At 38.4% G+C, this 144,179-nt stretch overlaps 1 protein-coding gene and 1 pseudogene across 1 annotated transcript; one reads left to right on the forward strand and one right to left on the reverse strand.

Moving 5' to 3' along the window:
- Positions 1–25,547: 25,547 nt before the first annotated feature.
- Positions 25,548–99,974, forward strand: LOC123393060 (translation initiation factor IF-2-like). Its single transcript, XM_045083680.1, has 5 exons — positions 25,548–25,766; positions 50,862–51,265; positions 51,348–51,952; positions 54,122–54,193; positions 99,711–99,974. Exons 1-4 carry the CDS (start codon positions 25,548–25,550, stop codon positions 54,184–54,186), a joined length of 1,293 nt encoding a protein of 430 aa, XP_044939615.1. The 3' UTR covers positions 54,187–54,193; positions 99,711–99,974.
- Positions 77,681–78,177, reverse strand: LOC123393061 (annotated as a pseudogene).
- Positions 99,975–144,179: the final 44,205 nt, after the last annotated feature.

A 144,179-nucleotide genomic window follows, 5' to 3' on the forward strand; every position in this document is an offset into this window, starting at 1 on the left:
TTCAGCAGGAACAGAGATCCCATGCATACTCTAAAAAGGTATCAGCCAAAAGAAATGAACAGAGTGCACCGTGATATCCAAATTAATGATTTTATTCCATTATTTTTTTTTCTTTTAGAACACATTTTTCTAAGGTTGGATTCAGCAAACAATGATTTATTGACCTTGCTAAGTGTTATCATGGCCTGAGAAATGATCTTCCCCTCTTCCACCCTACTCCTGCTCCGGGCACTTTGAACTTTCCTGATGAAAACTCACAACAAACAAAGCCTTCAGATACAAAATTTTCAAAAGCCTTTGGATATAAAATTGTCAACTTGGCAGTTTAATAAGACCCACCCTGTACATGGCAAAGGCTGAAAGTCTAGGATAAGTGAAGGCCTATAGCAATCACTTAACGGAATTAGCCCCACTGCCCTGTTCACATTACATTGCATTTGTCAAGCTCGATAATGATCTCTCTCTTCTTGGATAAACTAACTTCTTTTTTTTTTTTTAAGTTGATTTTGGTTTTCTGAGCCATGCTAACATTCCAGCCACATGAGAAAGCCTGAACATATTTAAAAGCCCACTTTAAAAGTACTGTCTGTACTACAAATATGTTCCAGTTGTCAGTGAACAGTTCACAAACATATTGGGGAGTGGGGTTTGGAAATTGGATGGACATTAATTTTGGGGGTTAGCTTCCAGGGGCAATGCTATATTTCAGAAGGTCTAGCTATCCAAACTACAATAGCCTTCTCAATGGTGTAGTTCAAGTCATTATGGGACAAAGGTTTGTTGATGCTAATTACAGCTGCTCAGCTAGATAATTAAATCAAACTTTAACAATTGGGGAAAGGAAAGACTCTGGCTGGAGTCCCTTAAAAGAGCTAACTCTTTCATAGCAAAGCTCTTCAGCTAACAATCCAACAATTAAGAGGGCCCAGGAACATTTATATATATAAAAGTGGTTATAACCACTCTATAGTGTGGCTCATTTTAAGGAAATAAACTGGAGAAATTCCTCACATATTTTATTCAACAAATGTTCTGTAAAATCCTTGCTGCAATCAGTCCCTTTAAAATATCCTTTTAGATACAGATGTCATGAAAAGAAGAGCCATCTGTACCGCAATGTTTATAGCAGCAATGGCCATGGTCGCCAAACTGTGGAAATAACCAAGATGCCCTTCAACAGATGAATGGATAAGGAAGATGTGGTCCATATACACTATGGAGTATTATGCCTCCATCAGAAAAGATGAATACCCAACTTTTGTAGCAACATGGCAGGACAGGAAGAGATTATGCTGAGCGAAATAAGTCAAGCAGAGAGAGTCAATTATCATATGGCTTCACTTATTTGTGGAGCATAACAAATAGCATGGAGGACAAGGGGAGTTAGAGTGAAGGGAGTTGGGGTAAATTGGAAGGGGAGGTGAACCATGAGAGACTATGGACTCTGAAAAACAATCTGAGGGGTTTGAAGTGGTGGGGGGTGGGAGGTTGGGGTACCAGGTGGTGGGTATTATAGAGAGCATGGATTGCATGGAGAACTGGGTGTGGTGCAAAAATAATGAATACTGTTATGCTGAAAATTTTTAAAAAATGAATAATTTTAAATAATTTAAAAAATAATTTAAAAAAATTAAAATATCCTTTTAGAACGTGGGTCAATAAATTGAGCATTTTAAAAGAAAATTACTATTTTATATGATTTGTGGTTTACATTGTGGATATCTTAATATTGTCAATAAAACTTAAATTTTCAAATGTTTAAAATAATTTTATTTTATTTTCTGCTTAATTTGAGTGATACCATTAAGTAAATTTGTAACTGCTAAGGAAATGAAACCATACTTTATTTTCTTTGTTCCAGAAGGTATATAAGACACCTCTCCAAGGGCTTCTAAATCCATTGGCTCCACTATAATTTTGAGTGGGAAATGACTTTTCAGAGTGTGGCTAAATTGTTGACTAGAATTTTGAAGGGCAAAATGTCCATTAAAAGGGAAAAGAGAATGTGATATTCCACAAGATAGAATAACTCTGTTCTTTGCTGTTGTTTTTCTAAATTCCCTTTTTCTGTTATCCCAATATTTGTGTTTATGTCACTTTTTGGTCCTCCAGATTATACTGCTAGTGTAAGCTACTAATATCATGCTCTAAAGAAGTAGACAGTACAAATAACCAGGATAAACTACTAATAAATGTTCCCATCACCAAACAGACATAGGACAAAGTCTTGCAATATTTTCTGACTTGCAAACAAAATACAACATTAAACATTTTTTTTAAGTAGTCTCTGTACCCAGCATGGAGCCCAATATGGGGCTTGAACTCTGACCCTTAGATCAAGACCAGAGCTGAGATCAAGAGTCAGATGCTTAACCCACCAAGCCACCCAGATGCCCCAGCAAAATACTACATTATCCTTTAATTGGAATGTATTTGGTTTTATATTAAAATTTTATTGAAGACTGAATCACCACTGTATTCTAATAGTAAAAAATGTCAGGTCTGTGGATTTATCATTAGCAATTGGTGGAGTGATGGTGAAAGAAGCTGTTGTCTGAAAGGAGCTGGGAGGGAAATTCTACTTGATGACACAACACTAGATCTGTGAGGTTCAGCCCTGTCAGATGGGCTGCTGGGGGGATGGGAGGATAAGGCCCCAGAGAGTGTCCATGTAAGCTGCTTCAAGTTGACCAGAACACTTGGGTGTAAAATCTTAATGGGACTGATCCCAGTGTCCTGGCCTGAGACTTGGTGTAAGGGCCTTGGGTCTCACCTCTGAATCTGAGTGTCTATATACCCTTCAGATGGAGGACCCATGTCCCAGAAGCTTCCTCTCCACTTTCCTGCCATTGGAAGGGCCTGTCTTCATTGAAGCCCCTATCCCCAACTTGGGGATGCAGGAAGTGCAGAGGTGTAGGCAACCTTGCTCTGAGCCACCTCCTTCTGCTCCTGTGGGTAGAGGATGTTGTCTTTGGAAATGGCTTCCATCAAGTGTTTGTGGAGAGTAGGCTCTGTGAGGTCTGAGACATTTAAAAATAGTGCCTCAAATCATTGGTGAAAACAGTTGTGTTCCTTAACATGATATACCTATTGAGTCAAGGATCTGATTTTTAAATTTTTATTTATTTTTAAAGATTGTATTTTTTTATTTGACAGAGAGAGATCACAAGTAGGCAGAGAGGCAGGCAGAGAGGGGGAAGCAGGCTCCCCACTGAGCAGAGAGCCCAAGGTGGGCCTCAATCCCAAGACCCTGAGACCATGACCTGAGCTGAAGGGAGAAGCTTAACCCACGGAGCCACCCAGGCACCCCAAGGACCTGATTGGTTAAAGAAATCATTTGAAAATATAGATGGAGAGCTGAAGGAATATGGGATAAATCCTCCACTAACTAGGAGTTCCATAAGCCAAAAAACTGCACAACTATTCTATGTATTTGGTTTTTATTTTTTTATTGTGATTAAATAAAAGAAGTTAAATATCTTCATACATAAAGTATGTAAAAATACTTGTAAACACATGAATGGCATAGATTTAAGTGAGCATCATTTTTTAAAGGTGATACACTAGATGGCTGTTATTCAGTTTAGAGGCACATTTTGACTCTGCAACACAAAAGACTTTGTGTATCCTTATATCCTGTGTCCCTGAAAATACCTATCTAGTTTTACTTGAGGCTTTTTTTTACCCTATTATTTGTTGACTCCTTCTTGAACAACTAACTACCAGAGCTTCAAAAATTCCCGTTTCTTCAAATAGTCTCTAACTGAACACAACTAAAACATTAATGACTGATTATAGATAACCCGTAGTTCTAAGGCTTGGAAGTGGTAAGGGAGTGGCAGATAGGGAGGAACATTTAAGATAAAACAAATATAGTGATCGTTCAAAACAGCATTTAAATCAGTAAGAACAGTGCCCTGTTATTCTGCTCCATTTGGCATTAAGAAATGGATCTCAATGCCTTTCTCTGTGGTCCGATCCCCTTCTTTCTATGAACAATCCAACATGATTTGTGAAGGATAGGAAAACAGTAATTCTTCACCTCAATATGGTGGTGAGATCAGTGGTGAAACAAGCTGATACTGCCAGGTCTTTACACCAAACCCCTGGGCTGTAATGAAGATTTACTGTTGTGACTCTTTCCCCACACAAATGGCTAGTGATGGAAGGGGTGACTGAGGAATTTCATTGCTCTCTGCCCCTGTCATAAGCCCATCCTTCACTCCATCTGAAATCTATTAACGGGTATTTGGTACAATTACTAATCTTAATAAGATCCCTTATTTCCCTTAAGGACTCCTGCAAGGTATGTATTTCTCAAAAATGAATACTTAGGAAATAAGTCATTTTAAACTTATGTTTTTCTTTTTTTTTAAGATTTTATTTATTTATATCAGGGACAGAGATCACAAGTAGGCAGAGAGGCAGGCAGAGACAGAGAGAGGGGGAAGCGGGCTCCCTGCTGAGCAGAGAGCCCGATGAGGGGCTTGATCCCAGGACCCTGGGATCATGACCTGAGCCAAAGGCAGAGGATTTAACCCACTGAGTCACCCAGGAACCCCATGTTCTTCTTTTTTTGAAAAAGATTTTATTTATTTATTTATTTAGAGAGGAAGCATGTGAGTGAGGGGGAGGGGCAGGGGAAAAGGGAGAGAGAGAATCTTTAAGCCGACTCTGCACTGAGAGGACTCAACCTCAGGACCCTAAGCTGAAATCCAGAACAGATGCTTAATTGACTAAGTCACCCAGGCACCCCTAGGCTTATGTTTTTCAGTTGAAATCTAGATTTAATAAGTATCTAAACATTACTCCCAAACAAGAAAGGTATGCTTTCACTTTTCTTCCTTATTGATTAACTCCATACCTGTCATGTTGAAGTTGTTTGTGATTTTGGTTATAAATGATTATTAAAAAGTTTTTTAAAAATGATTATTAAATCTAAAAAACACATCAATAACTTTTGGAATAGCTACTGTTCTCTTTTATGTTCTACAATTTATTGTGTTCTACATCTTCTTTCTTTTATTTAATTTTTAATTTTAGGGAGAGTATATCCCTTGAAAAGTTATTGCATGAAGGGTGAAAAAATAAGTTTTTTGAGTCCCTGTGTTTCCCCTTGAAATTTGGTTGGCATAGGATTCAAGGTTCATGGTACTTACTTTTAGAATTTTGAGTATGGTACTCCAGCATCTTCTCAAGTTTAGTGTTGAAATGACAGATAGTACTCTAACTGCCATTCCTCAGTTGATAATCTTTCTCCTTCTCTGAACGTATTTAGAATTTTTTTTTATTATTATTGGATTTTTGAGGTTTCGTGTGGTTGTGACTTACTGTGGTTCTCTTATTCATCCTGATGCACACTTGATGGGTTATCAAATGAAAAGACTCAAGTGTTTTTAATCTCTGGGGGAAGTTTCTTCAACAACTTCTGTGTTATCTCTGTTTTCACCCTGGGATACCAATGAGACAGATATTGAAACTCTTGGATTTGTTCTCCTTGTCTTCTAGCTCCTCCTTCATGCTTTCTATCACATTTTTCTTTTGTGCAACATTTTGAAAGAATTGCTTAGTTTGCTCTTCCAGTTCACCAATTCATCCTTCAGCTGTATCTGTTCTATTTAAGTAATGTAAAAAAATGAACACAACAATAATATTTTAAATTTCTAAGCTCTTTAGTTTGGGTTGTTGCTTTAGTGTGTGAGGGCTGCCATAGAAAAACCATAGAATAGACCTGGGGGCTTCAACAAAAGAAACTTATTTTCTCACAGTTCTGGAGGCTGGAAGTCCAAAATCAAGGTGCTGATAAGTTGTATTCCTCCGAGGCCTCTCTCCTTGGCATGCAGACAGCTGCTTTTTCATGTGATCTTCCCTCTGTGCATGTTCATAGTGGGTGTCGCATTTAGGTTCTAAGCTTCTCCCTTTCTTATTAGGACACGAGTCAGATTGGATTAGGGCCCATCTTGATGACCTCATTTAATTTACTTACCTCTTTAAAAGCACCATCTCCAAATACAATCACATTCTAAGGTATTGGGATTTAGGGCTTCAACATAGGAATTTTAAGGGGACACTATTCAGCCTATATCAACTCTATATAGATTTACTCCAAGTTCTTATCCTTGTGATTGCTCTATTATGCTGTCTCAGCCGTTAGTTACTTGGTTGATTGGATTTGGATTCATTGATGGTGTTGCTTTTACTCAAATATTTGGTAACTTTTGGTAGTTTTACCATCTTTGTCCTTGTCCCGTGCATGAGAATGCTGATTGTGGTAACTGTATCTCACTTTTAATGATTGTGTAGGAGGAATGGAATGCTTAGCTGGCTGAGAGGGGCTGTGTAAGAAGCTTCTCCTCCTGGGGTCAGTTTCTGCCACCTTGGTCTTGGACCCTGACATCACGGCTTATTTTGTTAATCCCTTTCCTGGCAGATGTTTAGCAGAATATGGGAATGACTGATCAGCTTTGCATCTTCAAAGCTATCTTCAGACCCTTCCCTATTAGTTTCTTTATTGACTCTGGAACTTTCTGAATTGCATGTAGCCTTCTCCTGTATGTGTTTCACACTGAGGCTCTCCTCAGCTTTGTGACTCTAGAGATATGATTCTGTCTGCTTACCACCTTTTGGACAGTCCTCAAAATGTCTTCAGATAGTACGCTTCCATTTCTTCTAACATGACGGTGGTGAATTTATCTTCATTTGTGTCTTTTTATTGATTTATTTTTTGGCTTTCATGAAATTTGGGATAGAAGTGATAAAATTTCAATTGTTCCTAAAATTTATTTTTTTAAAAGATTGTATTTATATATTTATTCATGAGAGACAGAGAGAGATAGAGAGGCAGAGGGAGAGGCAGATTCCCCATGGAGCAAGGAGCCTGATGCAGGACTTGATGCCAGGACCCTGGGCTCAACTAACTGAGTCACCCAGGCACCCTGTTCCTAAAATTTTATATCATGGTGGGAATGCCATTATTTAATAGCCATAGGTATCAAGATACTTTAAAAATGCCATCAGTACCTCTGGATAGATCACAGTTAGTTATTGCCCAATGTTCAATAATCTTCATTTTTGTCTTCCTGGAAAGTTTGTTCTCTATTTTTGTTGTTCCCACATCTCTTAAGTGTCTTTAGTAGCTACATGGATCGATAAGACGTCTTGATCTGAGGGGTTTATCCATTAAAAAAATCACTATTAACTTGTTGAGAGAAGAAAGATTTAAGTAATAAATGGATTTTATTTTGGATATCCTATGTTTGAAGTGACTAGATGATTATACACAGGAATGTTGAACAGCCAGTTGGAGATATGGTAGAAAACTTTTCAAGCTCCACCTTAGCATTCCATTTATTCATGGAAATCCTGCCATGTAGTTGACATCATATTAAGCACCAGAGATACAAAGATGAGCAAACCATGATACTCACACTCAAGTAGCTCACAACCCAGGGAGAAAGTCAGATACATGAGAGACACACATACCGAATTACTATAAAAGATACTTGCGTGCAGTGCCTGGGTGGCCCATTCGGTTAAGTGTTGGACTCTTAACTTTTGCTCAGGTCATGATTTCTGGGTTGTGAGATCCAGCCCTGTGTGGGGCTCTGTGCAAGGAGGCTGCTTAAGATTCTCATTGTTCCTCTCTCTCTGCCCCGACCCACTGCCTCCCACTCACCTGCCTATGTTCTTTCTTTAAAAAATAAAAAGGAAATGTGTGCAGTGGGTATTGAGGGTGAGTGGAATAATGAGGATCAGACACACCAAATCTCTGCCTACTCTGGATTGTTTTTAGGTTGGAATATCCCAAACTAAAGTACACACTTTTTGATTTTTCTTGTATGTACTTGGCTGATGAACTGGGTGATGTTCAGTAGGTTTTGCACAACATATTTTCTTCTTGTGAGGGTCTTCATCTTGGGTTTAGTGAAAGCCTCTCTACGCTATTCCTCCTCTACCTCTCCAAACATGATAGCCCACACCCTGTGTTATCTGAACTCTGGAAAAATTACTCTTTGGAAAATGAAATATAGTTTCCGTAGGAAAGTAGATATGGTTACAGAGGACTGGAAGAAAACAGCATAGGGAAGGAGGAACACTGAACTACATCTCTGAAGGAAAGTCACAATGAGAATACTATGAGGGAATGAGTCTTGATTTCCTGGGAATGGTTTTAGCTATGGAAGTCAAGAAGAAAAGGTGTGCTGGATATTGGTTGTCGGCAATATCCTTGTCTTTCTAAGCCCCTTGATGCATTGCAGGGCTGGGATGCTAAAAATTACATTTCTCAGTTTATCTTGTCAGCAGGTTCCAGTTTAGATTCCCTCAGTGTGAGGAATGTGTGTGAGTTTGAGAAAGCAGAAAATATATTTCAGATTTGAAAAATAAATATTTTAATTATACTTAACAATCATCTTGCTTTTTTCACCTTGAGTAAAATTTTTTTCCCCTCCTTGGTGTAGAGTTCTATGGATTTTAACACGTTTAGATTCATGTCAGCACCATCATAATCAGTTACAGAACAGTTGACTCACCCCCTAAAAATGGAACACCCCCTAAAAATAGTTCCCTGGAGCTATCATATATTTAAGTTAAGATCATCATACATTTATTAGTCCCTAGCAATCACTGATTGCTTCTGTATCTCAGTAGATATGACTTTTCAAGTGTGCTATAATATTAGAATCACACCTTTTAACACTGACTTCTTTTATACAGTGTTAACAATTTGAGATTCATTCCAAATCTTGCATACTTCAAAAGTTTACTTCTTTTTCTTGTTGAATAGTATTCCACTGCATGGATAAACAAACCATAACTGATCCATTCCTTGAAGGACATTTGGGTTGTTGATAGTTTCTGTCAATTATCGATAAAGCCACTATGATATTTGTGTTCAAGTTAATGCATAAGCATACATTTTCATGTCTCTAGAATAGACACTCAGGCATGAGATTGCTGGAGGCTAAGTTGATTAAACCTTGATTTTGGCTCAGGTCCTGATCTTAGGGTCCTAAGATTGAGAGTGTGGAACTCTTCCCAGGACATGGAGCCTGCTTGAGATTGAGATTCTCTTTCTCCATTTTTCTCTGCTCCTCCTCCTGCTTACATGTGCCTGAGTCACATGCACATACTCTCTCTCACCAAAAAAAAAAAAAAAAAAAAAAAAAAAAAAGTGGTGGGGGGAGTGGGATTGTTGGGTCACAAGTAAGTTTATGTTTACCATTCTACCAAACATTTTGCAAAAAGGCTGTGCTATTGTGTATTCCTGCCAGCAATGTTGTGGAAGTTCCAGTTGCTGTGCATACTGTCACTTTGTGAACATTCAAACACATACATAGAAACACACGTGCGCACACTCACACACACACACACACACACATACATACTTACAAATTTAAGTCATCTAATAGTTGTGTAGTAGCATCTCAGCATGGTTTCATTTTGCATTTCCTTAGTGGCTATCAATGTTGACTATCCTCTTTGTTAATCCTTATCTCTTTGGTGAAGTGGGTATTCATGTTTTTTGCTAATTTTTAAACTGGAAATGTGTTTCCTTATTTTTGAGTTTTGAGCTTCCTTTATGTATACTCTGTACACCAGTTATTTGTGGGCATGTGATATATTTTCTTTCATTCTGTGGCTAAACATGTGAATCTCTTAACAATGTCTTTTATGGTGTTTTGGTTTTTTCTTTTCCTTTTTTTTATTATGTCTAAACCTAATATACAGATTTTTTCCATTATCTTTTCTAAAAGTTTTAGATATTTTACATTTATATATATGATTCATTTTGAGCAATTTCAGTATAATATATTAAATTTAGAACAAGGTTCATTTCTTTTGCTTATGAATCTCTAGTTGTCCCAACACGATTTGTGGAAAAGTCTAGCCTTTATTCCTACAATTGTTTTTGCACCTTTGCCAAAAATCAATTGGAAATATTTATTGGGATCTATTTCTGGAATCTCAGTTCTGTTCTTCTTATTTATATGTCTATCCTTTCACCAATACCATACTAACTTAATTACTATAGTTTTACAGTAAGTCTTAAAATTGCTAGTGTAACTCCTCCAACTTTATTCTTTTTTTTAATTAAGATTTATTTATTTATTTATTCAACTGAGAGAAACACAGCCAGAGAGGGAACACAAGCAGGTGGAGTGGGAGGGAGAAGCAGTCCTCCCGCTGAGCAGGAAACCCAATGTGGGGCTTGATGCCAGGACCTTGGGACCATGACCTGACCTGAAGGCAAACGCCCAATGACTGAGCCACCCAGGCACCCCCCCTTCCAACTTTATTCTTGTCTTTCATTTATTTTGGTCATTCTAGTTCCTTTGTTTTTCTTTATAAATTTTAGAACTGGTTGCTTTATATCTGGGGGAAAAAAGTCCTGTTTGGATTTTGATAGAAACTGCATTCAATCTACAGAATAATTTGGAGAGAATTAGCATCTTTAATGAGTTACTGATTAATGAACATGATAAGGCTCATTTATTTCTTTTATCACTTTTTTAAAGTTTTCAGCATATAGAATTTATGCATGTTTTATTTATATATATACATATATATGTGTATATATATGTGTACATACACACATTCAGTTTTTAAAAAGATTTATTTATTTTAGAGATAGAGAGTAGGGTAGGTGAGGGGCAGAGGAAGAGGGAAAGCAGGCTACACGCTGAGTACAGAGCCTGATGCAGGGCTCGGTCCAATGACCCCAAGATCATGACCAAGTGGGAGCCTAGATTTTTACTATTATCCCACTGTAATATGATTCTTCTCCTCCCTTCAAGACAATTACAAAGGACCCAGTGGAAAAGAAAAACTTTCATCCCAGTCTGGAGGTGAGAAACCCTCCTCTGCTCCAAACCCACAGACACAAGGGCATCAGTGGAGATCATGTGGAAACAATAATAAGGTGCTCTTCCTAGCCAGGGTAATGCAACCAGAGGCCTCATGGGGATCCTGAACTTCCACCTCTGCATCTTTCCCCCAAGAGACTAAAAGGAGACTAAGTGAGGAAACTGGATCTCTTTTCCACCTTTCCCTTTATTGTACTATCAGGAGGTGTCTGCTAAACAAAAGACTGAAATAGAAGGCAGAGTCTCAGATCACAATACCCAAGTCCTTTAGGATACAGTCTCCTGACATATTAGTGGGTAAACAAACTGTAGTTCATCCATACAAGGGGATATAATCAGCAATGCAAAGGAATGGACTATTGATAAATGCAGCAATCTGGATGGATCTCTGGGCATTATGCTGAGAAAAAAAAAAGAGTTAACTTCTAAAGCCCACATATGATGGGAAATAGAAAATATCTTGAAGTCAAAGATAATAGAAACTACTCAAAATTTTTGAGCAGTTAAAGCAATACACAGAGAAACCTGCAGCCTAAAATGTATACTAAAGAGAAGAATGGTTAAAAAATGATTAGCAGAGAATTTGTCTCAGGACCTTAGAAAAAGTTGAGCAAAATAAATCCACAAGAGAGTTGAGAAAAGAAACATAGAGTAAGAAAAGGATATAAACTGTATATGGTCACCTGTGTGCCCAGAATTCTATTTTACCAAAACTTACACAGATGATTCTGATACATGCGAAACTTTGAGAACTACAGATCTAGACCTGTGAAGTCTCATGTGCATGAAGATGCATGAACAAGAACGTTTATGGCAGCATTGTTTGTCATCTCCGACTGGAAGCCACTAGATGCCAGTCGACAGTACATTTTGGTGTACTATAAAATGGTAGGCTGTAAAACAATAAAAATGAACAAATGGCAGGTATGTACAACAATATAAATGAATTTGAAATATTATTCAATGAATAGAGGAAAACAAAATAATGGATTCAGTTTATTCCTTTTTATGTAAAAGTTCCAAAAGAGGAAAAACTAGGCTGTATTGCTTAAAGATGCACAAGTAGTTGATAGAAGGAAAACAACAAACAAAACTCATAACACACACGCACACACACACACACACAAAACCAAATGAAGGACATGAGGTTCTTTTTTCAACCATTTCTATCTGTTAATTTTTAACAATAAAAATGTCTAGAAAGTAAAGCTAAGAATATGGAAGGTAGATAAGGAAATTATAATGCTTATTCAAGAGCCATTCTGAAGTCTTACCTTGTTCTTTTGTTTGAAACACGTTCCAGCTTCTTCATTTTACTTGGCTCTGTTGGTTTCCATGCATTAGATGAAACAACCACTTCTCCCAGTCCTGAAGGAATGGCCTTGAGACGAATCTTGTCCTTCATCCCTGCCCCAGCTCTCAGTTGTCTCTCACACTTTTGAGATTGTCCAAGCCATATATTGTATTGTTTTCATAGCTCCAAGCAGTTGAAAGCATGCCAAGACCTGTTAATGCCACAAAAGGGAGGATGTCCAGCACCCAGACTCAGGGTGATTGAACAGACAACAGTTTCTAAAGTATGCAAATCTGGGACATCTGGGTGGCTCCCTCCTTCATTGGCTGCCTACCACTTGGGTCATTACCCTGGGATCCTGGACTAGAGTCCCACACCTCGCTTCTTGCTCAGGGAGGATGGCTGCCTCCCCCTCTGCCTGCCGCCCCCGCCCCTCCCGTTTATGCTCTCTCACCTTTCTGTCTCTGACAAATAAATCTCTAAAAAAAAAAAGTATGCAAATCTATGCATTCCAGTGGGACCACCAGCATCAGTCTTCATAGCCAGCAGAGCTAGGTGCTCTGGACGTGTTTTCTGGATGGCGGTGGCATTTGGTTTGGCGGTGGTCTTCTGGAGGGCTCAGACAAGTGGATATGCTCTTTTAAGGGGATAGGGCAGGATGCTGAAGGATGGCTGTTCCACATTGCTTGAGAGCAGCTCCCCAGACTACGAGCTGTGTGTGCCAAGCCTAAAGCCGTTCCTCAGTCCGAAGCTCCAGGGTGGTCAATCAGGCTCTTTTACAGAGACATGGGTTTGGTTTAGTCTGTGCACTTGGCAGCAGCTTGAGGGTGGTTAAATTGCCAAGAGCTGTCTTGGTGATTGTCATAATCCCGTGGGACCCAAGCCCCTCTCGGTCAACCAGAACCAGGGGAGCAAGGAGGTTCCCCTCGGCAGCAGCCATAAAAATCTGGGCACCAAATGCATGCAGAAAGTTCTCTTCTAGGAACTACAGGGGCTCCAGGGCACAGCCCAGTGAGGGCAGGAAGACGGTGCTCACCGGCTGTGGTGGGAAAGCAAAGATGGCACCTGCCCCGGAAAAGAGAGAGGGAGAGAAAAAAAAAAGGTCTTAAAAAAAATTGGCACTCACCACCTAGATTAAGGCAGAGGAGGAGAGCAAAACTGGAAAATTGGCCCTCACCAGCTTCCTTCCCTGGAGTACTCCTGCAGACCCTGGCCTTTTTGGGGGATTAGGCAACCCCACAGGCCAATGCTTTCCTGTAAGTTAAGGAGCCGGTTTTACAGGAAGTCTGGGTGGGTAAATCTGACTGAGAGGTCCTTTTTTTTTTTCTTTCTTTCTTCCTTAGATTTACTTATTGGAGGGATAGAGAGCAAGATTGGGAGGGGCAGAGTGAGAGGAAGATAATCTTAAGCAAACTGGTCCTAAGGTGTGGCCAAAGCGAGCTCCATCCAGACCTGAGCCAAAACTAAGTCTCCCACTGAACCCACTCCACCGCCAGACCTCCACTCTGCAGAGCTCTTTAAGACCCATTTCTCAGATCACTGCAGTCCTGTGTTCTCTTAGACACAAGCCCCACTGGTTTTCAAAGCTAGATGTTTGGGGCTTTGCCTCTCAGGTGCTGGTTTTAAAAGCTGGGGTGCCCAGTGTGGGGTTCAAACCCCTCACTACTCCGGGAAGTTTGGGTGTTGAGCTCCTTCCTGATCGCAGGTGGCTGCCTGTGGCAGGGCTTAGGGGATTGTGACCCAGCCTCTCCCAGCCTGTTTGATGTGGTTTTCTTCTCATTAGCCTGGTGTGTTGATAATTATTCAGCCAGACCTTAGATTTTCTTTTTTTTTCTTTCTCTCTCTCTCTCTCTTTTTCTTTTTTTTACTTTCCCTTTAAACCCACCTCCCCCGAAATTGTTTCATATATGGACTCAGTGTATGGGGAAGGAGGTGAGTTCAGGATCTTTCAAAGTCACCATCTTGAACCTTAAGATTCACAGAACATACCCCTGAAGCAAATAATACTATATGTTAATTAAATAACTATACATTAATTAAATAATAATAAAATTAAAAGGGAACTCTAAAAGGAGAGAATAAAACAAATTGAAAGAAAAATAAGCAGTAGAGAATACCATAGTACACTAGAATTAAAGAAAAAATTATAGTCAAACTGAAACTAGTCTCTAAGAGTTAAACAGAGTAAAAAATCTGCTTCTCCCTCTCTCACTGACACCCCCAACTTGTGCTCTATTTCTCTCAAAAGAATAAATCAAAAATTTTAAATGAAATAAGATGGAGTTAAGTTCAGCTGCTAATCTAACCTTGTAAAATAACTTCTATGTGAAGTTGAAGAAAGTAGAGGCCATCCATGGTTTAGATAGATGGTTTGCTCTGCGAGACACAGGAAATTAAAATAGAATCAATATAAAAATGTTAGTTCTGCAAAGTCCTGGAGTTAGAACCTTTCTACTGGATCATGATGGATATTTGGTTAAATTACTACAATATATACATATATACACACACATATATGTGTGTGTATATATGTATATATATATTTAGATGATTTATACTGTTTATAAAGTTAAAAAAATTAAAAAGTTAAAAGTTAAAGAACCCTATGAATTAAAATTAAAAGTTAAAAAAAACTATACATAAAAAGTTAAATATTAGGAAAGCATATATGTTTTTATACAAGTATAAAAACCCTATTCTTTGTAGGTTTTTCAGAGAATGCAACTGATTTCTCCCTATACTCTGGCTCCTAAGGCATACAATTCTATATAAAGAATGAAGTAAATTATGAAATAACCTAATTTGTCTATTTTATCAGTTCTCTTGAACATAAGACCCTTTCTGCTGGCCCTTTCTGTGGTTCATTGCTCCATCTTGTAGTTGATAGTGATTACAGTTAGCATTTACTGGTCACTTAAAGTTCTAATCCAGACATAGTGTTAAGTGCTTCAGAAGATTTATAAACCATTTTACAGACAAAGAGACTAGGTCACTACTTATTTAAGAACGTTGTGCAAGAGCACACAGATATTAGTGGACAAGTTCAGATTCAGAGGTTGTGTTGTGAACCACGAAGCTACATTCATCCCTGTTCAGAATATCAGTTGTGTGCTTTTAAAATGTTTAGCAGCAGCTGCCTTTGGGATGGAGGGGGATAAAACAGCTTACATTGCAGCTTTAGTTGATTTCTGTGCTGTAAGTACCTCCACCATGGTCGATTTTAAGGCACCAACTAAAAGCAGTGAAAGAGGTGTTGCAAAGAGATGTTCAGTGGCACATGATTATATAGTGTTTCCCCGGGGCTGGTATAATAATCGACTTAAACCACCTCAAGCACATTGCTAATAGTAAAATGTAGCAAAATAATTTTATGAATTTTTAATTTCTATTACCTTCATTTTTAATATCTTATTCAATTGTAAGCTTCAATTTACTTTTTAATAATATCTATATTTAATAACCAGCTCCCCAAATTTCTGAGAATTTAACAATTATCTCATGTAAGCTGAATTGACTCCAGTGGGCTAAAGGAGTTAATCATGACTGTTTTTGCTCTACCTATAATTTTGAGGTGTAAAATACTCCTAAATTGCCTTTGTTTTTCCAAATACACAGTCCATTGCTTATTTAATTAATTTATTTATTTTTAATTTTGCAAGGTTTGCTGTTTAGCTTTCTTTCTTTCTTTCTTTCTTTCTTTCAATTTCTTGTTTTGAGGTATGCTGGGTTACTTTGCTACTCCTTAAAGCAAGAACCATTGCAGTATATTACACAGTATAGTAAATTAATGATATGTGTTATGTATGATCTCATATACATATGTACATACATTTACATGGAAAGGGCATCTCTGATCTACATATGTGTGGTCATATTGAGACACAGAAAGCAATAAATTTGGAAATTTATTAAATTAAATTAAATTAAAAAATAATACTTCAAAGAGTATTCTTAGAAAGTACTTGAAGGCTTTGCATTTATGATACTGTATGGATTAGAATTAACTAAAGGGTGAAATCTAATTTACTGAATTTTATTTATTTATTTATTTATTTTTTAATATAATTTTTTATTTTTTATAGACATATATTTTTATCCACAGGGGTACAGGTCTGTGAATCACCAGGTTTACACACTTCACAGCACTCACCAAAACACATACCCTCCCCAATGTCCATAATACCACCCCCTTCTCCCAAACCCCCTCCCCTCAACAACCCTCAGTTTGTTTTGTGAGATTAAGAGTCACTTATGGTTTGTCTCCCTCCCAATCCCATATTCTTTCATTTATTCTTCTCGTACCCACTTAAGCCCCCATGTTGCATCACCACTTCCTCATATCAGGGAGATCATATGATAGTTGTCTTTCTCCGCTTGACTTATTTCGCTAAGCATGATACGCTCTAGTTCCATCCATGTTGTCGCAAATGGCAAGATTTCATTTCTTTTGATGGCTGCATAGTATTCCATTGTGTATATATACCACATCTTCTTGATCCATTCATCTGTTGATGGACATCTAGGTTCTTTCCATAGTTTGGCTATTGTGGACATTGCTGCTATAAACATTCGAGTACACGTGCCCCTTTGGATCACTACGTTTGTATCTTTAGGGTAAATACCCAATAGTGCAATTGCTGGGTCATAGGGCAGTTCTATTTTCAACATTTTGAGGAACCTCCATGCTGTTTTCCAGAGAGGTTGCACCAGCTTGCATTCCCACCAACAGTGTAGGAGGATTCCCCTTTCTCCGCATCCTCGCCAGCATCTGTCATTTCCTGACTTGTTGATTTTAGCCATTCTGACTGGTGTGAGGTGATATCTCATTGTGGTTTTGATTTGTATTTCCCTGATGCCGAGTGATATGGAGCACATTTTCATGTGTCTGTTGGCCATCTGGATGTCTTCTTTGCAGAAATGTCTGTTCATGTCCTCTGCCCATTTCTTGATTGGATTATTTGTTCTTTGGGTGTTGAGTTTGCTAAGTTCTTTATAGATTCTGGACACTAGTCCTTTATCTGATATGTCGTTTGCAAATATCTTCTCCCATTCTGTCAGTTGTCTTTTGATTTTGTGAACTGTTTCCTTTGCTGTGCAAAAGCTTTTGATCTTGAAGAAATCCTAATAGTTCATTTTTTCCCTTGCTTCCCTTGCCTTTGTTCCTAGGAAGATGTTGCTGCGGCTGAGGTCAAAGAGGTTGCTGCCTGTGTTCTCCTCAAGGATTTTGATGGATTCCTTTCGCATATTGAGGTCCTTCATCCATTTGGAGTCTATTTTTGTGTGTGGTGTACGGAAATGGTCCAATTTCATTTTTCTGCCTGTGGCTGTCCAATTTTCCCAGCACCATTTATTGAAGAGGCTGTCTTTTTTCCATTGGACATTCTTTCCTGCTTTGTCGAAGATTAGTTGACCATAGAGTTGAGAGTCTATTTCTGGGCTCTCTATTCTGTTCCATTGATCTATGGGTCTGTTTTTGTGCCAGTACCATGCTGTCTTGATGATGACAGCTTTGTAATAGAGCTCGAAGTCCGGGATTGTGATGCCACCAACGTTGGCTTTTTTTTTCAATATCCCTTTAGCTATTCGAGGTCTTTTCTGGTTCCATATAAATTTTAGAAGTATTTGTTCCATTTCTTTGAAAAAGATGGATGGTACTTTGATAGGAATTGCATTAAATGTGTAGATTGCTTTAGGTAGCATAGACATTTTCACAATATTTATTCTTCCAATCCAGGAGCATGGAACATTTTTCCATTTCTTTGTGTCTTCCTCAATTTCTTTCATGAGTACTTTATAGTTTTCTGAGTATAGATTCTGTGTCTCTTTGGTTAGGTTTATTCCTAGGTATCTTATGGTTTTGGGTGCAATTGTAAATGGGATTGACTCCTTAATTTCCCTTTCTTCTGTCTTGCTGTTGGTGTAGAGAAATGCAACTGATTTCTGTGCATTGATTTTATATCCTGACACTTTACTGAATTCCTGTATAAGTTCTAGCAGTTTTGGAGTGGAGTCTTTTGGGTTTTCCACATATAGTATCATATCATCTGCGAAGAGTGATAATTTGACTTCTTCTTTGCCGATTTGGATGCCTTTAATTTCCTTTTGTTGTCTGATTGCTGAGGCTAGGACCTCTAGTACTATGTTGAATAGCAGTGGTGATAATGGACATCCCTGCCGTGTTCCTGACCTTAAGAGAAAAGCTTTCAGTTTTTCTCCATTGAGAATGATATTTGCTGTGGGTTTTTCATAGATGGCTTTGATGATATTGATGTATGTGCCCTCTATCCCTACACTTTGAAGAGTTTTGATCAGGAAGGGATGCTGTACTTTGTCAAATGCTTTTTCAGCATCTATTGAGAGTATCATATGGTTCTTGTTCTTTCTTTTATTGATGTGTTGTATCACATTGACTGATTTGCAGATGTTGAACCAACCTTGCAGCCCTGGAATAAATCCCACTTGGTCGTGGTGAATAATCTTTTTAATGTACTGTTGAATCCTATTGGCTAGTATTTTGTTGAGTATTTTCGCATCTGTGTTCATCAAGGATATTGGTCTATAGCTCTCTTTTTTGGTGGGATCCTTGTCTGGTTTGGGGATCGAGGTGATGCTGGCCTCATAAAATGAGTTTGGAAGTTTTCCTTCCATTTCTATTTTTTGGAACAGTTTCAGGAGAATAGGAATTAGTTCTTCTTTAAATGTTTGGTAGAATTCCCCCGGGAAGCCGTCTGGCCCTGGGCTTTTGTTTGTTTGGAGATTTTTAATGACTGTTTCAATCTCCTTACTGGTTATGGGTCTGTTCAGGCTTTCTATTTCTTCCTGGTTCAGTTGTGGTAGTTTATATGTTTCTAGGAATGCATCCATTTCTTCCAGATTGTCAAATTTATTGGCATAGAGTTTCTCATAGTATGTTCTTATAATAGTTTGTATTTCTTTGGTGTTAGTTGTGATCTCTCCTCTTTCATTCATGATTTTATTTATTTGGGTCCTTTCTCTTTTCTTTTTGATAAGTCGGGCCAGGGGGTTATCAATTTTATTAATTCTTTCAAAGAACCAGCTCCTAGTTTCGTTGATTTGTTCTATTGTTTTTTTGGTTTCTATTTCATTGATTTCTGCTCTGATCTTTATGATTTCTCTTCTCCTGCTAGGCTTAGGGTTTCTTTCTTGTTCTTTCTCCAGCTCCTTTAGGTGTAGGGTTAGATTGTGTACCTGAGACCTTTCTTGTTTCTTGAGAAAGGCTTGTACCGCTATATATTTTCCTCTCAGGACTGCCTTTGTTGTGTCCCACAGGTTTTGAACCGTTGTATTTTTATTATCATTTGTTTCCATGATTTTTTTCAATTCTTCTTTAATTTCCCGGTTGAACCATTCATTCTTTAGAAGGATACTGTTTAGTCTCCATGTATTTGGGTTCTTTTCAAACTTCCTTTTGTGGTTGAGTTCTAGCTTTAGAGCATTGTGGTCTGAAAATATGCAGGGAATGATCCCAATCTTTTGATACCGGTTGAGTCCTGATTTAGGACCCAGGATGTGATCGATTCTGGAGAATGTTCCATGTGCACTAGAGAAGAATGTGTATTCTGTTGCTTTGGGATGAAATGTTCTGAATATATCTGTAATGTCCATCTGGTCCAGTGTGTCGTTTAAGGCCTTTATTTCCTTGCTGATCTTTTGCTTGGATGATCTGTCCATTTCAGTGAGGGGAGTGTTAAAGTCCCCTACTATCATTGTATTATTGTTGATGTGTTTCTTTGATTTTGTTATTAATTGGTTTATATAGTTGGCTGCTCCCACGTTGGGGGCATAGATATTTAAAATTGTTAAATCTTCTTGTTGGACAGACCCTTTGAGTATGATATAGTGTCCTTCCTCATCTCTTATTATAGTCTTTGGCTTAAAATCTAATTGATCTGATATAAGGATTGCCACTCCTGCTTTCTTCTGATGTCCATTAGCATGGTAAATTCTTTTACACCCCCTCACTTTAAATCTGGAGGTTTCTTCGGGCTTAAAATGAGTTTCTTGGAGGCAACATATAGATGGGTTTTGTTTTTTTTATCCATTCTGATACCCTGTGTCTTTTGACAGGGGCATTTAGCCCATTAAGATTCAGGATAACTATTGAGAGATATGAATTTAGTGCCATTGTTTTGCCTGTAAGGTGACTGTTACTGTATATGGTCTCTGTTCCTTTCTGATCTACCACTTGTAGGTTCTCTCTTTGCTTAGAGGACCCCTTTCAAGATTTCCTGTAGAGCTGGTTTGGTGTTTGCAAATTCTTTCAGTTGTTGTTTGTCCTGAAAGCTTTTAATCTCTCCTTCTATTTTCAATGATAGCCTAGCTGGATATAGTATTCTGGGCTGCATGTTTTTCTCATTTAGTGCTCTGAAAATATCATGCCAGCTCTTTCTGGCCTGCCAGGTCTCTGTGGATAAGTCAGCTGCCAATCTAATATTTTTACCATTGTATGTTACAGACTTCTTTTTCCGGGCTGCTTTCAGGATTTTCTCTTTGTCACTGAGACTTGTAAATTTTACTATTAGGTGACAGGGTGTGGGCCTATTCTTATTGATTTTGAGGGGCGTTCTCTGAACCTCCTGAATTTTGATGCTCGTTCCCTTTGCCATATTGGGGAAATTCTCCCCAATAATTCTCTCTAGTATACCTTCTGCTCCCCTCTCTCTTTCTTCTTCTTCTGGAATCCCAATTATTCTAATGTTGTTTCATCTTATGGTGTCACTTATCTCTCGAATTCTCCCCTCGTGGTCCAGTATCTGTTTGTCCCTCTTTTGCTCAGCTTCTTTATTCTCTGTCATTTGGTCTTCTATATCACTAATTCTTTCTTCTGCCTCATTTATCCTAGCAGTGAGAGCCTCCATTTTTGATTGCACCTCATTAATAGCTTTTTTTATTTCAACTTGGTTAGATTTTAGTTCTTTTATTTCTCCAGAAAGGGCTTTTATATCTCTCGAGAGGGTTTCTCTAATATCTTCCATGCCTTTTTCGAGCCCGGCTAGAACCTTGAGAATTGTCATTCTGAAGTCTAGATCTGACATATTACCAATGTCTGTATTGATTAGGTCCCTAGCCTTCGGTACTGCCTCTTGTTCTTTTTTTTGTGTTGAATTTTTCCGTCTTGTCATTTTGTCCAGCGAAGAGTATATGAGGGGGCAAGTAAAATACTAAAAGGGTGGCAACAACCCCAGGAAAATATGCTTTAACCAAATTAGAAGAGATCCCAAATCGTGAGGGGGGAGAAAGGGGATAAAAAGAGGTTCAAAAAGGAAGAAAGAAAAAAAAAAGAAAAAAGAAAAAAAAGAGAAAAGAAAAGAAATAAAAAAAGAAAACACCTAAGAAAAATATAAAAAAGAAAAAATATATGTATTAGATAAACCTGTAAAAAATCGTTAAAAAAGAAAAAGGTAACAGTTAAAAAAAAAGTTTACTCGAAGGCGAGAAAAAAGAACAAAAATTGAAAAAGAAAAAAATTAAATTAACTGCAAGACTAAAAAAAATCAAAAGGGCAAAAGCCATGAGTTCCGTGCTTTGCTTTCTCCTCCTCTAGAATTCTGCTGCTCTCCTTGGTATTGAAACCGCACTCCTTGGTAGGTGAACCTGGTCTCGGCTGGATTTCTTGTTGATCTTCTGGGGGAGGGGCCTGTTGTAGTGATTCTCAAGTGTCTTTGCCCCAGGCGGAATTTCACCGCCCTTACCCAGGGCCGGGGTGAGTAATCCGCTCGGGTTTGCTTTCAGGAGCTTTTGTTCCCTGAGCGCTTTCTGTAGAGTTCCGGAGGACGGGAATACAAATGGCGGCCTCCTGGTCTCCGGCCCGGAGGAGCCGAGAGCCCAGGGCCGCACTCCTCAGTGCGCGCTCAGAGAACCGCGCCCAGTTACTCCCGTCTGCCTGACCTCCGGCCGTGCTCCGAGCTCACCGAGCCTGCGACCAGTTCAAGGTCACCCCGAGCTGCGAGCTTACTGTCGGCTCTGTCTCTGTAGCCGGCTTTCCCGTTCCAATACCCGTAAGCTCTGCGACACTCAGACACCCCCGATCCTTCTGTGACCCTGCGGGACCTAAGGCCACGCTGACCCCGTGTGGGCTTTGCCCCGGGTAGCCTTGGAGCAATGTCCCTCAGCGGAACAGACTTTTAAAAGTCCTGATTTTGTGCTCCGTTGCTCCGCCGCTTGCCGGGAGCCGGCCCCTCCCCCCGGGGTCTATCTTTCCGTCGCTTTGGATTCACTTCTCCGCCGGTCCTACCTTTCAGAAAGTGGTTGTTTTCTGTTTCCAGAATTGCTGTTCTTCTTCTCTTCGATCTGCCGATGGATTTTCAGGTGTTTGCAATCTTTAGATAAGCTATCTAGCTGATCTCCGGCTAGCTGAAGTAGTCTCGGCCTGCTACTTCTCCGCCATCTTGACTCCTCCCCCTCTAATTTACTGAATTTTAAATCTAACTTCTCAAGGATCCATGGAAAGTTTAGCAGTGACTATAGACACAATATGGTCTCTAGTTGGCTCCTCTACTAAGAACACTTCTCTTTCAGACACAGAATTCAAGACAAGGTCATTGATTGTGTTCCATAAACATCCTTTTCTATTATGTATGGCTCCTGCATTTTTGCCTTGAGATGTTTTCCATTCACCCTAGTACTTATTCATCCATCTGTACTTTCTATAGAATATCTTATTTTACCATTGAGCAGTTCAAGATAAATGACTACTTTACTAGAAGGCAAATAAGACTCTTGAATTTTTTTTATATTGAAGAAAGTATTATTTGGTTCAAAACTATTAAAGGTACATGACATTGTAATGCAAGGAAAGAACCTTAGCTATAGCCCCCAACTTTCTTTTTTCTTTTTTAAGATTTTATTTATTTATTTGACAGAGATATCACAAGGAGGCAGAGAGGCAGGCAGAGAGAGAGGGAGGAAGCAGGCTTCCTGCTGAGCAGAGAACCCGATGTGGTAGCCCCAACTTTCTATTGATGCTACTCAGTTATTAAATTATTTGATTTGAATATATATATGTATATATATATATATATATATATATATATGTTCTGACTCTGATCTCTCTCTATATAGAGAGCAAATATATAGATATAGATATATAGTATATAGATATAGATATATAATCATGTATTTCAAGGCTATCATGGAAACTGACAGTTTAAATACATACATATGTGTGTGTGTGTGTGTGTGTGTGTGTGTGTGTGTAAATCATGTATATTTTCTCAGTCTTTCTTCTCAGTCTTGGTTTCAGGCTCTTAAAAGTCCCTTTCGCAGAGCCTGGATTTTATAAGGTTGGTGAATTCCAGCTGATCTGTTCCTTTATATGAATCACACTTTGAGTGTCAAGTCTAAAATCTCTTTGTTTAGCCCCAGAGTCCACATATTTTTTATTAGAATTTTTCCTTTAAAGTTGTATTGTCTTACCTTTTGCCTTTATGTATGTGATCTATTTGGAGTTCGTGTTTGTATAAATTATGGGTAGAATGAGTGCTTTTTAAACAGAGACCCTGGATCTAGACTTCATATTATATTAGAAAGCTGTAGTAACCAAGAAAGTTTGGTTTGGGCACAAAAACAGACACATAGACCAATAGAACAGAATAGAAGACCCAGAAATACACCTACAGCTACATGTTCTGTTAATCTTTGACAGAGGAGGAAAGAACGTCCAAGAGGAAAAAGACAGTCTCTTCAACAAATGGTATTGGGAAAACTGGACTGCTATAGGCAGAAGAATGAAACTGGACAATTTCCATACACCATACACAAAAATAAACTCAAAATGGATTAAAGACCAAAATGTGAGACCTGAGACCATAAAAATACTTTAAGAGAGCACAGGCAGTAACTTCTTTGACATCGGCTATAGGAGCTTCTTTCTAGATATGTCTTCTGAAGCAGGAAAAACAAAAACAAAAGTAGAGCATTGGGACATCATTGGATTGAAAAGCTTCTGCACGAGGAAGGAATTATCAAAACTAAAAGGCAACCTACTGAATGTGAGAAGATATTTGTAAATGACAAATTTGATAAAGGGTTAGCATTCCAACTCTATAAATAACTAATACAAGTCAACATCCCCCCCCAAAAAAAATCCATGAAATGAATTTCTGTTGTTTTAAAGTTACCCAGTCTCTAGTCACTCGTCACAGCTGAATGAGTTGGACTGCTCATAAACCACAACACACACGGATAGTACTGCACTGTATGGACACACCAGAGATTCATCTGGCTCCTCTGAATGGCTATTATTTTTTCCCAACTTTTTGTTCCTGTAACAAGGAATGCTGAAATCAATATTCTTAGTACATCCATATATGCCCGAATGCTTCCCACACCCATTTACTGTCTACTGACTTTCCTTGTAGTTTATGCAAAGGTAAACTGTATTTAGTCATTAGGTGTTAAGTTGATCAATCATTTTTCCTTTATGGATTCTGGACTTATTTTTTATTCCTAAGACCTTGTCCACTCCAACGTCATACACTGAAATGGATCCATCCACGTTTTCAGCCAGTACTTTCATGGTTTCAGTGTCACAGGGCAGGCCCACCGGAACCCCGTGGAATCTTCTCTGTCCATCCTGGAGATCGAGGAGCACTCCTGTCACTCTGTGGGGTAAGGCACAGGGGCTTTTGGCATCTCCAGGAAACTTTGACATTTTCCGCTGGCACAGGAATCGCCAAGAGTTGGCCCCCTTCTCCTTGGCTGTTCCGGTCAGGCAAAGGCGGTTTCAGGAGACCTCTTGGATAAAAAAAAAAAAAGCCCTCTTTCTGCAGTTGGAGTCCCGCGGTGCCAGGCACTGCCCGGATCCTGCTGGCTGTACTCCAAGCGGGGCTATCCTGGTCCATGACCCGTGCCTTCTGCCCTCCTCGCACTGAGAAGTGGGATCCCAGCCAACCTATGGGATCCAACCTGGGGCCTCCACCTGCGCGCCCTGGTGCACCTGTGAGCCTGGAGCAGCGCGCACACTTTTGCGCCTGTCCTGGCGTCGCCCTCATAGTGTTCCTATGGAGGAAGGCATGGGATTCCACTGCAGTCCAAGAAGCAGAGTTCCAGGAGGCCGGCAGCGCTAGCAGGATCTCCTAGCAGGGCCACGGTGTCTGCAGGTCTCCGATCCACTGAGGGTTGTACCAGTAGGTTTGCTGGAGAAGAGGCGGGCCTCGCATTTCCAGCGGGGGCGGGGGGGGGGGGTGTTGTGGGGCCACGCAGATGGGTGGACCAGCACAGGCTGATGTTGCCTGTCTGCCCACGGGAACCGACTGGACAGCTGCGGGCTTACAGGAGGGGGCGTTTTGGACCCAGAGATGGGGATCTGTCAGTAAGGAAAGGGCGCTGTGGGTTCTCAGTGGTTCCATGTGTATCACTGCGGTTGCATGTATCTGCCAAGGCTGACTCACTTCCTTCCCTGCGTTGCCAGATCTCAACAGGGGCAGGGACAGGTTTGGGGAGTAGTAGGAACGACCAAGAAAGGCGATAGGACGCAGCAACTCGTGCAGGGCCCCCTTCCCGGGGAGACATGGGCAATGGGGCCACGAGCAAAGGGGCGGGGGGGCCAAGTGTTGGGGCACCCGCCGAGCATGAGGAAAGAGCAGGTTGGTAGACGTCTTGATGCCTTCTGGAGTCCAGGCTGACCAGCAGGATCTCAGGATTGCTTTTGGATCAATTTGAGGTTTCAGATATGAGAGCCCCCCCCCCCCATTGATTGGAAAATCGGACTTAAAAAATGGCACCAAGATGCCATGGGAATAAACGGACTTGGTCGCTGGTGACAAAATGAGGGCTGGAACACTTTTGTGTCATGGAGGGTAGATCAGGTAGACAGACTGGAACCCCAAATGAAGAGGTTAATCTGTGTTGTTTGTCAGATGGGATAGGGATACGTGTCCTGAGATTCACAGCAATGATACTTTTTATAGAAACAAAGTATTATAAGGACACGGGTGCTAAAATTTTTTTACATACATATAAATTATAATATAAATTTAACTATAGATTTGAGCTACTATAAAGAGTAATTCTAATTTTGTCATTGCTTTAACCATTATTGTAATAATATGGATAATTTTATTATTTATTTTTCTTTTTAAATTTAAATTCAATTATTTAACATATAGTATTTTATTAGTTTCAGAGGTAAAGTTCAGTGATTCATCCATCTTATATAATAACCAGTGTTCATTGCATCACATGCCTCCTCAATGCCCATCACACAGTTACCCCATCCTATCCCCATCCCCTTCAGCAGCTCTCAGTTTGCTTCCTCCGATTAAGTCTCCTAAGGGTTGTCTCCCTCTGATTTCATCTTGTTTCCTTCTCTTCCCCATGCTCCTCTGTTTTGTTCCTTAAATTCCACATATTAGAGAAATCATATGGTAATTGTCTTTCACTGATTGATTTATTTTGCTTAGCAAAATCCCTCTAGTTCCATTCACATCGTTGCAAATGGCAAGATTTTATTTTTTTAAATATCTGAGCAATAGTCCATTGTGTGTGTGTGTGTGTGTGTGTGTGTGTGTTTCTATCCCATATTTTCTTTATCCATTAAACTATCATTGGACATCTGGTTTCTTTCCATAGTTTGGCTATTGTGGACATTGCTGCTATAAACATTAGAAACATTGGGGTTCAGGTGCCCCTTTGGATCACTACATTTTTATCTTTGGGGTAAATACCCAGTAGTGCAATGGCTGGGTGGTAGGGTAGCTCTATTTTCAATTTTTTGAAGAACCTCCATATGGTTTACCAGAGTGACTGCTCCAGCTTGCATTCCCACCAACAGTGGAGGAAGATTCCCCTTTCTCCCCATCCTCTCCAACATCTGTCCTTTCTTGACTGGTTAATTGTAGCCCTTCTTACGGGTGTGAGGTGGTCAGCTCATTTGATTTTTATTTCCCCAATCCTGAGTGATGTATAGCAATTTTTTAATATGTCTGTTGGCCATCTGGATGTCATATTTGATGAAATGTTTGTTGGTGTCTTCTGCCCATTTTTTGATTGGATTATTCTTTGGGAGTTGAGTTAGACGTGTTCTTTATAAATTTTGGATGCTAGCCCTTTATCTGATTTTTCATTTGCACATATCTTCTCCCATTCTGTCCCATTGTCTTTTGGTTTTGTAAGTGGTTTCTTTTGTTGTGCAAAAGCTTTTTTATCTGGATGAAGTCCCAATGGTTCAGGTTTGCCTTTCCTTCCCTGTGTTTGGAGACGTGTCTAGCAAGAAGTTGCTGCAGCCGAGGTCACCGAGGTTGCTGCCTGTGTTCTGCTCCAGAATTTGGATGGATTCCTGTCTCCCATTTAGGGCTTTCATCCCTTTTGAGTCTATTTTTGTTTCTGCTGAAAGAAAATGGTCCAGTTTCATTCCTCTGCATGTGGCTGTCCAATTTTTCCAACACCATTTGTTAGAGAGACCATCTTTCTTTCCATTCAATAATCTTTCCTGCTTTGTTGAAGATTAGTTGACCTATTTATTATTATTATTATTATTTAATATTTTTTTTTATGTATTAGAGAGAGAGAGAACATGAGTGGTGGGAGGGAGAAGCATACTTCCCGCTGAGAAGGGAGCCCAACTCGGGGCACAATCTGGGATCATGCCTGAGCAGAAGGCAGATGCTTAACAGACTGGGCCACCCAGGTGCCCCACTGTTATATTTTTAAAATAGTTTCTTTATCCACAAAGGGTGTCCAATGGACCAAGGACCACAAAGGAAGGATGGGTTTTGTCCACGGATATTTCTGAATTGTACTCATGAGACCTACAGCACTCACACTGGCTGAGAAGAGCCCAGGCAGGGTACCCCTGGTGAAATTTTCAACTTCACTCTGGAGCCCAGACCTGGCCCAGCATGGGCCTGGAGGTGCCTGGGAGAGCCCATCCTTCACCTGACAGATATCCCTGGCCCAGAGTCCAGTGGACAAATTTTCCAAGGCTCTGTCTATGGCTGGGTTTGTATCTTTATGGCTGGTATGGGCAGGTAAGCTCATCAATACACATGAGTAGTTAATGGATAAAGATACAGATGATTCTGGCTTTGTTATCTTGTGAAATCCATGTCAGCTTGCATTTAGCTGGTATAAACTATACTACTTTGGCTGGTAAAATTTTGTATCTATTACCTGAGAAATGCCTTCTTTTATTCATACACTTAAGACTTTTAGGAAAATATACCTATGTTATGTTGTATCTTGATTTTATACAGTAGTCTTCCATTAAAAATATTTGAAAATGATAGAATGGTAATTAGTGATGCCTGCATTGTGCCTACATTTCATCTAATTCCTCTCAACAACTAAAACAATGTCCTTGCTCTTAAGAGTGAGATGAGGCTTCAGATGTCATCAAAGAAACATACATATCGTTTTTTAGTTTTTAAGGATAATTTTACTATGACAGGTTACTTCTTTCTGTTAAAGAGATTAACAAGTTTTTGGTACTTATTTTTTTCCACAATATATAAGTCCAGTATACAAACACACACACACACACACACACACACACACACACACACCCCACACACAATAAAATAAAGTCAGAAATTTAAAAACAGTAATGGCATAGAAAATAAAAAAACGAGTTTAAAAGAGAAATCATTGAAAGCCAGATAAAATACCAGAATCTTGGTACTTGGCAAGAAAGTTCCAACTCAAATATGGTGTCCACAAATGGGGTTAAGCATAGAAAGCACAGGTGTTTAAGGAGATAAATTTCAAAAAAAAAATGCCATGCAGACTGATCATCTGAGTGATGATAAGGAACAGAAATGTGAGTGGAGTCCACATTTTCTTTTTTTTTAATTAAATTTATTTATTTTCAGCATAACAGTATTCATTATTTTTTCACCACACCCAGTGCTCCATGCAATCCGTGCCCTCTATAATACCCACCACCTGGTACCCCAACCTTCTACCCCCCCCACCACTTCAAACCCCTCAGATTGGTGTTCAGAGTCCATAGTTTCTCATGATTCACCTTCCCTTCCGATTTACCCCAACTCCCTTCTCCTCTCTAACACCCCTTGTCCTCCATGATATTTGTTATGCGCCACAAATATGTGAAACCATATGATACTTGACTCTCTCTTCTTGACTTATTTCACTCAGCATAATCTCTTCCAGTCCTGTCCACGTTGCTACAAAAGTTGGGTATTCATCCTTTCTGATGGAGGCATAATACTCCATAGTGTATATGAACCACATTTTCCTTATCCATTCATCCATTGAAGGGCATCTTGGTTCTTCCCATAGTTTGGTGACCATGGCCATTGCTGCTATAAACATTGGAGTACAGATGGTCCTTCTTTTCACTACATCTGTATCTTTGGGGTAAATACCCAGGAGTGCAATTGCAGGGTTATAGGGAAGTTCTATTTTTAATTTCTTGAGGAATCTCCACACTGTTCTTCAAAGAGGCTGCACCAACTTGCATTCCCACCAACAGTGTAAGAGGGTTCCCCTTTCTCCACATCCTCTCCAACACATGTTGTTTCCTGTCTTGCTAATTTTGGCCATTCTAACTGGTTTAAGGTGAGGAGTCCACATTTTCAATGTTATAGGCCTGAATGAAACTGCTGCCCTCAATGATAGAAACAGAGAATAGATAAATATGTGACTATAAGAAAAGAAAGTTTCATCTCACACTATTTGCCTCTACACTGTCACTTGATTTCCAAGTGAAAATACCTTATTGAAAGAATATTATAAGGTTGATCTTAACTAATTATACTTTTATGTAATTTCTACTCATATATTAATTATAATTGCCAGGAAACACCTGAAAATTACTCCCTGGCCAGCAGATAACTACATCTTAAATTCTAAGGAAAATAACCAAAATGACCTTCCAGAGTAGGTTTTGGCAGCAAGTAATTTATTTTTATAAGGTTTTCTTTTTATTATTATAATTAAATTGCCAAGGGGCACCTGGGTGGCTCAGCTGGTCAAGCCTTTGGCTCTTGGTTTAGCCTCAGGTCATGATCTTGGGGTCCTGGGATAGAGGCCAGCATGAGGTCCTGCACACAGCAGGGAGTCTGCTTGAGATTCTCTTTCCCTCTGTTCTTCCCCCTCCCACCACAGCACACACACAGGCATGTGTTTGTGATTATGCTCTCTTTTCCTCTCTCATAAATAAGTAATGAATAAATAAATAAATACATACATACAGTTAAGTTGCCTGGATGAGTTCTTATTCCTGAATGTTTACAAACATATTTCCCTTCCAACTGATTGATGACTGACTAGAAATCCAAAGAAGTGAATTTTATCACAATTATTTAAATGTATGCATTTTAAACAGACATACTGAGCAATTTTAGAGCCTAATATATATACATATGTATTTAATAAAGCTAATCTGAACAGGTATAAAACAATACATTTAAACATAAGGAAAAATAATATAACTATGGCTTATAAGGTTTATACTTGTCTCTAAATATCTGCACACATGTTATTGATTTTTCATGATGTGTTAGGGTCATACTTTCCAGTCCATTTTTCTTATTTTGTTCCATAAGGGGTTATTGCAAGAGCTTCTCAAGTGGTCCTTCTGCTTCCAAAGATTCATCATACAATCCACATTGCAGATAAAATATGTCTTCCTAAAACATCAGTACTTTGCTTCCATTGCCCTAAAGAAAACTATAGCATATAATGTATGGTCCACCTTGGTCTTACATTAATATGTTTCCCAATCATCAATTATTCTTTAAATTCTGTGCGTGAGCCACACAGTGTTTTGCTCACTGAGGACACACCTTGCTTACCTCTGTCTTGGGTCATGAGCTAAAACTGTTTTTCTTTGCTGAAACCTCCTCCTCTCTTCTTATTTAAAGAATTCTTATACTTCTTGATGCAACTCATTTTATACTTATCAGAATTATTTATAAGACATGCCAGCACTATAATAATTAATTCCTCTGATTCAGTCTTGAAATCAGTGTAACTAAGTATCACTTTAACTCTTCCATACACTCCTTTATGTTGTTCATAAGAAAAAAACCACGTGTATGTATTCATTAACACACACCAAATACATACACGTGTGTACAACATAAAGAGGTGTACTCAAACTCCTCTGTGAGTAATATGAAATTGTAGGATTTAAAGTACATGGAGTGATTATTTGTATATTTATCATCTATTATTTCTCTGCCCAAAGGCTTAGCATAGTATTCTTTTCCTCATAAGTTATAAATATAAACTTTTAATTGTGATTCTGTTTTGCAATATGAAATATAAAGCATCCCTTTGTATAAATAACTCTTCAAAAAGCATATATAAATTTAAATTGGTATTTCAAGAAAAAACAAATTTTAAAAAGTCGACAGATACATATTTAGAAATCATCCCATTAGACATCAGTTCCATAACCTCAAAGTTTTTAAAAATAGTCTTAGTAACCAGTTAAAAATGAAAAACACATTTTGTAAGAGGCAGTGTCAATATGGAAGATTAGTACTGTGATAGTAGGCGTTTGTAAACTGGAAACTTTAAAGGAAGATAGAAGGAGAGGGGAGGAGGTTACTTTGGAATGAGAGAGAATGTTTGAGTTAAAGCCCCAAGGGAGAAAAGCATTTGAAATTTTAAGAAATGATTCAAGAGGCTCACTTAGGTAGAACAGAGGTTTAATACAAGTTGCAGCAGGAAAAAACTTCAGAGAGAAGCCTTGATTTATTTTATGACAGGAGTATTGAATTACGAATATTATCTTTACAGGTATGAAAGTGCTGAATTTATTATACAAACATGCAAACAAGAAAGTAAAAGCACACTCTTGTTCCTATTTCCTTTCTGAAAAATAAGACTTTACAACCATTATGACTATTCAATAAATTTACCCTAGTTTATTTAATCATAAATATGAAGGAGAAATCATCATTGAAGAGAATCCTATCAAAGGCAAAATGGACATATCATTGACAAATATCAAAATCTCAAATGCTCTAAAGTAAAGAAGCCTGATTATTACTTTAAAAAAAGATTTTATTTATTTGACAGAGAAATATACACTGAAAGAGAACAGAAGCAGGGGGAGTGGGAGAGAGAGAAGCAGGTTTCCCACCAAAGCAGGGCTCGATCCCAGGGCCCTGGTATCATGACCCTAGCTGAAGGCAGACACTTAATGACTGAGCTACCCAAGTGCCCAAGAAGCCTGATTATTATGATGTAGATATAGAAATATATGAAAACATAGGCTTTGAAGACATGAAAATAACTATTCAATACAAAGGCTGGTTTGGAGGAATGAAAATTAAACTAAAAGAAAAAATTTATGCATGCATCTTTGAGACTACCTTAATAGGAAAAGTACAGCATAATAGTACTGTTTTCAACAAAAATGGATTTTCAAAAAGAATGAAGCTCCTGCATTGTGGTTTACCACACCCAGAATGAAGGAGTATAAAAGTCCAAGCACAGGTGGTGATACTCATTCTCAAGAAAATCATTTCAACACCAAACCAAATCCTAAAGCCCTGACACCATGAGCTACTACTACGGCAATTACTATGGTGGCCTTGGCTATGGCCTTGGTGGCTTTAGTGGTCTGAGCTGTGATTATGGTTCCATCTGTGGCCTTGGAGGCTATGGTGGTTATGGCTGCAGTTACTTTTGTCCCACTTTCTATAGGACATACTGGTCTTCTGGGTTTTTCTAATATTTTTTATTACCCACTTATCACTTTTTAATAATTTTTAATGAATTAGTTATTTTGTTTCCTTGAAAATCAGCAGTGAAATTGTTGAGCAAACAATGAAGAAGATACTGCAATGAAGACTGATATCTTGAGTGGGTGGAGACATATGTTCCTGAATGGGATCTTCATCAGTCAAGCTGGACATTCTCAATCCTATGACATTACTGACATGTAACCTCTTTCTGTAATTATTCTGTGGTAATTTGGCAGCCTAGTCTCTAATGAACATTTTCCAAAAACATAAAAATGGGATCATTTATTTTCATTCTCTCCAACACAATTGATTTCCAAATTTTTCAGTATCTTAATGTTCATATGCAAATCGTCCTGATATCGGAAAATTATTTCTAGAAAGTCGTATCTTTTGTGCCAGTACTCTGGGTGAAGCCACAGAATTTCCATAAATGACAGGAAATGTGTAAAAGTCTTCATTAATCTGGAAATACCATACTTCTCAATCTTCAATCTTTTTTGCAGAAGTTTTCTGTCCTGTCTACAGTCACACCTTGCTTAGTGTTTCCCCTAAATATTTGTTAAAACCACTGCATTTAATAGAGTCTCCTCTCTTCTCTGTTAAAGTTTTACAAATTGTGATGCAGTCTAATCTAAACCTTCCCTAGAATGGATTTTGCAGGACAACTCAGCCTACTCTAGCTTTGCTTTCTCAAAACAAACAAAAAACTTCTCAAGGAATTTTAACTTCCTCTAATTTAGCTTTGCACCTGCACATGCAACACATATACATGTGGAAATACACACACACACACACACACACACACATCCCTCTTGTGACTGTAATGAAAAATGAAAGCATCACTTTAACATACTGTGTAGTGATCGTTTCTTTCTTTTTTATCATCGTGTCTGAAAGTTTGGCAAATTAGCTTTCATATAATAAGGACTCAGTTAGTAGTGTGGTAAGAGTTAGAGTAGTTCAGTAGATGACTATGGCCTGAAATCCTTGAAAGAAACAAAGGAGAATACATTTCACAGGTGTAGGAAATATAAGAACACTCAGTAGAAAGGTGTGAGAATAAACTTAGAATGTAGATACAAATTTTAGAGCAACTGGATGATCTTTCTGATTAGAATAGACGTTTCATGGAAGCTAGTAATGGGAAGTAAGTTGGGTGTGTTGGAACAGGGTCTGAATATAAGCTAACACAATTTTGCCAATACAATTTGGAGGAAGTTAAAATGTTTCACAGAATAGGTGAATGAATGAAAGGTCAAATGTTTGTTGTTTTCTCTAAATAAATTCTGTCTTGTGCTTCAGAATTACATAATCATGCATGACAATTTTATAATTTGTATGCTAGTTCACTGAATTTTAAAAAGAAAGAAAACATGATATCTGGCACAAATTGAACCTTATAGCAGCCAAAGTAAGGAACTATCATTTGACAAACCCAAATTTTCAACCAGTGCCAGGAAGCAACTGCCTGATGCAATGGATTATGATTGTTAACATTTATATATAGAAATATGTATAGTCACATTAGCTTTAAACATAAAGCTCATTTTTCCATATAAATACCAACTCTCTAATTCTTAAACATGGCAAATTCAGATGAAAACTTGGCTTCAGGGATGTTTGGAACTACCCTTAAATAATAAAGATATAGCCTAATGGTATTTTTTTTTAACTACAGATTTATTTTCAAAGAGAATGAAGTTCATGGGTTATGGTTTGCCTCATCTTTCACTGTGAATGTAAAAATGTACTAGTTTCTTTGCAATATTCTTTCCTGGAGCATTCATTTTACTATCAGATTGAATCTTCAATACATGACAGATGAATTATTATGGCAACTACTACAGCGTCCTTAGATTTAATCTTAGTGTCCTGTGTATGTCTCTGGTTCCAGCTATGGCTTTGGAGGCTGTGGTTTCTACCTTCTCTCTCTCAATGGAAGATTCTGTGCCTCGAGGCTCTACTTTTTTTTGGGAGGACCTCCTGAACTCCTAGGACCTCAGAAATTGCCCATGGCCATGGTTTGACTCAATGTCTCTGTTCTTCTGCCTGATAAGTGATATTGTCTTTATCTTCTTTGGCTCGTAGCTAGTTATTTGGGATCCAGGGTCAAAGAAAAATAGAGATGGACAGTGGTTAGAGACTTTACTCAGTATACTTCAGTAGGGGAATGAGACTTCACAAAACTGAGCTCAATTTCATTCTGTGCAGAGGTGACTGGGTGGTGCAGAGGGAGAATGAGAGAGGGAGTAGGGACGGTGAATAAGCAGGGGCTTAAATAGTGTCAGAGTTGTGGAAAATTACCAAAAAGCAGGAAGAGGTGGTTAGGTAATGGGATTAAGCCATCTGGGTTTGCTCATTAGTGCTTTTCCAGAGAAGAAACAAACTTTTCATATTTCAGGACAGAAGGTAATTTTGCAAATTGGAGCAAGACACCCAGTGAAGGTAGGCCCTTACCCTCCCACAGGGACTGGAGGCAACAGAACTTTGGGAGTCTGTGTTTAGAAGAAATGGCTCCCAGACAGTCCTAGGTTGTAGAAGGTACATCTCAAAGGGGCAGAGGAGGGATTTACAGTTGCAATTTCTTTAAGTAAATGCTTCTAAGAAAAGTGAGGTTAGAGCCCCAGAGTCAGGTTTGGGCTGGAACAAACAGTAAATTTTCCTGGCATTTTGAGCCTCCTCAGGCAGTCATTTAAGGGGCAAGGCTGAGAGCTGTGGTTTTTGCAGCCAAGGCTGAGGTCAGTTTGCAAGAGAGCTCAGAGGAGCCTCAATAAAGTTTGGTCAAGGAAAGAATCTGTCACGAGCAAGTCTAATGATGAAGAATGTGTGTTCTCAAATGAGTGCCAGTGCAGAGACTGTCTTAGCAGGAAATTAAGCCTCAGCCATCTTCATTCATTGTGCTGTCAGGAAAATGCATTGCTATGCCCACATTGCCAAAAGGCTCTTAAACACAGGTATCCAATGTGTAGCTTCTGCTCAGTAATAAATAAAAGTCTTTAGTTCATAAATCAAAAAGAAAAAAATGTTTTATTTTTATTCCTTCTTCTAGGTGAAGTTCTTATGATACTGGGTTTTGAATACAATACCATTTTAAAACATTTTTATCAGCTTTATTTTCCTGCATTATATCATTTTTTTATCACTCTTCAATGAATGTGCTAAGTCTAAAGATTAAGGTTAAAATACACTGGGAAAAAATATATTCTTATCTCACACGCCTATTCCTTGAACGCCTCAGTACTTTTTCCTTACTTCATTTTTTCCCCTTAAATAAATTTTCTTTTTTCCAGTGTCTACTGATCTCTTATACATCTCAAAACATAGGTCAATTTCTGATTCCTCAAATACCTCTATTTACTTTGTTATAAGTGGCACCTTCCTCTAGACGTGGGTATATTTTTATTTATACTTTTATCAATAAACATACACATGCTGCCATCTATTAAAATAAATTTTATACTCTACTTTTAATCTCCTCATTCAGAATGAAATGTGTTGAGACTGGATCACCTGTCAGTCATTTTTGTACTCTGTTCAATTTAGTAAACATATTACTTTCTTCTACAACATTCTAGAGACAATTGTAACCACTGGAACATGAAGACGAACAACCTAAAATCCAATTATTTTTTTTTTCTTAACATATAATGTATTATTTGCCCCAGGGGTACAGGTCTGTGAATCATCAGGCTTACACACTAAAATCCATTTCTTTAAGGAGGATTAAATATTATGTCATTTTTGAGGAGAGAAAATACATAGCAGAACTATCAGTTTCAGCATATTAATTTTAAACTCAACATTGGCTAAAGACTTTTCAGAGAAGATGTGAGGCCTCGGTTAAGTATTGAATGATGTATTTTATCCTTGGCAAATAAGAAGATTGAAAAAAAAAAAGAGATACGCTTATAGGCATGAGAAATGATGTCCAGGCATGAACAATGCAAATTACTGTATAAAGTTGTATTCTAAGGAGTCAGATGACCCTCAAGAAAGCTTATTAGAAAATGTCTTTAGCACAAATTAAGGGTGATATATAGGACTTCTTGTTTCAGCTCTGGCATGTAAAAAGCTTGGAAATCTTCACTATGGTCCTTACGGCCAGAGAAGTCTGGGCAAAACTAAGGTCACTAGGCAGACTGCCATCCCCAAACTAGAAAGACCCATACATTGAAAAATACAGAATTTCAAAAATTTGCTTATATGGAGCAGAAGCTGCTTGAATCATAAACTGGTAGGGATATTCAATGCTCATTTTTTCCCCTAAGTTTTTAAAGGCTAAATAAAGGTGAGCATAGGAATGAGAACCTATCAGGGAAACAATGTGAGGCTGTTCCCACACTTCAGTGGGCTGATTTTCCCTGTGAACAACCAAAAAATATGTCCACTTGATTCTGGAAGTAAGAGGGGAAGATTAACTACTGTGAGATATGCCCAGAGTCTTTAGGATAAAAGACCTAATCTCTAGGAGAAAACACAATGCTCCCCTTCATCCCCCCCCCAAAAAAAATCCCAAAGAACAAAACAAAACAAACAAACAAACAAACAAAAAAACCCGAAAAACCATATTCCCAGAGTGTAATTTTGAAACCATACCCGAGCTGAGGAAAGAGAAATTCTCACCGTCCAGCCCCTTCCAGTCTTCTTGTCTCACCTAACATGGGAGAGGTGTACTGACCACAGAAGACAGGGACGTGAGGAAATCCATGAATATTGCTGCAGCCAAGAGATAGAAAAAAGGTGGAAAAAGTTTGTGAAAAATTAATATAAGCGACCATCACTAACATGGACTTAGGAAGCTAGAGAGAGAGTCTGATAAGGAAGACTTACCATTCTATGTAAAATATAGCAAGATTTAGAGTTAGAGATCCCTAACCAAAGAATCTCAACAGGAAAGTATCATCAGGTACATGTCCCAAAGGGAAAGATATACATTGCATTTTCTACAAGACATCAGCCACCCCCTCTCCAACTCTGTGAATGAAAAACCCTCATCACCTGAGGGGAACTCTTGTTTTTCTCAATGGAAAATTGTTCAAAACAACCCCTCCCAACTGCCCCCTTCTCCATAAAATAATGTTCTTCTCCTTTATGTGCTGTACTTGCCATGTGTGCTACTTGTCATAGCTTATTTGACCCAGATAGCAATGCTCTGTTATGCCCAAATAAACCCATTTTTGCTGGTAAAATAACTGGCAGTTTTATTTTAAGGTTAATGAACTGTATAACTGGAGAAAAACTTATGAAGTTCACATTGCCAAGATGCTCCCCCCAAAATAAAACCTGACACTCTCTCTCTCTCTCTCTCTCTCTATATATATATATATATATATATATATATATATATCCAATATTTAATAAGAAGATTATAGAATGGTCCCTTTCCTCAGATCTTATCATCAAACCAATAGAGCTTCAATATAATAAATTCAAGTGAATTCAAACAAGAGGGACTATAAGACACAGACTGACTCTGAGGGGGTGATACATAGAGAAACCAAAGTTCAGAGAAAACAACAAAAACAAAGGGGACACTAGAGGAATTTGAAGACTTTGGCATTTCTTGTACAGTAAATATTTTAAAAAGCCAAAACCCTAACCAGTTTAACACAAATCCATACACTGAAATCCTCTTTCCTTCAATTCAGTTTTTATTAACCAATACATCATGTCCAACTTTGAACAAAAAATTGCAAGGCATGCTCAAGGCAAGAAAAATCAGATTCTGAAAGAAGCAATGATCTAAACCAGACCCAAAGATGGCATAGCTGGAATTAATAGACATGAAATTTAAAATAACAGTGGTTAATATGTGAAGAGCTCTAATGGTGAAATAAGTGCCTTAAAAAATTGTTACATTGAGGGAAGCAGAGAGATGGATACTTTAAGACAGTATCTAAAAAAAAAAAATGCTAGAAATAGGAAAGGTAGCCTCAGAAATGAGGGGTTCATCAGTGGACTCACCACAACTCAGGAAGGAATCAATGAGCTTCAAGATAGATCAAAATAAACTGACAAAAATGAAGTGTAAACATGGAAAAAGAAAAACAGTAACACACCCAAGAACCTGTGGGGCAATATTAAAATGTGTATTATACATGTAACTGTAATGTCAAATGAGAAGAGAGAATAAAATGAAAAAAAAAAGAAATATTTGAAGCAATAATGGCTGAAACGTGCAACATTATTAATATGCCAAATCATAGCTCTAGATTGTTCTAAGAATATCCACCCGAATAAAACAAAACAAAACAAAACAAAACAATCTGTCAAACACCCATACCTAGACATATTACATTCAAACTAGAGAAAATCTAAGACAGGCAGAAATTTCATAGGAGGAAAAGAACCTAAATTCTCAAGGAACAATGGTAAGTATTATGTGGATTTCTCATATAAAATTATGCATGCAAGAAGAGGGTAAGATGGAATACTAGTGTATTGTCAGAAAAGTCCACAACCTTGATTTCTACACCAGAAATCCACCTTTGAAGAAGGATAGTAAATTCTTTCTTTCTTTCTTTTTTTCTTTTTAAAATTTTATTTAGTTACTTGATGGGGAGAGAGAGAGAGAGATCACAAGCTGGCAGAGTAGCAGGTAGAAGGAGAGGGAGAAACAAGCTCCCTGTTGAGCAAGGAGTCTGACATGGGGCTTGATCCTAGGACCCTGGGATCATGACCTAAGCTGAAGGCAGTTGCTTAACCAATTGAGTCACTAATTAAGGGAATCCATCACCAGCAACCTGCTCTGTAAAGAAATACTAAAAGAAATATTTTAAGCATGAAGATGATAAAGAAATGTGGATCTACATAAAGAAAATTGAGACATTTCCAAAAATAAAGTAAGCATTGCTAAGAGTCACTCAGAACCATCACAAAGTTTTTGAGGAATTAGGGTTTATGTGAGTCTCCTGTTTCAATTAACAAAACCCCAAGAACTTCCAATTTTTGTCAATTTCAGCTTTACCTAAAACACATCTTCCAATTTTGGGCTGAAATAGATAATGAAACGCCCATTAGATGAATACCCAATCACATATAGTCAGCTTAAAATCTGCCAGCAGCAATCATAATTCTTACAATACAAACTTATGTAACCTTGTGGGATTCTTTTGCCTTTATAAGCCTGCACTTTCCGCTTGCAAATTGGAGCACACTTTTGATTTCAGATGACTGTCTCCTGGTGTACAATCCTTATAGGCCCAAATAAACACTTTCAGTTGCTTTATAGCCTCATTGTCTTCTTGGAGACAGAATGGAATGGAGAAAGAATCAGACAGGATGAGGTAGAATCTTTTTTTATCCTTAACTGATCTAAGATGTAACTGTGTACTTAAGGTAATAACAGTAACAATGTATTTATTAAAATAGCATAGGGATAAGTAAAGTGTTGTAAGAGGCAGGAGAGCAGAATTTGGAACACTCTGTTACCAGGTATCCACAGTACCTAGAAAGTGGTACTGCTATTTGAAAATGAACTTACATTAGTTTAAATGGGTGCTGTAAACTCCAGGTTAAACATACACACACACACAAAGTATAATTGAAATGCTTTCTAAGAGAGGAGATAAAGTGTAGTCATATAAAATGCTCATTAATAGCAGAGAAAGAAGAAAAACAAGAGAAGAAACAAAGACCAAATGTCTATTGTATACAAATAAAAACTTTTAATGTGAATGATATAAATACGTCAGGGGAAAGATAAAGATTGTCATCATGGATTAAAAACAAACAAGTAAATAAAAATACCACCTAAGGCTCAACTACCATGTTACCTCCAAAGAAAAAAACACTTTAAAGACACACTATAGTAAAGGGATGAAGAAAATATACCATGCAATCATGAATGGAAAGAAAACTAGGGTTTTTACTACAGGTAAAAATACTCCAGAAAAGGGAAAATGAACAAGAACAAAGAAGGCAAAATGATGCTAAACTGTATGCACTTGGCAGAAGAATTTAAAGATAAATGAGACAAACCTGATGAAACTTATGGAAGAAATAGACAAATTCAGGGGTGCCTGGGTGGCTCAATTGGTTCAACATCTGCCTCAGGTCATGATCTCGGGGTCCTGAGGTTGAGACCTGCATGGGGATCCCAGCTCAGCAGTGTCTGTTTCCCTCTCCCCTAGCTTGTGTTCTCTCTCTCTCTCAAATAAATAAATAAAATCTTTAAAAATAAATAGACAAATCCAGCCTTGTAGCTGAAGACTTAACATGTTTTGTCAGTAACTGATAGATTAATCAAGCAAAAAATCAAAAGAGATGACATGAAGATAACATGAAGAATGTCATATAGATGATATGATCAGTTTGACAGAATTCATATCTATAAAGTATTTCATTCAATAAAAGTAGAATACACATTCTTCGAAAGCTTGCTAGAAACATCCACGAGACAGACCACATTCAGGACCATCAAACACATTTTAACAAATTTAAAAGGAAATAGAAAACATACAAGTGTGTTCTTAGACCACAATGAATTTAATCTAGAAATAAATAATGAAAACATAGTTAGAAAATCTCAAATGTTTCAAAAAATAAATAGCACACTCCTAAATGACATATGAATTAAAAATATGTCTCAAAGGAAATTGAAAGGATAATTGAAACTAAATGAAAAAAAAATGAAACAGTGAAATATGTAGGATTCTGCAAAAACAGTACTTAGAGGGATATTTATAGCATTAAATGTCTACATCAGAAAAGAAACAAAGTGCTCTAAAATTTATAAACTTTCTTCTACCTTAAGAAACTAGGGGGAAAAAATGTTAAGCCAAAGGAAGAAAGGAAGCAAAAGAAAAATATAGAATAACACTAGAGAAGAGACCAATCATCTTAAAAACAGAAAAATAGGGGAAATCAACAAATCCAAAAGCTAATTCTTTGAAAAGATGCAATAACTGATAGATTTCTATCATTTCTGGCCCTGGAAAAAAAGATGAGGGGCACATTACTCATATTAGAAATTAAGTAGAGGTCAAGATGACTGATTTCATGGGCCTGAAAAGATAATAAGAAATGTAATAAGAAATATTTCCACACCCATAATTTCATAACTTAGATAAAATGAACAAATACTTTTAAGATATAACCAAAACTCATTTGTGGATAAGTAGATCATCTAAAAAGGCCTATATCTATTAAATCAATTTTAAAACCAAAATAAAAACCTTCCAAAAGAGAAAGCACCTGGACCAGAACATTTCCAATTTCACTGGGACTTTACCAAACATTTAAGGAAAACCTATGACTTCTCCATGATCACTTTTAGAAATAGAGGCTGAGGGAACACTTACTAACTCATTCTATTAGGTCACTATGCTAATATCAAAATCAGATAAGGGCATTGGTAGAAAAGAAAATGAAAGAATAATGTCTCGGGGCGCCCGGGTTGCTCAGTGGGTTAAAGCCTCTGCCTTCAGCTTGGGTCATGGTCCCAAGGTCCTGGGATCGAGCCCCGCATTGGGCTTTCTGCAGAGAGCCGGCTTCCTCCTCTCTCTCTGCCTGCCTCTCTGCCTACTGTGATCTTTGTCTGTCAAATAAATAAAATCTCTTAAAAATAATAAAAAAAGAAGAATGTCTCTCATAAATTTTTTTTGCAAAAATCTTCAACCAATTATTAGTAAATCTCATCTAACAATCTATAAAAAGAATTATATTATGAGGTAAGATTCATTCTAAATATAGAAAGCTGGTTTAACATTTACAAATCAAGTAATATAATATACCTTAAAAAAATCATATGATCATATCACTAGATGCAGGAAAAACCTTAAACACCCAACTCCCTATATTATGTTAAAAACTCTCCTCCAACTAAAAGAGAACTTCCTAGCTTGGTAAACAAACAAACAAAAAAAAACAAACAAAGAACAACAACAACAACAAAATGAGCAAACAAACAAATCAGGCACCAAACAGGTAAGAAAAATCTATTGTTGGGACGCCTGGGTGGCTCAGTTGGTTAAGCAGCTGCCTTCGGCTCAGGTCATGATCCCAGGATCCTGGGATCAAGTCCCACATCAGGCTCCTTGCTCGGCAGGGAGCCTGCTTCTCCCTCTGCCTCTGCCTGCCTCTGTGTCTGCCTGTGCTCGCTCGCTCTCTCTCCCTCTGTCTCTGGCAAATAAATAAATAAAATCTTACAAAAAAAAAGAAAAATCTATTGTTAATCATGAGAAACTAGATTCTTTACCCTATGATTGGGTTGTTTTATACAGGTTAACTCAGCTGTTTTCTCTTTGGGGATAAAATGTTTTCCCACACTGGGTTTGTATATACACATGTCTTTTTTCCATAGAAGTTAACGTAGAAAAAACTTTTGATATGCTTTCCTCTCCAAATTGCCTTTTTTCAAATTAACTTCCTTCATTCTTGATTCTAAATGATAGACTCGTGTTACATTATTAAAGTACTTCTTTTTCCCGTAGGCTTAAGCAAGGAAACATTGTTAGACTTCTTCTAATATCTCAAACAGACTTATTTCTCCGATTCTCCAACTCTCATCTCATTTTTGCACATTTCAAAGGAGTATGGAATAAGTTTAAAAATGGGATGGTGGTTTAGATGGGATAAGTTACTGCTAGGATGGCTCTCAGTCAAAAGAAAAGACAACTAACTAATCCATGTGCTGCTTAAATATCTTGTTAGGTCAATAACCTACTGAAGTATGAGCACCATCTTTGCTAAAATAAAAGGACTGAATAAGATCATTCACATCCCTCCGCTTCCTGGATACCTCTGTGGGCTTTCCCACACCTACAGTAAGAGTCAATGGCAAATAGTAAACATTTTAGGTTTTCTGACCAATTATTCTCTAGTGCAACTACTCAATTCTGTTGTAGTAGTAGTGAAACAGTCACAGACAATACATAAATAAAGACTGTGCTTGTTCAATAAAATTTTATTTACAATCACAAGTACTGGCAGGATTTGACCCCAGGGGCTGCAGTTTGCTGACCTCAGAACTGGAAGATAAAATAAAAACACTTTAATGGGCATATAAGGTTTTTTTTAGAACCTTTTTAGAAGTGTGGACTTCTTTTTGCCTCATTTTACACTAATCCCCTCCTTGCTTTTTTTTTTTTTTAAGGGTTGTATATGCTACATACAAGGCCACTTAAAATTCCTTCAGAATAAGAGGTTATTTTCCCCCTTTTCCCAACCTATTAAGTTTTTATTTACATTTCTGAAAGATCTGATTATATATATATATATATATATATATATATATATATGCATTCATGTCTATAGAGAGTTTTCCAGTTTGACCCTTAGATAGGAATTGGATAGGTGACCAACCATCCTAGCTTACTCATGACTGAGAGTTTTCCTAGTACCTGCACATTAATACCCAAACTGACACAGTCCAGGAAAACCAGGCCAGTAGGCCACTCTGCCATTGTACCTTTGGATCTCTTAAATATTTAAATTTAATATTCCAGATTTTGCAATTTTAGGTTTTACCACAACTATGATAATATCAAATTATAACACATATACTATTTTCTATATATTTTCTATGATAAGTTCTATAACAGTAAGTTATTATTTGTGTTTTATTATCCTTAAATACTGTATAGTTTCTAAATGTTGAGGGAAAATATGTATGTACATATATGACTATATATATATAGATAATACATACATATATAGCATTATAATGCAGTTAAGAGCAAGAGTGGAAAGCATGAAGGAAGGAGGGAGAAAGAAAGGAAGGGATATCTCATACAATTTCCATTTTAATAATCAAGTAAGATTTATAGTAAAAAATATAAAATTGTTTGACCTTGAAAAATGTAAAGAAAGACTCAGGTAGAACTACTAATTATTTCTTATTACTTTTTGTTATAAGGAATTAAAGTAATATTGACAGAACAATATGAAGATATGTTATTTCTTGCTATTATTGGAACACAAATTATAAATATTAAATAGTGGTCTCATTGACTGCCTACTAAAATGCCTAGCTGAAAATCTTCACCTCTCAAATACTCTTGTGTTACCCAAAGATTAAAACATGATCAAGAAATAAATGCTAAAATGTAGCAGGAGAGTGTTTACAAAACTTGAATGGGAAAAAGTTTTAAAAATACATATTTGTTGGAGGAGGAGTCAAGATGGCGGAGAAGTAGCAGGCTGAGACTACTTCAGCTAGCTGGAGATCAGCTAGATAGCTTATCTAAAGATTGCAAACACCTGCAAATCCATCCTCAGATTGAAGAGAAGAAGAACAGCAATTCTGGAAACAGAAAAACAACCACTTTCTGAAAGGTAGGACTGGCGGAGAAGTGAATCCAAAGCAACGGGAAGATAGACCACGGGGGAGGGGCCGGCTCCCGGCAAGCAGCGGAGCAACCGCGCACAAAATCAGGACTTTTAAAAGTCTGTTCCGCTGAGGGACATCGCTCCAGAGGCTAAACCGGGGCGAAGCCCACGCGGGGTCAGCGTGGCCTCAGGTCCCGCAGGGTCACAGAAGGATCGGGGGTGTCTGAGTGTCACAGAGCTTGCGGGTATTGGAACGGGAAAGCCGGCTACAGAGACAGAGCCGACAGTAAGCTCACAGCTCGGTGTTACCTTGAACAGGTCTCAGGCTCGGTGAACTCGGAGCGCGGCCGGAGGTCAGGCAGATGGGAGTTACTGGGTGCTCTTCTCTGAGGGCACACTGAGGAGGGGGCCCTGGGCTCTCAGCTCCTCTGGGCCGGAGACCAGGAGGCCGCCATTTGTATTCCCTTCCTCTGGAACACTACGGAAAGCGCTCAGGGAATAAAAGCTCCTAAAAGCAAACCCAAGCTGATTACTCACCCCGGCCCCTGGTAAGGGCGGTGCAACTCCCCCTGGGGCAAAGACACTTGAGAATCACTACAACAGGCCCCTCCCCCAGAAGATCAACAAGAAATCCAGCCGAGACCAAGTTCACCTACCAAGGAGTATGGTTTCAATACCAAGGAGAGCAGCAGAATTACAGAGGAGGAGAAAGCAAAGCACGGAACTCATGGCTTTTTCCCTGTGATTTTTTTTAGTCTTGCAGTTAATTTAATTTTTTTCTTTTTCATTTTTTGGTTTTTTTTCTAGCCTTCTGGTAAATTTTTTTTAACTTTTACCTTTTTCTTTTTTAACGTTTTTTAACTAGTTTATCTAATATATATATTTTTCTTTTTTATATTTTTCTTATTTGCTTTCTTTTTATTAATTCTTTTCTTTTTCTTTCTTTTTTCTTTTATTTTTCTTTCTTCCTTTTTGAACCTCTTTTTATCCCCTTTCTCCCCCCTCACGATTTGGGATCTCTTCTAATTTGGTTAAAGCATATTTTCCTGAGGTTGTTGCAACCCTTTTAGTACTTTACTTGCTCCTTCATATACTCTTATCTGGACAAAAACACAAGGCGGAAAAACTCACCACAAAAAAAAGAACAAGAGGCAGTACCGAAGGCTAGGGACCTAATCAATACAGACATTGGTAATATGTCAGATCTAGAGTTCGGAGTGACAATTCTCAAGGTTCTAGCCGGGCTCGAAAAAGGCATGGAAGATATTAGAGACTCCCTCTCGAGAGATATAAAAGCCCTTTCTGAAGAAATAAAAGAACTAAAATCTAACCAAGTTGAAATCAAAAAAGCTATTAATGAGGTGCAATCAAAAATGGAGGCTCTCACTGCTAGGATAAATGAGGCAGAAGAAAGAATTAGTGATATAGAAGACCAAATGACAGAGAATAAAGAAGCTGAGCAAAAGAGGGACAAACAGCTACTGGACCACAAGGGGAGAATTCGAGAGATAAGTGACACCATAAGACGAAACAACATTAGAATAATTGGGATTCCAGAAGAAGAAGAAAGAGAGAGGGGAGCAGAAGGTATACTGGAGAGAATTATTGGGGAGAATTTCCCCAATATGGCAAAGGGAATGAGCATCAAAATTCAGGAGGTTCAGAGAACGCCCCTCAAAATCAATAAGAATAGGCCCACACCCCGTCACCTAATAGTAAAATTTACAAGTTTCAGTGACAAAGAGAAAATCCTGAAAGCAGCCCGGGAAAAGAAGTCTGTAACATACAATGGTAAAAATATTAGATTGGCAGCTAACTTATCCGCAGAGACCTGGCAGGCCAGAAAGAGCTGGCATGATATTTTCAGAGCACTAAACGAGAAAAACATGCAGCCAAGAATACTATATCCAGCTAGGCTATCCTTGAAAATAGAAGGAGAGATTAAAAGCTTCCAGGACAAACAAAAACTGAAAGAATTTGCAAACACCAAACCAGCTCTACAGGAAATCTTGAAAGGGGTCCTCTAAGAGAGAGCCTACAAGTGGTAGATCAGAAATGAACAGAGACCATATACAGTAATAGTCACCTTACAGGCAATACAATGGCCCTAAATTCATATCTCTCAATAGTTACCCTGAATGTTAATGGGCTAAATGTAAGCCTTTCTCAAGAAACAAGAAAGGTCTCAGGTACACAACCTAACCCTACACCTAAAGGAGCTGGAGAAAGAACAAGAAAGAAACCCTAAGCCCAGCAGGAGAAGAGAAATCATAAAGATCAGAGCAGAAATCATTGAAATAGAAACCAAAAATCCAATAGAACAAATCAACAAAACTAGGAGCTGTTTCTTTGAAAGAATTAATAAAATTGATTAACCCCTGGCCAGACTTATCAAAAAGAAAAGAGAAAGGACCCAAATAAATAAAATCATGAATGAAAGATGAGCGATCACAACTAACACCAAAGAAATACAAACTATTATAAGAACATACTATGAGAAACTCTATGCCAATAAATTTGACAATCTGGAAGAAATGGATGCATTCCTAGAAACATATAAACTACCACAACTGAACCAGGAAGAAATAGAAAGCCTGAACAGACCCATAACCAGTAAGGAGATTGAAACAGTCATTAAAAATCTCCAAACAAACAAAAGCCCAGGGCCAGACGGCTTCCCGGGGGAATTCTACCAAACATTTAAAGAAGAACTAATTCCTATTCTCCTGAAACTGATCCAAAAAATAGAAATGGAAGGAAAACTTCCAAACTCATTTTATGAGGCCAGCATCACCTTGATCCCAAAACCAGACAAGGATCCCATCAAAAAAGAGAGCTATAGACCAATATCCTTGATGAACACAGATGCGAAAATACTCAACAAAATACTAGCCAATAGGATTCAACAGTACATTAAAAGGATTATTCACCACGACCAAGTGGGATTTATTCCAGGGCTGCAAGGTTGGTTCAACATCCGCAAATCAGTCAATGTGATACAACACATCAATAAAAGAAAGAACAAGAACCATATAATACTCTCAGTAGATGCTGAAAAAGCATTTGACAAAGTACAGCATCCCTTCCTGATCAAAACTCTTCAAAGTGTGGGGATAGAGGGCACATACCTCAATATCATCAAAGCCATCTATGAAAAACCCACCGCAAATATCATTCTCAATGGAGAAAAACTGAAAGCTTTTCTGTTAAGGTCAGGAACACGGCAGGGATGTCCATTATCACCACTGCTATTCAACATAGTACTAGAAGTCCTAGCCTCAGCAATCAGACAACAAAAGGAAATTAAAGGCATCCAAATAGGCAAAGAAGAACTCAAATAATCACTCTTTCCAGATGATATGATACTATATGTGGAAAACCCAAAAGTCTCCACTCCAAAACTGCTAGAACTTGTAGAGGAATTCAGTAAAGTGTCAGGATATAAAATCAATGCACAGAAATCAGTTGCATTTCTCTACACCAACAGCAAGACAGAAGAAAGAGAAATTAAGGAGTCAATCCCATTTACAATTGCACCCAAAACCATAAGATACCTAGGCATAAACCTAACCAAAGAGGCACAGAATCTATACTCAGAAAACTATAAAGTACTCATGAAAGAAATTGAGGAAGACACAAAGAAATGGAAAAATGTTCCATGCTCCTGGACTGGAAGAATAAATATTGTGAAAATGTCTATGCTACCTAAAGCAATCTACACATTTAATGCAATTCCTATCAAAGTACCATCCATCTTTTTCAAAGAAATGGAACAAATAATGCTAAAATTTATATGGAACCAGAAAAGACCTCGAATAGCCAAAGGGATATTGAAAAAGAAAGCCAACGTTGGTGGCATCACAATTCCGGACTTCAAGCTCTATTACAAAGCTGTCATCATCAAGACAGCATGGTACTGGCACAAAAACGACACATAGATCAATGGAACAGAATAGAGAGCCCAGAAATAGACCCTCAACTCTATGGTCAACTAATCTTCGACAAAGCAGGAAAGAATGTCCAATGGAAAAAAGACAGCCTCTTCAATAAATGGTGTTGGGAAAATTGGACAGCCACATGCAGAAAAATGAAATTGGACCATTTCCTTACACCACACACAAAAATAGACTCAAAATGGATGAAGGACCTCAATATGCGAAAGGAATCCATCAAAATCCTTGAGGAGAACACAGGCAGCAACCTATTCAACCTCTGCCGCAGCAACATCTTCCTAGGAACATCGCCAAAGGCAAGGGAAGCAAGGGAAAAAATGAACTATTGGGATTTCATCAAGATCAAAAGCTTTTGCACAGCAAAGGAAACAGTTAACAAAATCAAAAGACAACGGACAGAATGGGAGAAGATATTTGCAAATGTCATATCAGATAAAGGACTAGTGTCCAGAATCTATAAAGAACTTAGCAAACTCAACACCCAAAGAACAAATAATCCAATCAAGAAATGGGCAGAGGACATGAACAGACATTTCTGCAAAGAAGACATCCAGATGGCCAACAGACACATGAAAATGTGCTCCATATCACTCGGCATCAGGGAAATACAAATCAAAACGACAAGGAGATATCACCTCACACCAGTCAGAATGGCTAAAATTAACAAGTCAGGAAATGACAGATGCTGGCAAGGATGCGGAGAAAGGGGTACCCTCCTACACTGTTGGTGGGAATGCATGCTGGTGCAGCCATCTGGAAAACAGCATGGAGGTTCCTCAAAATGTTGAAAATAGAACTGCCCTATGACCCAGCAATTGCACTATTGGGTATTTACCCTAAAGATACAAACATAGTGATCCAAAGAGGCACGTGCACCCGAATGTTTATAGCAGCAATGTCCACAATAGCCAAACTATGGAAAGAACCTCGATGTCCATCAACAGATGAATGGATCAAGAAGATGCGGTATATATACACAATGGAATACTATGCAGCCATCAAAAGAAATGAAATCTTGCCATTTGCGACAACATGGATGGAACTAGAGCGTATCATGCTTAGCGAAATAAGTCAAGCAGAGAAAGACAACTATCATATGATCTCCCTGATATGAGGAAGTGGTGATGCAACATGTGGGCTTAAGTGGGTAGGAGAAGAATCAATGAAACAAGATGGGATTGGGAGGGAGACAAACTATAAGTGACTCTTAATCTCACAAAACAAACTGAGGGTTGCTGGGGGGAGGGGGTTTGGGAGAAGGGGGTAGGATTATGGATATTGGGGAGGGTATGTGCTTTGGTGAGTGCTGTGAAGTGTGTAAACCTGGTGATTCACCGACCTGTACCCCTGGGGATAAAAATATATGTTTATAAAAAAATTAAAAATTAAAAATTAAAAAAATACATATTTGTTGCTACGTGGTTGTCCTTTTGTCATATTCAATTAATTCCAATTTTATATAGTAGTATAACTTCAATCAGCAATAGATCTAACAGGTGTCTTAACAGAGAATAGATAGAAATAATGTATACAATTAAATCTGGTGAGAAATAAGTGGCCAAGGAAATGGACTGAATAAGGAGACACTATTCCAGGTGACATCATCAGAGGGCTGCCTGAAGCCTCCAAGCCTGGCTTGTAGTTAACTTCTTGGAGGATTAAGTCATGGTTGGCTTTGTAAGGCCCATGGACTCTTTTAATTATGGGCAATAGGGTTTTTAGAAAGCAAATTAGGCAGAAAAATCAAATTAAAAATTTAAGCTTCCTTAATTGTGTCTTTTGTTTTTTCACTCCACAGGCGCCCAGGGGGTTCCCACCTGCCCCCCCCCCCCCCGCAAAACACCAAGGGACGCAGGGCACAAGCACACGCACAGCCCGACGGGGCCGCCGGGTAGCCCCCCTCCCCACGGCCGCGCAAAGACCATGGCGTGGCGCAGCAACCCTGGCCCCCGGGGGGTTCGGTGGGTGGTGGAGTCTGGGGGAGAATGGAACCCTCCTCCCCACGGGCCGACCTCCCCACCAGAGGCGGATGGGCGACCCCCAAAGGGTCTTTAAACCTCCGCGCTGGGACGCGCTAGGTACCTGGACAGGGGGTGGGGGAACAGGCGAGGCAGGAGAGGGGACACGAGGCCATCCCGCCTTGAAGCCAATCCCGTCCGAGGCCAACCCCGCGGGGCACGGAAACCCCGACGCTGCTGGCCTGTGACAGAGGAGGCCCCCTGCCCTGCCAGGCAGACACCCGACACCGCCCTCTCCCAACCCCCCCCCCCCCGCCCCCCGCCAGAGCCTCCGGGGGCGAACTGTACCCTCTCCCTTACCAAGCACCCCAAAGCTCGCTTTTACCCACAACCTCGTCCCTCCCCGCACACGCGAACCCAGGCCCCTCTCGCCACAGGAGGCGAGGGGGCTGCAGCGGGAAGCGGGGCACGGGCAGGCAGGGCGCGCGAAGCGGGTGGCGAGAGCACGGGCAGGGAAGGCGAGGAGCCGAACCTGGGCCCGAGGCCTGGGCGTGGAGCCGGAGGGGAGAGACACGGAGCGGGGAACGGCAAGGTCAGAGCAGACGCCCGACAGGACCGAGAGAGAACCGTCCAGGGCGGGCGGCCGGAGGCGGCGCCCCACGAGCGCCCCGCGTGAGCCGAGGCTCTGAGGACCCCAGGGGTGGGGGGCCGGCCCGAACCACCCCCGGAAGGCGCCACGGGGGCCCGCCGCCGCGCCGAGCGTCCGCAGATGCGCCGAGGGCACCGTGCGGGCGCGGTGACCGGGAAGGACCCGCGCCGAGGGCGAAGGCGGCGGCGGCGGCGGCGCGCGCGCGTGCCCCTCTGCAAGCCCTCGACCCGCCCTCTGCGGAGAAGGCGCGGCGCGGGAGGACTGAGACCTGGGACAAGGCAGGTGCGCCAAAGGGGCGGGGCGGGGGGACGCGGCGCCAGCCCTGGGCGGGCAAGACGGGCAGGGGAGCCCAGAGGGGAGATGGGGGGCGGGAAAGGCGCTGCGCCATCCCCCCCCACCCTTCCTCCGGGCGACCCGCCGCCGTTCTGCCGCCGAGGCCGCATCGCGGGGCTCCCACTCGCCTCTGGGCGCTCCTTCCCCCTGACTTCTTGGAGGATTAAGTCGTGGTTGGCTTTGTAAGTCCCATGGACTCTTTTAATTATGGGCAATAGGTTTTTTAGAAAGCAAACTCAGCAGGAAAATAAAATTAAAAATTTAAGCTTCCTTAATTGGGTCTTTTCTAATTAAGAAAAGAATAATTGGATTTCTAGAGTCGAATAGTCTTGGTTTTGAATAAACTTGAAGTAAATCAGCATGTTTTGCCACATGGACTGCTGAGGGAGTATATGAGCCTCTCTGCAGGTGCTAGTTCACACTCCTAGGAGCTTGGACAACCTTCAACCAAACCCACAAGTTCTTATACTATCAGCTGTTATGGCGGCCTGAGCTTTGACCATGGTGGCCTGGATTCTGGTTCTGGTTGTGCTTGTAGAAGCCCCCGTGGTCTGATCTGTGGCTTAGGCTCTAGTTATGGAGGTCTTGGTCCTGACTTTGGTCTAGGAGATGTGGATTTCACTTCTATTGAAAAATCTATTGATGCTTCTGCACTGCAGAAACAGAAAGCTTGACTCCTAGATCCTTTACTCCAAAGCTTTCATAACCCCGTTGGGACATTCCACAAGAACTAGGAGTGACAACAGCAGCACCAGCAAGACTGTGGAATCCATGGTTGAAACCAATCATGGGCTCATCTCTGAACCATTCAGCTACTCATATATCATCATTGCTTCCATTTCTGTAGTAATTTTTCAATAAAGCTTTTAGTGACATCACAAATTCTCCTCTTCTCTCCCCACTTCCAACTGATTAAAAATAAAGAACATATACAATCAGGAAGATAAACTTCCTTTTTGGAGTGGGATTTTGTCCCCTTATGGTGGCTTCCTTATCCGTGACCCACTTAGGTGATTGAGCGAATGTATTCCAAGGAATATTTCTACTTGCTTATCTGATGGTACTTATTTTTTAAAAAGAGCTACAAGTTATGAATATTAACATTTTTTTGTCTTCAGAGAAAAGTCACAGTAATATTGACTTTCTTCCAAATGCATCTTAGGCTTTAGGGGCTTTTTTCACATTCCCTCCAGTGTAAAATAAGGGCAAATGGGAAAATTGTGGCACTAAAAGAATTCAATTTTTGATATGTTCTTAACAGATTCAAGGAAGCTTTCTTCCAGGAATTTTATCTCTAGTAAATTAGTTTGAAGTTTAAAGAGTAGGAAAGAGGAGAGCACCTCAAATTTGGATGAAGACCTGCTATCCTTGCAACGCCAGAGAAAGAAAGTTTGACTTTTCCAAAGTGGGCATGAATGAACTTCTGGTGAAAATCAGAAACCTATTGCTTCTAAGAGTACCAAATACACTATCATGGTGATGGAGATCTGTGAATATAACTGAATCAAATGAAGGTACATTCACTCAATAAGACGTATTGAACACAGAATTTATGTGCTAGGCATTCAAGCAATAAAAAGATAAACTTATATAGAATTAATAGGCCTTATCTGTGCTTACAGATAAGTTGTAGAGGCTGACCTGTCTTTAGATATCTACAGCAAAATATGATATAGTCAATGGTAGAAGAGAGATAGAGACAAAGTTTAAAATGGGTGTTTAAAGGGATCTATAGATAGTTTTCTCCTAAAAACAAAATGATAATATCATTCATGGAGCAAGCACCAAATCTCCCTAATACATAAATTCAGGATTTTTCAGCATCCGGGTACTCTTGCTTGAAGATCTAATAAAAAAAATTTATACTGAAGGTGAATATGTAGTAAACATAATTAAAACCTACTAGTACTAATTGGAAAATATTGACTGATCCAATCCACCAAAGCAAACTTAGTTTTTAGTCAAAGTGAGGCCCCCTATTTTTGTAAGAGAAAGCAGATTACTAAGGTGTTCTTTTATATGTCATTTGGTATAGCTGTTATATAGAGAGTACCTATGACTTGTCATACTTAAATGTCTTTGAACATCAATTCAATAGAATGAACTAACTCTCAACAGGAAGCCTGGATATCAGCTTCCATCATCAGGACTATCACAATGACCTTGGATGTGACAGCTTGTGAAAACAAGGTAAGGCAAATGTGGATATAATGCTGCCATCCAATTTGTTGTGGAAGATGCTGGACACTTGGTTTCTACTAAGTTTTCAGACCTAAAATTATTGGCACAATGATCCAACAGTAAGATTTAACTTCTCAAATGTTTAATTTGATCAAATCTATTTCCAGCTTATATAAGGCAGAGAAGATAAATTGGAGGCTTACCAATTTGTTGGCATAAGATTTAAGATCTGTCTGTGTCTGTGCAGCTGTTCAATAGCAATTCAAAATTATTCTATAAATATAGGATATTTTGCCACAGTCATTATTTCTCCTTTCACTCTCAAGACACTCATTTTTCATCTGAAATCTCTTTAGTGTATTTCACACTGGGAGAGATCTCTATAATCATTTTCTGATAAATGTGTTTAATGTGGCATTACAATATGGTCTTAACTTTAGTCATTTACCTTAATAATTTTTCTTTGTTTTCTGATATTTCAAATGAAGGCAACTGCTTCTTTTCCTGAGGATATCATTTATTTCCATTATTAAATCAGTGAAAAACAAATACAGATTTAGCTTGAGAGGGAGAGGTTGCTGGATTTTTCTGGCTTGGTGTTTTCTGAAGATAGAAAAAAAAAATCAGTCAACTCCTGTCACTTATCCTATCAAATGTCGTATTTTCATAGGTAAGGAATAGAGTTTGGTCATGCCATTAAAGATCTTTGGTTCCTATAACTAAATAACATTTGAAAGTGTTCTATTCTCACATAGGTCAGTACCTTTGCAGCCCAAGGAAGGTGTTACAAAGTTACAAAGAAAAAGCATTATCAGTTTACTTAGAATGAGAAAAAAAAATGTGACATTCCTAGTATAATGTAGTGTATTTTTGTGACCTACAATTTCATGTCGTTTTGATTTATGTCTGAGTGACAGGACAACCTTTGGAATTTACAACAGAAGTTTCCATTAGTGATTTGTAAAGACTATAACTTATCCCAAGTGAAAACAGATTTTCTTCTTTACTACCCATTATCATAGTATTATTTAACATGTATTTCAAAGGAAACGTCCTAAGAGTGAAAGAAAGAAAAAAAATCTACTTTGGGTCCAGCAACTGAACATAAAACAATACTTCTACAAAGAAATATATAGTCTTCATTTTACAATGGATATTTTCATTTTAATAATTTTTCACTTAGAAAAAAAACAAGACAAATATTTTTTCTATGTATTTTATAATACTTTAATATTAATATTTTGCTGCTCATTAACAGTAAAATTGGTCTTGTGTAAAGCTATCACATTTTATCCTTGAAACTATTTTTATCTCTTATTTGACTATTGAGGTTTTTCATTTTTGTTTTTTAGTGCTCTATCTCAGGTGGACACATCTCTTTCAAATCCAAATGAACAAAAACTAGCCATTAATCACTCTCACATGATGTGGCTACGTTATATGGACAAAAGGTGATATCCTTAATCCTGAGTTATATATGGTTACATGTATTTGAAAGGACTTATGAGAATGAAAAATTCAGCTTATCAACTATTTCCAGTTTAGGATGAGAAATAATGAAATAATATTTGGATAAAAGAAACTTGGGATATGTTGTGTTATGACATATCGAACCACATTTTGGTTTTAAAATGGTAGTTTGCTAAGGTGGAGTCAGAGAGTTGCACTGGTTGTTGTAGCCATGAGAGCTAGTATCAGTTTACTTATAATTTCTTCATTAGTTCTATAAACAGTGTTTAATTTCCTACTTGCTGTTCAGGATTAAAACATCTGAGAAATTTATCTTTGTTAAAATAATTGAGAATCTCCTAAAAACTCAACTGTATATTCAAAATCATGTAAGTTAAGGGGCTCCTGGATGGCTCAGTTGGTTGAGTGGCCTACTCTTGATTTTGGCTCAGATCATGATCTCAGGGTCTGGGGATTGAGCCCTGGGTCAGGCTCCACACTCTGTGGAGACTCTGCTTGGAGATTCTCTCTCTTTCCCGTCACTGAAGATAGTTTTTAAAGCCAAAAATATTATAAAAGTTATTATAATTAAAATGCTAAAAATCAGCATTTACCTCTTTTTAAAAATGTTTTCTGAACAGAGGCACTTTCTTCAGTCTTTATCTTGATAAACAAATTTCCTTTTTGAAAAATATTGATTTAACAGCTGTAAATTGAACAAATATCTGTGAATTTAGTTGGAGATGGAATTATCCACTTGGGAGATGACAGAAAGGAGAAAATTTTTAATTATAAAAGGAATGCCATCAAATGTAAATAATATAATATACCTGGTTTAGGGTTTGGAATGTACAAAATTTAAAGAGATAGGCATTTTTTCCCATAAAAGCTAAACAATAGGTTCAAGGACATTCTAAATAAGAAGCTAAGTAAACCAAGGTATTTTTATGGAAACAAGGGCCTCTCTCCGTGTCAAGAGACAGAAGAAACAGAAGAATAATGAGTTAACAACATTACAGATAATATGCAGCATGACACAAAGGAAAAGTATACATGTCATTTATCATATGTTCTGCTCAGGGTACATAAGCATCTCTCTTCCCAAGCTGACATTCACACTCAGGATTTGGACTCAAACAACAAACCAACCTTATCACCCCTGACACCATGAGCTACTACAGCAACTACTATGGAGGCCTGGGTTATGGACTCTGGAGGTTTTGGTGGCCTGAGCTGTGGCCGTGGCTAGGGATGTGGCAGCTTCCACAGATGGGGTTGTGGCTGGGGCTGCGGCTGTGGCTGCAGAGGCTACAGATATGGCTGCTGCCACCCATCTTGCTATGGGAGACATGGATTTTCTGGCTTCTACTGAAATCCTGCTCCGGAAGCCCAAAATTTGAGGCCACAAAAGGATTATCCAAATTTGACTACAATAACCAAACCAAACAAGATTATCCCCAGAGCCAAGCCAAGATCAAAAACATTCTGTATCTAAGACTTTAGGAATATTTATCATTTTATAATGGTCTCTTTCATGTTTCCTGGTGTCCTTTATTTCAGCTTTTATAACTGTGGGATTTCTCTATTCCTTTTGCAATAAATTATCCAAAGTTGAAATAGCATGTATGGTTTTCATTTTTTTTTTTAATGAAACTCAAGATATCAAAATGATTATTTGTAACTGCACCCGGGGTGCCTGGGTGGCTCAGTGGGTTAGGCCACTGCCTTTGGCTCAGGTCATGGTCTCAGGGTCCTGGGATCGAGCCCCGCATCTGGCTCTCTGCTCAGCAGGGAGCCTGCTTCCTCCTCTCTCTCTGTCTGCCTCTCTGCCTGCTTGTCATCTCTCTCTGTCAAGTAAATAAATAAAATCTTAAGAAAAAAAGATCTATTTGTAACTGCACCCAACTGGAAATGAAGAAAATAAATTACTCAATGAATAACCAAAGGCCTAGGAGAGATATAAATATACACCCATATGGCGAGATAGATAAATTCCAATCCATAACACTCAGTTGGAATGAAGTTGTTGTTTTTTTTTTTTTTCAAAGATTTTATTTACTTATTTGACAGGCAGAGATCACAAGTAGGCAGAGAGGCAGGCAGAGGGAGAGAGAGGAAGCAGGCCCCCACTGAGCAGAGAGCCCGATGTAGGGCTCAATCCCAGGACCCTGGGATCATGACCTGAGCCAAAGGCAGAGGCTTTAACCCACTGAGCCACCCAGGCGCCCTTGGAATGAAGTTTTTTTCCTCTGAACACCTTACCAAATTTTATTCAGTGCTTTTAGTTAGATAACACTGGCATATGAATTTGGTACTAAACTACTAACTTTACATATTTTCATATCTCAAGTGAGGCTGACATGTAGAGTAAGTACTTTGATGTTTTGTTCAAAGCTTATTTTTATTTAGACATTTTAATAATAAAAAATGTAGCGATAGAATAAAATATATCTCTAAATGCACAGTGAAAATAAACATTTTATATGATATTTTCTATCATATAAATATATGTATTTTCTATCATATTTTCCCCATGGTCCTCCATGGTGGGACATGGCATCATTCTTCAGTACTATCAGTACACTGAAATATTTTGCCATTCATCATGGAAACTTAAAAATCACTATCATCACTTGTGAAGTAATCTGTATCAAGGCTATTCCTGGCCTGAAGTTTTATGCATTAGAACAAGTGTGTTGTAACACTGACCTTCAAAGAGTGAGCATTTCATGTTAGTACTTCACATAAATATTTGCTTATAAAAAATACAGAATGAAGTATCATCATTTCTCCCTCTCCCCCTGCCCAATTTTATATATTTAGGTAGTAAAACAAAAGTGAATGTTTTTGGGTTAACCGAATTCAGTAAAACCAGTAGAATTATGAAACTGGCAGGGGCCCTGTAAATCTTACTATGATGTCATCTTGGATGGGGAAGGACTCCAGAAAATGAAATGAGTTGCTAAGGATCAAGAATGGCATGAGAAATAGAGCCTGATACTGGAACAGGTCGGGCTGTAGAGAAGGCATCGACTTTACCATGTGTACTGCCACACTGATTGTGTACTTCCCTCCATGAATGCTCTTAAATAAAGCATCTTGCTCTGGTCATGCACCTTTGAAAAGCTTAATTATCACAGCTGATTGACCCTATCCATTTATTTTGATATGCAAATATTCTGATGTAGAATCTTAAACTATTCATTTCTAATTTAGCTGTATCTGAGTAACAACAACTAGTAAGAGGGTTAAATCCAAACTCTACTTTAAAAACTTATTATAATGCATGTGAAAATCTCAGACTTGATTACTGAATGCATGGATGAATGTGCTCAGCCAGCTTGTGTCCTTTCAGTCAATTCAGGAGAATTCATGTTAGTACAATTCAGGAGAATTGACTTGATAGCCCTACTATCAAGCCAGACTCTATCTCATGACCCATGAGATTATAATCCATGAGATCACAACTTGACCCAAAGTGAAAAGCCGACTACTCAACCAACTGAGTCATCATGGTATCCCGTCCCCTCCCCCCTTTTTGAAAAATTATTGATAGGGTCTACAGAAACTGTTGTCAAAATCTAGACAGATGGTTATTTCCAGAAAGTGATATTGACCAGAAAGAAACAAAAGAGACATTTTAGACATTAAGGTATGCTTGGAATAGATATTTCATGCTTATTTGCAAGAATGCATCGAATTTTATGCCTAAAATTATATATAATATAGAATTCATTATTATGCTTGAAAAAAAAAAGAACCAATAAAAATGTATGATGGTAATACATTATTCTAAAGACAGAAAGCCATTTGAGCTCATTCCTCTTTTAAATCCTTATTGTTTAGATGCAGACATATGTTACCCATACCTGGGAGAAACATGGTGCTTATGTTTACAGACCTTACATCATTCATCCTTTCAGCAATTAATTTTTGTGTTTCTATTACATGGTAGATATTAAAGAAAAGTAATTAAATTCAATTGGGAAGTTGTATCCTTGAAAATTACTTCTAGGGGCACCTGGGTGGGTCTGTGGGTTAACGCCTCTGCCTTCAGCTCGGGTCATGAGCCCAGGGTCCTGGGATCTAGCCCCACATTGGACTTTTTGCTCAGCAGGGAGCCTGCTTCCTCCTCTCTCTTTGCCTGTTTCTCTGTGATCTCCATCTGTCAAATAAATTAAAAAAAATCTTTTTTAAAAAGGAAATTACTTGTAAAACAAAGAAAACCTGGAATGTTTGTGTGACTCAGTTGGTTAAATGTCTTTGCTCCACTCAGGTCAAGATCCCAGCATCCTGGGATTGAGTCCTGTGTCTGGCTCCTTCCTTCTCCCTAAGCCTGTTGTTCCCCATGCTTGTGCTCTCTCTCTATCTCTGACACACAAATAAATTACATTAAGTTAAAAAAAATAAAGAAAACCTGAACACTATATTTGAGGTCATATGAGATTCTGAAGAACCTAAAGACTCAAGCCTAAATTCAAGGGCACTACTGGAAGAACCAACCAGTTTGGGTCAGCTTTGATAAGTAACTAACTCCTTAGAGTTAGCTGAGTGAATTTTTTTTTAATTTTTAATTTTTTATAAACATATATTTTTATCCCAGGGATACAGGTCTATGAATCACCAGGTTTACACACTTCACAGCACTCACCAAAGCACATACCCTCCCCAATGTCCATAACCCCACCCCCCTTCACCCACCCACCCTCCCCCCAGCAACCCTCAGTTTGTTTTGTGAGATTAAGAGTCACTTATGGTTTGTCTCCCTCCCAATCCCATCTTGTTTCATTTATTCTTCTCTTATCCACTTAAGCCCCCATGTTGCATCACCACTTCCTCATATCAGGGAGATCATATGATAGTTGTCTTTCTCCGCTTGACTTATTTCGCTAAGCATGATACGCTCTAGTTCCATCCACGTCGTCGCAAATGGCAAGATTTCATTTCTTTTGATGGCTGCATAGTATTCCATTGTGTATATATACCACATCTTCTTGATCCATTCATCTGTTGATGGAGATCAAGGTTCTTTCCATAGTTTGGCTATTGTGGACATTGCTGCTATAAACATTCGGGTGCACGTACCCCTTTGGATCACTACGTTTGTATCTTTAGGGTAAATACCCAGTAGTGCAATTGCTGGGTCATAGGGCAGTTCTATTTTCAACATTTTGAGGAACCTCCATGCTGTTTTCCAGATGGCTGCACCAGCATGCATCCCCACCAACACTGTAGGAGGGTTCCCCTTTCTCCGCATCCTTGCCAGCATCTGTCATTTCCTGACTTGTTGATTTTAGCCATTCTGACTGGTGTGAGGTGATATTTCATTGTGGTTTTGATTTGTATTTCCCTGATGCCGAGTGATATGGAGCACATTTTCATGTGTCTGTTGGCCATCTGGATGTCTTCTTTGCAGAAATGTCTGTTCATGCCCTCTGCCCATTTCTTGATTGGATTATTTGTTCTTTGGGTGTTGAGTTTGCTAAGTTCTTTATAGATTCTGGACACTAGTCCTTTATCTGATATGACATTTGCAAATATCTTCTCCCATTCTGTCCGTTGTCTTTTGATTTTGTTAACTGTTTCCTTTGCTGTGCAAAAGCTTTTGATCTTGATGAAATCCCACTAGTTCATTTTTTCCCTTGCTTCCCTTGCCTTTGGTGATGTTCCTAGGAAGATGTTGCTGTGGCTGAGGTCGAAGAGGTCGCTGCCTGTGTTCTCCTCAAGGATTTTGATGGATTCCTTTCACACATTGAGGTTCTTCATCCATTTTGAGTCTATTTTCGTGTGTGGTGTAATGAAATGGTCCAATTTCATTTTTCTGCATGTGGTCCAATTTTCCCAACACCATTTATTGAAGAGGCTGTCTTTTTTCCATTGGACATTCTTTCCTGCTTTGTCGAAGATTAGTTGACCATAGAGTTGAGGGTCTATTTCTGGGCTCTCTATTCTGTTCCATTGATCTATGTGTCGTTTTTGTGCCAGTACCATGCTGTCTTGATGATGACAGCTTTGTAATAGAGCTTGAAGTCCGGAATTGTGATGCCACCAACGTTGGCTTTCTTTTTCAATATCCCTTTGGCTATTCGAGGTCTTTTCTGGTTCCATATAAATTTTAGCATTATTTGTTCCATTTCTTTGAAAAAGATGGATGGTACTTTGATAGGAATTGCATTAAATGTGTAGATTGCTTTAGGTAGCATAGACATTTTCACAATATTTATTCTTCCAGTCCAGGAGCATGGAACATTTTTCCATTTCTTTGTGTCTTCCTCAATTTCTTTCATGAGTACTTTATAGTTTTCTGAGTATAGATTCTGTGCCTCTTTGGTTAGGTTTATGCCTAGGTATCTTATGGTTTTGGGTGCAATTGTAAATGGGATTGACTCCTTAATTTCTCTTTCTTCTGTCTTGCTGTTGGTGTAGAGAAATGCAACTGATTTCTGTGCATTGATTTTATATCCTGACACTTTACTGAATTCCTCTACAAGTTCTAGCAGTTTTGGAGTGGAGACTTTTGGGTTTTCCACATATAGTATCATATCATCTGGAAAGAGTGATTATTTGAGTTCTTCTTTGCCTATTTGGATGCCTTTAATTTCCTTTTGTTGTCTGATTGCTGAGGCTAGGACTTCTAGTACTATGTTGAATAGCAGTGGTGATAATGGACATCCCTGCCGTGTTCCTGACCTTAACAGAAAAGCTTTCAGTTTTTCTCCATTGAGAATGATATTTGCGGTGGGTTTTTCATAGATGGCTTTGATGATATTGAGGTATGTGCCCTCTATCCCCACACTTTGAAGAGTTTTGATCAGGAAGGGATGCTGTACTTTGTCAAATGCTTTTTTCAGCATCTACTGAGAGTATTATATGGTTCTTGTTCTTTCTTTTATTGATGTGTTGTATCACATTGACTGATTTGCGGATGTTGAACCAACCTTGCAGCCCTGGAATAAATCCCACTTGGTCGTGGTGAATAATCCTTTTAATGTACTGTTGAATCCTATTGGCTAGTATTTTGTTGAGTATTTTCGCATCTGTGTTCATCAAGGATATTGGTCTATAGCTCTCTTTTTTGATGGGATCCTTGTCTGGTTTTGGGATCAAGGTGATGCTGGCCTCATAAAATGAGTTTGGAAGTTTTCCTTCCATTTCTATTTTTTGGAACAGTTTCAGGAGAATAGGAATTAGTTCTTCTTTAAATGTTTGGTAGAATTCCCCCGGGAAGCCGTCTGGCCCTGGGCTTTTGTTTGTTTGGAGATTTTTAATGACTGTTTCAATCTCCTTACTGGTTATGGGTCTGTTCAGGCTTTCTATTTCTTCCTGGTTCAGTTGTGGTAGTTTATATGTTTCTAGGAATGCATCCATTTCTTCCAGATTGTCAAATTTATTGGCATAGAGTTTCTCATAGTATGTTCTTATAATAGTTTGTATTTCTTTGGTGTTAGTTGTGATCGCTCATCTTTCATTCATGATTTTATTTATTTGGGTCCTTTCTCTTTTCTTTTTGATAAGTCTGGCCAGGGGTTAATCAATTTTATTAATTCTTTCAAAGAAACAGCTCCTAGTTTTGTTGATTTGTTCTATTGGATTTTTGGTTTCTATTTCAATGATTTCTGCTCTGATCTTTATGATTTCTCTTCTCCTGCTGGGCTTAGGGTTTCTTTCTTGTTCTTTCTCCAGCTCCTTTAGGTGTAGGGTTAGGTTGTGTACCTGAGACCTTTCTTGTTTCTTGAGAAAGGCTTGTACCGCTATATATTTTCCTCTCAGGACTGCCTTTGTTGTGTCCCACAGATTTTGAACCGTTGTATTTTCATTATCATTTGTTTCCATGATTTTTTTCAATTCTTCTTTAATTTCCCGGTTGATCCATTCATTCTTTAGAAGGATGCTGTTTAGTCTCCATGTATTTGGGTTCCTTCCAGACTTCCTCTTGTGGTTGAGTTCTAGCTTCAGAGCGGTGGTCTGAAAATATGCAGGAATGATTCCAATCTTTTGATACTGGTTGAGTCCTGATTTAGGACCGAGGATATGATCTATTCTGGAGAATGTTCCATGTGCACTAGAGAAGAATGTGTATTCTGTTGCTTTGGGATGAGATGTTCTGAATATATCTGTGATGTCCATCTGGTCCAGTGTGTCGTTTAAGGCCTTTATTTCCTTGCTGATCTTTTGCTTAGATGATCTGTCCATTTCAGTGAGGAGAGTGGCAAAGTCCCCTACTATTATTGTATTATTGTTGATGTGTTTCTTTGATTTTGTTATTAATTGGTTTATATAGTTGGCTGCTCCCACGTTGGGGGCATAGACATTTAAAATTGTTAAATCTTCTTGTTGGACAGACCCTTTGAGTATGATATAGTGTCCTTCCTCATCTCTTATTATAGTTTTTGGCTTAAAATCTAATTGATCTGATATAAGGATTGCCACTCTTGCTTTCCTCTGATGTCTGTTAGCATGGTAAATTCTTTTCCACCCCCTCACTTTAAATCTGGAGGTGTCTTCAGGCTTAAAATGAGTTTCTTGGAGGCAACATATAGATGGGTTTTGTTTTTTTATCCATTCTGATACCCTTGTTTTTTGATTGGGGCATTTAGCCCATTAACATTCAGGGTAACTATTGAGAGATATGAATTTAGTGCCATTGTATTGCCTGTAAGGTGACTGTTACTGTATATGGTCTCTGTTCCTTACTGATCTAGCGCTTGTAGGCTCTCTCTTTGCTTAGAGGACCCCTTTCAATATTTCCTGTAGAGCTGGTTTGGTGTTTGCAAATTTCAGTTTTTGTTTGTCCTGGAAGCTTTTAATCTCTCCTTCTATTTTCAAGGATAGCCTAGCTGGATATAGTATTCTTGGCTTCATGTTTTTCTCGTTTAGTGCTCTGAAAATATCATGCCAGCTCTTTCTGGCCTGCCAGATCTCTGTGGATAAGTCAGCTGCCAATCTAATATTTTTACCATTGTATGTTACAGACTTTTTTTCCCGGGCTGCTTTCAGGATTTTCTCTTTGTCACTGAAACTTGTAAATTTTACTATTAGGTGACGGGGTGTGGGCCTATTCTTATTGATTTTGAGGGGCATTCTCTGAATCTCCTGAATTTTGATGCTCATTACCTTTGCCATATTGGGGAAATTCTCCCCAATAATTCTCTCCAGTATACCTTCTGCTCCCCTCTCTCTTTCTTCTTCTTCTGGAATCCCAATTATTCTAATGTTGTTTCATCTTATGGTGTCACTTATCTCTCGAATTCTCCCCTCGTGGTCCAGTATCTGTTTGTCCCTCTTTTGCTCAGCTTCTTTATTCTCTGTCATTTGGTCTTCTATATCACTAATTCTTTCTTCTGCCTCATTTATCCTAGCAGTGAGAGCCTCCATTTTTGATTGCACCTCATTAATAGCTTTTTTGATTTCAACTTGGTTAGATTTTAGTTCTTTTATTTCTACAGAAAGGGCTTTTATATCTCCCGAGAGGGTTTCTCTAATATCTTCCATGCCTTTTTCGAGCCCGGCTAGAACCTTGAGAATTGTCATTCTGAACTCTAGATCTGACATATTACCGATGTCTGTATTGATTAGGTCCCTAGCCTTCGGTACTGCCTCTTGTTCTTTTTTTTGTGGTGAGTTTTTCCGCCTTGTGTTTTTTCCAGATATGAGTATATGAAGGAGCAAGTAAAATACTAAAAGGGTGGCAACAACCCCAAGAAAACATGCTTTAACCAAATCAGAAGAGATCCCAAATAGTGAGGGGGTAGAAAGGGGATAAAAAGAGGTTCAAAAAGGAAGAAAGAAAAAATAGCAAAAGAAATAAAAGAAAAGAAGTTTTTAAAAGAAAACAAATAAAGAAAAATATAAAAAAGAAAAAATATATATATTAGATAAACTAGTTTAAAAACGTTAACAAAGTAAATTGTAAAAGTTAAAAAAAATTTTAGCAGAAGAAGAGAAATAAAATGAAAAAGAAAAAAATTAAACTAACTGCAAGACTAGAAAAATCACAGGGAGAAAGCCATGAGTTCTGTGCTTTGCTTTCTCCTCTGGAATTCTGCTGCTCTCCTTGGTATTGAAACTGTACTCCTTGGTAGGTGAATTTGGTCTTTGCTGGATTTCTTCTTGATCTTCTGGGGGAGGGGCCTGTTGTAGTGATTCTCAAGTGTCTTTGCCCCAGGGGGAGTTGCACCGCCCTTACCAGGGGCCGGGCTGAGTAATCTGCTCGGGTTTGCTTTCAGAAGCTTTTGTTCCCCGAGCGCTTTCCGTCGAGTTCCGGAGGGCGGGAATACAAATGGTGGCCTCCTGGTCTCTGGCCCGAAGGAGCTGAGAGCCTGAGGCCCCACTCCTCAGTGCCCCCTCAGAGAAGAGCACCCAGTAACTCCCGTCTGCCTGACCTCCGGCTGCGCTCCGAGCTCATCGAGCCTGCGACCGGTTCAGGGTAACACCAAGCGGTGAGCATACTGTCGGCTCTGTCTCTGTAGCCGGTTTTCTTGTTCCAATACCCGCAAGCTATGCGACATTCAGACACCCCCGATCCTTCTGTGACCCTGCGGGACCTGAGGCCACACTGACTCAGCGTGGGCTTCGCCCTGGTTTAGCCTCTGGAGTGATGTCCCTCAGCGGAACAGACTTTTAAAAGTCCTGATTTTGTGCGCGGTTGCTCCACCACTTGCCGGGAGCTGGCCCCTCCCCCCGGGGGTCTATCTTCCCGTCGCTTTGGATTCACTTCTCCGCCGGTCCTACCTTTCAGAAAGTGGTTGTTTTTCTGTTTCCAGAATTGCTGTTCTTCTTCTCTTCGATCTGCTGATGGATTTTCAGGTGTTTGCAAACTTTAGATAAGCTATCTAGCTGATCTCCTGCTAGCTGATGTAGTCCCAGCCTGCTACTTCGCCATCTTGACTCCTCCTCCCAGCTGAGTGAATTTTGCCCTCAATTTTTCCCCACCCTTTATCTTTTAACATTATATCTACATTTCAGAGATTCTGAAGGCATTTACAACAACTAATGGAATTTTACTGAATTCGACAGAGCCTTTGAATTTGGATTATATTTTTGTCACTGAGACCTTAACAACACATATTTGTTATCTTAGTAGAGATTAGGTATTTCATGAGAAGAAAAGGAAAAAAGAAAAAGAGCGCAGACTAGACAAAGGGAATACAAGCGGGAAACTGTTGTTTTAGAAGTGAAGGTACAAGAGGAAGGAAAAAAATGGATTGACTATAGACTGAATGAAAATTGATGGGTGGCAAAGAGAAATTTCACATACTTTACATTTTGATCTACCTGTCATAGCCTATTAATGGTTAATGGAGGACAGAGTCTCAATGATATTCTAAAAGACGTTGTAACATGCCTATTAGAATGGCTGTAACTCCAAACGCTGACAGCAACAAATGCTGACATGGTTGTAGAGGAACAGCAGCTCTCATTTATTGCTGATCAAAAGCACAATGGTACAGCCACTTTGGAAGAAAGTGTGCCGGTTTTGTACAAAACTAAGCATAGTCTTACACATAAGATCCAGCAAGAACTCTCCCTGGTTTAACCCAAATGAGCTAAAAGCTTACATCCACACAAAGACCTGAACACAGACATTTATAGTTTTATTCTTTACTGTCCAAACTTGAAGCAATCAAGTTTCCTTCCATAGGAGAATGAGTAAACAAACTGTGCCAGCTCCAGACAATGGAATATCATCCAGTGATAAAAAGAAGTGAGCTATCAAGCTGAAGAAGATGTAGAGGAATGATGAAAGCTTACTGCTGAGTGAAAGAAGTCAATGTGAAAAAGCTACATACTGTAAAATCCCAACTATGACATTCTGGCAAAGATGAAACAATGAAGAGAGCAAGTTTAGTGGTTGCAAGAGCTTGGGGGAAGGAGGGAAGAATGGGTGGAGTACAGAGGATTTTTCATGGTTTAATGATGATTACATGATATTATGCATTTGTTAGAAACCATAGAATAGTATGACACAAGGAGTGAACCCTCATATAAACTATAAACTTCAACTAATAACAACATATCAAATTGGTTCATTAATTGTAATTAATATACCATACTAATTCAAGATGTTTAATTGTTTAATAATGGGGTAAATGTGTGTGTGTGTGTGTGTGTGTGTGTGTGTGTTTGTGACTAGGGTATAGAGACTCTACTTTTTTCTCAATTTTTCTGAAGCATAAAAGTATACTAAAAATGTTCTGTTAATTAAAAAATAAGAGATTAAATGCAATATTAGATATATGGGTGAAGAAATGAGAGGAAATAGTGAATGTAGAAATAGAGAAGAGATACGATCTGATTTTTTTTTTAGATTTTATTTATTTATTTGACAAAGAGGGGGTAGATCACAAGTAGACAGAGAAGCAGGCAGAGAGAGAAGGGGATGCAGGCTCCCTGCTGAGCAGAGAGCCTGATGTGGGGCTCCATCCCGGTCCCTGAGATCATGACCTGAGCCGAAGGCAGAGGCTTAACCCACTGAGCCACCCACAATCTGCATTTTTAAAAAGAATTATTTATTTGACAGAGAGAGAGAGAGAGAGAGAGAGCTTGATTAAGCACATGCAGAGGGAATAGCAGAGGAAGGGAGAAAAGAAGACTCTCCACCAGAGCAGGAGGCCCAATGTGGGACTTGATCCCAGGACCCTGAGTTCATGACCTGAGCTGAAGGCAGATGCTTAACTGACTGAGCCACTCAGGTGCCCCATGATCTGCATTTTGGGAAGCAACCTGGGTACATCTCATACCAGAGAAGATGGCTAGGATTTGGAAGGATAACTTTTAGTCAGCTTTGAAAGCTACTCTGCAATAAATATTTGATTGCTGTGACTTGCCTTCAGTTTGTGAACAATTTTGTCCCATGCTTGTCAAAGCCCATGGACCAGTACAACACAAAGAATGCAATATAAACTATGGATTTTAGTTAATAATTATATATCAATATTAGTTCATAAATTATAACAAGCAAAAATGGTTTTTATTTTTCAAAGTAATATAAAAAGTAAAAAGTGTATCAGTTATGTGGCCAATGTTCTAAAATTAAAGAAAACATAGATTATTTATGTATTTATTTTCTAAAATTCTTTACTGATATCACAACAGTCAAGCTGATTCTTCTTGGCTCTCAAATGTTTCCATTTCCTTATCTCTGAAAGAGGTAAATAACTCACTTTTTTTAAAATTTATTTTTTATTTATTTTCAGCATAGCAGTATTCATTATTTTTGCACCACACTCAGTGCTCCATGCAATCCGTGCCCTCTATAATACCCACCACCTGGTACCCCGACCTCCCACCCCCCACCCCTTCAAAACCCTCAGATTGATTTTCAGAGTCCATAGTCTCTCATGGTTCACCTCCCCTTCCAATTTCCCCCAACTCCCTTCTCCTTTCTATCTCCCCATGTCCTCCATGCTATTTGTTATGCTTCACAAATAAGTGAAACCATATGATAATTGACTCTCTCTGCTTGACTTATTTTACTCAGCATAATCTCTTCCAGTCCCATCCATGTTGCTACAAAAGTTGGGTATTCGTCCTTTCTGATGGAGGCATAATGTTCCATAACTCACTTTTTAGCCTGAGGAGTAAGATGCTTTAAAAGGATATGATAGATGTTAGAGCTTTGACTTTGACCTATTTCTTTGATTTAACTTGTAAATGAAGCACATCAATCTAGAAACAAAAACAAAAACAAAACAGAGATGAAGAAACATTTCATTGAGAAACACACCACAAGCAGATATGATTGGCATGCCTAGCTATGAAGAATTCTGTTTCGGGTCTGATATGTTCAGCCTTTGAAGATACTTCATTCCTTCTTACAAAGTGATGCAATAACTTTTAGAGGCCACCCTAACTAGGCACCAAAGCAATCTTAAACATTTTAATGAGTGTTAGGGCCTATTCCTGTGTCAGGGGACAATGCATGAGTGAATTGTGTCAAGTATATAATTGAGAAATGACACAAAAGGAGAGTATACATGTGCTTTTTTACATGCTTTAACCAAAGTATATAAACATTTCTTTATACATGCTGACATTCACATTCAAGATCTTGCCTTGAATACAGCAAACCAAATTCAACACGCCTGACACCAATGGGCTACTATGGCGACTACTATGGAGGCCTGGGCTACAGCTGTTGAGGATTTGGTGGCCTGGAATGTGGCCATAGCTGTGGATGTGGCAGTTTCTGCAGGCTGGGCTGGGGCTGGGGAGGTTATGGATGTGGCCGCTTCCACCCTCGGTGGTATGGAGGATATGGATTCTTAACTTCTACTGAAATCCTGCCCTGGAAGTTCAACATCTGAGGCCATAATGTGCTTAACTCAAATTAACCAAAACATGAATGAAGCAATATCAGCTGGGATCAAGCCAAGATGAAAGTATTTTGCCCCTTAGATTCTAGGAAATTGTATCATTTTTTATGTGCCTGCTTCTGGTATCCCCTACATGCACTTTAATAACTGTAGAAATTCTTACTTTGCTTTGCAATAAATTATCCTAATTTAAAATGGAACATGCGGCTTACTTTATTTATTTATTTATTTGTTCATTTTTTAACTGAATTCTGACTTTATCTTTCACAGCGCATTTCTCATTTTGTGTCCTTTCAAAGAAATAGTACTGAAATTCTGGATACATGTTCCTGAAATTATCATAGCAATATAAACACCTAGTAATCACCTAATTTTTGTTAGTGGTATTAGTTTTGATTTAGAATCTTGAAGGTATTATTTCTAGTTTAGCTAGATCTGAAAAAAATAATTAGCAAGCAATGCTAAGATCAAATACTATTTAAAATACTTAAGGTAGATTTGAAAGACTCAGATTTGTTTACCAAACATAAAAATAGTTTTGTTTAGCCAGATAGTAAGGTCTAACCTTTCAGTCAAACTACTCTTAGTTTATTAGCTTTACACTGGCTAGATCAGGGAATGTAATAGCTTGATGACTTCACTGCATGACTATACTATTTAGCTTGACAGAGTAAAACAATAGCTATTCTATTTTCTTAATGGTTAATAACATTTGTCCAGATTTTGGAGAAATGCCTTCTGTAGTTATAAAGAAGAATAATCAATACCATGACTTGGAGCAGATATTTGACATTATATTAATATTATATTATTAGAATTTGAAATGACTGTTTTTATGTTTCTCTGCTATATTTGGAGGAATGCTCCAGCACATCTTTATTTCCAGGGAAAATCTATTGCTTATGTTAAAGAGAACACATCACAGCTGATTCACCAACCCCCAAACCGAGGCATATTTGTCAGAGTCAAATAGGCAGAGTGTGACATAGAGAATGAAACCTGTTTGACTTATTTGTAATTTTATTGCTTCAGCTTGGCTGAATGAGCATGAAATATTCCAATTATCAACTATTTTTATTTTTAGAATGATCAATGAAAATGAAACAATTCTGGAAAAAAGGAGACAAAAATAATTAACTAACATTGTTGTGAGGTCATCAAAAATTTGATTAGAACTGAAAACATTAAACAAAAAAGAAAAAGATGAATAAATTAGATGCTATTATGTTACCGCATTATGTTTATATAGAGAGAGAATTTAAAGTGGAAAAATTCCAAGTAATGTGCTAAGTAAAAATAATTTTAATATATAAATCTGACAAAATGCCAACACCCAAAAATGTAAAGAGTTCCTGCTAATCAATGATAAAATATTGATTAATTGATTAATAGCAAACAAGCCCCCTTAAAAATGGACAAAATACTTGAACAGGCATTTCAAAAGAGAGGATATTTAAGCGGCTTATAATCTTATGTAAAATTCTCAATGTCATCATTGATCAGGAAAGCCAAATTAAAATAATATTCAGATATCACTATGTACCCTAAAGATGATCAGATTAAGATGTCGAAATGGCCAATGTAGATAAGGTTGTGGAAACTAGAACTTTCATAAGCTGCTGGTGGTATTGTAAATTTAGCAACTGTATTGGAAAATTGTTTAGTAGAATCTACTGAAGCTAAATATATATAGTATAAATTACCAATGTGTGTCCCATGCATGCCCAAAGTAAAGGAACACCTCGGTCTACAAAAAGAACCACTTGTAAAAGATATGTAGCAGCTTTATTCATATTAGGAAGAAAAGAAGGAAGGAAGGAAGGAAGGCAGGTAGGCAGACAGGCAGGCAGGAAATGAGGAAGGAAGGGAGGGAGGGAGGGAGAGAGGGAAGGAAAGCACACAAATACAGATTTACCAGAGCAAAGTAGTAAATAAATTGTGCTTTAGTCATTCAATGGGCTACTTTGCAGTAATGAATACAATAAAACTAAAGCTATATGCAACAATGATGTATCTCACAGAGATAGTGATGTACAAAATCATTCAGGAGAGAAAAGCTGCTGGTATACCCTCCGATGTCATTCATGTGATGTCCAGATGGGACAAACTTCTAGAGAGTAATACTAACTTGGTAGGGTCAAGAGAAAATTTGGGGAGCTTGAGTGTGATCGGTGTAGGTGGTCTGTCAATAAAATAAAAATATCACTAACTTGTACACTTAGGACTTGGGTATTTTATACTATGTTTTAAACAACAACAAAAGCAAATGAAATGATGGCTTTATGTTCCTCTATAGCAGGAAATCTATTCCAGACAATTCCTCCTTTAAACCTTCAGATGCATTTATAGAGATATCCATGTCTATGGAAGATGTGATCTTTACCTGTAAGAACCTTAGAGTGCATTCACCCACTTAACTCACCCTTACTGTTTTTCTGCAGCATGCTAGTAGTTGTTCAGCAGTCAATGAGTCCAGCTGGGAAAATACATCATTTCATAACTGCTTATATGTTCCAAAAAGCTGGACAGTATATTTGAAGCCATGAGAGCTTGAAAAGAATTTCGATGTTCCGTTCAAATTAAAAATGTATTGGGGCGCCTGGGTGGCTCAGTGGGTTAAAGCCTCTGCCTTCGGCTCAGATCATGATCCCAGGGTCCTGGGATCGAGCCCCGCATCCGGCTCTCTGCTCAGTGCAGAGCCTGCTTCCTCCTCTCTCTCTCTCTGCCTGCCTCTCTGCCTACTTGTGATCTCTGTCTGTCAAATAAATAAAATAAAATCTTAAAAAAAAAAAGCCAACTTTAAAAAAAAAATTAAAAATGTATCTGGTGGGGCTCAAGCAGGATTCAGGTCAGTCTTGGGTTTAAGTGATTAACTTCTTGGAGTGGAGCTTAAGGACTTTTTGCCTTCAGTGGGTCTATTACTCTACCCTGTCTTTTTACATTATACTTATATTTTTGGAGATTCTGAAGACATTTCCAATGTTAAAACCTCTATTTCACAAGGTATTAGGCATTTTTTTCTTAGTGTCTAAGATCTTACTAAGCATTTCATATCTTCACAGACACTGTTAGTTATTTTCCAAAACAGAAATCAAAACACACAATAGGCAAAAAGATGTAATGAGTACTGAGTGTTATATGGAATTGGGGAATAACTGAACTCTACGTCTGAAACTAATGACATACTGTATGTTAATTAATTGAATTTAAATAAAATAATATAAAAACACAGGCAAAGAGAATACGAAGGCAAAAAGATCATGGTAAGAGTGAAGATATATATGGAAGAATTTAAGTATGAATTGTATAAAAAATGGAGGGAAGCCAAAGAGAAATTGTATATATTTCATTATTTCCCCTATTTCCCAGACCCTAGTGGGGACTGAGAGGAATGAGGCAAAGTGATATTCAAAAACTGATTGGATAAGAAGGTAAATAATGGATTAGGGGAAAGGGAGGAAAAAGTGTCCATACAGCAGGAGGCAGATGTAATCTATTTTTGGATAGATGATATGCCAGAAAGGGAGTCTATATGTGAATAAAAAGGATTTTGAATAATCTTTAATGTTGCTTATGATTTTTGATTACTCTGATTTGTCTTTAATATTTGAGCAATATTACTTCATGTTGTTCATCCAAATGTTCATTTTCCAAGCTAGTATGCAAAATCAGAAAAGAGAATATTTTTATGGTGGCCAATGTTATAAAATAAGAGAAAAACGATAGCTTTATTTCAACTTTTTTTTCCCCTGAAGTTCTATACTGGTGTTCACAGAAGGTGAGCTGATGCTTCCAGAGTTTCAAATGATTCTTCAGCTTTGAAAAAAAGACTTTACCATGAAGTATTATATGCCTTTGAAGGGATATAGTAAATTTTAGTAACTTGAATTTAACTAATTTCTTTCATTTAATCTTAAGTGAAGTATAACAATTCAAGATAAGCCAGAGATAGTGCAATATTTAATTTTAAAACGTAACACTTCCAACTGTGTTATTTAATATCCCTGGCTATAAGGAATTTTATTTTGTCTGGGATGTCCAGACTTTGAAAATACAGCAATTCTTTCTCATAAAAAGGATGCAGTATGTTTAAGGGACACCACACCTAGGCAACAATGCAAATTCAAACACTTTCATGAGTTTGAGGGGCTCTTCATATGTCAAGATTGTGTGAGACAGGGGTAACACATAGAATGACTCAAAAATAGGTGGTATGTATTTTACCACATGATCTGCTCAGGAGATATAAAACATCACTCTAGACATGTTGCCATTGATACTCAAAATCTTCTTTGAACAGCAAAACAACTCACAACCCTTTTCGCCAGGAGCCATTGCACCAACTACTATGGAGGTCTAGGTTGTTGCTGTGGAAGCTTTTATGGCCTGGACTGCGGATATGGCTGGGGATGGGCCAACTTCCCCTGACTGGGCCGTGGCTGTGGCTGGAGGGGTCACAGATATGGCTGCTGCCTCCTGCTGTGCTATGGAGGATATGGATTCTCTGGATTCTACCAAACTCCTGTGTCAGTAACCCAACATCTAAAATTACAAGGGACTTCCCAAAACTGAGTGCAGTATCTGAACATTCAATAACATGCTGGGATTGTTTCCACAAATGTATTTATCTTTTCAGAATTTTGGACTTTTCAATATATTCCTATATCTTCCTCATAACTTTAGAATCCTCTTCTTTTGCTTTTATAACTGATTAGATTATCTGTCCCCCTTCTAACAAAATATCACCTTTGAAAATGAAATACAGTTTTTATTTTGTTCATGGAACTCAAGTATATGAAAATGATATACTGCTATCATTTTTAGCCCTATAAGACACATCTGCAGACTTTGGAACTATTACTGATTAAGTGTGAAGTGATGGAGCCACACAATGGTTATTTTACCTGCTCTGTACGTTGAGACTGCACAAGACCCAGATGAGATAGACTGAAAGGAAAATGCTACTCAATTGTCAATGAGGGAAGCAATCTCCCTGGTTTATAATAATTTTTTTTCATATACCTCACAAATATGCATACAACTATATGTAAAAACTAATAATTCTAGACTGAAATGAAAAAAAATTTAAATGTTAGTAATTTAATATTTTTCAAACTTTTGCTTTTATTTAGATAATGTTTATATTTGTCAATAACAAAAAGGCCGTTTAATATATTTATGTACTTATTTATCAAATATATGTGCTTTATATGAGTCAAATCACATTTTAAACTCAGAATAATGCATAATAAATCTTTCTACTAATTCAAAATTCATTTGGGTCTTTTTAATTTTAAGAACAATCAAATGATAATAGATCAAACATTTTCACTAGTCTAATTATAAAATACATTGCCTTTCCAAGAATTTTTGAATTTGAATAATCTCATTGTGTGTATCATACTCTTCAGCACATTATTTCATTTGACATTTGCATCAAGCAGCTGACCTAAAGTAACAAATTGGGGTAATTTTTTTCTTGTGAGATCATTTAACTCAAAGCATTTTAATTAAGATTATTTAGTTAGTTCTCTTACATTCTTACTGTATTCTTACAACTAGACACGTCATTCTTCTCTACCACCATTCTCATTTTGAAGAATTTTTTCAGCTCAGTAAGGGAAAGAAACAACCAGCTATAATTTTGAATGAAACAAAGAAGTCATGTTGACACAAGTAATCTAAAGCATGCTGGAATGGATGACCAAGTTCTCATTTTCTTTCCTCCTGTCTTTTCTCTCTGGCTTAAACAGGAGAAATTGGGAGCAGCATATTGATGGAAGACAAGGGAGAGCAAGGAGTTTAAACCAAATGATCATGTCAATGATCAATGATCAACGGTCAGTGGCCTGTCAAATCATGCCAGGCCTAAAATTAAAGAAAAAGGGAGGAGGCTCAATGTAGCTATAATGCTGATTTTTAATTTATAGTGGATTGAAATTAACTACTAATGTGAGATAAAGACAGTTCTTAATATCTTAATGTGATCATAGATCTGCCCATGGAATTGTTCAGAGATCCAGGCTAGTTAGATCCCTCAGGTCAAGTGTGAAATTCAATATCATGGGAAAGATGAAGCAATTTCTTAATTATACCCTATTGGGTCTAGCATGTTTAATACATTAGTTATATTTAAAATAAAAGGTGGCCATCCATTGATTCTCAATTCATTCTCATATTCAGCTGCAGAGTTAGAGTTTTATTCACTGAGTCCTAGATAGGGTCTATTTCAGGAATTAATTTTTTGACCAAATTAAGTTTACAAAAAAAGATACTGAATTCAACTCATGAAAAATTCCATCTTTTTATTTATCATTTCACCATTTATCACTATTTTGCCTTATTATAAATCAGAATAAACATCGTTCCAATTTTAGTATATGTGCTGCCGAAGCGAGCACTAAATCAGAATAAACATCATGGAAGCTATGAAAATGTAGTTCTCACACCTCCCTCTGCAGGGGAGATAATTGACTGACATCTCTAGCTTCCAGTCTCTGAATCTACCACCACATGCATGCCAACCTCATACCGTGCCCTCTCCTTGGCCAGTTACTGAGCTTGGCAGGGATACTAAGGCCAGTCCATCTCTGTCTGTGAGACATGGAATTACTTTAGTAAATAACTTATCAAAGCTTTCTTGGATCTGCTCTGGTTACTTCAACCCAACATTCCTTCTTTGTTTCTATCTGTCCTTCACTGAATTCAAATCTTCATTGTGGTCTGATGACTCTCCCAGAATTCTCCAGCTACCTCTCCATTTTCCCTGACAGGCATTTTCTCCAATAAATTTCTTTTAGGTCAAACCCTGTTTGGCAGATATTTCTCAAAGGACTACAACTAACACATTAGATCAACAAGATTTTAATACAAAATGGTAACTCTTTGGATGGTCAATGATGAGTTTTATGTGATTTCCTCACACTTTTTCCCCACTCACACCTTTTTTTTGAAGTCCCTGTTCTTTGTATTCCTATTGAGACTTTAATTTTTTGTCCCCATTATTGTACTGTCATGTATGACAGTAAATTAGAATTGTATGTGTGTGAACTTCATGTAGGCAGGGACTTTATGCCTTTATTCAGGATGATAGCAGGTCTATAACAAAACTCTAAATATTTTTGCAGTGAATGCCTAACTAAAAACAAAATTTTCTAAAGCAGTTAAATAAACAAATTCATCTATCAGGGTACATAAATCCTTAACCTGTAAGATATGTCACATATTTAAATTATCCTTAAAATTCCTTGTTTTCTATTCAGTAACATCATAATAAAACCTATGGCACTAACAAAACAAAACAAAACAAAAAGGTGCTTACCTAATGATGACAGTTGAAGGCACTGGCTACATTCAACAAATGTACAATATGAAAAAGAAAAATGGAGTGCCATAATTCATGGTACAGAAAAATTTACTTTAAATGCCAGTGCTATTTGAAATATACTTAAGTGAAAGAATCCTAGGAGAAAAATAAGAGAAAAATCTTGGAGAGGATTGAAAGGGACTCTGAGCATTGACATAAAAATGAAAATCCAAGATTTATCTTATATGTCTGATTTAGAAAAGGTCACAGGCCAAGGTTACTCTGTCCACAGTGAATCACATACTCTGAGAGAGATCATGATGGCAAGTTCTGGTGATGCAGATGGTCAGTAATCACAGGTATTGAACAGGCTACACATTAAGGTTTCATAAGTCACAGACACAGTGGTGAAATAATGGGGAATATTTAGCAAGTTGATCCAAAAAAGTGAGAGCTAAAGGCTGGTTGGTAACAAGTTTACTGGCAACTCCTGGAAGTAAAGTAAGTTAGATGACTGAAGCTGGACCAACAGCCCAGAGATTGGAAACCAGTGCTTCCACAATGAATAGACCCAAGGCCAATATTTCCACATTCCAGAGACCCCTGTAATTTGTTTGACAGGGACTGAAGTAGATGGAACTCTTTGGGTGGGATTTCTGGTAGGATCTGGCTCCAGCACAGGACGTACCCAAGCTGGTAGGCTCACAGCAGATCTCCTGATAGCCACTGAATACAGAGGAGCCCAGCTGGCAGGTGCTGGGAGAGTAGACTACATTGGTGGGGTAGAAAGAATCATAGGTGGAACATGGGTACCCAAGGTAACATCCAAGAGAGTGGGAGGAGAAGTTTCCAGGGTTGCAGTTGTAATGAATATCGAGTTCTGAGTTCAGCTGAGTTGCAGAGAGGTTTTCTGAGTGTGACTGTTACCTTCTACTGGATGCTTATATAAACGAGCAATGAGTTAGTAGCATGTGCACATTTTAATAAGCATGCTTAATTAGTCTCTAGTCAAAATGAAATACATTAACTTTCAAAGACTTTTTTTTTAAATGAAGGCAGACTTTTAAATGAAAGAATTTCATTAGGTTTTCAAAGCAATTGTTTATGAGCAAAGATGTCATCTCTCATTCAACTAGCTTGGGTAGATGAATATAATTGCATGTTAATAGTCCCTGTAAGATTGGTGTTTTATTCATCCTATCCCCTCAAGCTATTGTATCAAATGGGTAACACAGTGAGAATTTTGTTCTGTTTAAAGTTAAAAAAAAATACTTTTACAGTCTGGAGGGCATATTTATTTTGTCCCAAGTTTAGGAACCCGGTTGAGAACAGAAAAAAACAAAAACAAAAACAAACAAAAAACCCTACAATCCTTAATATCTGTTTCATTTTTCAAATCTTGTGGACCTTATAGAAGAAATAACCTACTAAGAACTCTTAATTGGTAAGAAAGCTAAATGTGTGTCCTACATATTTGGATTTTGGTTTTCTTATAGTATAAGTACCCCAGCTGTTTTTGTGTGTACAGGTTTTTGATATAAGAATGAAGGGTCCAGGGGTGCCTGGGTGGCTCAGTGGGTTAAGCCGCTGCCTTCAGCCTGAGTCATGATCTCAGAGTCCTGAGATTGAGCCCCGCATTGGGCTCTCTGCTCAGTGGGGAGCCTGCTTCCTCCTCTCTCTCTGCCTGCCTCTCTGCCTGCTTGTTATCTCTCTCTGTCAAATAAATAAATAAAAATCTTTTAAAAAAATTAAAAAAAAAAAAAAGAATGAAGGGTCCAGAGGCACCTGGGTGGTTCAGTCAGTTGTTTGCCTTCAGTTCAGGTCGTGATCTCAGAGTCCTGCATTCCAGCCCTGTTGTGGGTTCTCTGCTCTGCAGGGAGTCTGCTTCTCCCTCTCCCTCTGCTGCTCCCCTTGCTTCTGCTCTTTCACTCACACATAATTTCTCTGAAATAAAGTAAAGTAAAGTAAAATAATAAAATAAAATAAAAGTAAAATAAAGTGCCCAGGGGCATCTGGGTGGCTCAGTCAGTTAAGTGTCTGACTTCTGCTCAGGTTGTGATCTCAGGTCCTGGAATAGAGTCCTGTGTGGAGCTCCCTGCTCAGTCATGAGTCTGCTTCTCCCTCTCTCCATACCCATCTTCCCCACATGCTCATGCTCTTGCTCTCTCTCAAATAAATAAAACTTGGCGGGGGGGAAGCATAAAGGGTCCAATATTTGCAGGAGTACATTGAAGATTACATTGTAAAAAATGCTGAAGTTGAAGAATCCTCACCCTGAAGTTGACTTGCTTTTTGATAGAAATCATGGATAAATTATCAAAAGCTCTTCATCCTCATAAAGTTTAAGTAAATTTTTGGTAGGGTTGATGTTTTGAGAACAGAAGAATAAGGACTATGCATAAAAATTGGTCCTTTGTTCTCTTAGTTTCCATTCATAGGGTAGGAATTTTACTACAGAAGGTAAATAAAATCAAGTAATTAAAAAAGTGTCCACCCCATGTAGACTTCAAAGAAAGATCAAGTGTTGGAAGAATTCAGAGTCACAAATGATCTTTATAAATTGAAATGGTGTAGGAGGGAATCAGAACAGATGATAATGTGAAATAAAGAATGAATGCCTTTGGGACCTCTGATGTGACACATGTAACAAATGACATATATATTCTGCCTAGAAGACTAGCATTATAATTATTTTTCTAAACCCTCCTATCAAGTGCTGCATTGATGAACACAAGTAGAGTAGTCCACGAGTGCAGGAAATGGCTTAAAATAACCTATCGGAATGGGCAAACCTCATAAGACACCCATCTTCAAAAACCGATATGTTGTCTAATGGACATGAGCTGAGACTTATTCTAGAAAGGACTGAGATTGCTAGGTGGAAGTTTTAAAGGAAGATTCATTAAAATCTAAAACAAGTCACTTTTGTAGGTAATGAGATTTTCATCTTGAGGGCACCTTATCAAGATATTATAAATGTGATTCCAGTCTGGTAGAGGACTGGGGATAACTGCTAAACCCCCAAATTGTAAACTTTATGGGTCTGAACATTTTGAGTAGACAAAATGGTTTTCAAGCATTTTCATTTATCACTTATATCAGCTATTTCTGTGGAAGAATATTCTATGAGTCAGATATTAGGTAATTCTTGAACATTCTTTTCTCAACAAAATGGAAATTTTTGCACTGCAACACTTTCGTTCAGAAGTGGAAGGGTACACTTTAGTGTGAAAGGAATGAGTCAAACATCCCAGGAGCGATGGCAGATGAACCTTCTCAATCAAGGTATCAATCTTCATTACTCTACTATGTAGAAGTGGAATACAAGTCATAGAACAAGAAAAAATATGACCATTATTTTAGAAATTTTGCAATACTTGTCAGAAACACCTGAAAACAGTTTAAGTCAAAGTGATGTATGTTGCTTTCCAAGGCAAGGAAGAATCTCCTTAAGATGGCTGCTTTGTTAGGCTCTTGTTGAGAATCTTAGCATCCATATTCATCAGTGATATTGGTCTGAAATTCTCCTTTTAGGTAGAGTCTTTGCCTGGTTTGGGGATCAGGGTAATGCTGGCTTCATAGAAAGAGTCTGGAAGTTTTCCTTCTGCTTCAATTTTTTGAAACAGCTTCAGGAGAATAGGTGTTATTTCTTTTTTTAATGATTGGTAGAATTCCCCAGGGAATCCATCAGGTCCTTGGCTCTTGTTTTTTGAGAGGTTTTTGATCACTGCTTCAATCTCGTTACTAGATATCAGTCTATTCAGGTTTTTAATTTCTTCCTGGTTCAATTTTAGGAGTTTATAGTTTTCTAGGAATGCAACCATTTGATCTAGGATGCTTAGCTTATTGGCATATAACTGTTGATAATAACTTCTGATGATTGTTTCTACTTCCTTGGTGTGAGTTGTGATCTTTCTCTTTTCATTCATAATTTTATGAATTTGGGATTTCTCTCTTTTCTTTTGGATTAGTGTGGCTAATAGTTTATTGATATTATCGATTCTTTTAAAAAACCACCTTCTAGTTTCATTGATACGTTCTACAGAATCTCTGGTTCCTACCTCATTGATCTCAGCTCTAATCTTGATTATTTCCCTTCTTATGTGTGGATTTGTTTAATTTGTTGTTGGTTCTCCAGTTCTTTAAGGTGTAGAGACAGCTGGGCTGTTCTGGACTTTTCAATTTTTTTGAGGGAGGCTTGGATGGCTATGTATTTCTCCCTTAGGACAGCCTTTGCTGTATCCCATAGGTTTTGGACCAAAGTGTCTTCATTCTCATTGGTTTTCATGAATCGTTTCAGTTCTTCTTTGATCTCCTCGTTGATCCAGGCATTTTAAGCAAGGTGGTCTTTGGATTCCAGGTGTTTGAGTTCCTTCGGAACTTTTCCTTGTGATTGAGCTCCAGTTTCAAAGCATTGTGGTCTGAGAATATGCAGGGAATACTCTCAGTATTTTTGGTATCGGTTGAGTCCTGATTTGTGACCCAGTATGTGGTCTATTCTTGAGAAGGTTCCATGTGCACTTGAGAAGAATGAGTATTCTGTTGTTTTAGGGTGGAATGTCCTGTATATATCTATGAGGTCCATCTGGTCCAATGTGTCATTCAATGCTCTTATTTCTTTATTGATTTTTTGTTTCAATGATCTGTCAATTTCTGAGAGAGGCGTGTTAAGATCTCCTACTATTAATGTACTCATATCAATATGACTCTTTATCTTGATTAACAGTTTTCTTATGTAATTGGCTGCTCGCATATTAGGGGCAAAGATATTTACAATTGTTAGATCATCTTGGTGGATAGTCCCTTTAAAAATTATGTAGTGTCGGTCAAGATGGCAGAGAAGTAGCAGGCTGAGACTACTTCAGCTAGCCAGAGATCAGCTAGATAGCTTATCTAAAGATTGCAAACACCTGAAAATCCATCAGCAGATCGAAGAGAAGAACAGCAATTCTGGAAACAGAAAAACAACCACTTTCTGAAAGGTAGGACCGATGGAGAAGTGAATCCAAAGCGATGGGAAGATAGACCCCGGGGGGAGGGGCCAGCTCCCGGCAAGCGGCGGAGCAACAGAGCACAATATCAGGACTTTTAAAAGTCTGTTCCGCTGAGGGACATCGCTCCAGAGGCTACCCGGGGCAAAACCCACACGGGGTCAGTGTGGCCTCAGGTCCCGCAGGGTCACAGAAGGATCGGGGTGTCTGAGTGTCGCAGAGCTTGCGGGTATTGGAACGGGAAAGGCGGCTACAGAGACAGAGCGGACAGTAAGCTCGCAACTCGGTGTTACCTTGAACCGGTCGCAAGCTCAGTGAGCTCAGAGCGCGGCCGGAGGTCAGGCAGACGGGAGTAACTGGGCACTGTTCTCTGAGGGCGCACTGAGAAGTGCGGCCCTGGGCTCTCGGCTCCTCCGGGCCGGAGACCAGGAGGCCGCCATTTGTATTCCCGACCTCCAGAACTCTACGGAAAGCGCTCAGGGAACAAAAGCTCCTGAAAGCAAACCCGAGCGGATTACTCACCCCAGCCCTGGGTAAGGGCAGTGTAATTCCGCCTGGGGGGGACACTTGAGAATCACTACAACAGGCCCCTACCCCAGAAGATCAACAAGAAATCCAGGTGCGACCAGGTTCACCTACCAAGGAGTGCGGTTTCAATACCAAAGAGAGCAGCAGAATTCCAGAGGAGGAGAAAGCCAAGCACGGAACTCATGGCTTTTTGCCTGTGATTTTTTTTAGTCTTGCAGTTAATTTAATTTTTTTCTTTTTCATTTTTTGTTTTTTTTTTCTCACCTTTGGGTAAATTATTTTTTTAACTGTTACCTTTTTCTTTTTTTAACGATATTTTACTAGTTTATCTAATATATATATTTTTCTTTTTTATATTTTTCTTAGGTGTTTTCTTTTTTTAAAATTTTTTTTCTTTTTTTTTTCTTTCTTTCTTCCTTTTTGAACCTTTTTTTAACCCCTTTCTCCCCCCTCACGATTTTGGATCTCTTCTAATTTGGTTAAAGCATATTTTCATGAGGTTGTTGCCACCCTTTTAGTATTTTACTTGCCCCTTCATATACTCTTATCTGGAAAAAATGACAAGACGTAAAAATTCAACACAAAAAAAAGAACAAGAGGCAGTACCGAAGGCTAGGGACCTAATCAATACAGACATTGGTAATGTGTCAGATCTAGAGTTCAGAATGACAATTCTCAAGGTTCTAGCCGGGCTCGAAAAAGGCATGGAAGATATTAGAGAAACCCTCTCGGGAGATATAAAAGCCCTTTCTGTAGAAATAAAAGAACTAAAATCTAACCAAGTTGAAATCAAAAAAGCTATTAATGAGGTGCAATCAAAAATGGAGGCTCTCACTGCTAGGATAAATGAGGCAGAAGAAAGAATTAGTGATATAGAAGACCAAATGACAGAGAATAAAGAAGCTGATCAAAAGAGGGACAAACAGCTACTGGACCATGAGGGGAGAATTCGAGAGATAAGTGACACCATAAGACGAAACAACATTAGAATAATTGGGATTCCAGAAGAAGAAGAAAGAGAGAGGGGAGCAGAAGGTATACTGAAGAGAATTATTGGGGAGAATTTCCCCAATATGACAAAGGGAATGAGCATCAAAATTCAGGAGGTTCAGAGAACGCCCCTCAAAATCAATAAGAATAGGCCCACACACCGTCACCTAATAGTAAAATTTACAAGTTTCAGTGACAAAGAGAAAATCCTGAAAGCAGCCCGGGAAAAGAAGTCTGTAACATACAATGGTAAAAATATTAGATTGGCAGCTGACTTATCCACAGAGACCTGGCAGGCCAGAAAGAGCTGGCAAGATATTTTAAGAGCACTAAATGAGAAAAACATGCAGCCAAGAATACTATATCCAGCTAGGCTATCATTGAAAATAGAAGGAGAGATTAAAAGCTTCCAGGACAAACAAACCTGAAAGAATTTGCAAACACCAAACCAGCTCTACAGGAAATCTTGAAAGGGGTCCTCTAAGTAAATAGAGCCTACAAGTGGTAGATCAGAAAGGAACAGAGACCATATACAGTAACAGTCACCTTACAGGCAATACAATGGCCCTAAATTCATATCTCTCAATAGTTACCCTGAATGTTAATGGGCTAAATACCCCTGTCAAAAGACACAGGGTATCAGAATGGATAAAAATGCAAAACCCATCTATATGTTGCCTCCAAGAAACTCATTTTAAGCCCGAAGAAACCTCCAGATTTAACGTGAGGGGGTGTAAAAGAATTTACCATGCTAATGGACATCAGAAGAAAGCAGGAGTGGCAATCCTTATATCAGATCAATTAGATTTTAAGCCAAAAACTATAATAAGAGATGAGGAAGGACACTATATCATACTCAAAGGGTCTGTCCAACAAGAAGATTTGTTGGACACCTAAGGAGCTGGAGAAAGAACAAGAAAGAAACCCTAAGCCCAGCAGGAGAAGAGAAATCATAAAGATCAGAGCAGAAATCAATGAAATAGAAACCAAAAAAACAATAGAACAAATCAACGAAACTAGGAGCTGTTTCTTTGAAAGAATTAATAAAATTGATAAACCCCTGGCCCGACTTATCAAAAAGAAAAGAGAAAGGACCCAAATAAATAAAATCATGAATGAAAGAGGAGAGATCACAACTAACACCAAAGAAATACAAACTATTATAAGAACATACTATGAGCAACGCTACGCCAATAAATTTGACAATCTGGAAGAAATGGATGCATTCCTAGAAACATATAAACTACCACAACTGAACCAGGAAGAAATAGAAAGCCTGAACAGACCCATAACCAGTAAGGAGATTGAAACAGTCATTAAAAATCTCCAAACAAACAAAAGCCCAGGGCCAGACGGCTTCCCGGGGGAATTCTACCAAACATTTAAAGAAGAACTAATTCCTATTCTCCTGAAACTGTTCCAAAAAATAGAAATGGAAGGAAAACTTCCAAACTCATTTTATGAGGCCAGCATCACCTTGATCCCAAAACCAGACAAGGATCCCACCAAAAAAGAGAGCTAGAGACCAATATCCTTGATGAACACAGATGCGAAAATACTCAACAAAATACTAGCCAATAGGATTCAACAGTACATTAAAAAGATTATTCACCACGACCAAGTGGGATTTATTCCAGGGCTGCAAGATTGGTTCAACATGCGCAAATCAGTCAATGTGATACCACACATCAATAAAAGAAAGAACAAGAGGAGGAGTCAAGATGGCGGAGAAGTAGCAAGCTGAGACTGCTTCAGCTAGCCGGAGATCAGCTAGATAGCTTATCTAAAGATTGCAAACACCTGAAAATCCATCGGCAGATCGAAGAGAAGAAGAACAGCAATTCTGGAAACAGAAAATCAACCACTTTCTGAAAGGTAGGACCGGCGGAGAAGTGAATCCAAAGTGACGGGAAGATAGACCCCGGGGGGAGGGGCCGGCTCCCGGCAAGCGGCGGAGCAACCGCGCACAAAATCAGGACTTTTAAAAGTCTGTTCCGCTGAGGGACATCGCTCCAGAGGCTAAACCGGGGCGAAGCCCACGCGGGGTCAGCGTGGCCTCAGGTCCCGCAGGGTCACAGAAGGATCGGGGGTGTCTGAGTGTCGCAGAGCTTGCGGGTATTGGAACGGGAAAGCCGGCTACAGAGACAGAGCCGACAGTAAGCTCACAGCTCCGTGTTACCTTGAACCGGTCGCAGGCTCGGTGAGCTCGGAGCGCGGCCGGAGGTCAGGCAGACGGGAGTAACTGGGCACTGTTCTCTGAGGGCACACTGAGGAGTGGGGCCCTGGGCTCTCGGCTCCTCCGGGCCGGAGACCAGGAGGCCGCCATTTGTATTCCCGTCCTCTGGAACTCTACGGAAAGCGCTCAGGGAACAAAAGCTCCTGAAAGCAAACCCGAGCGGATTACTCACCCCGGCCCCGGGTAAGGGCGGTGTAATTCCGCCTGGGGCAAAGACACTTGAGAATCACTACAACAGGCCCCTCCCCCAGAAGATCAACAAGAAATCCAGCCGAGACCAAGTTCACCTACCAAGGAGTGCAGTTTCAATACCAAGGAGAGCAGCAGAATTCCAGAGGAGGAGAAAGCCAAGCACGGAACTCATGGCTTTTTTCCTGTGATTTTTTTTAGTCTTGCAGTTAATTTAATTTTTTCTTTTTCATTTTTTTTTTCTTTTTTTTTTTTCTCGCCTTCGGGTAAAATTTTTTTTTTTTTAACTGTTACCTTTTTCTTTTTTTAACGATTTTTTACTAGTTTATCTAATATATATATATATATATATATATATATATTTTTTTTTTTTTTTACATTTTTCTTAGGTGTTTTCTTTTTTTAAAATTCTTTTCTTTTCTTTTTTTTTTTTTTCTTTTTCTCTCTTCCTTTTTGAACCTCTTTTTATCCTCTTTCTCCCCACTCACGATTTTGGATCTCTTCTAATTTGGTTAAAGCATATTTTCCTGGGGTTGTTGCCACCCTTTTAGTATTTTACTTGCCCCTTCATTTACTCTTATCTGGACAAAATGACAAGACGTAAAAATTCAACACAAAAAAAAGAACAAGAGGCAGTACCGAAGGCTAGGGACCTAATCAATACAGACATCGGTAATATGTCAGATCTAGAGTTCAGAATGACAATTCTCAAGGTTCTAGCCGGGCTCGAAAAAGGCATGGAAGATATTAGAGAAACCCTCTCGAGAGATATAAAAGCCCTTTCTGGAGAAATAAAAGAACTAAAATCTAACCAAGTTGAAATCAAAAAAGCTATTAATGAGGTGCAATCAAAAATGGAGGCTCTCACTGCTAGGATAAATGAGGCAGAAGAAAGAATTAGTGATATAGAAGACCAAATGACAGAGAATAAAGAAGCTGAGCAAAAGAGGGACAAACAGCTACTGGACCACGAGGGGAGAATTCGAGAGATAAGTGACACCATAAGACGAAACAACATTAGAATAATTGGGATTCCAGAAGAAGAAGAAAGTGAGAGGGGAGCAGAAGGTATACTGGAGAGAATTATTGGGGAGAATTTCCCCAATATGGCAAAGGGAACGAGCATCAAAATTCAGGAGGTTCAGAGAATGCCCCTCAAAATCAATAAGAATAGGCCCACACCCCGTCACCTAATAGTAAAATTTACAAGTCTCAATGACAAAGAGAAAATCCTGAAAGCAGCCCGGGAAAAGAAGTCTGTAACATACAATGGTAAAAATATTAGATTGGCAGCTGACTTATCCACAGAGACCTGGCAGGCCAGAAAGAGCTGGCATGATATTTTCAGAGCACTAAACGAGAAAAACATGCAGCCAAGAATACTATATCCAGCTAGGCTATCATTGAAAATAGAAGGAGAGATTAAAAGCTTCCAGGACAAACAACAACTGAAAGAATTTGCAAATACCAAACCAGCTCTTCAGGAAATATTGAAAGGGGTCCTCTAAGCAAAGAGAGAGCCTACAAGTGGTAGATCAGAAAGGAACAGAGACCATATACAGTAACAGTTACCTTACAGGCAATACAATGGCCCTAAATTCATATCTCTCAATAGTTACCCTGAATGTGAATGGGCTAAATGCCCCTGTCAAAAGACACAGGGTATCAGAATGGATAAAAATGCAAAACCCATCTATATGTTGCCTCCAAGAAACACATTTTAAGCCCGAAGACACCTCCAGATTTAAAGTGAGGGGGTGGAAAAGAATTTACCATGCTAATGGACATCAGAAGAAAGCAGGAGTGGCAATCCTTATATCAGATCAATTAGATTTTAAGCCAAAGACTATAATAAGAGATGAGGAAGGACACTATATCATACTCAAAGGGTCTGTCCAACAAGAAGATTTAACAATTTTAAATATCTATGCCCCCAATGTGGGAGCAGCCAACTATATAAACCAATTAATAACAAAATCAAAGAAACACATCAACAATAATACAATAATAGCAGGGGACTTTAACACTCCCCTCACTGAAATGGACAGGTCATCCAAGCAAAAGATCAGCAAGGAAATAAAGGCCTTAAACGACACACTGGACCTGATGGACATCACAGATATATTCAGAATATTTCATCCCAAAGCAACAGAATACACACTCTTCTCTAGTGCACATGGAACATTCTCCAGAATAGATCACATCCTCGGTCCTAAATCAGGACTCAACCGGTATCAAAAGATTGGGATCATTCCCTGCATATTTTCAGACCACAATGCTCTAAAGCTAGAACTCAACCACAAAAGGAAGTTTGGAAAGAACCCAAATACATGGAGACTAAACAGTATCCTTCTAAAGAATGAATGGGTCAACCGGGAAATTAAAGAAGAATTGAAAAAAATCATGGAAACAAATGATAATGAAAACGCAACGGTTCAAAATCTGTGGGACACAACAAAGGCAGTCCTGAGAGGAAAATATATAGCGGTACAAGCCTTTCTCAAGAAACAAGAAAGGTCTCAGGTACACAACCTAACCCTACACCTAAAGGAGCTGGAGAAAGAACAAGAAAGAAACCCTAAGCCCAGCAGGAGAAGAGAAATCATAAAGATCAGAGCAGAAATCAATGAAATAGAAACCAAAAAAACAATAGAACAAATCAACGAAACTAGGAGCTGTTTCTTTGAAAGAATTAATAAAATTGATAAACCCCTGGCCCGACTTATCAAAAAGAAAAGAGAAAGGACCCAAATAAATAAAATCATGAATGAAAGAGGAGAGATCACAACTAACACCAAAGAAATACAAACTATTATAAGAACATACTATGAGCAACGCTACGCCAATAAATTTGACAATCTGGAAGAAATGGATGCATTCCTAGAAACATATAAACTACCACAACTGAACCAGGAAGAAATAGAAAGCCTGAACAGACCCATAACCAGTAAGGAGATTGAAACAGTCATTAAAAATCTCCAAACAAACAAAAGCCCAGGGCTAGATGGCTTCCCGGGGGAATTCTACCAAACATTTAAAGAAGAACTAATTCCTATTCTCCTGAAACTGTTCCAAAAAATAGAAATGGAAGGAAAACTTCCAAACTCATTTTATGAGGCCAGCATCACCTTGATCCCAAAACCAGACAAGGATCCCACCAAAAAAGAGAGCTAGAGACCGATATCCTTGATGAACACAGATGCGAAAATACTCAACAAAATACTAGCCAATAGGATTCAACAGTACATTAAAAAGATTATTCACCACGACCAAGTGGGATTTATTCCAGGGCTGCAAGGTTGGTTCAACATCCGCAAATCAGTCAATGTGATACAACACATCAATAAAAGTAAGAACAAGAACCATATGATACTCTCAATAGATGCTGAAAAAGCATTTGACAAAGTACAACATCCCTTCCTGATCAAAACTCTTCAAAGTGTAGGGATAGAGGGCACATACCTCAATATCATCAAAGCCATCTATGAAAAACCCACCGCAAATATCATTCTCAATGGAGAAAAACTGAAAGCTTTTCCACTAAGGTCAGGAACACGGCAGGGATGTCCATTATCACCACTGCTATTCAACATCGTACTAGAGGTCCTAGCCTCAGCAATCAGACAACAAAAGGAAATTAAAGGCATCCAAATCAGCAAAGAAGAAGTCAAATTATCACTCTTCGCAGATGATATGATACTATATGTGGAAAACCCAAAAGACTCCACTCCAAAACTGCTAGAACTTATACAGGAATTCAGTAAAGTGTCAGGATATAAAATCAATGCACAGAAATCAGTTGCATTTCTCTACACCAACAGCAAGACAGAAGAAAGAGATATTAAGGAGTCAATCCCATTTACAATTGCACCCAAAACCATAAGATACCTAGGCATAAACCTAACCAAAGAGGCACAGAATCTATACTCAGAAAACTATAAAGTACTCATGAAAGAAATTGAGGAAGACACAAAGAAATGGAAAAATGTTCCATGCTCCTGGATTGGAAGAATAAATATTGTGAAAATGTCTATGCTACCTAAAGCAATCTACACATTTAATGCAATTCCTATCAAAGTACCATCCATCTTTTTCAAAGAAATGGAACAAATAATTCTAAAATTTATATGGAACCAGAAAAAGACCTCGAATAGCCAAAGGGATATTGAAAAAGAAAGCCAACGTTGGTGGCATCACAATTCCGGACTTCAAGCTCTATTACAAAGCTGTCATCATCAAGACAGCATGGTACTGGCACAAAAACAGACACATAGATCAATGGAACAGAATAGAGAGCCCAGAAATAGACCCTCAACTCTATGATCAACTAATCTTCGACAAAGCAGGAAAGAATGTCCAATGGAAAAAAGACAGCCTTTTCAATAAATGGTGCTGGGAAAATTGGACAGCCACATGCAGAAAAATGAAATTGGACCATTTCCTTACACCACACACAAAAATAGACTCAAAATGGATGAAGGACCTCAATGTACAAAAGGAATCCATCAAAATCCTTGAGGAGAACACGGGCAGCAACCTCTTCGACCTCTGCCGCAGCAACATCTTCCTAGGAACAACGCAAAAGGCAAGGGAAGCAAGGGAAAAAATGAACTACTGGGATTTCATCAAGATCAAAAGCTTTTGCACAGCAAAGGAAACAGTTAACAAAATCAAAAGACAACTGACAGAATGGGAGAAGATATTTGCAAACGACATATCAGATAAAGGACTAGTGTCCAGAATCTATAAAGAACTTAGCAAACTCAACACCCAAAGAACAAATAATCCAATCAAGAAATGGGCAGAAGACATGAACAGACATTTCTGCAAAGAAGACATCCAGATGGCGAACAGACACATGAAAAAGTGCTCCCATATCACTCGGCATCAGGGAAATACAAATCAAAACCACAATGAGATATCACCTCACACCAGTCAGAATGGCTAAAATCAACAAGTCAGGAAATGACAGATGCTGGCGAGGATGCGGAGAAAGGGGAACCCTCCTACACTGTTGGTGGGAATGCAAGCTGGTGCAGCCACTCTGGAAAACAGCATGGAGGTTCCTCAAAATGTTGAAAATAGAACTGCCCTATGACCCAGCAATTGCACTATTGGGTATTTACCCTAAAGATACAAATGTAGTGATCCAAAGGGACACATGCACCCGAATGTTTATAGCAGCAATGTCCACAATAGCCAAACTATGGAAAGAACCTAGATGTCCATCAACAGATGAATGGATCAAGAAGATGTGGTATATATACACAATGGAATACTATGCAGCCATCAAAAGAAATGAAATCTTGCCATTTGCAACAACGTGGATGGAACTAGAGCGTATCATGCTTAGCGAAATAAGTCAAGCAGAGAAAGACAACTATCATATGATCTCCCTGATATGAGGAAGTGGTGATGCAACATGGAGGCTTAAGTGGGTAGAAGAATAAATGAAACAAGATGGGATTGGGAGGGAGACAAACCATAAGTGACTCTTAATCTCACAAAACAAACTGAGGGTTGCCGGGGGGAGGGGGTTTGGGAGAAGGGGGTGGGATTATGGACATTGGGGAGGGTATGTGATTTGGTGAGTGCTGTGAAGTGTGTAAACCTGGTGATTCACAGACCTGTACCCCTGGGGATAAAAATATATGTTTATAAAAAATACAAAATTAAAAAAAAAAAAAAAAAAAAAAGAAAGAACAAGAACCATATGATACTCTCAGTAGATGCTGAAAAAGCATTTGACAAAGTACAGCATCCCTTCCTGATCAAAACTCTTCAAAGTGTAGGGATAGAGGGCACATACCTCAATATCATCAAAGCCATCTATGAAAAACCCACCGCAAATATCATTCTGAATGGAGAAAAACTGAAAGCTTTTCCGCTAAGGTCAGGAACACGGCAGGGATGTCCATTATCACCACTGCTATTCAACATTGTACTAGAGGTCCTAGCCTCAGCAATCAGACAACAAAAGGAAATTAAAGGCATCCAAATTGGCAAAGAAGAAGTCAAATTATCACTCTTCGCAGATGATATGATACTATATGTGGAAAACCCAAAAGACTCCACTCCAAAACTGCTAGAACTTATACAGGAATTCAGTAAAGTGTCAGGATATAAAATCAATGCACAGAAATCAGTTGCATTTCTCTACACCAACAGCAAGACAGAAGAAAGAGATATTAAGGAGTCAATCCCATTTACAATTGCACCCAAAACCATAAGATACCTAGGAATAAACCTAACCAAAGAGACACAGAATCTATACTCAGAAAACTATAAAGTACTCATGAAAGAAATTGAGGAAGACACAAAGAAATGGAAAAATGTTCCATGCTCCTGGATTGGAAGAATAAATATTGTGAAAATGTCTATGCTACCTAAAGCAATCTACACATTTAATGCAATTCCTATCAAAGTACCATCCATCTTTTTCAAAGAAATGGAGCAAATAATTCTAAAATTTATATGGAACCAGATAAGACCTCGAGTAGCCAAAGGGATATTGAAAAAGAAAGCCAACGTTGGTGGCATCACAATTCCGGACTTCAAGCTCTATTACAAAGCTGTCATCATCAAGACAGCATGGTACTGGCACAAAAACAGGCACATAGATCAATGGAACAGAATAGAGAGCCCAGAAATAGACCCTCAACTCTATGGTCAACTAATCTTCAACAAAGCAGAAAAGAATGTCCAATGGAAAAAAGACAGCCTCTTCAATAAATGGTGCTGGGAAAATTGGACAGCCACATGCAGAAAAATGAAATTGGACCATTTCCTTACACCACACACAAAAATAGACTCAAAATGGATGAAGGACCTCAATGTGCGAAAGGAATCCATCAAAATCCTTGAGGAGAACACAGGCAGCGACCTCTTCGACCTCAGCCGCAGCAACATCTTCCTAGGAACAACGCCAAAGGCAAGGGAAGCAAGGGCAAAAATGAACTATTGGGATTTCATCAAGATCAAAAGCTTTTGCACAGCAAAGGAAACAGTTCACAAAATCAAAAGACAACTGACACAATGGGAGAAGATTTTTGCAAACGACATATCAGATAAAGGACTAGTGTCCAGAATCTATAAAGAACTTAGCAAACTCAACACCCAAAGAACAAATAATCCAATCAAGAAATGGGCAGAGGACATGAACAGACATTTCTGCAAAGAAGACATCCAGATGGCGAACAGACACATGAAAAAGTGCTCCATATCACTCGGCATCAGGGAAATACAAATCAAAACCACAATGAGATATCACCTCACACCAGTCAGAATGGCTAAAATCAACAAGTCAGGAAATGACAGATGCTGGCGAGGATGCGGAGAAAGGGGAACCCTCCTACACTGTTGGTGGGAATGCAAGCTGGTGCAGCCACTCTGGAAAACAGCATGGAGGTTCCTCAAAATGTTGAAAATAGAACTGCCCTATGACCCAGCAATTGCACTATTGGGTATTTACCCTAAAGATACAAATGTAGTGATCCAAAGGGGCACATGCACCCGAATGTTTATAGCAGCAATGTCTACAATAGCCAAACTATGGAAAGAACCTAGATGTCCATCAACAGATGAATGGATCAAGAAGATGTGGTATATATACACAATGGAATACTATGCAGCCATCAAAAGAAATGAAATGTTGCCATTTGCGACAACATGGATGGAACTAGAGCGTATCATGCTTAGTGAAATAAGTCAAGCAGAGAAAGACAACTATCATATGATCTCCCTGATATGAAGAAGTGGTGATGCAACATGGGGGCTTAAGTGGGTAGGAGAAGATTCAATGAAACAAGATGGGATTGGGAGGGAGACAAACCATAAGTGACTCTTAATCTCACAAAACAAACTGAGGGTTGCCGGGGGGAGGGGGTTTGGGAGAAGGGGGTGCGATTATGGACATTGGGGAGGGTATGTGCTTTGTTGAGTGCTGTGAAGTGTGTAAACCTGGTGATTCACAGACCTGTACCCCTGGGGATAAAAATATATGTTTATAAAAAATAAAAAAATAAAAAAAAAGAAGGTGGGGATTAAATAGTTCGAAGAATAAATAGATTAATAAAATAAAAAAAAAATCTCCAAACAAACAAAAGCCCAGGGCCAGACGGCTTCCTGGGGGAATTCTACCAAACATTTAAAGAAGAACTAATTCCTATTCTCCTGAAACTGTTCCAAAAAATAGAAATGGAAGGAAAACTTCCAAACTCATTTTATGAGGCCAGCATCACCTTGATCCCAAAACCAGACAAGGATCCCACCAAAAAAGAGAGCTAGAGACCAATATCCTTGATGAACACAGATGCGATAATACTCAACAAAATACTAGCCAATAGGATTCAACAGTACATTAAAAGGATTATTCACCACGACCAAGTGGGATTTATTCCAGGGCTGCAAGGTTGGTTCAACATCCGCAAATCAGTCAATGTGATACAACACATCAATAAAAGAAAGAACAAGAACCATATGATACTCTCAGTAGATGCTGAAAAAGCATTTGACAAAGTACAGCATCCCTTCCTGATCAAAACTCTTCAAAGTGTGAGGATAGAGGGCACGTACCTCAATATCATCAAAGCCATCTATGAAAAACCCACCGCAAATATCATTCTCAATGGAGAAAAACTGAAAGCTTTTCCGCTAAGGTCAGGAACACGGCAGGGATGTCCATTATCACCACTGCTATTCAACATTGTACTAGAGGTCCTAGCCTCAGCAATCAGACAACAAAAGGAAATTAAAGGCATCCAAATAGGCAAAGAAGAACTCAAATAATCACTCTTTCCAGATGATATGATACTATATGTGGAAAACCCAAAAGACTCCACTCCAAAAATGCTAGAACTTGTAGAGGAATTCAGTAAAGTGTCAGGATATAAAATCAATGCACAGAAATCAGTTGCATTTCTCTACACCAACAGCAAGACAGAAGAAAGAGAAATTAAGGAGTCAATCCCATTTACAATTGCACCCAAAACCATAAGATACCTAGGCATAAACCTAACCAAAGAGGCACAGAATCTATACTCAGAAAACTATAAAGTACTCATGAAAGAAATTGAGGAAGACACAAAGAAATGGAAAAATGTTCCATGCTCCTGGACTGGAAGAATAAATATTGTGAAAATGTTTATGCTACCTAAAGCAATCTACACATTTAATGCAATTCCTATCAAAGTACCATCCATCTTTTTCAAAGAAATGGAACAAATACTTCTAAAATTTATATGGAACCAGATAAGACCTCGAGTAGCCAAAGGGATATTGAAAAAGAAAGCCAACGTTGGTGGCATCACAATTCCGGACTTCAAGCTCTATTACAAAGCTATCATCATCAAGACAGCATGGTACTGGCACAAAAACAGACACATAGATCAATGGAACAGAATAGAGAGCCCAGAAATAGACCCTCAACTCTATGGTCAACTAATCTTCGACAAAGCAGGAAAGAATGTCCAATGGAAAAAAGACAGCCTCTTCAATAAATGGTGCTGGGAAAATTGGACAGCCACATGCAGAAAAATGAAATTGGACCATTTCCTTACACCACACACAAAAAACTGAAAATGGATGAAGGACCTCAATGTGTGAAAGGAATCCATCATAATCCTTGAGGAGAACACAGGCAGCAACCTCTTCGACCTCAGCCGCAGCAACATCTTCCTAGGAACAACGCCAAAGGCAAGGGAAGCAAGGGCAAAAATGAACTATTGGGATTTCATCAAGATCAAAAGCTTTTGCACAGCAAAGGAAACAGTTCACAAAATCAAAAGACAACTGACACAATGGGAGAAGATTTTTGCAAACGACATATCAGATAAAGGACTAGTGTCCAGAATCTACAAAGAACTTAGCACACTCAATACCCAAAGAACAAATAATTCAATCAAGAAATGGGCAGAGGACATGAACAGACATTTCTGCAAAGAAGACATCCAGATGGCCAACAGACACATGAAAAAGTGCTCCATATCACTCGGCATCAGGGAAATACAAATCAAAACCACAATGAGATATCACCTCACACCAGTCAGAATGGCTAAAATCAACAAGTCAGGAAATGACAGATGCTGGCGAGGATGCGGAGAAAGGGGAACCCTCCTACACTCTTGGTTGGAATGCAAGCTGGTGCAGCCACTTTGGAAAACAGCATGGAGGTTCCTCAAAATGTTGAAAATAGAACTGCCCTATGACCCAACAATTGCACTATTGGGTATTTACCCTAAAGATACAAACGTAGTGATCCAAAGGGGCACGTGCACCCGAATGTTTATAGCAGCAATGTCCACAATAGCCAAACTATGGAAAGAACCTAGATGTCCATCAACAGATGAATGGATCAAGAAGATGTGGTATATATACACAATGGAATACTATGCAGCCATCAAAAGAAATGAAATCTTGCCATTTGCGACAACATGGATGGAACTAGAGCGTATCATGCTTAGCGAAATAAGTCAAGCAGAGAAAGACAACTATCATATGATCTTCCTGATATGAGGAAGTGGTGATGCAACATGGGGGCTTAAGTGGGTAGGAGAAGATTCAATGAAACAAGATGGGATTGGGAGGGAGACAAACCATAAGTGACTCTTAATCTCACAAAACAAACTGAGGGTTGCTGGGGGGAGGGGGTTTGGGAGAAGGGGGTGGGATTATGGACATTGAGGAGGGTATGTGCTTTGTTGAGTGCTGTGAAGTTGTAAACCTGGTGATTCACAGACCTGTACCCCTGGGGATAAAAATATTTGTTTATAAAAAATAAAAAATAAAAAAATAAAAAATAAATCTGTTGAAAGCAGCTGGCGCTAGGTCTTACCAGAATAACCAAGTTTTATAATCTGACATCAATCACTTCTCTCAACTCAAAAACCTTACATAAAATTAGCAGTTCGGTTTACTCCAAATGATGGGCCTAACCAGCATAATTCTCCCTTTCCCAGCTCTTGTTTCAGCTATCAAGTGGTAAAACCTAACACAAAAAGGGCTCAACCATAAAGGAAAGTGGTAATAAATTTGACTAAATTTAACTTCAAAATTCTGTATAATTAAAGACAGCCACAAACCACATTAAAGTCAACCCACAAACTAAAAGCAGCCATGTAACAAAGAAAAGTAGGCATATAGATAATAAATTCACAAAGACCAGTAAGTATATGAAATAAAGCTAATGTTCTTTTTATCCAAGGATATACGAATTAAAACGAAAAGCTATTATCTCACAGCTCTTACTAGAAAGACTTAAAAATTGGAGAAGTCTAAATATTGGTGATGAGGCAAGAAAACCAGAACTCTCTTACCTTACTGTTGGCAGTGCAAACTTGCACACCGCTTTGGAGAGCAACTTGACAAGGTCTAAAATCACAGACTATACATATCAACTACCCAAAAATCCATTTGGGGGCAAATGTCCAAAATATCTAGGATATTTGCGTGAGAAAATATTATCAAGGATTTACTCTTACAGCACTGCTCAAAATAATAAAAAATAATAAGTGAAATGAACTGGCAAGTACTAATATACTAAACAGCAGTTATGTTGAGTGAAAAAGTAGGCCACAAAAGATTACATACAATAGGCTATTACAAATATTTTTTTAAACTGCTATGTATTATTTATGGATAGGAATACATGATGAAATATAAAATCTTATATAGGGAAGAGTTACACTGACTTCAGAACAGTAGGTTGGCTCTAGGGAGGGAAAGAGGAGATGGCATCAGGGAGAAGTACAAAAGAGGAAGATTTTATTTCTTTAAAAATCAGAAGCAAATATGGCAAGATACTTTGTGAGGAGCATAAGGGCATTTATATTATTGTTATTATTACTCTGTATATTTGAAATATTTTATAATTAAAAAGAATCTTAAGGGCGCCTGGGTGGCTCAGTGGGTTAAGCCACTGCCTTCGGCTCAGGTCATGATCTCAGGGTCCTGGGATCGAGTCCCGCATCGGGCTCTCTGCTCCGCAGGGAGTCTGCTTCCTCCTCTCTCTCTCTCTGCCTGCCTCTCTGCCTACTTGTGATCTCTCTCTGTCAAATAAATAAATAAAATCTTAAAAAAAAAGAATCTTAATGGGCACATATGGTATAACAATCAAATAATAACAATCATCCACACCACAAAAACTTATCAAATAATAACATTATTTAAGCCACAGAAACTTATGTACATACATTAGAACATGTGATAAGTAAGAGTTAAAAATAAATTCTAAAATTTGTAATTTACATTAGGATTTTGAATTAATAATTTTGCTAATGGGCTTTGAATCTCATGCAATTTTTAATGTCCTTATGATAAAGTTTTAAGGGGTGCTCCGCAGTTGTTAAAGCTATATAAATAAAACTTTAATCAATGATATTCTGAATTTCAGTCTTATTCTGGAAAGCTTTTTCTTAGGCATATAAACAGTTACAAGCCTTACACTTATATTTACAAGTCTCAAAGAAATGTGTTAAGAGTCCTAAGTATGAAGAATATGTATTCCACTGAATTACAGTGTTTCACCAAGAACCTGATTCCCTAGATGCTAGCATGGAAAAACAAGGTTCCATTATTCCCTTTTCTGCTCTACTTGAGGTTTGGGTCAGAAGCCAAGAAGTACCTATATTGGAAAAGTTATAAACAAGGTCTTATTATAAAACAATTTTTAAAGGAAACGTGTGCAACTTTCACAGAGGTGTAACACAATCCTTTGGGATTACTATGTCAGAGAGAGACATAGAGAATATTTTAAGAAAGGGGTTAAGAAGAGGTAGTAGAATTTTTCTATATGTTCTCACTGACTCCTTGAGTCTCAAGGCTATAAGATAATAAACATTAGGGAGAAAAATCCAAGAGACAGACAAAACTGGGTAGGACATTGCATCTACATATTCAATTAAAGAGATCTATAATTCATGCATAATACTTCACTCTCGACTATGATACTCTGACCATATTCATCCTATCGCAATAATAACCATTTTACCCAGGTGATGGTAAGCAGTGATTTTATTTAACATGACATCTTTTTGCCAACTAAACATTTGCAACAGAGATGATCAGCTGATCTTTCAAGTAAACTTGCTATCAGATATGCTAATATTTCCCATGTAATGGAAGACTGCAATAAAATTATTCCAAGTTCTAAACTGTCATAACTTTATAACTTAGGCACATTTTTTTAAGGGTAACAGTGCTGTAGCAAACGGAACGTATTCACCTATTCCACTTCAGCCCATTACACTGAATTTTACTTAGTAGTAAAATTATTAACTTGTACTTCTAAAGGCTGGAAATAATAATCTCCCCCAAATCTCTAATTTAGTGTAACTTTGGCCAGTGGAATAGCAAAATTTGCTCACAAAATTGAAAGCCCCCTACAACATTTTAAAATTTTTGTTTTTTCCACCAGTCTTAAGTTTCAGAAATACTTATTTCTTCCCTATCAATAGAGGGATAACTACCATTCTGCTTCATGAATGAAGTAATCTAATTCTGTTTCTCTCTACTTCATACCCTCTAGAGACTCACTCAAATGGAGTAATAAGCTCACTGACAAGACTGCAATTCAAATTTCACTAACAAATGGAAATTCTTCCACAGCAAAAGGTCAGTGCCATGAATTTAATTTTCTGAATTTCATAACCCTTGATTAATGGAGACACCTTAAATTTCAGTTTACACTCTTTTATATAGGATTTCAGAGCATGCTTCAAATAGCTTATGATAAGCTATATTAATAGCTTAGCCTCATTTTTATCATTAAAATAATCTACAAATATCAGAATACTAAAAATTTTGTTGTAATAACTAATAAATTAATCTTAAAATACCTGTAGATATAAATCAACCCTCTCATTTCATTTGCCTCATTTGGACTCTTCTAGAACATAGGTCAACAAACCTAATGGGCTTTTTAGTATAATATAGTTGTACAGTGCTTTCACAAATTCCAATTCTGTAATTTAGGGTATTTACATATTTATTTTTTAAATATACAAAAGATTAAACTATTAATATAAATATTTTCTCTCAAATATGTAATATTCTCATGTAAAAGAAACATTTTCCAAACATTTACAAAGCAATCTAAAGATAAGTAAACCTGATTTTAGGATCATTACATTAACCAAAATAATTTTCCAGAGAAGGTGCTATTTAAAATTAATGCTCACTGACCTCCTCCCATCAACACTTGAAGATGGACCCAGATCCACAGTCCTTGTTTGATTTTCTTCAGAGATCACTTCCAATGGAAGGAAAAATTTTCAGAAAAAGGTCTCATGACAGAGTGGACAAGTGGATTCGTTGCTAGACATAAACCATTTGTACGGGGAAAAAAACTTTTTAAAAATGTTTAAAAAAAACCTTTAAAGCTGTCATTTTACATACACATCCAAGGTAAGCTTAATAATGATTATGTGAAAAAGGGAGAATACCAAAATTTTAGCTTCCCCCATTCATCTCCAAAATCAACACAACTCAGTGTTATTTCCAAAGGCTACAGTACGACTCTTTCTCCCTAGGCTCCCACACCACCCAACCACTAAGACATGTCAGAAAGACCTCCTTATGAAGCGATTGTATACTGGGCAGCTTTCTTTTCAATATGATGTTTGAAAAGAGTAAAGAGCTCTAAGGCCAGATGGCCCCTAGTATTTTCAGTCTCCTTTATGATTTAGATCTTACAGGACCATCTACTGTTTGAAAGAGCTATAATAAAAACACCCATTTATTAAAGTGCTCTGATGCTACCAGTCTCCATAAATGAATAATTATTTTTTGCAGATTTTGAAAAATCATTTTAATATTCCTGTTATTAACCACAATTACAAGTTTAACATCATTTTCTTTTCTAGATATCATACATAAAATATAAATAAGTTAATTTCTCTTTGGGCTTACAAAGCAGGCTGAATGGAACGTTTTCTTGCATGTTCTACAGGCTTTTTTGGGAAGAAAAACCATGAATGACTGAGAAACATATCATCCAATCTTCAACACCCTCAAAACACTTGTCTACATTATTTTTCCATAAAGCTAGGCCTTCCATAATACTTCTATTCTGTTAACAAAAAGGAAAAAATAGAGTAAATATACTCTGAAGACCAAAGTTATTTTTATTTAATTTTATAAACGTTAAAGTTGAATTTTAATTAATTAATTTTAAAAAGATTTTACTTATTTATTTGAGATAGAAGGAGGGAGAGTGAGCACAAGAGAGAGAGTGAGCCCAATGACATAGGGCTCGATCCCAGGGTCCTGAGATCATGACTTGAGCTGAAAGCAGACGCTTAACCAACTGAGCCACTCAGGTGCCCCTAAATTTTAATTTAGAAAGAGAGAATCTGTCTGGCTATATTCACATCTCCTAAGTTTTCTGAATGTTGGTTTTTTAAATGGCCTGCCAAGTTTTAGAAACCAGATACAATTTTTCTCCACTAAAGATAGACCTGAAAGAAAGGTTTTGAACCAATACATCAAGTTTTATAGTTCCAATGTACAAACAACTAGAGTATGTTTAAAAGTCAAAGATCTTGTTAATTTTGGCCATTCTAACTGGTGTAAGGTGATATCTCAATGTGGTTTTAATTTGAATCTCCCTGATGCCTAGTGATGATGAACATTTTTTCATGTGTCTGATAGCCATTTGTATGTCTTCATTGGAGAAGTGTCTGTCCATATCTTCTGCCCATTTTCTGATATGATTGTCTGTTTTGTGTGTGTTGAGTTTGAGGAGTTCTTTATAGATCCTGGATATCAACCTTTGATACAGATATAGTGAAAAGAAGGGCCATCTGTACTCCAATGCTTATAGCAGCAATGGCCACGGTCGCCAAACTGTGGAAAGAACCAAGATGCCCTTCAATGGACGAAAGGATAAGGAAGATATGGTCCATATACACTATGGAGTATTATGCCTCCATCAGAAAAGACGAATACCCAACGTTTGTAGCAACATGGACGGGACTGGAAGAGATTATGCTGAGTGAAATAAATCAAGCAGAGAGAGAGAGAGAGAGTCAATTATCATATGGTTTCACTTATTTGTGGAGCATAACAAATAGCATGGAGGACATGGGGAGATAGAGAGGAGAAGGGAGTTGGCCCACAAGCAGTGGGGGGCTGTGCTGATGGGGAGGAGCTGTGGGTGAAGGCTGTGGCCTTTTCCCCCAGCCTACCTGGGGTCACTCCACTTCCATGGGGTCAGGGCGGGAGCCTTACAGCTGGGCCAGCTGGCAGCAGCTACCTGCTCAGTGTCTCCCTCCCTGGGCTCACTGTGGTGCTGTGTGTGTCCTCTGTCATCCCAGAAGGGCCACAGCTCTGGAACAGCCTCATGAAGGGGGTGGTAGAGGAAAGGGCTGAGCAGCCAGCCTGCTGAGAGCAGCAGTGTCTGGGGGTGGGGGTTGTCACACAGCTACTGATGCAGGCACAGAGGAGAAACTGCAGTTAGGGGGTGAGCCCAGGAAATCTTCAGAACACAACCACCATCCTTTCCACCCAGTTCTGCACTTCCCACCATGGGGAGCCTGGCCTGCGGGGTCCCTCTGCAGGGGGAGTCAGGATGGAGAAGCACCAGGCACTGTAGAACTTCACCCTGCCCTCAGTCTGGGCTCCAGTTCCAGCCTCTGTGCCAGCCTCTGTGCAGACTTAGGAAGAAAGCAGGGGCAGAAGCAGACCTGGGTATCATGGGCCTTGGACCCCTTCTATCATCAGAACTGACTCTAGCCTGGAGTTTTGTGACACTTCTGAGACCCTGAATCCCAAATCTTCCCTGCTTCTGGCTGTTGCTGATGGGAGTCCCAGGCTGGGGGTAGGGGGAGCTCCAACACCCACAGGGTCTGGGGCCCTGGAGGCCTGGGCTTGGGGCTGTAGGAAAGCAGCTGCCTGAATGTATTTTTTAAAGAAATTCCACTTTAGTGGAATAAAGTAAACTTTATTCTCTTCAAAAAAAAAATTGGAAATTGGAAGGGGAGATGAACCATGAGAGACTATGGACTCTGAAAAACAATCTGAGGGGTTTGAAGGGGCGGGGGGTGGGAGGTTGGGGTACTATAGAGGGCACGGTGGTGGGTATTATAGAGGGCACGGATTGCATGGAGCACTGGGTGTGGTGAAAAAACAATGAATACTGTTATGCTGAAAATAAATTAAAAAAAATTTTTTAAAAAGTCAAAGTTCTTTGAGAGTACTGGGATTTCTCCAATCACAAAAGGAGAGTTGAAATGTTAGACTAAAAGCAGCTCCAAAGATATTCATCGATCCAGTATCTTACAAAAAGATTCCCTCTTAAACAATTTCTTTAACACTATGTATATTCTGGGTCATCTACAATGTCAGTGGAGTAAAGTCAACTCCTCTCAAACACAAAAAAAAAAAAAAAAAAAAAAAAAAAAAAAAAAAAAAAGAAAGAAAAGAAATTCAGAACTTTAAAAAGGAAAACAGCTCAGTAGGTAGGTTCAGGTCATTCAGGCATACATCTGTGTTGACCCAAGGAAATAGTATCTCTTTCAACTTCAATCAGAAGTGATATATTTTAAGTCTTACTGCCCTTTCAAAGAGGAGGTTGGTAGGACTATGTGGAAAGCCGAATGTACACGCAGAAACTTACCTTATGGGTGAGGTAAGTGCTTAACTACAGCATCCAGTTCTGCCACTACAGAACAACCACACCCACTCTTTTCCTACTCTCCAAGGTTATTGAACCCAAGGGGTAATTGGAAGGCAGCTGTATTATAAGTTCAATAACTATGTCCTCAATAGTGTAAGTAGCCATCACTTCTCTAGCAGTAGCTTGAGCTTTAACCTGCAACACAGAAAGGTAATACTTTTTGCAAATTTCTTTCCTTTCATTCAAAACACATTTTGATAGGTTGACTATTAACAGTCAGTCTTCACTCAAAGACAGAGGTAAACACGTTGGTTTACTGGACAAGAGGTATTTAATACACAGGATTATATACCTGACATTTTATAGTGATTCTTAGGAAATTCAAAGTTAGTTTCAAAAGAAATCATCCTCATAAAAAAGTATGTTTCATGTGGCTTATAAGTTTTAAACAGACCAGGACAGAATGAGTTCTTAATTACTGCTTTTCTTCCATACCCAGGGTATCAAATATCATTTATATCTGTAAGTCCCCTAAGTCTTTCTCTGCCACAGGATTCCCTTGAGCTCTAAAGTCAACCATCAACTGTTAGATTTATAATTTTCATATTAGCATTGCAAACAACATAAAACACAAATTATCATGCTTGACCCATGCACTCTTCTTCTGACTGTCCTATTTCCAAGCTAAAAACCATAGCATCATCTTAAATTTTCCCTTCTACCTCCTCCCAGATATTAACTAGCTACAAGTGTGGATAAATCATCACAAAACTTTTAACATACCTCTCCTTTTATGGAACATTCCCACCGATACTGCCTCACTCAGGCCCTCCTTGTTATTCACAATGTCTACACCAGTGTATCTCCCCTGACTGTGTATTTGAACCCAAGCTCCATGCCAACAGCCTATACTATTTATTGAAGTCAGAGCAATTTTACCAATTATAACACTGAGAGTGTCACTTGCCTCAAAGGAAAATTACCAGTGGCCAAATACGACCAAATATTTTAGATAATCATTTGAGGCCTTTCCCAACATGGCCCTAATTCATCATGGGAGCAACTGATTATTTACCTTCAGGAATCCTGCTCTGTATGAATGCTGGTTTATTCATCATTTCTTAGGGCAATCCGCAGAAATTAAACTCTCATCTCCAAGATTTTTGCTTTTGCCATACTGTTTTCTCTATATTCAACACCTTTCTGCTCACTGCCCCTAAAACACAACCCTGCCCACTTCAAAGTAATCATCCTCCATAAAGGTGCATCTACTCCCCTCAGTCAGATGAATCTTTCCCATGCTGAGTGCAGAGCACTCTTCTTAATGAGCCACTTTCCAGTTTCCCATGCAAAACACACACACACACACACACACACACACACACACACACAAAACATATCTGTATCACTCTTTTCCCTTTATTAGATTGTTATTTATTACACACTAGGAATTTGACCCCTAAACTTTCATTTCCCAATTGACTGACACGCAGTGTCTGAGGTTTGCTTGATTGATAATGATATATCCACTCCAGCTTTATTATTATTTAGTCTTTCTTTACATTTAATGTGGGTTTATTATGGATAAGCCACAATAAATAAATATTCTTATTTATAATCAATATATTTTGACTTTCAAGTTCAATGTCCTTTTGACACAATTTTATTTAACTCTATATCATCTCATTATTTGTTTTATATTTCCTAACCTCTCCTTTTCCTCCATATTTTTATTTTTTTACTGGTTTATTTTATTTTTTTTAATTCCATTTTATCTTCTCTTTTGGCTTATTAGATATAATGTTATTTATTGGTTGCTACAAATATTACAATCGTAATTTATCAGTTTTTTTAAAAATAATATTATACTACTTCACATAAATTCAACTGAGAGCAGCAAACATTTTTCTTTCATCCCTTTCTTAATGCTATTATCAGGCTTTTTAGAGATTTTATGTTTAATTGAGGAATTTAGTTTTCATATTATCTTTTGTTTTGAGACTTACCTTGATATTAATATCACCATTCTACTGAAAGACCGCCCCCCCCCCCGTCGTTAACTAATTAACTGCTCTTTTGTTGTGTAAAAGTACCCCTCCTCCCCTTGCAATGAAAAGACCCTTCCCCCAGGGTTGAATTCAATGTAACTGCTCTTTTGTCTTTCTGTAACCGCTCGGCTTTTAGGGCATGACACTTGACTCCTATTTGAACAAGATACCCTCTCGTAATAGCCTGGGCATGGTCACGTAGGCAAGGGGGCTGCATGGTCATGTAGGTCACGTAGATAGGGGGCTGCATAGTCAGGTAGGCAGGATGTCTTTCTGCTGAGTAATAAGGTCAAACTTCCCCTCTTTGTTTCCCCTTCCCGCCTTTCTCTTCCCGCGACGGGGTCTTCCAAAGCCAATCCGCTAACACCAAGTATGCCTTTTTTCAAATGTTCAATTGTCAGCCAATCGGCCCCGTCCCATCCGGGACTTGTATGTACCTGTCTATAAAAATCCTGCACCACCCCAGCCAGGGGTGCTCAGCTAGCAGGAGCTGCTGACCACCCGCAGGCGCCTGCATAACAATAAAGAACCTCTTGCTGTTTGCATCCTGTGGCAGTGTTGAATTCTTGGGTAAGGGGATCCGCGGGTCTTTCACTACCTTTATTAAACTAGTGTTTATTATATTAATAATTTGTGTGCATAGTATATATTTATTTATTTATTCTTTTCTTTTTAACTCTTCTGCATTTGTATATTTGTTTTAGGTTTCTTTTAAAGCATAGATGTGGGTCTTATTTTTAATGACAGTGTTCAGACCATTTCTATTAATGTAATTGCTATCATGGTTGTACAAGAGTCAATATCTTGTTATTTGTTTTCTGCTTGCTACAGCTGTTATTTTCTGTTCTTACCTTATTTTCTTGCCTTCTTTTGCCCTTTTTTAGTGTTCCATTTTATTCCTTCATAGATTTACTTGATATATTAATGATCTTAATGGCTGTTCTAAGGATTACAGTATGTATCTTAATTTGCCACACTGTGCTGAAATTAATATATTTTTTAAAGTGTTTTTATGTGTGAGAAGGAGAGAGAGAGAGAGTGAGAGAGGGAGAGGATGAGTACAAGTAGCAGGGGGAGGGGAAGAGGGAGAAGCAGACTCTCTGCTGAGTAGGGATCCCAGTGCTGGAATGGATCCCAGGACCCTGGGTTTATGACCTGAGCCAAACGCAGGTGCTTAACTGAGTCACCCAGGTGCCCTGTGCTAAAGTTATATTACACCATTTTATGCATATATACTGACCTTATAGCAGTTTACTTCCTTCCTCCCACCATTTGCTATTATAAATTTTAATTTTATATATGCCATAAACTCACTGATCATGTTTATTATGTTTACTTTAAGGTTAATCATCATTAAAAAATGAAAAAAAAATATTTCAGTTTACCCAAATATTGATTATGATAATACCTTTCCTCATTTTCTTTTTGTTCTTATTACTTGATGCTTGTTGAGTTCTTCAGTCTTGTTTTAAATTATCTTTTCTTTTTTTAAAAGATTTTATTTATTTATTTGACAGAGAGAGAGAGATCACAAGTAGGCAGAAAGGTAGGCAGAGAGAGAGGGAGGAATCAGACTCCCTGCTGAGCAGAGATCTTGAATCAGGCTCCATCCCAGGACCCTGAGATCATGACCTGAGCCAAAGGCAGAGGTTTTAACCCACTGAGCCACCCAGGTGCCCCAATTTTAGAAATATTTCATCTGTTCATTATTCAAATACTTCTTCTGAGCCCTCTCTGGATATAGAAGTATCCAGACTGTGCGCATTTCTACATGTGTATGTATATGTATATCAGATCACTCAATACTGTACCACATATAACAAAGCATCTGTTCATCTTCTTTTTTAAGTTTTTTTCCCCTTTGTATTTAGGTTTTAGTAATTGCTATTGTATTATCTTCAAACTCACTGATCTTTTCTTGGAAATATTTGATTTTTTAAGACTTAATTTTTTGGAGAAGTTTTAAGTTCACATAGAAATTTAAAAGGAGTGAATAAAATTTCCCATATACTCTCTGTACCCTGACATACATTGCCTCCCCCATTACCAATACTCTCTACTATTTGTTAAAATTAAGGAAGCTACATGGATATGCCATAATCATCCAAAGCCCATAGTTTACATTGGGGTCACGTAAGGGTGCACTCTTGGTATTGTCTACTCTATGGGTTTAGACAGATGTATAATGACATATAGACTTCATTATACTGTTATAATCTCCTCTGTGCTTTGCCTATTCATTCCTCCTCCATCCCTTGGCTACCACTAACTCCTGGAAGCCAGTGATATTTTTACTGTGTTCAGTTTTGCCTTTTTCAGAATGTCATATATTTGGAATCACACAGAATGTGACTTTTTCAGATTGCTTTCTTTCTGCTGCTTCCAGTCGACGACAAGAGAAGAATTAGGCACAAACAAGTCAGCTGCAAAAGACTGGGAGCAGGGGACAACAGTCGAAAAGGACTGCTGCCACGAGCAACTCCACAGTCTCACTTTTATTGAATAGAAAACAATAGCCAACAGAAGGATTGATGAAGGTCAAACATTAATCCTGTCTTGTTGACAGGCAAGAAGGAGGATAAAGTTTATAGTTAACTAAGCACATTCAAAGGACTCATCTAACTAACGACGAGCACTTCTGGGAAGAGAAAGGAGCGATAATGAAAAAGGGAAGCAGGCGGTTTTCGTTCCACCCTGAGCTGACTGGGCGTTCCCGGGTGCTCGGCTTCCCTGAAGCAGGCGGCGTTCCACCCTGAGCGAGCCAGGCATCCCCAGCTGCTCAGCTTCTGTGAAGGGGCGACATTCCGCCCTGAGTGAGCCGGGCATCCCCAGCTGCCCAGCTTCATGGTCGTACATTGTCCTTCTCCCCAAAGACCTGTTGTCAGTATATGTATTTCTTAAGGCCATATCTAAATGTGCTTGGCAACTAGTAAAATCCTCCAGGGATTACAGTTTAAGTAACAAATTGTTCTGAGGGGCAGCAGCACTTTCAATTAGCAATGTGTGTTTTAGGCTCCTCCTTGTCTTCTAGTGGCATGATAGCTCATTTCATTTTTTCATGGAATAATATTGCACTGTCTAGATGCACCACAGTTTATTTATCCATTATTTCACTAAAAAAAGATAATCTTGTTTGCTTCTAAGTTTTGGCAGTTATTAATAAAGCTTCTGTAAAAATCCCTGTGCAGCCTTTTGTGTGTACATAAGTGGATACATTAAATCATGTAAGAGTATGTTTAGCTTTGTAAGAAACCACCAAAATGTCTTCCCCAACTGCCTGTACCATTTATATTTCTACCAGCCATGAATGATCGTTTGTATTGCCTTACATCCTTGTCAGCCATTGGTGTTGCCAGTGTTCCAGATTTTGGCCATTCTAATAGGTGTGTAGTGGTAACACATTGTTATTTGATTTGCATTTCCCTGAGTACATACAATGTGAAGCATCTTTCCTATGCCAATTTGTTATTTATATGTCATCTTTAGTGAGGTTTTTTTTTTTTTTTTTTAGCATTTAATTTTTTATTTTTTATAAACATATATTTTTATCCCCAGGGGTACAGGTCTGTGAATCACCAGGTTTACACACTTCACAGCACTCACCAAATCACATACCCTCCCCAATGTCCATAATCCCACCCCCTTCTCCCAAACCCCCTCCCCCCGGCAACCCTCAGTTTGTTTTGTGAGATTAAGAGTCACTTATGGTTTGTCTCCCTCCCAATCCCATCTTGTTTCATTTATTCTTCTACCCACTTAAGCCTCCATGTTGCATCACCACTTCCTCATATCAGGGAGATCATATGATAGTTGTCTTTCTCCGCTTGACTTATTTCGCTAAGCATTATACGCTCTAGTTCCATCCACGTTGTTGCAAATGGCAAGATTTCATTTCTTTTGATGGCTGCATAGTATTCCATTGTGTATATATACCACATCTTCTTGATCCATTCATCTGTTGATGGACATCTAGGTTCTTTCCATAGTTTGGCTATTGTGGACATTGCTGCTATAAACATTCGGGTGCATGTGTCCCTTTGGATCACTACATTTGTATCTTTAGGGTAAATACCCAATAGTGCAATTGCTGGGTCATAGGGCAGTTCTATTTTCAACATTTTGAGGAACCTCCATGCTGTTTTCCAGAGTGGCTGCACCAGCTTGCATTCCCACCAACAGTGTAGGAGGGTTCCCCTTTCTCCGCATCCTCACCAGCATCTGTCATTTCCTGACTTGTTGATTTTAGCCATTCTGACTGGTGTGAGGTGATATCTCATTGTGGTTTTGATTTGTATTTCCCTGATGCCGAGTGATATGGAGCACTTTTTCATGTGTCTGTTCGCCATCTGGATGTCTTCTTTGCAGAAATGTCTGTTCATGTCTTCTGCCCATTTCTTGATTGGATTATTTGTTCTTTGGGTGTTGAGTTTGCTAAGTTCTTTATAGATTCTGGACACTAGTCCTTTATCTGATATGTCGTTTGCAAATATCTTCTCCCATTCTGTCAGTTGTCTTTTGATTTTGTTAACTGTTTCCTTTGCTGTGCAAAAGCTTTTGATCTTGATGAAATCCCAGTAGTTCATTTTTTCCCTTGCTTCCCTTGCCTTTGGCGTTGTTCCTAGGAAGATGTTGCTGCGGCAGAGGTCGAAGAGGTTGCTGCCCGTGTTCTCCTCAAGGATTTTGATGGATTCCTTTTGTACATTGAGGTCCTTCATCCATTTTGAGTCTATTTTTGTGTGTGGTGTAAGGAAATGGTCCAATTTCATTTTTCTGCATGTGGCTGTCCAATTTTCCCAGCACCATTTATTGAAAAGGCTGTCTTTTTTCCATTGGACATTCTTTCCTGCTTTGTCGAAGATTAGTTGACCATAGAGTTGAGGGTCTATTTCTGGGCTCTCTATTCTGTTCCATTGATCTATGTGTCTGTTTTTGTGCCAGTACCATGCTGTCTTGATGATGACAGCTTTGTAATAGAGCTTGAAGTCTGGAATTGTGATGCCACCAACGTTGGCTTTCTTTTTCAATATCCCTTTGGCTATTCGAGGTCTTTTCTGGTTCCATATATATTTTAGAATTATTTGTTCCATTTCTTTGAAAAAGATGGATGGTACTTTGATAGGAATTGCATTAAATGTGTAGATTGCTTTAGGTAGCATAGACATTTTCACAATATTTATTCTTCCAATCCAGGAGCATGGAACATTTTTCCATTTCTTTGTGTCTTCCTCAATTTCTTTCATGAGTACTTTATAGTTTTCTGAGTATAGATTCTGTGTCTCTTTGGTTAGGTTTATTCCTAGGTATCTTATGGTTTTGGATGCAATTGTAAATGGGATTGACTCCTTAATATCTCTTTCTTCTGTCTTGCTGTTGGTGTAGAGAAATGCAACTGATTTCTGTGCATTGATTTTATATCCTGACACTTTACTGAATTCCTGTATAAGTTCTAGCAGTTTTGGAGTGGAGTCTTTTGGGTTTTCCACATATAGTATCATATCATCTGCGAAGAGTGATAATTTGACTTCTTCTTTGCTGATTTGGATGCCTTTAATTTCCTTTTGTTGTCTGATTGCTGAGGCTAGGACCTCTAGTACGATGTTGAATAGCAGTGGTGATAATGGACATCCCTGCCGTGTTCCTGACCTTAGTGGAAAAGCTTTCAGTTTTTCTCCATTGAGAATGATATTTGGGGTGGGTTTTTCATAGATGGCTTTGATGATATTGAGGTATGTGCCCTCTATCCCTACACTTTGAAGAGTTTTGATCAGGAAGGGATGTTGTACTTTGTCAAATGCTTTTTCAGCATCTATTGAGAGTATCATATGGTTCTTGTTCTTACTTTTATTGATGTGTTGTATCACATTGACTGATTTGCGGATGTTGAACCAACCTTGCAGCCCTGGAATAAATCCCACTTGGTCGTGGTGAATAATCTTTTTAATGTACTGTTGAATCCTATTGGCTAGTATTTTGTTGAGTATTTTCGCATCTGTGTTCATCAAGGATATCGGTCTATAGCTCTCTTTTTTGGTGGGATCCTTGTCTGGTTTTGGGATCAAGGTGATGCTGGCCTCATAAAATGAGTTTGGAAGTTTTCCTTCCATTTCTATTTTTTGGAACAGTTTCAGGAGAATAGGAATTAGTTCTTCTTTAAATGTTTGGTAGAATTCCCCCGGGAAGCCGTCTGGCCCTGGGCTTTTGTTTGTTTGGAGATTTTTAATGACTGTTTCAATCTCCTTACTGGTTATGGGTCTGTTCAGGCTTTCTATTTCTTCCTGGTTCAGTTGTGGTAGTTTATATGTTTCTAGGAATGCATCCATTTCTTCCAGATTGTCAAATTTATTGCCGTAGAGTTGCTCATAGTATGTTCTTATAATAGTTTGTATTTCTTTGGTGTTAGTTGTGATCGCTCATCTTTCATTCATGATTTTATTTATTTGGGTCCTTTCTCTTTTCTTTTTGATAAGTCGGGCCAGGGGTTTATCAATTTTATTAATTCTTTCAAAGAACCAGCTCCTAGTTTCGTTGATTTGTTCTATTGTTTTTTTGGTTTCTATTTCATTGATTTCTGCTCTGATCTTTATGATTTCTCTTCTCCTGCTGGGCTTAGGGTTTCTTTCTTGTTCTTTCTCCAGCTCCTTTAGGTGTAGGGTTAGGTTGTGTACCTGAGACCTTTCTTGTTTCTTGAGAAAGGCTTGTACCGCTATATATTTTCCTCTCAGGACTGCCTTTGTTGTGTCCCACAGATTTTGAACCGTTGCGTTTTTCATTATCATTTGTTTCCATGATTTTTTTTTTCAATTCTTCTTTAATTTCCCGGTTGACCCATTCATTCTTTAGAAGGATACTGTTTAGTCTCCATGTATTTGGGTTCTTTCCAAACTTCCTTTTGTGGTTGAGTTCTAGCTTTAGAGCATTGTGGTCTGAAAATATGCAGGGAATGATCCCAATCTTTTGATACCGGTTGAGTCCTGATTTAGGACCGAGGATGTGATCTATTCTGGAGAATGTTCCATGTGCACTAGAGAAGAGTGTGTATTCTGTTGCTTTGGGATGAAATATTCTGAATATATCTGTGATGTCCATCAGGTCCAGTGTGTCGTTTAAGGCCTTTATTTCCTTGCTGATCTTTTGCTTGGATGACCTGTCCATTTCAGTGAGGGGAGTGTTAAAGTCCCCTGCTATTATTGTATTATTGTTGATGTGTTTCTTTGATTTTGTTATTAATTGGTTTATATAGTTGGCTGCTCCCACATTGGGGGCATAGATATTTAAAATTGTTAAATCTTCTTGTTGGACAGACCCTTTGAGTATGATATAGTGTCCTTCCTCATCTCTTATTATAGTCTTTGGCTTAAAATCTAATTGATCTGATATAAGGATTGCCACTCCTGCTTTCTTCTGATGTCCATTAGCATGGTAAATTCTTTTCCACCCCCTCACTTTAAATCTGGAGGTGTCTTCGGGCTTAAAATGTGTTTCTTGGAGGCAACATATAGATGGGTTTTGCATTTTTATCCATTCTGATACCCTGTGTCTTTTGACAGGGGCATTTAGCCCATTCACATTCAGGGTAACTATTGAGAGATATGAATTTAGGGCCATTGTATTGCCTGTAAGGTAACTGTTACTGTATATGGTCTCTGTTCCTTTCTGATCTACCACTTGTAGGCTCTCTCTTTGCTTAGAGGACCCCTTTCAATATTTCCTGAAGAGCTGGTTTGGTATTTGCAAATTCTTTCAGTTGTTGTTTGTCCTGGAAGCTTTTAATCTCTCCTTCTATTTTCAATGATAGCCTAGCTGGATATAGTATTCTTGGCTGCATGTTTTTCTCGTTTAGTGCTCTGAAAATATCATGCCAGCTCTTTCTGGCCTGCCAGGTCTCTGTGGAAAAGTCAGCTGCCAATCTAATATTTTTACCATTGTATGTTACAGACTTCTTTTCCCGGGCTGCTTTCAGGATTTTCTCTTTGTCATTGAGACTTGTAAATTTTACTATTAGGTGACGGGGTGTGGGCCTATTCTTATTGATTTTGAGGGGCATTCTCTGAACCTCCTGAATTTTGATGCTCGTTCCCTTTGCCATATTGGGGAAATTCTCCCCAATAATTCTCTCCAGTATACCTTCTGCTCCCCTCTCACTTTCTTCTTCTTCTGGAATCCCAATTATTCTAATGTTGTTTCGTCTTATGGTGTCACTTATCTCTCGAATTCTCCCCTCATGGTCCAGTAGCTGTTTGTCCCTCTTTTGCTCAGCTTCTTTATTCTCTGTCATTTGGTCTTCTATATCACTAATTCTTTCTTCTGCCTCATTTATCCTATCAGTGAGAGCCTCCATTTTTGATTGCACCTCATTAATAGCTTTTTTGATTTCAACTTGGTTAGATTTTAGTTCTTTTATTTCTCCAGAAAGGGCTTTTATATCTCTCGAGAGGGTTTCTCTAATATCTTCCATGCCTTTTTCGAGCCCGGCTAGAACCTTGAGAATTGTCATTCTGAACTCTAGATCTGACATATTACCGATGTCTGTATTGATTAGGTCCCTAGCCTTCGGTATTGCCTCTTGTTCTTTTTTTTGTGTTGAATTTTTACGTCTTGTCATTTTGTCCAGATAAGAGTAAATGAAGGGGCAAGTAAAATACTAAAAGGGTGGCAACAACCCCAGGAAAATATGCTTTAACCAAAAGAAGAGATCCCAAAATTAGAAAGAGATCCAAAATCGTGAGTGGGGAGAAAGGGGAAAAAAAAAGAGGTTCAAAAAAAAAGAAAAAAAAAAAAAAAAAAAAAAAAAAAAAAAAAAAAAAAAAAAAAAAAAAAAAAAAAAAGAAAAGAAAAGAAAAAAGAATGTTTTTAAAAAAAGAAAACACCTAAGAAAAATGTAAAAAAAATTATATATATATATATTAGATAAACTAGTAAAAAATCGTTAAAAAAGAAAAAGGTAACAGTTAAAAAAAAAATTTTACCCGAAGGCGAGAAAAAAAAAAAAAATGAAAAAGAAAAAATTAAATTAACTGCAAGACTAAAAAAAATCACAGGAAAAAAGCCATGAGTTCTGTGCCTGGCTTTCTCCTCCTCTGGAATTCTGCTGCTCTCCTTGGTATTGAAACCGCACTCCTTGGTAGGTGAACTTGGTCTCGGCTGGATTTCTTGTTGATCTTCTGGGGGAGGGGCCTGTTGTAGTGATTCTCAAGTGTCTTTGCCCCAGGCGGAATTACACCGCCCTTACCCGGGGCCGGGGTGAGTAATCCGCTCGGGTTTGCTTTCAGGAGCTTTTGTTCCCTGAGCGCTTTCCGTAGAGTTCCAGAGGACGGGAATACAAATGGTGGCCTCCTGGTCTCCGGCCCGGAGGAGCCGAGAGCCCAGGGCCCCACTCCTCAGTGCGCCCTCAGAGAACAGCGCCCAGTTACTCCCGTCTGCCTGACCTCCGGCCGCGCTCCGAGCTCACCGAGCCTGAGACCGGTTCAAGGTAACACGGAGCTGCGAGCTTACTGTCGGCTCTGTCTCTGTAGCCGGCTTTCCCGTTCCAATACCCGCAAGCTCTGCGACACTCAGACACCCCCGATCCTTCTGTGACCCTGCGGGACCTGAGGCCACGCTGATCCCGCGTGGGCTTCGCCCCGGTTTAGCCTCTGGAGCGATGTCCCTCAGCGGAACAGACTTTTAAAAGTCCTGATTTTGTGCGCGGTTGCTCCGCCGCTTGCCGGGAGCCGGCCCCTCCCCCCGGGGTCTATCTTCCCGTCGCTTTGGATTCACTTCTCCGCCGGTCCTACCTTTCAGAAAGTGGTTGTTTTTCTGTTTCCAGAATTGCTGTTCTTCTTCTCTTCGATCTGCCGATGGATTTTCAGGTGTTTCCAATCTTTAGATAAGATATCTAGCTGATCTCCGGCTAGCTGAAGCAGTCTCAGCTTGCTACTTCTCCGCCATCTTGACCTAGTGAGGTTTTTGATAAGATCTTTGGCCCATCTTCAGTTGGGTTATTGTTTTTCTTATCACTGAGTTTTAAGAATTCTTTGTATATTTTGAATAATTGTTCTTTATCAGATATGTCATTTACATATGTTTTCCCAGTTTGTAGCTTGTCCTCTCATTATCTTGACATTGTCTTTCACAGAAAAAAAATTTTTAATATTAATTTTAATATTAATGTAGTCCAGTTTATCAATTCTTCCATGGAGTTTTCCTTTATTGTTATATCTAAGTCATGACCATATGAAGTTTATCTAGGTTTTCTCCTATGTTATCTTTTAGAAGTTTCATATTCTTGCATTTTATGCTTAGTTTTATGATCCATTTTAAGTTAATTATTTTGAATAGTACAAGGTCTTTTTTTAGATTTTCTTTTTTTGCATCTGATGGTTGTTCCACTAATACTTGTTGAAAAGACTATCTTTTCTTTATTCTATTTCCTCTGTTCCTTTTCTCAAAGACCAGTTGACTATATTTATGTGAGCCTATTTATAGTCTCTCTATTCTGTTTCATTGATCTATTTCATTTGTCTATTATTTCACCAATACTGCACTGTTTTGACGAAGCTTTACAGTAAGCCTCAAAGTTAGAGAGTGTCCATCCTTTAACTTTGTTCTTTTCCTTCAATAATGTGTTGGCTCTCCTGGGTCTTTTGCCTCTCCATATAAACTTTATAATCAGTCTGTTGATATCCACAAAAGAACATGCTGGGATCTTGACTGAGGTTCCACTGAATCTGTAGATCAAGTTGGGAAGAACTGACATCTTGACAATGGCAACATTTTATCCATGAACATGGAATATCACTTCTTTTAATTTAGTTGCACCTTGATTTCTTTCATCAGAGTTTTGTACATATATATAAACTGCTAATGTCAGTGGTATTACATTTTTAATTTCAAATTTCACTTGTTCATTGTTGATCTGTAAAAAAAAAATTGACTTTTGTATGTTAACATTTTCTACTGCAAGCTTACTATAAATTAGCTCCAGGAGGTTTTTCTTTTTTTTTAATAATTTCATTCAGATTTTCTACATTATTTCTAAACAAATATGTCATCTGTGGAAAAAACACTTTTATATTTTTCTTTCTTTATCAATGTAAATCTTCTTTTCTTGCTTATTGCATATACATATATATTTTCAGACATTCTTTATCAAGTCAAGGCAGTTCTCCTCTATCCCTGGTTACTAAAAATAAATGGTTATTAGATTTTGTCACATGTTTTTTCCTAAATCTTTTGAGGTAATCATGTGATTTCACTTCTCTAGGCTGTTGATGTGGTAAGTTATATTAATTCATTTCTGAGTATTGAAACTGTCTTGCGTAATTGAGATAGTCCAACTTGGTCATGGGGTATAATTCTTTTTATACAATGCTAGATTCATAAACTAATATTTCATTGAAAATCTTTGCATCTATGTTCATTTAGGTGTTGATCTGTAGTTTTCTTATAATGTGTTTATTCGGTTTTGATATTAAGGTAATAATATTGGCCCCATAGAATGAGTTATCACCTATTCCCTCTGTATCTTCTGGAAGTAATTGTAGAGAACTGGTATATATTATTCTTTGAATGTTTTGTAGAATTTTCCAGTTACCCATTTGGGTCAAGTGTTTCTCTTTTAGAAGATTGATAATTATTGACTCAATTTCTTTCATAGATATAGGCCTATTAAGATTGTCTATTTCTTCTTATATGAGTTTTGGCAGGCCATATGATACTTTTTATAGCAAGTCACTATTTATTTTACTAATTGCTATAAAGACTGTTATAATTCTGAATTTAATAATTTTATTCAGTCATTTAGATGGCTAGTTGCTCTTTAAATTTTTGTCTATATTACTAGAATATGCCCTCTGTGAGTACAAAGGTAATAGTTATCATTCACCACAAAAGAAATCAAACAAGACCTAAATAAATGCAGTGATATACCATGTTCATGAATTGGAAGGCTCATATTGTTACAATTCCCATCCTCTCAAAATTAATGTATAGATCTAACTCAATCTCAATAAAAATATCAGTGGAATATATTTATAGATATTGACAAGCTTATTCCAACATTTATATCTGTATTTTTTCAAGAATAACGATCTACCCATTCATCATTTTTTGCCTTTCCTCTGCTTAAGCCTGCAATTTCTTTTAGGGTTTAAGGGATACTAGGAATACAGAATTTAATTAATATGGGTAGTTGAGTTTACTTAACAGGACTCCCATTCTGAGTCCCGTCAGACTCCCATTCTGACGGTCTTTCTACATCCCAAATAAAGATAGGATTTGTAAAGCCAAACTGTATTATAATTAGCTTCTCCTTTTATATATGGTGACATAAAGGGTTTTATTTTTGTATTTTCTAGGTATCAGCATCACTATTTTCATAATTAGTCTTCAAATTTCAAATTCACTCCTAATTTATAGTATCGTAGAGTAGGATGAGGATAGAAAATGGATATGTAAGATCAGTTAATTCCATCCTTCTTCCTGAATTTATAATTTTATCCTGAATTAACTGTCATAATGACTGATCCTGCCTGGGTTTAGACCTGTCCAGGGATAGAGCTCCTAATGAGAATTCACTCTTGTTTCAGATGGTGTCACATATTAGAAAAAAACTCATGTGTCAAGAAATTTGTATGTCATGATCATCATTATCATCACCTTAGCCAGTTTAGTGTCTCTAGGAAGACACAGAGCACATATGTAATAATGGTTCTAATAATTTTGCAATACCAGTCTTTCAGATATGTATCTGTGCAAACCACCCTAAATGCCCCACAATTCTAAGTGCTAAGAAAAATATATGCTTTTTTACTACTTAACTTTTCTAGGTTTTTCTTCCTTCTCCTTCATTGTTGATGCTTGAAATCATATATGTTCTACCTTCAGAGAGTTCCTGATGCTCATCTATTCCCTTTTACTATCTATGCCACCATCCAAATCCAGCCAGTTTCTAGGTCATTTATATACCAATTATTGAGCCTTGTGTCTCTTCTTCCAACTTGCTTTTCATCATTAGCATTTTCCAAAATAGATTTTTCTGTGGCCCTTGTTCATGCGTGTGTATATGTGTGCATGTGTTGATGAGTGGATAAGTGTTTATTAATATGGAAATAAAGAAATGGAGAGACGTAGGATCACAAAACACAAACATTTAAGACAAAACCTTGAGTACAATAAATTGAGAACACAAGACTCAGCCAATAAAAAGTTTTTTTTTTTTTTCAGGGACAAAATTCAAGATACATGACGTTAATATGATATGGATATTGTTCTATTAGCATGAAAGCTAGACATACACAATTAAAATAAACAGCTGAGCATTATCCCTGCCTATTTCTGAAGTCAATGACATGTCAGGGATAAATAGGCACACAAGTTTTTAGGGCCAATAAAACAGTTATTTGGAAACTCTCACAACATAGAAAAACAGAATAAGAGGGTAGAAGGTTTATACTTGGAGTATGATGAAAATAAGGTTTTCTGCCTGTCAGCCCCATCAATAGCAAATGGGACTTTTAAGATGATGCTGGTTCTGACTACTATTTCTTCAGTATGCTCTAATGTGATTATGAGATATTGAAACAGAAATGATCTTGGAATAATCACTTTAGAGGAAATGGTGCACTGTGGTAAAATTCTTTCACCCAGGAGTATAATATCCTCTATAGAAAAATGGCTGACAAGGGCACCTGGGTGGCTCAGTGGGTTAAAGCCTCTGCCATCAGTTCAGGTCATGATCTCAGGGTCCTTGTATTGAGCCCCACATTGGGCTCTCTGCTCAGTGGGGAGCCTGCTTCCTCCTCTCTCTCTCTGCCTGCCTCTCTGCAAACTTGTGATCTCTGTCTGATAAATAAATAAAACCTTAAAAAAAAGAAAGAAAAGAAAAATGGATGACAGCCATGACAGATAGCCATAGCAAGAACTATATCCATAACCACAAACACAGTGATATCCAGAACTGTATTCAGAGCCGTATCTATAGCCATATCTAGAACCATAGCCACAGTCATAGCCACAGCCATTGCAACAGTTACACATTATTTTCTGTTGTAGTTGTAACACAGGTGTCTAGAAATCAGGGTACAATATTTCAGTAGTGAAGCAGGTAGAGTTTTTTGGAGTCTGTCATGTCCCATCCTGAGATCTTTATATACTACCAATGTGGGTGAAACACACAGCATAGACTCATTGGTCTCATTACCACAGCAATTTTCATTAAAACAAAACAAAACAGAAAACCCTCAACATTCTAAAGACAATAATTTTTTTCAGGTGGCCATGTCCAAGATTTTCCCCTGGCTACTCCAGAGAATTATAAGGAAACAGACATAAACTATACGTTGAACTTGTCTTATAGGATGTAATTAAACATAATTTAGGTTTTCATTCCAGGGAGCATTAATTCTCATGTACATCAGGCATACCTGTGTGGGCAAGGAGTTTCAATATCAACAAGAAAGCACCTGGGCTGGTAGGGGGAAGCAAACAGCAGGAACATAAGGTGAAGCTTTCTTATATTATAATGCAAGATGGTGGGTGGACTGGATGAATTCCAGGTAGAATGGCCACAGTAGTGGTGGCTGAAGCAAGAATCAGGTGAGGCAAAGAAGATCTGATTTAGTGCATCAAGTATGTCTTTTGCTAATATCATCTCCCAGTAATGGCTTTTCCCCCTCATTCTTATGATTAGATTTATTTTTTTAAATATTTTTTTTTATTTTCAGCATAACAGTATTCAGTATTTTTGCACCACACCCAGTGCTCCATGCAATCTGTGCCCTCTATAATACCCACCACCTGGTTCCCCGACCTTCCACCCCACACCCCTTCAAAACCCTCAGATTGTTTTTCAGAGTCCATAGTCTCTCATGGATCTCCTCCCCTTCCAATTTCCCCCAACTCCCTTCTCCTCTCTAACTCCCCATGTCCTCCATGCTATTTGTTATGCTCCACAAATAAGTGAAGCCATATGATAATTGAATCTCTCTGCTTGACTGATTTCACTCAGCATAATCTCTTCCAGTCCCATCCATGTTGATACAAAAGTTGGGTATTCATCCTTTCTGATGGAGGCATAATACTCCATAGTGTATATGGACCACATCTTCCTTATCCATTTGTCCGTTGAAGGGCATCTTGGTTCTTTCCACAGTTTGGCGACTGTGGCCATTGCTGCTATAAACTTTGGGGTACAGATGGCCCTTCTTTTCACAACATCTGTATCTTTGGGGTAAATACCCAGGAGTGCAATGGCAGGGTCATAAGGAAGTTCTATTTTTAATTTCTTGAGGAATCTCCACACTGTTCTCCAAAGAGGCTGCACCAACTTGCATTCCCACCAACAGTGGAAGAGGGTTCCCCTTTCTCCACATCCCTTCCAACACATGTTGTTTCCTGTCTTGCTAATTTTGGCCATTCTAACTGGTGTAAGGTGATATCTCAATGTGGTTTTAATTTTAATCTCCCTGATGGCTAGTGATGATGAGCATTTTTTCATGTGTCTGATAGCCATTTGTATGTCTTCATTGGAGAAGTCCCTGTTCATATATTCTGCCCATTTTTTATATGATTGTCTGTTTTGTGTGTGTTGAGTTTGAGGAGTTCCTTATAGATTCTGGATATCAACCTTTTGTCTGTACTGTCATTTGCAAATATCTTCTCCCATTCTGTGGGTTACCTCTCTGTTTTCTTGACTGATTCCTGAGTTGTGCAGAATTTTTTGATCTTGATGAAGTCCCAAAAGTTCATATTCACTTTTTTTTCCTTTGCCTTTGGAGACATATCTTGAAAGAAGTTGCTGTGTCTGATATCAAAGAGGTTACTGCCTATGTTCTCCTCTAGGATTTTGATGGATTCCTGTCTCACATTAAGGTCTTTTATCCATTTATCTTTGTGTACGGTATAAGAGAATGGGGTCGAGTTTCATTCTTCTACATATAGCTGCCCAGTTTTCCCAGCACCATTTATTGAAGAGACTGTCTTTTTTTCACTGTATATTTTTTTCTGTTTTGTAGAAGATTAATTGACCATAGAGTTGAGGGTCCATATATGGGCTCTCTACTCTGTTCCACTGGTCTATGTGTCTGTTTTTATGCCAGTACCATGCTGTCTTGGTGATCACAGCTTTGTAATAAAGCTTGATATCAGGTAACGTGATGCCCCCCATTTTATCTTTGTTTTTCAACATTTCCTTAGCAATTTGGGGTCTCTTCTGAGACCCCGAAATTTTTGGATTATTTGCTCCAGCTCTTTGAAGAATACCGGTGGAATTTTGATCAGAATGGCATTAAAAGTATAGATTGCTCTAGGCAGTAGAGACATTTTAACAATGTTTATTCTTCTGATCCAAGAGCATGGAATGGTCTTCCATCTTTTTGTGTCTTCTTCAATTTCTTTCATGAGTGTTCTTATTTTTGGTCTACTTCAAAGGATTAATTAATTAATTCATTCATTCATTCATTAATTCACAAACATAATGTAAACTGAACACCTATCATGAAAAGAGAGATAAGACATACTCCCTTAGGAGCTTACAACCAAGTGAGTTAAACAGACAGGTGAGTGCACTACAGGGAAGTTCTCGAAGAGTGGTAGCCATGAGGGTTATCATGGGGCATTAAAAAAAAAGATATTAGACTGATGGGCAGGTGAACCATCTAAGAAGTAGGAACACATAGACTGAGTTTTCTATGACAGTGATGGTCATCAGATAACAAGGCAGGAGGTTATTCCAGGTAGAGGGCATAGCATATAGAAAGGCATATATTTAATAAACAACACTGTTTTTCAAGAGATACAGAGTAATTATAAATTATTTAATTTGTCTTGCCTTCTTGATTTCTGTGTTCTCAGCACTAAGCTGAATTTCTGTAAAAGAAATTTGACTTCCAGATGAATAAGTGAATTAACAAGTCAATGAAAATAATATATTATATATATAGCCTATATATAATATTTTAAAATACAAAATACAATTTTTATTTTTATATATGTAAATGATGATGATGATGCAGCTAAAAATACCAAGGAATGTGCAAAAGTTGCTTTCCACAGAGGATGCATTAAGAACCAGGTTCTGCATGGCACTGCAATAATTGACATTAATTTCTAATCATGATGAGCTTTCAATCTCATCTAGTCATAGCAAAACCAATGCTATTGTCCAAAACAGAAGTTCTGTTCTCCCTCATACACCTGGGTTCTTGGCCTTTGGATCTTTTCTATAGTCTGCAGTTCTGCTGCACTTCTTAATGTTGAGCTTTGTGATGACCATAATCTGCATTTTCTACTTCGATTTCTTTGGTTATTGTTCCTCAGCTCATTTGGAGGAGATTTGAAAAATCAAGCAGTGAGTCTCATGGTTTTATGGCTGGTCAGCTTGCTTATTTATTCATGCTTAGAGTGGTACTGCCTTTTTTAAAGGTGACTTTTAGTGTGCCTTCACATGTTGACTTTATTTTTATTTTTTAAGATTTATTTACTTATTTACTTGACAGAGAGAGAGGCAGTGAGAGCGCGAACACAAACAGGGGAGTGAGAGAGGGAGAACTAGGCTTCCTGGTGAGCAGGGAGCCTGATAGGGAGCTTGAGCCCAGAACCCTGAGATCATGACCTGAGCTGAAGGCAGAGGCTTAATCACTGAGCCACCCAGGCACTCCCACATGATGACTTTAGAAAAAGAGCTGGAAGTTGCTCCAATTTCAGTCTTTGTACCTGGTGAGTGGAATAAGTTTCCAGATGAGTTACAGTCATGTCTGCTCCAAAGAAGTGTGCTGTGGAGGGAAAAAATATATATTTCATCTCAGTCCTTCTGAGAAAGAGGAAGTGATATTGATGGTAGTAGGAAAGTAGGAACACAAAAGAGAACAAGAGAGTGCAAAGCCAGAATCATGGAGCTGGGCAGATTTGAGTTTGGTCCATCACTCTTATATTTGTCACTTGCGTGATTTTTGGACAATTACTCCACCTCTTGGTGGTGCCTCAATTGTTGATATGCCAAATTGGGGGTATGTCTATGCCTATTTCTTAAGACTCTGTGACATTTAATGAGATAAGATGCAAAGCAGTGCCCCAAAAATGTTAGTTCTCCAATAGTCTGGACATTGAGAAAGGTTTTTTAATAGTTCAAAACTAACAGAGGAGTGAGATTTACTGCACCTGATGTGTGGACTATACCACCATCACTTCTATGCCAACTGATAGATGAGTTTGGATTTGATACATCAACAGTGGGGGAATGTGATAGAACTATAATTTTGTGGGATGCATGAAAAACTATGCTACAGATTTCATATTTGTAAACAATATAGTGCACATATGTGTCTGATGCCTCACACATCCTACTTCTTAAATTAAAACATTTTTCTTTTTGCCAGAAGGAGTTGCCTTGTCAGTGAGACTGTGGAAGACAATGACAGACTGTAACAGCTCTATGAATAAATTCCAGTAAAACATTATAGTGTGAATGCTTCAGGAGGGGAAGTTGTTTGCCAGAAAGAACTATTCTTAGCCAAATTTGGGGATGTAAATGTAGTAGCTAAGTTGGAAAGGAATCTGTGGTCTAATCAGAATTCAGAGTCTGAAGGAATATTTCTTTAAGAAATTAATAGAGGAATGCCTGGGTGGCTCATTGGTTGGGCAGCTGCCTTCGGCTCAGGTCATGATCCCAGCACCCTGGGATCGAGTCCCACATTGGGCTCCTTGCTCAGCAGGGAGCCTGCTTCTCCCTCTGCCTCTGCCTGCCTCTCTGTCTGCTTGTGCTCACTTGCACTCTCTCCCTCTATCTCTGACAAGTAAATAAATAAAATCTTAAAAAAAAAAAAGAAATTAATAGAATGAAGACTAGAATAAAATGATTGGATGAAATGAGACAATAGTTCTATTTATCTTGATTCTGGGCACTTTTTTGGGGGGTATCTGTTATTAGTCACATTAAGGTACTTAGCAATATATATATATGTATATATATATATATACACACATATACATATATGTATATATATGTATTTAATTTTTAAAGAAATTTGTCTTATTTTGTATAAAACTTTAAACTTTTAAACAATCTTTCTCTGATACTTACTTTTTTTTTATTTTCAGCTTAACAGTATTCATTATTTTTGCACCACACCCAGTGCTCCATGCAATCCGTGCCCTCTGTAATACCCACTACCTGGTACCCCAACCTCCCACCCCCCACCACTTCAAACCCCTCAAATTGTTTTTCAGAGTCCATAGTCTCTCATGATTCACCTCCCCTTTCAATTTCCCCCAACTTATTTGTGGAGCATAACAAATAGCATGGAGGGCATGGGGAGTTAGAGAGGAGAAAGGAGTTGGGGGAAATTAATAATTACTTTAATGTAAATATATGTAAAGCTTACTGAGGTGCCTAAGCTGTTTAATTATAGCTGTTAAATACTTGCCTTTTGGTTTCCTTCTGGTACTAAGATCCAGGAGCACAAGGTCATATTGTTATCTAAATTTGTTATTATCCAGATACAAAATTGCTGTAACACACTCATAACAATAGCATTGATGTCTTTGAGTGACATGGTATTGTCCGCATTCCTCCATTCCTAAATATAAAATATATGTATATCCCTATCTCATAAAGGATGCTGGCTGCCTAAATTCTCAATCAATCCATAAGTGTCTGGAAAGATTAAGGTCTCATAGGTGGTGTTCATGCCAGCTAATCAATATCTGCTAAATATATAATAAGAGTGAATGGTCTTTTGGGTGTAGAACAATTTTGGACCTATGACAATAAAATGGTTTGTCACACTATGCCTTACACGCTTCTCCTCATACCTCCAATAAAATAGGCATTGTAAGCTGTAAACTGATTCTGTAATCTCAGATGTTATTAAGAAACTGCTCAAAATGGGGTGAGCAGGATACAAGTGATGCTTTGAGAACTGGTGATGGATTTAACCGAGGGGGAAAAAAATCTCATTGTGGGCAAACAATTTAATTGGCAGAATTTTACTATAAAAAGTAGTTAATATGAGTTACCTCATATAAAGAATTTTCTTTCTCTAATAATATTCAGAGCAACTAAAGCATTTCTCATGAAATTTCATCCATCCAACCATCCATTCATTAATTCATTCAACAAATACTGAAGTACTTACCATATGTCAGACACTTTGTGTTTAGGAATGGGTAACACAGGGCCTGTGTTCTGAAGAAGCTCATAGTTTCTTATGTGAAATGAGAATATAAGCAAAGAGTCATAATAGATTTGTCATTCTAGGGTGTCAGGATGATGCAATGTAGACCTGCTGAACTAGTTGAAGAAGGGAAACAGACAAATTTTAAAATGATGGATCATTCAGGCCATACCATTAGGAAACCATGAGTATCAGTGGATACTCTTATCTGAGCAGATAAAAGGTCATATGTAGATAAGAACACTCAAATTCAGGTGACTAACTCTGTTCTTTGTGTTAACCCTCTGCTTTTGATACCATGTGTTATTAAAGCAGCTACTATAGGTTTGGCTCTGTCTGTCATGGCTAAGGGGGCTACTGATGTAAGTCTGGGAGGTATTTTTATAAATGCTGCCAGCCTTCTTGTGGTGGCAGATGCTGGTGACAGTTTTATTGGGGAGCCTCCAAAACCGCTCAGCCTATCGAATTCATCTTCCTGAGATGTGTTAGCTTTTTTTCTAGTGTTCATCATTCCATTTGTAAGGGCCTACTTAATCAAAGGGAGCCATTTTGTTGTTTATGCAGTAAACTTAGATTGACCCTATGCAGTAAACTTATATTGACCCTATGCAGTAAACTTAGATTGACTCTGCCCCTCCCAGAGGAACTCACTTGCAAAGCCCAGATACAAGGGCGGGTCAGGCCAGGTAGAGACATCCAATCAGTGGGGCATGCATATATCTATAGGGTGAATTGCAATTCAATTGGCCGCCTGTGTGTGACCTAACATGACTGTGCAGTTTTCTCTGTGTTTTTGCTAACTTATTGGCCACCTGTGTATAGTCCGGCTAAACTACCTCTATAAAAGTTAGTCTGCGAGGCAGGGAGGGGTCACCTCTTTGCAAGAGACAGCCCTGACTGATCAGTTTGATTCTCGATGCTTGGCATGAAATAAAGCTTTGCTTGACCTTCACTTTGTATCAGTCTCAATCCTTTGATCACAGACCCTAACACATTAATGTTATCAAAAGACAAATAACTAATCTAGACCTACACTTGGGACAAATTTGTAGAATATGGTTTGAGCAATAAGTGTAAGGTTTTTTTCATTTTTTTTGAAATTGCATTATTTTAATAATCCCACACATTTCCAATTAAAATTATTTGTGTGATAAATCTTTTTCTTAATTAAATATCATATGATCTTACAAGGATGGTTTTATTTTTGTTTGTTGCAATAATCTTACATCAGTTGTTTTTGTTTGTTTGGTGCTTTTTTGTTTGATTTTTTGATATTTTATTTATTTGAGAAAGAGAGAGACAAGCAGTGCGAGTTGGGAGGAGGGGCAGATGGAGAGGGAAAAGTAGATTCCTCACTATGGGGAGTCAGTGTGGAGCTTGATCCCAGGATGCTGGGATCATGACCTGAGCTGAAGGCAGGTGCTTAATGGAATGAACCACCCAGGAGCCCCTTTTGGGTGTTTTTTTTTTTAATTAAGAACTTATTTATTAAATAAATTTTTTTTAAAAAGCCATCAAAACCATGGATTGTCTCTCCTTCACACCAAATACTCTGTCTCCGTCTCTTACTATTTTCCTCCTCACTCCCTTCACACTGGCTGCCTTGTTTTTCTTGAACAGAGCAGCCATGCACCAACCATTTCTTCTTCCTGGAACACCTTCTACCTAGATATTTGCCTGGCTAACTTCCCTATCTCCTTCAAGTCTTAGTTCAAATGATACCTTATCAATTCTCTCTACTCTGACCACTTTACTGGGCAACACCCTCTCCTGATCTCTGTACCCCTTATCCTCCTTTCCCTACTCTGTAATTCTTATTCCCACTTTCCATACTTGCTTTCTTCTATCTTGCCATACTGGCTATTTTTCATTTGCTCCCTCAGAGCCATTCTCTATGCTGCTCTGTGCCCTGGGATGATTAAATGTATGAACTGCCTCAACAGGCTTCTGGTCCTTTGGGATTCAGTTGTGTGTAATCAACAGGAGGCAGAAGCACTAGGTCAGATGGCAAAAGGGCCATGAGGCTGGAGTATTTATTTCCCGAGATCCCTTCCTGCTGTGTCTCTATCTATTGACAGGTGTGCTCTACTGAAATCTGTAATTCCTGTCATATGGCCCTTTATGAGTTTTGATAACTCTGACCTTTATTTGTTCCCTCAGTCCTACTGGTATAACCCCTCCCTGAAGTTGTTACCCCTGAGATTATGCACTAGCCATTATTGGTCTCCTTAAACCTTGACCTTACATTTTTAAAGTAGTCTTTTTTATTAAACTTTTTACTAAGAAAAAAAAAAGAACTTATTTATTTATTCTAGAGAGAGAGTGGGGGAAGGGCCAGAGAGATAGAGGGAGAGAAAAATCCTTACCCCTTGCTGAACATGGAGTCTGATGCAGGGCTCTATCTCAGGATCCTAAGATCATGACCTGATCGGAAATCCAGAGTAGGACACTTAACTGACTGAGCCACACAGACACCCCTTGCATCAGTTTTGCATTTTCATGACCAATAATACTATTGGTGATTTCAAGTCAATTTGGCTTAATTAGATAGGTATTTTGTAAAATGGTTGCCTGCTGTGTACAACTAATCATCCAGACCCCATAGATACAGAGATGTAAAAGATGGATAGGATCTCTCTTCTCTTGGATGTACCTTCTACATGGGAAGGTACTGGTATCTATTAGGCAATGATATTACAATTTGATACTTGTAATTCTTAGAATAGCATAAAATATACTGGGATCATAGATGGTGGGGAATTTGAAGCCTTCCCAGAAGAAAGTTAAGTAGGTGAGTGGGAAGAGTGGTGGATAAAGAAGGTGGGTCTTCTGCATGTGTATGTATGCATATGCATTCAAAAGAAATGCTGGCAAGAAAGTTGTGGGATCTAGAAGGAGGTAACAGGATAGAAACAGAAAACATCACAAATTAAAATAACTGGAAGATATTTAATGTGAATGGACTCTAAAAGACTCAGAGAGAATGAGAGAAAGAGAAAATTTTAATATTGACATGACCATATTTTAAATCTTTGGATTACTCTGAAACTAAACTGTAATGTGTTTTCAGCCATTTTTTCCAAGAGTGTGAATACAAACATCACTCTTGATGCAAACAGGGCTACAGTTATTAACCACAGGTGAATAGATTAAATCATCGACTTCCCAGACTCACTTTGGGGTGAATGTTACTGCCATGGAATAGGACATCTTTTCTTATGGTCACATTTAATTAGTTCTGCTATTAATTTGTCAGACTTTTATTGAATATGAGCTCTTTGTCAGGGATTGCACAGAACCTTGGGAAACTGAATAATGGACTGTCTCATCTAACAGGATTCTTATAGTCTTGTAGGTGTTTTATACTTACCCCTTTTCCAAAGAGAATACCTTCTTAAACTTACTAGAACCTAATCTTTCCACCATCACTTCCTACCTCACTATGAACTGTGCTATTCTTATGGCTTTAATATTAAATTTACAGTACCTTCACATTCTCTACCTTCTGTTTCCTCCTGTAATTCAAATGTTATCCAGATATGTGGAGTATGTGACATACAAACACACCAATAATAAAGAAACACAAAATTATAACCTAACAAAATCCCAAAAGAAAAGAATAAGTAATACCTACTATAGATACTGCATTTCCTAGAGTCTCATTTCTTTACTTTCTATCAGAGGCAAGTTTCTCAAAATAATCATGTGCACACATTGTTGCCAGTTCTATCTGCCCAGATCAGTTCATTCTAGTCTTCCTTTTTCTTTGTCCCAACCACCACTGAAACATCACTAAATGGTGCAAAATTTAATTCACCTACCGTTCCCTTCACTCATCTATATTATTTACTGGCTCCCTATGGATATTTTCTTGTGCAGTCTCTCCTTTGTACTTTCTTCATAGTTGTCTTAGAATAGGTTCTGCCAAAGTGGAACTTGAGAATGGGATTTGTAGACAAATGCTTTATTGGGGTACTTTCTAAGGAAAATTCTCTAGGACAGACATTCTCTAAGACCCAAGGAAACAGGATAGCACATGGAAGAAGCTAAGCAAATATGTTCTTGAAGTTGGAGTATAGCCTCTGCCTGAAACCACAGGAATTGATAAAATATGAGGGGGTAACCCAGAATTGTCTTCCTTTGAGACATGAGGGCTGGGATTTGTACTCCCATATCAATTAGCCACTGGCAATGGGCTACTCTTCATTGAGGAATGGATGCATCTCAAGGATGAGTAGTTCTTATCAGCTGAGAGTAATTCTCTGGGAAGAGGACGGTTATAGACCTTCAGTATCCAACACAGTGATCATCGAAGTTTACCCCAACTGGTAAGGGGGAAACTGGATGATGCACCAGCGGCATCTTCTCCATTAAGTAATCTTGACCACCCTGAGTATTTTACATATGGACTACGATGGGACCCATTCCCCTTGTTAGTTGCTACTCCAGACCTTTCAACAGGACTTGCATATCTAATTACCACCTTATCAAAACTACATTTATACATTTCAAACATAATCCTTTTCTTTTTTTTTAAGACTTTATTTATTTGACAGAGAGAGATCACAAGTAGGCAGAGAGGCAGGCAGAGAGAGAGAGAGGAGGAAGCAGGCTCACCGCTGAGCAGAGAGCCTGATGCGGGACTCGATCCCGGAACCCCAAGATCATGACCTGAGCTAAAGGTAGTGGCTTAACCCACTGAGCCACCCAGGTGCCCCAAACATAATCATTTTCTAATATCTTTAATCTTCCTCCAATATTTTAGATCTCAGAAAATGGAACTATATCCTCCAAATCTATCATTCCCAACCCAGGAGTTTGTTAAATACATGTTTTTCTGACCCCTAAATTGAATCCAAAGTCAATATTTAATGACCGCATTTTGAAAATCTATCTTAAATGTATCTCTATCTTCACTGTCATGTTCCTAGTCCAAAAATGCATAATTTCCCACATGGACGATTGCCACAGACCCTTCTCTATCTCTTCACATTATTCCTGCTCCCTCTCTACAGAATATTTTCTAAAGCCCATCTTGCCCCTCACCCATAGCTTTTCAAACTTTTTCACAAGGGAGTTTCTAAGGACAGAGTATGTAAATTCATGATAACAAGGTGTTTATTTTGTTTTTGCTATATCACCAACTCTAAAATAATACTGTTTCAGTATAATGGGGCCTCAACAAGTAATTTTTGAGTGAATTACTTAAATAGGGTTTGAAATCACAACAGCAGTGCCAGGGGTCATCTCCTAAGCAACCCATGCCAGGCATGATATTTATAGTTATTTTTGAGATTTTATATTCATCTTTTTATTTTTCAGATTTTTTGCATTATATTTGTATATGATAATGTACAATCTTAAAATACATAAATATCTTGAATTAATTAGGATTTTAAAAGTTTATTCAAATATCTTAGTAAAAGTTGTGTTTAGGTAGATGCTCCTTTTGTTGTTGTTGTTGTTGTTGTTGTTGTTGTGTGTCTAGGGTAACCCAGACACAATGAATTAACTCTTCAGTGTGGACAAGAAAGATTTACTGGTAGGACATTGCTTAAATGCCCCAGCAGGACATACAAACTCACCCACCCTTTTCCTTTTGCCTGGTTTTTCTAGCCTCATCTCCTCCTATTTCTGTCATAGAATTTGCTCTTTAATCATACACATATGAGTTTTAGTAGAATGAAATTCAGTCACAGGAAATTTATAAATCAAAACTACTGGAATATCAAGCAACACAGTTTAACAGAGTAAAGGTATAAAGGTTGTAATAATGGTATGCCATTGTTAGAGTCAGTGCCTCTTTATTGGATTAATTTCTCTCGATCTTATTAGGTGATAGAGTAGAGTGATGGAGAGGGAATCCAGAACCAGGATCTTAAGGTTCATATGCTCTAATACAACTGCTTGTGCACATTGGGGAAAATTACTATCAATATTATCTTCCATAAAATGAAAAAGATACACATCCTGAGTTTTGTTTTGAGAATTAAATGCAATTATGTGTCTAAAAGACATAGCAGTGCCTGGAATGTAATAAGTGTTCAAGATATATTAGCATTTATCACCAATACTAGCTCCATACTCCAAGTTAATGTCCGCATATTGTTTTTAGGAACTTGTTTTCTGCAAACTATAAATAGAATACATTTTTTTATTTTATAACACTTCTATTTCATGAAGAGTTTGACCTATTTTTATATATGTAGATCATTGTTGCATTGGACCTTCTATGACATCTGACTATGAGATTGGTTATAGAAAACATAGCCCCAGAATATAGCAAGTTCTTGGTAGCTTAGACAAAGAAAATTGAAGTCATTTAAAAATTTCCTGGTGTTAAGGTATTTTATTACCTGGGACCTTGTAAGAAAGCATTTTTGTTTCCTTGTATTTCCTATGTAACGGATGTTGATTTTGTCATTCATATTATTTATCTATTTGTGTAATATCTCAGCCCCTGAACACAGAAAGAGTATAGGAGAGGATTTAGGCAGCAATAATGTTAGAGGGCACCGATGACTGCTTCTTCTATGAAATTTCCAATGGTGCCATCAATGGTAAATGAGGTTGTTTCTGTTTTTTACCTTGGATTATGAACAGAAGTAAAAATGAAGCAGATTACCCTCATAACCAACCAACTAGTTATCAGAGCTCTATCTCATATCCATTAAATTGTAAGGAAGAAGGTTGCTTTGATTACAATGATTTTAGCTACTTTGTAAAAGTGATTGAAGTTTTAATGCTAATAGCCTTAAGTTTTGTTGTGCATAAGGTCAAATAATAAGCGTTATATAATGTTTTACGCTTGCCACTCCATCCACTGTACATTGTGTAGTCCTTGAGAATTATACAGGTGAAGGAGGAACCAGAAGGTAATATGTGGAAGTGATTAAAAAATGTAAAATAATCTGGGGTCACAAAGATTCACAGTTTCCCTGAGGATTAAAACTAGAAATAGATTTACAGTTCTGTTTCAAAGACTGTGAAAATTTAGATACAAGGGAGTCTCATAGCAAACCCACGATAAAACAAGAACAATATGACAATTTAAGGAACTAAGTTCAAACAAACATTTAAATACATCTGGACGATGTCACATGTAGTTATTTTGGGAGTCAAGTGAGGATAGTGATTTTAAAAATGTTATTAAAGTAACTTACACTGAAATAATTTGGGTCAGCCAAGAGTTGACTCTATTTTTGATGTTCTTCTGTCTTTGAATCTCCCAGTGAGATGCAAACTTCTATTTTTATTACATAGCCAGGCAGGGTATAGCTTTTATTATATACATGAGGTAATTGGATTTGAAGACAACTTGTCAGGAACTTTATCTTGCATCTCCCTTGCCCTAATCCTTAGCACAGTGTCCTGCACATGAAAAGGGTTATATATTTGGTATTGATGAATAAGAGGTGTCGTGTTATGAACTGGGGTATGGAAAAAGTGAAAGCTTTGCAACAACATAATCATTCTTCAAATAAAAGTATCTGATATGAGAGAAAAATAACCTTGATTCTAATGAGCATGCAAGCCTTATTTTGTCTGAAGAAATATATTCATGACATTTCCATCCCCCATACAATTAGTCTCTAGACTGCGAAGAGTGCTTGCTTTATATCCCCTCTACTGAATGACTGTAAGAGGACTTGTGTAGGTGGTTCTCAGGAGACACATATGCTGCTATGGTGGCCTGAGGTGTGGCGCTGGATGTAGATGTGACTTCAGCTGTGGTGGGTTATAGGAGCACCTGCTGACAGCCATGCTATTTGGACCATGCTGGTCCTGTGGATTCTACTTGAATCACCAGGTTTACACACTTCACAGCACTCACCAAATCACATACCCTCCCCAATGTCCATAATCCCACCCCCTTCTCCCTACTTAAAATCTTTTAGTGTAGCTTAAACCTCTGGATTCAGGGGCACGTGGGTGGCTCATGACCTTTGGCTCAGGTCATGATCTCAGAGTCTTGGGATCGAGTCCCACATCGGGCTCTCTTCTCAGCAGGGAGCCTGCTCTCCCCACCCCGCCTGCCTCTCTAACTACATGTGATCTCTGTCAAATAAATAAATAAAATCTTTTAAAAAAATCTCTGGATTCATTTATCTCTGAACCTATGATTTTACTTCTATGTTGTTTTATGCCTTCTGATTTATGTTCATTTTGGTAATAAATCCTCACCTACACACAAAAAACTTTAGGATTTCAACCTCATCCCTCAGATTGAGCAAATTATTCTTTGAAAATTGGAAAAATAGGTAGCTTCCATTTTATTTAGAATTTAGCTTTTTACTCTTATGCAACTGTCATACAGTGAAATAATTGTATTTTAATGTCTAATTTAGAAAAAAATTTTGTCTTCTATTTCATTAAGTGTTACCTGATTTGGGCATCAAGATAAAACTTTACTTTTGTTTATTAATCGCATTGATATTTATTTACATCTGTGGTATTGTGATTATGTGAGTGAAATTTTTCTCTTAATAGTAAGATATACACATGAAGAAGATGGTTTATTTTTTTTAGAGATTGATTTTTTTATTTGAGGAAGATATATAGAGCATGTGTGAGGAGAGGGGCAGCGGGAGAAAATCTTTCAATCAGATTGTCTCCTGATCAGGGAGCCTGACAATGTAGGGCTTGATCTTACAATCCTGAGATCATGACATGAGGAGAAACCAAGAGTCCAAATCTTAACCAGCTGAGACACTCAGGCATCACAAAGAAGGTAGTTTAAATGATGCTGTTGTTTTCGTTTTTTTGTAATTTTCAATTTTTTATAAACATATATTTTTATCCCCAAGGGTACAGGTCTGTGAATCACCAGGTTTACACACTTCACAGCACTCACCAAAGCACATACCCTCCCCAATGTTCATAATCCCACCCGCTTCTCCCAACCCCCCTTCCCCCAGCAACCCTCAGTTTGTTTTGTGAGATTAAGAATCACTTATGGTTGATCTCCATCCCAATTCCATCTTGTTTCATTGATTCTATTTTCTACCCACTTAAGCCCTCATTTTGCATCACCACTTCCTCATATCAGGAAGATCATATGATAGTTGTCTTTCTCCGTTAGACTTATTTCGCTAAGCATGATACGCTCTAGTTCCATCCACATCGTCGCAAATGGCAAGATTTCATTTCTTTTGATGGCTGCATAGTATTCCATTGTGTATATATAACAAATCTTCTTGATCCATTCATCTGTTGATGGACATCTAGGTTCTTTCCATAGTTTGGCTATTGTGGACATTGCTGCTATAAACATTCGGGTGCACGTGCCCCTTTGGATCACTACGTTTGTATCTTTAGGGTAAATACCCAATAGTGCAATTGCTGGGTCATAGGGCAGTTCTATTTTCAACAATTTGAGGAACCTCCATGCTGTTTTCCAGAGTTGCTGCACCAGCTTGCATTCCCACCAACAGTGTAGGAGGGTTCCCCTTTCTCCGCATCCTCGCCAGCATCTCTTATTTCCTGACTTATTGATTTTAGCCATTCTGACTGGTGTGGGGTGATATCTCATTGTGGTTTTGATTTGTATTTCCCTGATGCCGAGTGATATGGAGCACTTTTTCATGTGTCTGTTGGCCATCTGGATGTCTTCTTTGCAGAAATGTCTGTTCATGCCCTCTGCCCATTTCTTGATTGGATTATTTGTTCTTTGGGTGCTGAGTTTGCTAAGTTCTTTGTAGATTCTGGACACTAGTCCTTTATCTGATATGTTGTTTGCAAATATCTTCTCCCATTCTGTCAGTTGTCTTTTGATTTTGTTAACTGTTTCCTTTGCTGTGCAAAAGCTTTTGATCTTGATGAAATCCCACTAGTTCATTTTTGCCCTTGCTTCCCTTGCCTTTGGCGTTGTTCCTAGGAAGATGTTGCTGCGGCAGAGGTCGAAGAGGTTGCTGCCTGTGTTCTCCTCAAGGATTTTGATGGATTCCTTTCGTACATTGAGGTCCTTCATCCATTTTGAGTCTATTTTTGTGTGTGGTGTAAGGAAATGGTCCAATTTCATTTTTCTGCATGTGGCTGTCCAATTTTCCCAGCACCATTTATTGAAGAGGCTGTCTTTTTTCCATTGGACATTCTTTCCTGCTCTGTCGAAGATTAGTTGACTGTAGAGTTGAGGGTCTATTTCTGGGCTCTCTATTCTGTTCCATTGATCTATGGGTCTGTTTTTGTGCCAGTACCATGTTGTCTTGATGATGACAGCTTTGTAATAGAGCTTGAAATCCGGAATTGTGATGCCACCAACTTTGGCTTTCTTTTTCAATATCCCTTTGGCTATTCGAGGTCTTTTCTGGTTCCATATAAATTTTAGAATTATTTGTTCCATTTCTTTGAAAAAGATGGATGGTACTTTGATAGGAATTGCATTAAATGTGTAGATTGCTTTAGGTAGCATAGACATTTTCACAATATTTATTCTTCCAATCCAGGAGCATGGAACATTTTTCCATTTCTTTGTGTCTTCCTCAATTTCTTTCATGAGTACTTTATAGTTTTCTGAGTATAGATTCTGTGCCTCTTTGGTTAGGTTTATTCCTAGGTATCTTATGGTTTTGGGTGCAATAGTAAATGGGATTGACTCCTTAATTTCTCTTTCTTCTGTCTTGCTGTTGGTGTAGAGAAATGCAACTGATTTCTGTGCATTGATTTTATATCCTGACACTTTACTGAATTCCTGTATAAGTTCTAGCAGTTTTGGAGTGCATTCTTTTGGGTTTTCCACATATAGTATCATATCATCTGCGAAGAGTGATAATTTGACTTCTTCTTTGCCGATTTGGATGCCTTTAATTTCCTTTTGTTGTCTGATTGCTAAGGCTAGGACCTCTAGTACTATGTTGAATAGCAGTGGTGATAATGGACATCCCTGCCGTGTTCCTGACCTTAACAGAAAAGCTTTCAGTTTTTCTCCATTGAGAATGATATTTGCGGTGGGTTTTTCATAGATGGCTTTGATGATATTAAGGTATGTGCCCTCTATCCCTACACGTTGAAGAGTTTTGATCAGGAAGGGATGTTGTACTTTGTCAAATGCTTTTTCAGCATCTATTGAGAGTATCATATGGTTCTTGTTCTTTCTTTTATTGATGTGTTGTATCACATTGACTGATTTGCGGATGTTGAACCAACCTTGCAGCCCTGGAATAAATCCCACTTGGTCGTGGTGAATAATGCTTTTAATGTACTGTTGAATCCTACTGGCTAGTATTTTGTTGAGTATTTTCGCATCTGTGTTCATCAAGGATATTGGTCTATAGCTCTCTTTTTTGATGGGATCCTTGTTTGGTTTTGGGATCAAGGTGATGCTGGCCTCATAAAATGAGTTTGGAAGTTTTCCTTCCATTTCTATTTTTTGGAACAGTTTCAGGAGAATAGGAATTAGTTCTTCTTTAAATGTTTGGTAGAATTCCCCCAGGAAGCCATCTGGCCCTTGGCTTTTGTTTGTTTGGAGATTTTTAATGACTGTTTCAATCTCCTTACTGGTTATGGGTCTGTTCAGGCTTTCTATTTCTTCCTGGTTCAGTTGTGGTAGTTTATATGTTTCTAGGAATGCATCCATTTCTTCCAGATTGTCACATTTGTTGGCGTAGAGTTGCTCATAGTATGTTCTTATAATAGTTTGTATTTCTGGGCGCCTGGGTGGCTCAGTGGGTTAAGCTGCTGCCTTCAGCTCAGGTCATGATCTTAGGGTCCTGGGATCGAGTCCCACATTGGGCTCTCTGCTTAGCAGGGAGCCTGCTTCTCTCACTCTCTCTCTGCCTGCCTCTCTGCCTACTTGTTATCTCTCTCTTCAAATAAATAAATAAAATCTTAAAAAAAATAGTTTGTATTTCTTTGGTGTTAGTTGTGATCTCTCCTCTTTCATTCATGATTTTATTTATTTGGGTCCTTTCTCTTTTCTTTTTGATAAGTCGGGCCAGGGGTTTATCAATTTTATTAATTCTTTCAAAGAACCAGCTCCTAGTTTCGTTGATTTGTTCTATTGTTTTTTTGGTTTCTATTTCATTGATTTCTGCTCTGATCTTTATGATTTCTCTTCTCCTGCTGGGCTTAGGGTTTCTTTCTTGTTCTTTCTCCAGCTCCTTTAGGTGTAGGGTTAGGTTGTGTACCTGAGACCTTTCTTGTTTCTTGAGAAAGGCTTGTACTGCTATATATTTTCCTCTCAGGACTGCCTTTGTTGTGTCCCACAGATTTTGAACCGTTGTATTTTCATTATCATTTGTTTCCATGACTTTTTCAATTCTTCTTTAATTTCCCGGTTGACCCATTCATTCTTTAGAAGGATGCTGTTTAGTCTCCATGTATTTGGGTTCTTTTCAAACTTCCTTTTGTGGTTGAGTTCTAGCTTCAGAGCATTGTGGTCTGAAAATATACAGGGAATGATCCCAATCTTTTGATACCGATTGAGTCCTGATTTAGGACCGAGGGTGTGATCTATTCTGGAGATTGTTCCATGTGCACTAGAGAAGAATGTGTATTCTGTTGCTTATTGTATTATTGTTGATGTGTTTCTTTGATTTTGTTATTAATTGGTTTATATAGTTGGCTGCTCCCACGTTGGGGGCATAGACATTTAAAATTGTTAAATCTTCTTGTTGGACAGACCCTTTGAGTATGATATAGTGTCCTTCCTCATCTCTTATTATAGTTTTTGGCTTAAAATCTAATTGATCTGATATAAGGATTTCCACTCCTGCTTTCTTCTGATGTCCATTAGCATGGTAAATTCTTTTCCACCCCCTCACTTTAAATCTGGAGGTTTCTTCGGGCTTAAAATGAGTTTCTTGGAGGCAACATATAGATGGGTTTTGCATTTTTATCCATTCTGATACCCTGTGTCTTTTGACAGGGGCATTTAGCCCATTAACATTCAGGGTAACTATCGAGAGATATGAATTTAGTGCCATTGTATTGCCTGTAAGGTGACTGTTACTGTATATGGTCTCTGTTCCTTTCTGATCTACCACTTGTAGGCTCTCTTTACTTAGAGGACCCCTTTCAAGATTTCCTGTAGAGCTGGTTTGGTGTTTGCAAATTCTTTCAGGTTTGTTTGTCCTGGAAGCTTTTAATCTCTCCTTCTATTTTCAATGATAGCCTAGCTGGATATAGTATTCTTGGCTGCATGTTTTTCTCGTTTAGTGCTCTGAAAATATCATGCCAGCTCTTTCTGGCCTGCCAGGTCTCTGTGGAAAAGTCAGCTGCCAATCTAATATTTTTACCATTGTATGTTACAGACTTCTTTTCCTGGGCTGCTTTCAGGATTCTCTCTTTGTCACTGAGACTTGTAAATTTTACTATTAGGTGACGGGGTGTGGGCCTATTCTTATTGATTTTGAGGGGTGTTCTCTGAACCTCCTGAATTTTGATGCTCGTTCCCTTTGCCATATTGGGGAAATTCTCCCCAATAATTCTCTCCAGTATACCTTCTGCTCCCCTCTCTCTTTCTTCTTCTTCTGGAATCCCAATTATTCTAATGTTGTTTCGTCTTATGGTGTCACTTATCTCTCGAATTCTCCCCTCATGGTCCAGTAGCTGTTTGTCCCTCTTTTGCTCAGCTTCTTTATTCTCTGTCATTTGGTCTTCTATATCACTAATTCTTTCTTCTGCCTCATTTATCCTAGCAGTGAGAGCCTCCATTTTTGATTACACCTCATTAATAGCTTTTTTTATTTCAACTTGGTTAGATATTAGTTTTTTTTATTTCTCCAGAAAGGGCTTTTATATCTCCCGAGAGGGTTTCTCTAATATCTTCCATGCCTTTTTCGAGCCCGGCTATAACCTTGAGAATTGTCATTCTGAACTCTAGATCTGACATATTACCAATGTCTGTATTGATTAGGTCCCTAGCCTTCGGTACTGCCTCTTGTTCTTTTTTTGAGTTGAATTTTTCCGTTTTGTCATTTTGTCCAGATAAGAGTATATGAAGGAGCAAGTAAAACACTAAAAGGGTGGCAACAACCCCAGGAAAATATGCTTTAACCAAATCAGAAGAGATCCCAAATCGTGAGGGGGGAGAAAGGGAATAAAAAGAGGTTCAAAAAGGGAGAAAGAAAAAAAAAAGAAGAAAAAAAAGGAAAGAATTTTAAAAAGTGAATACGAATAAAGAAAAATATAAAAAAGAAAAAATATATATATTAGATAAACTAGTTTAAAAACGTTACAAAAGAAAATGGTAAAAGTTAAAAAAAAATTTTACCAGAAGGCGAGAAAAAAAACAAAAAATGAAAAAGAAAAAAAATTAAATTAACTGCAAGAGTAAAAAATATCACAGGGAGAAAGCCATGAGTTCCGTGCTTTGCTTTCTCCTCCTCTGAAATTCTGCTGCTCTCCTTGGTATTGAAATCGCACTCCTTGGTAGGTGAACTTGGTCTCGGCTGGATTTCTTGTTGATCTGGGGAAGGGGCCTGGTGTATTGATTCTCAAGTGTCTTTGCCCCAGGTGGAATTACACCGCCCTTACCAGGGGCCTGGGTTGAGTAATCCGCTTGGGTTTGCTTTCAGGAGCTTTTGTTCCCTGAGCACTTTCTGTAGAGTTCCGGAGGACGGGAATACAAATGGCGGCCTCCTGGTCTCCGGCCCGGAGGAGCCGAGAGCCCGGGGCCCCACTCCTCAGTGCGCCCTCAGAGAACAGCGCCCAGTAACTCCGGTCTGCTTGACCTCTGGCCGCGCTCCGAGCTCACCGAGCCTGAGACCGGTTCAAGGTAACACCGAGCTGTGATCTTACTGTCGGCTCTGTCTCTGTAGCCGGCTTTCACGTTCCAGTACCCGCAAGCTCTGCGACACTCAGACACCCCCGATTTTTCTGTGACCCTGCGGGACCTGAGGCCACACTGACCCTGTGTGGGCTTTGCCCCGGTTTAACCTCTGGAGTGATGTCCCTCAGCGGAGCAGACTTTTAAAAGTCCTGATTTTGTGCTCCATTGCTCCGCTGCTTGCCGGGAGCCGGCCCCTTCCCCCGGGGTCTATCTTCCCGTCGCTTTGGATTCACTTCTCCACCAGTCCTACCTTTCAGAAAGTGGTTGTTTTTTTGTTTCCAGAATTGCTGTTCTTCTTCTCTTCGATCTGCCGATGGATTTGCAGGTGTTTGCAATTTTTAGATAAGCTATCTAGCTGATATCCTGGTAGCTGAAATAGTCTCAGCCTGCTACTTCTCCGCCATATTGAGTCCTCCTGATGCTGTTGTTTTCTTTGCAAAAATAAAACTTGGTTTTTACTGTAAATAGTTTAATCATTCTTTAATGGGGATCTTGGGGCATATAATCTTCACTCACCTCAGAAAGTCAAATATAAATTACTTATTGATTGATAAATAGACACAAGGAAACCAATGTAGTAAATCAAAAGGTTATTAGTGAGAAAGGTGGTTTTACATGACAAGTTAGCTAGAAATTCCTCCCTCTCTTTCTTCACCAAATCCTACAGAACTACAAGATTTATAATTATTTACTAAGTTGAAGGAATAGAATTGGAAAGAAAAGACAATGGCCTGCCATTACAGAGAATTTATTAGGTAAGTGTTCCCAGGAACCTGAGCAAAAGCAGGTGTTAGGACTTTCTTTTAATTTTCATAAACCAATCAGAACAACTTTTCCTTAATCTCATCAAACAGAATTCACTTCCCCTCCTTTGGGGAACTTATTAATCTAAATCATCTTACTGATTTTTCAAAGCATTCTATTGCAGTGATCTCATTTACCTTAAGAGAGCTAAACATCATCTACATAGTGATGACATCTTTCTTTCTTTCCAGCCCAGATCCCTCACTTAAAAACCAGACTCACAGCTAACTGTTTATATAAATTTTACATATTTCACATTTATCTTAAGTTGATCATGTCTAAAAATAGAGTTTTCATCTTCCTTAACTCCAAAGAAAATTTGATGTAACTTTCCTATATATGTTAATGACATATTCATATTTTCAGACCAAATGTTTTGGAGCTCCCTGATTGCTCTCTTTCTCTTGAAGTCTACATAGAATCTCTCAAAAAGTTATATCAGGGACGCCTGGGTGGCTCAGTTGGTTGGACGACTGCCTTCAGCTCAGGTCATGATCCTGGAGTCCCGGGATCGAGTCCCGCATTGGACTCCCAGCTCCATGGGGAGTCTGCTTCTCTCTCTGACCTTCTCCTCGTTCATGCTCTCTCTCACTGTCTCTCTCTCCAGTAAATAAATAAAATCTTTAAAAAAAAGTTATATCAGTGTTATTTTATAACCTATCCAGGATCTAACCATTTCTGGCAACCCCCACGCTATCACCAGTCATTGTCCAAGCTACACAGAGTGGATGCTTCTAGTGTTCCTCACATATCTCCCTGGATCCCTTTGTCATTTGCTGTGAACCATGCCTCATTGATTGCTTCTACCTCTCCATAATCTCTTCGTTAGAGGCTGCTGCTGCTGCCTTCCCTCAGGGAGGGAAGCTGGACCTGCCTGGAAAGTTATGCACTCTTTTTACCCCTACAGGCAGACTTGAGAAAGGAAAATGGAGGAAGGGATATAAATCATGTAAGAACGTGGTATTCCTTTCTAAATACTCCACTGGCTGCTCATCCCATTCAGATTAAAAGCCAGAATCCCCCATGGCCTCTAAAGGCACCTCTCCCTCTCCTCCAGTGGTTTCCCTCACTGTGGTGCTCTCTAAATATGCCAGTCACACTCTCTCCATCAGTGCCCTAATGCTCAACGCCCCTTTCATCTAGTGCCTTTCTTCCAAACACCAGAACAGTGTCCTCCCCCATTTTCTCCAACAATTGTCTCAAAATGTCCTTCTCTGTGGGCCTTCCCTGTCCACTCTGCTGAAAATGTCAACTCCTTTGTTGCACTTCCTAACTCCCTTCTGTACCCCGTTTTCCTCCATATAATTGAACACCATCTGATATATTTATTCTCACTTAGATGAATGTGTAACTCATAAGGACTGGGGCTTTTATCTTTTAATTTTTTTTTCCATTAGAGTATTAGAGCTTCAAAAAGAACCTCACAATACATGTACAACATATATTTTTTGAGTGAATAAACACAAGAATGAATGAATTTAAAGCTATCATGACATACTAATTTTGTGTTATTTCATGTTGGAGAGTTGACTTCAGGGTCTCCTCAGAAGAATTTTGACAGCTTCATGTCTGCTGCAACTCCCTGGTCTGCTCAGTTATGTTTCTTGTAACCCAGAATGCTTGTAGTTTCTGTCTTTAGTTATTGCCTTTGATCTATTTTTGAATTCTTTTAAGTAAATGTTCCATTTCAACTCCTCTTGCCAGCTGCTTAAATAGCATCCTCTCACACTGCATATGCATCCAGCTGAGAGGATTGTCCTAGAACATTACCCTTACTCTGGTAAATGAATGCTTTTTTTATTCCTATGTCAATTAAGACTTTTAGGTAAATGTTCTCTATATGCACCTACCTTACTGATGATGTCTGTGTTCTACATGTTTTAGGAAGAGCATTTCTTTTCATTTTGGACAATAATAAAAGCCAACACTTAATGAGTGCTTATGTTGTAAGAACTACCATACAAACTTCTCTACTCTTATATTCTTTTTGTTTTCACAACTGTCCTGCAAGTTACATCATTAATCACAACCCCATATTCTTTTTTTTTAAAGATTTTATTTATTTATTTATTTGACAGACAGAGATCACAAGTAGGCAGAGAGGCAGGCAGAGAGAGAGAGAGAGAAAGAGGGAAGCAGGCTTCCTGCGGAGCAGAGAGCCCGATGCGGGGCTCGATCCCAGGACCCTGAGATCATGACCCGAGCCGAAGGCAGCAGCCCAAACCACTGAGCCACCCAGGCGCCCCGCAACCCCATATTCTTATTTGAGATTTTATGTAACTCAGATAATTAAAACCATGTAGTGATTTTTGTGCCAGCTTTTGTTAATTAGCATTATACCACTAGGGAATTCCCATGGTATTAAAATGCCTTATAAACCATGATTTTAATTATAACAAAGTATTCAATGTTGTCAATGTATTTTATTTTACTATTCTTCTATTTTTGTACATGTAGATTATTTCCCATTTTTGTTCTTTTGTTGTTGTTGTTTAAAGATTTTATTTTATCTTTTCCAATAGTCTCTATGCCCAACAGGGGGCTCAGTCTTACAGCTCCCGATGTCAAGGGTCTCATTCTCCACTGACGTAAACAGCCAGGTGTCCCT

This window comes from Mustela putorius, unplaced genomic scaffold (assembly GCF_011764305.1).
Source record: "Mustela putorius furo isolate JIRA1106 unplaced genomic scaffold, ASM1176430v1.1 tig00000731_pilon_pilon_pilon, whole genome shotgun sequence".
Classification (NCBI taxonomy): domain Eukaryota; kingdom Metazoa; phylum Chordata; class Mammalia; order Carnivora; family Mustelidae; genus Mustela; species Mustela putorius.

Bases quoted from the DNA above. Each gene is read 5' to 3' on its own strand.
- LOC123393060 (XM_045083680.1), top strand. From the start codon at position 25,548: ATGTATCTGCCAAGGCTGACTCACTTCCTTCCCTGCGTTGCCAGATCT. The intron at 25,767-50,861 runs GTTGGTAGACGT...TTCACTCCACAG, and splicing joins CGAGCATGAGGAAAGAGCAG to GCGCCCAGGGGGTTCCCACC. The intron at 51,266-51,347 runs GTGACAGAGGAG...GCCCCCCGCCAG, and splicing joins AACCCCGACGCTGCTGGCCT to AGCCTCCGGGGGCGAACTGT.